The following is a 144,179-nucleotide window of genomic DNA, read 5'->3' as shown; positions in this document are numbered from 1 at the left end:
TCCACAACATTTATTTTACATGATCAATTGTTACATTCTCCAGTTTCTGTGTTTTCGGTTTGTAGGTTTAGTGTATGTGTGCATTTCAGGAAATGGCTTCCTGGATTTCAAGCAGCTGATTGGTTCAACCCATTGATTGAAGCTCTGACCCCGCCCTCTCGCGAGGAGAGTTTCTATTACAATGAGGACTCCTTCTGCAGCTTGAAAAGCCAGTGTTCCTTTGTTAGGAGAGAGAGCTTCTTGGTACTGGGGGCATACATATATGTCCTGTGTTTTGTTGTTGGTCTGTAAGTTATTTTGTAGCAAGTCCTTCTGAGGTATGTGTGTGCCAATAGGACTCTTTGTTTTTGATTATCGAAATTGTTCACTCTAAGTGTGTATTATTCTGTTTCATTTGTTCCCGAAGGGGAAGGCACCTTGGGAGTGCTTAGGCAAGAGGCCTGCTGGCATACATATACCCGTAGTATGTACTCTGTCACAAGGTAAGACGTGGGCGGACCCTCCCCTGTATTTTGGTTAGCGTGCCAGGTGGTGCTAAGATAGGTAGGAGGGGATTCCTTCACTTTTACTCTCTTTGCTTTGGTCCAGCCCCTTTTCCCCCAAATTACTGTGTGAAGGAAATAAATACTGGGTTAACGGTAATATATTCTGACCCTGTCATCCTTACCCGCACATACAGTCACATAACTCTATACCTCCACCTACAGTCACATACCTCTTTACCTCCACCTACAGTCACGTACCTCTTTACCTCCACCTACAGTCACATACCTCTATACCTCCACCTACAGTCACATACCTCTATGCCTCCACCTACAGTCACATACCTCTATGCCTCCACCTACAGTCACATACCTCTTTACCTCCACCTTCAGTCACATACCTCTATGTAGGCCGCTCTTACAGTATTCTCCCTAGTCACATACCTCTATACCTCCACCTACAGAATTCTCCCTAGTCCCATACCTCTATACCTCCACCTACAGTCACATACCTCTATGCCTCCACCTACAGTCACATACCTCTATGCCTCCACCTACAGTCACATACCTCTTTACCTCCACCTTCAGTCACATACCTCTTTACCTCCACCTACAGTCACGTACCTCTTTACCTCCACCTACAGTCACATACCTCTATACCTCCATCTACAGTCACATACCTCTATGCCTCCACCTACAGTCACATACCTCTATACCTCCACCTACAGTCACATACCTCTATACCTCCACCTACAGTCACATACCTCTATGTAGGCCGCTCTTACAGTATTCTCCCTAGTCACATACCTCTATGTAGGCCGCTCTTACACTATTCTCCCTAGTCACATACCTCTATACCTCCACCTACAGTCACATACCTCTATGTAGGCCGCTCTTACAGTATTCTCCCTAGTCACATACCTCTATACCTCCACCTACAGTCACATACCTCTATACCTCCACCTACAGTCACATACCTCTATACCTCCACCTACAGTCACATACCTCTATGTAGGCCGCTCTTACAGTATTCTCCCTAGTCACATACCTCTATGTAGGCCGCTCTTACACTATTCTCCCTAGTCACATACCTCTATACCTCCACCTACAGTCACATACCTCCACCTACAGTCACATACCTCTATACCTCCACCTACAGTCACATACCTCTATACCTCCACCTACAGTCACATACCTCTATACCTCCACCTACAGTCACATACCTCTATGCCTCCACCTACAGTCACATACCTCTATACCTCCACCTACAGTCACATACCTCTATACCTCCACCTACAGTCACATACCTCTATGTAGGCCGCTCTTACACTATTCTCCCTAGTAACATACCTCTATACCTCCACCTACAGTCACATACCTCTATGCCTCCACCTACAGTCACATACCTCTATACCTCCACCTACAGTCACATACCTCTATACCTCCACCTACAGTCACATACCTCTATGTAGGCCGCTCTTACAGTATTCTCCCTAGTCACATACCTCTATACCTCCACCTACAGTCACATACCTCTATGTAGGCCGCTCTTACAGTATTCTCCCTAGTCACATACCTCTATACCTCCACCTACAGTCACATACCTCTATACCTCCACCTACAGTCACATACCTCTATGTAGGCCGCTCTTACAGTATTCTCCCTAGTCACATACCTCTATGTAGGCCGCTCTTACAGTTTTCTCCCTAGTCACATACCTCTATGTAGGCCGCTCTTACAGTATTCTCCCTAGTCACATACCTCTATACCTCCACCTACAGTCACATACCTCTATACCCCCACCTACAGTCACATACCTCTTTACCTCCACCTACAGTCACATACCTCTATGTAGGCCGCTCTTACAGTTTCCTCCTAGTCACATACCTCTATACCTCCACCTACAGTCACATACCTCTATACCTCCACCTACAGTCACATACCTCTATACCTCCACCTACAGTCACATACCTATATACTTCCATTTACAGTCACATACCTCTATGCCTCCACCTACAGTCCCATACCTCTATACCTCCACCTACAGTCACATACCTCTATGTAGGCCGCTCTTACACTATTCTCCCTAGTCACATACCTCTATACCTCCACCTACAGTCACATACCTCTATACCTCCACCTACAGTCACATAACTCTATACTTCCACTTACAGTCACATACCTCTATACTTCCACCTACAGTCATATACCTCTATACCTCCACCTACAGTCACATACCTCTATACTTCCACTTACAGTCACATACCTCTATACTTCCACCTACAGTCACATACCTCTATGTAGGCCGCTCTTACAGAATTCTCCCTAGTCACATACCTCTATCCTCTATACCTCCACCTACAGTCACATACCTCTATACCTCCTCCTACAGTCACATACCTCTATACCTCCACCTACAGTCCCATACCTCTATACCTCCACCTACAGTCACATACCTCTATGTAGGCCGCTCTTACACTATTCTCCCTAGTAACATACCTCTATACCTCCACCTACAGTCACATACCTCTATGCCTCCACCTACAGTCACATACCTCTATACCTCCACCTACAGTCACATACCTCTATACCTCCACCTACAGTCACATACCTCTATGTAGGCCGCTCTTACAGTATTCTCCCTAGTCACATACCTCTATACCTCCACCTACAGTCACATACCTCTATACCTCCACCTACAGTCACATACCTCTATGTAGGCCGCTCTTACAGTATTCTCCCTAGTCACATACCTCTATGTAGGCCGCTCTTACAGTATTCTCCCTAGTCACATACCTCTATGTAGGCCGCTCTTACAGTATTCTCCCTAGTCACATACCTCTATACCTCCACCTACAGTCACATACCTCTATACCTCCACCTACAGTCACATACCTCTATACCTCCACCTACAGTCACATACCTCTATGTAGGCCGCTCTTACAGTATCCTCCCTAGTCACATACCTCTATACCTCCACCTACAGTCACATACCTCTATACCTCCACCTACAGTCACATACTTCTATACCTCCACCTACAGTCACATACCTCTATACCTCCACCTACAGTCACATACCTCTATGCCTCCACCTACAGTCCCATACCTCTATACCTCCACCTACAGTCACATACCTCTATGTAGGCCGCTCTTACAGTATTCTCCCTAGTCACATACCTCTATACCTCCACCTACAGTCACATACCTCTATACCTCCACCTACAGTCACATACCTCTATACTTCCACCTACAGTCACATACCTCTATACTTCCACCTACATTAACATACCTCTATGTAGGCCGCTCTTACACTATTCTCCCTAGTCACATACCTCTATACCTCCACCTACAGTCACATACCTCTATACCTCCACCTACAGTCACATACCTCTATACTTCCACTTACAGTCACATACCTCTATACCTCCACCTACAGTCACATACCTCTATACCTCCACCTACAGTCACATACCTCTATACCTCCACCTACAGTCACATACCTCTATGCCTCCACCTACAGTCACATACCTCTATGCCTCCACCTACAGTCACATACCTCTTTACCTCCACCTTCAGTCACATACCTCTATGTAGGCCACTCTTACAGTATTCTCCATAGTCACATACCTCTATGTAGGCCGCTCTTACAGTATTCTCCCTAGTCACATACCTCTATGTAGGCCGCTCTTACAGTATTCTCCCTAGTCACATACCTCTATGTAGGCCGCTCTTACACTATTCTCCCTAGTCACATACCTCTATACCTCCACCTACAGTCACATACCTCTATGTAGGCCGCTCTTACAGTATTCTCCCTAGTCACATACCTCTATGCCTCCACCTACAGTCCCATACCTCTATGTAGGCCGCTCTTACACTATTCTCCCTAGTCACATACCTCTATACCTCCACCTACAGTCACATACCTCTATACCTCCACCTACAGTCACATACCTCTATGTAGGCCGCTCTTACACTATTCTCCCTAGTCACATACCTCTATGTAGGCCGCTCTTACAGTATTCTCCCTTGTCACATACCTCTATGTAGGCCGCTCTTACAGTATTCTCCCTAGTCACATACCTCTATACCTCCACCTACAGTCACATACCTCTATGTAGGCCGCTCTTACAGTATTCTCCCTAGTCACATACCTCTATACCTCCACCTACAGTCACATACCTCTATGTAGGCCACTCTTACAGTATTCTCCCTAGTCACATACCTCTATACCTCCACCTACAGTCACATACCTCTATGTAGGCCACTCTTACAGTATTCTCCCTAGTCACATACCTCTATGTAGGCCGCTCTTACAGTATTCTCCCTAGTCACATACCTCTATGTAGGCCGCTCTTACACTATTCTCCCTAGTCACATACCTCTATACCTCCACCTACAGTCACATACCTCTATGTAGGCCGCTCTTACAGTATTCTCCCTAGTCACATACCTCTATACCTCCACCTACAGTCACATACCTCTATGCCTCCACCTACAGTCACATACCTCTATACCTCCACCTACAGTCACATACCTCTATACCTCCACCTACAGTCACATACCTTTATACCTCCACCTACAGTCACATACCTCTATGTAGGCCGCTCTTACAGTATTCTCCCTAGTCACATACCTCTATACCTCCACCTACAGTCACATACCTCTATACCTCCACCTACAGTCACATACCTCTATACCTCCACCTACAGTCACATACCTCTATACCTCCACCTACAGTCACATACCTCTATACCTCCACCTACAGTCACATACCTCTATGTAGGCCACTCTTACAGTATTCTCCCTTGTCACATACCTCTATACCCCCACCTACAGTCACATACCTCTATGTAGGCCACTCTTACAGTATTCTCCCTTGTCACATACCTCTATGTAGGCCGCTCTTACAGTATTCTCCCTTGTCACATACCTCTATACCTCCACCTACAGTCACATACCTCTATGTAGGCCACTCTTACAGTATTCTCCCTTGTCACATACCTCTATACCCCCACCTACAGTCACATACCTCTATGTAGGCCACTCTTACAGTATTCTCCCTAGTCACATACCTCTATGTAGGCCACTCTTACAGTATTCTCCCTTGTCACATACCTCTATGTAGGCCGCTCTTACAGTATTCTCCCTTGTCACATACCTCTATGTAGGCCGCTCTTACACTATTCTCCCTAGTCACATACCTCTATACCTCTAGCTACAGTCACATACCTCTATGTAGGCCACTCTTACAGTATTCTCCCTAGTCACATACCTCTATGTAGGCCGCTCTTACAGTATTCTCCCTAGTCACATACCTCTATGTAGGCCGCTCTTACAGTATTCTCCCTGCACACCATCGTAGAATGAAACGGGGGCATATAAGCAGACAATGAAAGGTCTTACTATATTTGATGATGACATTTCTCTAAAACAGGCTAATGGCTACACGTGCACCACCAAGTCAGAACAGTAGGATAAGAAAAGGGAGCTTATAAGCAGACAATGAAAGGTCTTACTATATTTGATGATGGCATTTCTCTAAAACAGGTTATAGGCTACATGTGTTCCACCAAGTCAGAACAGTAGGATAAGAAAAGGAGCATATAAGCAGACAATGAAAGGTCTTACTATATTTGATGATGGCATTTCTCTAAAACAGGTTATAGGCTACATGTGCACCACCAAGTCAGAACAGTAGGCTACATTATGAGGGGGATATAGACCAAATTATTTGGGTGAGGAACAACTTACTACCCAACATACACGTAGGATGACTTTCTTAGCTACAGTATGCATATTTAGTACCTGGCATGTTACATAATTTATGCAGTAGCATACAAAACATTTTTGGAGGTGGCACAGCAGTCATTCTTGGGGGCAAATCTCATCAAAGTAATGGTGCTTTCAAGACAACTGGGAATTCTGAAAAAAGATTGTATCATGACATGAGTTATCTTCAGGTCGGAGCAAAGAGGAGTAGATCCCGACTTGGAGTAGATCCAGATCAGTCCAGCCAAAGCTATGATAGATATAACATGATTTGATGTAATTATATCTGTGGTCAATGACCTTGAGCCTTCTTGGATGGCACTTCTAATGTAACTCTATGGTAGCACCCAAGGGGCTTGAATTTTCGAGCTCTCCCTGTAGATTTTGCTGTGACGTGGTGTCCCTATGAGTGACAGAACACTGAGCCAATCACGGCGCAACTACAGAACATTACCAACCCCTACGCTATATATTTTCTGCTGGCTGCCTCACCACCACAGAAAGCACTGAGCTGAAATACTTGCATTTTGGAGCTGCCTTATAGAAAGAAAAAAATAGACCATGTTTGTATGTGGTTTAATTGACTGACCTTAATAACCTTTTGTGACTAGGGGGCAGTATTTTCATTTTTGGAAAAAATAACGTTCCCGTAGTCAACGGGATATTTTGTCAGGACAAGATGCTAGAATATGCATATAATTGACAGCTTAGGATAGAAAACACTCTAAAGTTTCCAAAACTATAACAAAACTATAACAAAACTGATGTTGCAGGCGAAAGCCTGAGAAAAATCCAATCCGGAAGTGCCTCATGTTTTGAAAGCGCTGCTTTCCAATGCGTCCCTATTGAGCAGTGAATGGTCTATCAACCAGATTACTTTTTCTCTGTATTCCCCAAGCTGTCTACAGCATTGTGACGTAGTTTCATGCATTTATGTTGAAGAATACCCATAAGCGGCTATATTGCGCAAGTGGTCACCTGATGCTCCCAGAGAGATTCTCGCGTAAAATACAGAGGTAGCCATTATTCCAATCGGTCCTACTGAAAAACTAATTGTCCCGGTGTATATATTATCGAATAGATATTTGAAAAACACCTTGAGGATTGATTATAAACAATGTTTGCTACTTTCCTGTCGATATTATGGAGCTAATTTGAAATATTTTTTGGTGTTTGTGACTGCAATTTCCGGGCGATTTCTCAGCCAAACGTGAAGCTATTTCGCCTACAAAAATAATATTTTTGGAAAAAATGAACATTGGCTATCTAACTGGGAGTCTCGTGAGTGAAAACATCTGAAGCTCATCAAAGGTAAACGATTTACCTGCTGCTAGCTGGACAAAATGCTGTGCTAGGCTATCGATAAACTTACACAAATGCTAATCTAGCTTTGGCTGTAAAGCATATTTTGACATTCTGAGATGACGGGGTGGTTAACAAAAGGCTAAGCTGTGTCTCAATATATTTCACTTGTGATTTTCATGAATAGGAATATTTTCTAGGAATATGTATGTCTGTTGCGTTATGCTAATTAGTGTCATTCGATGATTACGCTCCCTCATGCGGGATGGAGAGTCACTAGAGGTTTTAATGTCTTCAAGTAATGATGGACTGTTGTTTCTTTTTGCTTATTTGAGCTGTTCTTTCCATAATATGGACTTAGTCTTTTACCAGGTAGGGATATCTTCTGTATACCACCCCTACCTTGTCACAACACAACAATCAACACTGTTTCAATGAACATTGAGCAGACACTGTTGTCGGTGTCAGGAGGGGAGAATGGCTGCCGTTTTACAGTCCCCTAAACAATTGTGCTATTGTGTGTTTTTGTACATCGTCTCCCTGACCATGTCTGTAATACCCACATTTCAAGCAGACCACCATTGTCCCTGTGCCCAAGAATGCGAAGGTAACCTGCCTAAAAGACTACTGCCCAGTAGCATTCACATTGGTAGCCATGAAGTGCTTTGAAAGGCTGGTCATGTCTCACATCAACACCATCATCCCGGAAACCCTATACCCACCCAAATTAGCATATCGCCCTAACAGAGCCACAGATGACGCAATCTCAATCGCACACCACACTGCCCTTTCCCACCTGGACAAAAGGAACATCTATGTGAGAATGCTGTTCATTGACTACAGCTCAGTGTTCAACACCATAGTGCCGCGCTTGGCAGATGTGTTGTTTCCTACCCTTACCACCTGGCCCGTCAGGAAGTCCCGGATCCAGTTTCAGAGGGAAGTGTTTAGTCCCAGGGTCCTTAGCTTAGTGATCCTCAACCCCGGGAACCCACAGGGGTGCGTGCTTAGTCCCCTCCTGTACTCCCTGTTCACCCACAACTGATTGTCCAAGCAGGTCTCCAACACCATCATTAAGTTTGCTGACGACACAAAGGTGGTAGGCCTGATCACCGACGACGATGAGACAGCCTATAGGGAAGAGGTCAGAGACCTGCAGTGTAGTGCCGACGGGGCTGTAGTGCAGCGGGTGCCTGACCTGTTGCATCATCCGCCTAGCATGGCAGCTGATCGGCCTGCGACAGCAAGGCACTACAGAGGGTAGTGCGTACGACGCAATACATTTACATTTAAGTCATTTAGCAGACGCTCTTATCCAGAGCGACTTACAAATTGGTGAATTCACCTTCAATACATCATTGGGGGCAAGCTTCCTGCCATCCAGGACCTATATACCAGCCATTGTCAGAGGAAAGCCCATAAAATGGTCAGAGACTCCAGTCATCAAGTCTTAGACTGTTCTCCATGTTACCACATGACAAGCAGTACATAGTCTCTTTACCCCTACCTACAGTATAAATTACCTGGTCTAACCTGTACTACTGTTTATTATCTATATCATAGTCTCTTTACCCCTACCTACAGTATAAATTACCTGGTCTAAACTGTACTACTGTTTATTATCTATATCATAGTCACTTTACAGTAGAAATTACCTGGTCTAAACTGTACTACTGTTTATCTATATATCATAGTCTCTTTACCCCTACCTACAGTATAAATTACCTGGTCTAACCTGTGCTACTGTTTATTATCTATATCATATAACTAAATACATGCTATTCAATCGATCATTGCCCGCACCTGCTCTCCCGTCCAGCATCACTACTCTGGACGGCTCTGACTTAGAATACGTGGACAACTACAAATACCTGGGTGTCTGGTTAGACTGTAAACTCTCCTTCCAGACTCACATTAAGCATCTCCAATCCAAAATTAAATCTAGAATCGGCTTCCTATATCGCAACAAAGCATCCTTCACTTATGCTGCCAAACATACTCGTAAAATTGACCATCCTACCGATCTTCGACTTTGCTGATGTCATCTATAAAATAGCCTCCAACACTCTACTCAACAAACTGGATGCAGTCTATCACAGTGCCATCCGTTTTGTCACCAAAGCCCCATACACTATCCACCATTGAGACTTGTACGCTCTCGTTGGTTGGCCCTCGCTTCGTACTCGTCGCCAAATCCACTGGCTACAGGTTATCTACAAGTCTCTGCTAGGTAAAGCCCCGCCTTATCTCAGTTCACTGGTGACCATAGCAGCACCCACTCGTAGCACGCACTCCAGCAGGTATATCTCACTGGTCACCCCCAAAGCCAATTTCCTTCCAGTTCTCTGCTGCCCATGACTGGAACAAATTGCAAAAATCTCTGAAGCTGGAGACTCAAATCTCCCTCACTAGCTTTAAGCACCAGCTGTCAGAGCAGCTTACAGATCACTGCACCCGTACATAGCCCATCTGTAAACAGCCCATCTATCTACCTACCTCATCCCCATACTGGTATTTATTTATTTTGCTCCTTTGCACCCCAGTATCCCTACCTGCACATTCATCTTCTGCCGATCTACCATTCCAGTGTTTAAGTTAATTGCTATATTGTAATTTCTTCGCCACCATGGCCAATTTATTTCCTTAACTTTCCTCATTTGCACTCACTGTATATACACTTTTTGTTTTCTTTTGTTCTACTGTATTTTTGACTGTGTTTTGTTTATTCTATGTGTAACTCTGTGTTGTTGTATGTGTCGAATTGCTAAGCTTTAACTTGGCCAGGTCAGAGTTGCAAATGAGAACTTGTTCTCAACTAGCCTACCTGGTTAAATAAAGGTGAAATAAATAAACAGAAAATAGTGGACACATGGAGCACTGCAATCTAGTGGACAGATCAGGATACAACACATGGAACACCGCCATCTAGTGAACAGATCAGGATAAAACACATAGAACCTCCAGGTCTTGGAAGCTATATTTGGCAAGTTGGCACCCATAAATTGGTGCTGCTAAAGATAATTGGTTCCATAGAAAAATGGTTCCAGTCAGTGGTGTCTGTATGTTCTCATGATAAACCAACTCTTGTTGTTGATAGTTCCAGTCAGTGGTGTCTGTATGTTCTCATGATAAACTAACTTGAGGACAAGGCTGCAGCATCTAAAGAGAAGTGCATTGAAATTAGCTCTGTTGTGGAAATTTCACACCTCTCAGTTGCTGATGCTGTTGATGGCGGCCGCAGAGTCTAAAGATAAGTCCGTTGGTGTGAAAAGGGAAGGAGGGAGAGAGAAGAGAAAGGAGAAGTACAGAGATGGACTGACAGGGTTGTGGTTATTCACCGCAGCTGGAGAGCATATTTTTCCTTCCACCATGATGTTCTGATGAACAGTGTCACTAGGTAAAGAGAGAGGAGAGAGAGATGAGTGAGGGACAGTGGAGCTGATCCAGTCTACTACAGTGAATACCTCCAACACCACAGGAACAGTTATAGACCCCAACAGGTCTCAGTGTTTAATGTGTAGTTAGATACATTTATACTCCCCTAACAGGTCTCAGTGTTTAATGTGTAGTTAGATGCATTTATACACCCCAATCTGTCTGTGTGTTTTTGTGTGTTCGTCTGATTCCAGTGTGGCTCAGTTGGTAGAGAATTGCCCTTGCAATGTAGGGTTGTGGGTTTGATTCCCACAGGGGACCAGTACAGGACAAAGTACAATAATGTATCAACTCACGGCTGTAAGCTGCTCTGGACAAGAGTTAAATGATCAAAATTATATGTGAAATGTGTGACAGAGGAACAGAGGTGTTTAACAATGGGTGATGTTTTTCACATACAGATACAACCTCAAACAGACACAGATCTACTGCTCTGATACGTCTATGTGTGGGGTGGAGACAGCCTCTATTTTTAGAAACGCTATCAGTAAGGACATTTGGCTTTGGGTATTTTGAGCATCATGCTATACTGTTTAAATGTCAACCACCAGACCAGAGCATCATGTTATACTGTTTAAATGTCAGCCACCAGACAGAGCATCATGTTATACTGTTTAAATGTCAACCACCAGACCAGAGCATCATGTTATACTGTTTAAATATCAGCAACCAGAGTGTCATGTTATACTGTTTAAATGGGGCTGTGCTTTGGCAAAGTGGGTGGGGTTATATCCTTCCTGTTTGGCCCTGTCCAGGGGTGTCCTCGGAAGGGGCCACAGTGTCTCCTGACCCCTCCTGTCTCAGCCTCCAGTATTTATGCTGCAGTAGTTTATGTGTCGGGGGCTGGGGTCAGTTTGTTATATCTGGAGTACTTCTCCTGTCCAATTTGGTGTCCTGTGTGAATCTAAGTGTGTGTTCTCTAATTCTCTCTTTCTTTCTCTCTCTCGGAGGACCTGAGCCCTAGGACCATGCCCCAGGACTACCTGACATGATGACTCCTTGCTGTCCCCAGTCCACCTGGCCGTGCTGCTGATCCAGTTTCAACTGTTCTGCCTTATTATTATTCGACCATGCTGGACATTTATGAACATTTGAACATCTTGGCCATGTTCTGTTATAATCTTTACCCGGCAAAACCAGAAGAGGACTGGCCACCCCACATAGCCTGGTTCCTCTCTAGGTTTCTTCCTAGGTTTTGGCCTTTCTAGGGAGTTTTTCCTAACCACCGTGCTTCTACACCTGCATTGCTTGCTGTTTGGGATTTTAGGCTGGGTTTCTGTACAGCACTTTGAGATATCAGCTGATGTACGAAGGGCTATATAAATAAATTTGATTTGATTTTTGATTTGATTTGAAATGTCAGCCACCAGACCAGAGCATCATGATATACTGTTTAAATATCAGCAACCAGATCATCATGTTATACTGTTTAAATGTCAGCCAACCAGACCAGAACATCATGTTATACTGTTTAAATGTCAGCCACCATAACCACAGCCATACTCTGGACCTGGTTATTACCAAGGGGCTTTCTGCTGGGCCCACCCATAACCACAGCCATACTCTGGACCTGGGTATTACCAGGGGGCTTTCTACTGGGCCCACCCATAACCACAGCCATACTCTGGACCTGGTTATCTACCAAGGGGCGTTCTACTGGGCCCACCCATAACCACAGCCATACTCTGGACCTGGTTATTACCAAGGGGCTTTCGATTGACATATCCTCTATTGTTGGCTAAAGTGGTCATTCAGCCTGGAGGAGTGGTGTCAAAGCTGCACACCAGAGCTCCCCCACAGCCCGGTTCATCCGGTGCCTCCTCTCCACACCAGGCCTCCTGTAGTTCTCCCCAGCCTGGTGGGCCCTGTGGCAGCCCCACGCTCCAGGCTGTCTCGGCGATTCCTCCCTCCAGAGTCTTCCCCCAGTTCGGACCCTCCAGAATCGCCCTCCAGCCCGGAGCCTCCAGCGACGCCCTCCAGTCCGGATTCTCCAACGATGCCCTCCAGTCTGGATCCTCCAGCAACGCCCTCCAGTCCGGACCCTCCAGAGGCGCCCTTCAGTCTGGAGCTTCTAGAGGCGCCCTTCAGTCTGGAGCTTCTAGAGGCGCCCTTCAGTCTGGAGCTTCTAGAGGCGCCCTTCAGTCCGGAGCCTCCAGAGGCGCCCTTCAGTCCGGAGCTCCCAGAGGCGCCCTACAGTCCGGCCCTCGCAATGAGGGTCCCCAGTCCGGGGTCGGCGACGAGGGTCCCTGCCACCTAAGTGGGCCGAGCCAGAGGTGGAGCGGGGTCTACGTACCTCACCAGAGCTGCCAAAGCTTAGAAATGCCCTATGGGTTCTGGTTGTGCGGCCAGAGTCCGCACCTTTAGGAGGGATGGGGGGAATACTGTCACACAGGGTGTGATTTGGGGTAGGCCTCTGGGTGTGAAAGTGAGATGGTGCAACATGCTACATCATTATTAACAAACACAACATGCTACATGCTACATTTTTCATAATTTTTCATAATTCAACATGATACATCATTCATAGCAAACACAACGTTCTATATCATTCATAACACAACATTCTACATCATTCATAACAAACATAACATGCTACATCATTCATAACAAACACAACATGCTACATCATTCATACCACAACATGCTACATCATTCATAACAAACACAACATTCTATATCATTCATAGCATGCTACATCATTCACAACAAACACAACATGCATGTTGGGTTGGCTCACCCCTTGGGTTGTGCCGTGGCTGAGATCTTTGTGGGCTATACTCGGCCTTGTCTCAGGATGGTAAGTTGGTGGTTGAAGATATCCCTCTAGTGGTGTGGGGGCTGTGCTTTGGCAAAGTGGGTGGGGTTATAGTGTCTCCTGACCCCTCCTGTCTCAGCCTCCAGTATTTATGCTGCAGTAGTTTATGTGTTGGGGGGCTCGGGACAGTTTGTTATATCTGGAGTACTTCTCCTGTCCTATCCGGTGTCCTGTGTGAATTTAAGTATGCTCTCTCTAATTCTCTCTTTCTCTCTTTCTTTCTCTCTCTCGGAGGACCTGAGCCCTAGGACCATGCCTTAGGACGACCTGGAATGATGACTCCTTGCTGTCTCCAGTTTCAACTGTTCTGCCTGTGGTTATTATTATTTGACCATGCTGGTCATTTATAAACATTTGAACAGCTTGGCCATGTTCTGTTATAATCTCCACCCGGCACAGCCAGAAGAGGACTGGCCACCCCTCAGAGCCTGGTTGCTCTCTAGGTTTCTTCCTAGGTTTTGGCCTTTCTAGGGAGTTTTTCCTAGCCACCGTGCTTCTAAAACATGCATTGCTTGCTGTTTGGGGTTTTAGGCTGGATTTCTGTACTGATGTATGAAGGGCTATATAAATATATTTGATTTGATTTGATTTGATTATCATTCATAACACAACATGCTACATAATTCATAACACAACATGTTACATCGTTCATAACAAACAGAAAATGCTACATCATTAATAACAAAAACTACGTGCTACATGATTCATAACAAACACTACGTGCTACATCATTCATAACAAACAACATGCTACATCATTCAAAACAAACACAAACATGCTACATCATTCATAACAAACACAACATTCTACATCATTCATAGAGTAACATGCTACTTCATTCATTACACAACATGCTACATCATTCATAACAAACACAACATGCTGCATAATTAATAACAAACACAACATGCTCGATCATCCATAACATAAAACGCTACATTATTCATAATATAACATACTACATTTCATAACATCTTACCTCATAAAACAACATGTCACATCATTCATAACAAACACAATGTTCTATATCATTCATAGCACAACATGCTACATCATTCATAACAAACACAACATGCTGCGTCATTCTTAACAAAAACATGCTACATAATTCATAACAAACACAAAATGCATCAATGATAACTAACACAACATGCAACATCATTCATAGCATAACATGTTACATCGTTCATAACAAACACAACATGCTACAGGTCGCAATGTTGGGTAGTGTATGGGGCTTTGGTGAAAAAACGGATGGCACTGTGATAGACTGCATCCAGTTTGTTGAGTAGAGTGTTGGAGGCTATATTATAGATGACATCTCCGAAGTCGAGGATCGGTAGGACGGTCAGTTTTACGAGGGTATGTTTGGCAGCATGAGTGAAGGATGCTTTGTTGCGATATAGGACGCCGATTCTACATAATTCATAACAAGCACAACATGCTACATCATTCTTAACATGACTTGCTACATCATTAATTTTACAACATGTTATATCATTCATAACTAACAAAACATGCGACATCATTCATAGCAAACAGAACATGTCATATCATTCATAACAACCACAAAGTCCTAAAATCATTCATAACATAACATGCTACATCATTCATAACAAACACAACATGCTAGAAACGACATAACACAACATGCTACATCATTAATATTACAACATGCTTCATCATTAATAACAAACAAAACATGTTACATCATTCATATCATACACAACTTTCTTCATCGTTCATAACAAACACAACATGTTACATTTCATAACAAACGCCACATGCTACATCATTGACAACATAACATGCTGCATCATTCATAACACAACATGCTACATCATTCATAAAGAACATTTTACATCATTCAAAACAAACAAAACACACTACATAATTCATAACAAGCACAACACGCTACATCATTAACATCACAACACGCTACATCCTTAACATCACAACACGCTACATCATTGATAACAAACGAAACATGATAAATCATTCATAACATACACAAAATGCTACATCAATTGTAACAAACACACATGTTACATCCTTCATAACAAGCAACATGCTACATAATTCATAACAGAACATGTTAATTCATTCATAACACAACATGCTACATCATTCATACCAAACACAGCATGCTACATTTCACAACAAACACAATGTTCTATATCATTCATAACACAACATGCTCCATCGTTAATAACAAACACAACTTGCTACATCGTTCACAGAAAACACAACATGCTACAATATTCTTAACCCAACTTGCTACATCATTCATAACAACCACAACATGTTACATCATTCATAATAAACACTTAATTTTGAAGTTAAGGTTTAAGGGTTAGAGTTGAAATTAGGATTCGGCTTGAATTTAGGGACAGAATTGAAGTTAGAGTTGAAGAAGGTTGAAGTTAGTGATACAGTGATCTGGACCTACCTCAGTCTGTACATTAGGGTTAGTGATACAGTGATCTGGACCTACCTCAGTCTGTACATTAGGGTTAGTGATACAGTGATCTGGACCTACCTCAGTCTGTACATTAGGGTTAGTGATTCAGTGATCTGGACCTACCTCAGTCTGTACATTAGGGTTAGTGATACAGTGATCTGGACCTACCTCAGTCTGTACATTAGGGTTAGTGATACAGTGATCTGGACCTACCTCAGTCTGTACATTAGGATTATGGTCAGGGCGTGAGTTGGGGTGGGCAGTCCATGTTTGTTTTTCTATGCTTTATTTTGCGTTTAGCCTGGTATGGTTCTCAATCAGAGGAAGGTGTCGTTAGTTGTCTCTGATTTTGAATCATACTTAGGTAGCCTTTTCTCACCAGTGTTTCGTGGGTTGTTTTCTGTTTTCTGTTTCGGTTTTCCTTTCTGTCTTTCACTTTTTTATTTAGTATTTTTGAGTTCAGTGATTTTGTTCATTAAAACATGACGAACACGTACCGTGCTGCATATTGGCCCGATCTCTCATACTCCTCGTCAGAGGAGGACGAATGCCGTTACAGAATCACCCACCACCGGGCAGGCTCGGTGCTCGAGTGCTTCACGGTCCGGTTTATCCGGTGTCACTTCCACGCACCAGCCCTCCGGTGGCAGCCCCACGCACCAGGCTGTCTCTCCGTCTCCTCCCTACAGGTGCTCCCGCCTGTCCGGCGCTGCCAGAGTCTTCCTCCTGTCCTGAGCTGCCAGACTCTTCCTCCTGTCCTGAGTTGCCAGAGTCTCCCGTCTGCCCTGAAGTGCCAGAGCCGCCCGTCAGTCAGGAGCTGCCAGTACCGCCAGTCAGCCAGGAGCTGCCAGAGCCGCTAGTCAGCCAGGAGCTGCCAGAGCTGGTTGAAAACTGTTTTCTGCCCCTCCCAAAAGTTAGAATTTGTAGATAATTGGCCCTCTTTCTGGGACTCACCCACAAATAGGACCAAGCCTGACCTGCTGAGGAGCGACGGACTCCATCCAAGCTGGAGGGGTGCTCTCATCTTATCTACCAACATAGACAGGGCTCTAACTCCTCTAGCTCCACAATGAAATAGGGTGCAGGCCAGGCAGCAGGCTGTTAGCCAGCCTGCCAGCATAGTGGAGTCTGCCACTAGCACAGTCAGTGTAGTCAGCTCAGCTATCACCATTGAGACCGTGTCTGTGCCTCGACCTAGGTTGCGCAAAACTAAACATGGCGGTGTTCGCCTTAGCAATCTCACTAGGATAAAGGCCACCTCCATTCCTGTCATTATTGAAAGAGATCATGATACCTCACATCTCAAAATAGGGCTACTTAATGTTAGATCCCTTACTTCAAAGGCAATTATAGTCAATGAACTAATCACTGATCATAATCTTGATGTGATTGGCCTGATTGAAACATGGCTTAAGCCTGATGAATTTACTGTGTTAAATGAGGCCTCACCTCCTGGCTACACTAGTGACCATATCCCCCGTGCATCCCGCAAAGGCGGAGGTGTTGCTAACATTTACGATAGCAAATTTCAATTTACAAAAAAAAAAATGACGTTTTCGTCTTTTGAGCTTCTAGTCGTGAAATCAATGCAGCCTACTCAATCACTTTTTATAGCTACTGTTTACAGGCCTCCTGGGCCATATACAGCGTTCCTCACTGAGTTCCCTGAATTCCTATCGGACCTTGTAGTCATAGCAGATAATATTCTAATCTTTGGTGACTTTAATATTCACATGGAAAAGTCCACAGACCCACTCCAAAAGGCTTTCGGAGCCATCATCGACTCAGTGGGTTTTGTCCAGCATGTCTCTGGACCCACTCACTGTCACAGTCATACGCTGGACCTAGTTTTGTCCCATGGAATAAATGTTGTGGATCTTTAATGTTTTTCCTCATAATCCAGGACTATCGGACCACCATTTTATTACGTTTGCAATTGCAACAAATAATCTGCTCAGACCCCAACCAAGGAACATCAAAAGTCGTGCTATAAATTCACAGACAACACAAAGATTCCTTGATGTCCTTCCAGATTCCCTCTGTCTACCCAATGACACCAGAGGACAAAAATCAGTTAACCACCTAACTGAGGAACTCAATTTAACCTTGCGCAATACCCTAGATGCAGTTGCACCCCTAAAAACTAAAAACATTTCTCATAAGGAACTAGCTCCCTGGTACACAGAAAATACCCGAGCTCTGAAGCAAGCTTCCAGAAAATTGGAACGGAAATGGCGCCACACCAAACTGGAAGTCTTCCGTCTAGCTTGGAAAGACAGTACCGTGCAGTACCGAAGAGCCCTTACTGCTGCTCGATCATCCTATTATTCCAACTTAATTGAGGAAAATAAGAACAATCCAAAATTCCTTTTTGATACTGTCGCAAAGCTAACTAAAAAGCAGCATTCCCCAAGAGAGGATGACTTTCACTTTAGCTGTGATAAATTCATGAACTTCTTTGAGGAAAAAATTATGATTATTAGAAAGCAAATTACAGACTCCTCTTTAAATCTGCGTATTACTTCAAAGCACAGGTGACCTGAGTCTGCACAACTCTGCGTGGACCTAGGATCAATATATACCCTCAAGTGTTTTAGTACTATATATCTTGACACAATGATGAAAATAATCATGTCCTCTAAACCTTCAAGCTGCTTACTGGACCCTATTCCAACTATACTACTGAAAGAGCTGCTTCCTGTTCTTGGCCCTCCTATGTTGAACATAATAAACGGCTCTCTATCCACCGGATGTGTACCAAACTCACTAAAAGTGGCAGTAATAAAGCCTCTCTTGAAAAAGCCAAACCTTGACCCAGAAAATATAAAAAACTATCGGCCTATATCAAATCTTCCATTCCTCTCAAAAATCTTAGAAAAGGCTGTTGCTCAGCAACTCACTGCCTTCCTGAAGACAAACAATGTATACGAAATGCTTCAGTCTGGTTTTAGACCCCATCATAGCACTGAGACGGCACTTGTGAAGGTGGTAAATGACATTTTAATGGCATCGGACCGAGGCTCTGCATCTGTCCTCGTGCTCCTAGACTTTAGTGCCGCTTTTGATACCATCGATCACCACATTCTTTTGGAGAGATTGGAAACCCAAATTGGTCTACACGGACAAGTTCTGGCCTGGTTTAGATCTTATCTGTTGGAAAGATATCAGTTTGTCTCTGTGAATGGTTTGTCCTCTGACGAATCAACTGTAAATTTCGGTGTTCCTCAAGGTTCCGTTTTAGGACCACTGTTGTTTTCACTATATATTTTACCTCTCGGGGATGTTATTCGAAAACATAATGTTAACTTTCACTGCTATGCGGATGACACGCAGCTGTACATTTCAATGAAACATGGTGAAGCCCCAAAATTGCCCTCGCTAGAAGCATGTGTTTCAGACATAAGGAAGTGGATGGCAGCAAACTTTCTACTTTTAAACTCGGACAAAACAGAGATGCTTGTTCTAGGTCCCAAGAAACAAAGAGATCTTCTGTTGAATCTGACAATTAATCTTAATGGTTGTACAGTCATCTCAAATAAAACTGTGAAGGACCTCGGCGTTACTCTGGACCCTGATCTCTCTTTTGAAGAACATATCAAGACCATTTCAAGGACAGCTTTTTTCCATCTACGTAACATTGCAAAAATCAGAAACTTTCTGTCCAAAAATGATGCAGAAAAATTAATCCATGCTTTTGTCACTTCTAGGTTAGACTACTGCAATGCTCTACTTTCCGGCTACCCGGATAAAGCACTAAATAAACTTCAGTTAGTGCTAAATACGGCTGCTAGAATCCTGACTAGAACCAAAAAATTTGATCATATTACTCCAGTGCTAGCCTCCCTACACTGGCTTCCTGTCAAAGCAAGGGCTGATTTCAAGGTTTTACTGCTAACCTACAAAGCATTACATGGGCTCGCTCCTACCTATCTCTCTGATTTGGTCCTGCCGTACATACCTACACGTACGCTACGGTCACAAGACGCAGGCCTCCTAATTGTCCCTAGAATTTCTAAGCAAACAGCTGGAGGCAGGGCTTTCTCCTATAGAGCTCCATTTTTATGGAACGGTCTGCCTACACATGTCAGAGACGCAAACTCGGTCTCAACCTTTAAGTCTTTACTGAAGACTCATCTCTTCAGTGGGTCATATGATTGAGTGTAGTCTGGCCCAGGAGTGGGAAGGTGAACGGAAAGGCTCTGGAGCAACGAACCACCCTTGCTGTCTCTGCCTGGCCGGTTCCCCTCTTTCCACTGGGATTCTCTGCCTCTAACCCTATTACAGGGGCTGAGTCACTGGCTTACTGGGGCTCTCTCATGCCGTCCCTGGAGGGGGTGTGTCACCTGAGTGGGTTGATTCAATGATGTGGTCATCCTGTCTGGGTTGGCACCCCCCCTTGGGTTGTGCCATGGCGGAGATCTTTGCGGGCTATACTCAGCTTTGTCTCAGGATGGTAAGTTGGTGGTTGAAGATATCCCTCTAGTGGTGTGGGGGCTGTGCTTTGGCAAAGTGGGTAGGGTTATATCCTTCCTGTTTGGCCCTGTCCGGGGGTGTCCTCGGGCGGGGCCACAGTGTCTCCTGACCCCTCCTGTCTCAGCCTCCAGTATTTATGCTGCAGTAGTTTATGTGTCGGGGGGCTGGGGTCAGTTTGTTATATCTGGAGTACTTCTCCTGTCCAATTCGGTGTCCTGTGTGAATCTAAGTGTACGTTCTCTAATTCTCTCCTTCTCTCTCTCGGAGGACCTGAGCCCTAGGACCATGCCCCAGGACTACCTGACATGATGACTCCTTGCTGTCCCCAGTCCACCTGACCGTGCTGCTGCTCCAGTTTCAACTGTTCTACCTTATTATTATTCGACCATGCTGGCCATTTATGAACATTTGAACATCTTGGCCATGTTCTGTTACAATCTCCACCCGGCACAGCCGGAAGAGGACTGGCCACCCCACATATGCTCTCTCTAATTCTCTTTCTTTCTCTCTCTCGGAGGACCTGAGCCCTAGGACCATGCCCCAGGACTACCTGACATGATGACTCCTTGCTGTCCCCAGTCCACCTGGCCGTGCTGCTGCTCCAGTTTCAACTGTTCTGCCTTATTATTATTCGACCATGCTGGTCATTTATGAACATTTGAACATCTAGGGCCATGTTCTGTTACAATCTCCACCCGGCACAGCCGGAAGAGGACTGGCCACCCCACATATGCTCTCTCTAATTCTCTTTCTTTCTCTCTCTCGGAGGACCTGAGCCCTAGGACCATGCCCCAGGACTACCTGACATGATGACTCCTTGCTGTCCCCAGTCCACCTGGCCGTGCTGCTGCTCCAGTTTCAACTGTTCTGCTTTATTATTATTCGACCATGCTGGTCATTTATGAACATTTGAACATCTTGGCCATGTTCTGTTATCTCTACCCGGCACAGCCAGAAGAGGACTGGCCACCCCACATAGCCTGGTTCCTCTCTAGGTTTCTTCCTAGGTTTTGGCCTTTCTAGGGAGTTTTTCCTAACCACCGTGCATCTACACCTGCATTGCTTGCTGTTTGGGGTTTTAGGCTGGGTTTCTGTACAGCACTTTGAGATATCAGCTGATGTACGAAGGGCTATATAAATAAATTTGATTTGATTTGATTTGATTTAGAGCCGCCAGTCAGTCAGGAGCTGCCAGAGCCGCCAGTCAGCCAGGAGCTGCCAGAGCCGTCAGTCAGCCAGGAGCTGCCAGAGCCATTAGTCAGCCAGGAGCTGCCAGAGCCGTCAGTCAGCCAGGAGCTGCCAGAGCCGTCAGTCAGCCAGGAGCTGCCAGAGCCATTAGTCAGCCAGGAGCTGCCAGAGCCGTCAGTCAGCCAGGAGCTGCCAGAGCCGGCAGTCAGCCAGGAGCTGCCAGAGCCGTCAGTCAGCCAGGAGCTGCCAGAGCCGGCAGTCAACCAGGAGCTGCCAGAGCTGGCAGTCAGCCAGGAGCTGCCAGAATCGCCCTTCACTCTGGAGCTGCAGGAGTCTCCCGTCCATTCGGGACCTGTGGCTAGGGTCCCCAGTCCGAGGGTCGCCGCTCTTAAGAGGAGGCCACGGAGGCGGATAAAGAGGCGGAGAAAAAACTATGGTGATGTAAAACTTTCCTTCTGTTAGTAGTAATGAAGCCTTAACAACTGATACTGTCAGCTGGTTCCAGTCAGTGGTGTCTGTATGTTCTCATGATGAACTAACTCTTGTTGTTGATAGTTCCAGTCAGTGGTGTCTGTATGTTCTCATGATGAACTAACTCTTGTTGTTGATAGTTCCAGTCAGTGGTGTCTGTATGTTCTCATGATAAACTAACTCTTGAAGTGGATAGTTCCAGTCAGTGGTGTCTGTATGTTCTCATGATAAACTAACTCTTGTTGTTGATAGTTCCAGTCAGTGGTGTCTGTATGTTCTCATGATAAACTAACTCTTGTTGTTGATAGTTCCAGTCAGTGGTGTCTGTATGTTCTCATGATAAACTAACTCTTGAAGTGGATAGTTCCAGTCAGTGGTGTCTGTATGTTCTCATGATAAACTAACTCTTGTTGTTGATAGTTCCAGTCAGTGGTGTCTGTATGTTCTCATGATAAACTAACTCTTGTTGTTGATAGTTCCAGTCAGTGGTGTCTGTATGTTCTCATGATAAACAAACTCTTGTTGTTGATAGTTCCAGTCAGTGGTGTCTGTATGTTCTCATGATAAACTAACTCTGTTGATGGATGTCAAGGCTGCAGCAAAAGAGAAGTACATGATAAACTGACTCTAACTCTGTTGTGGAAACTTCACACCTCTCTGTTGCTGATACTGTTGATGGCGGTCAAGGCTGCAGAGTCTAAAGATAAGTGTGTTGGTCACGAAAAGGGAAGGAGGGAGAGAGAATTTAAGAGAAAGGAGAAGTAAAGAGATGGACTGACAGGGTTGTGGTTATTCACCGCAGCTGAAGAGAGCATATTTTTCCTTTCACCATGATGTTCTGATGAACAGGGTCACTAGGTAAAGAGAGAGGAGAGAGAGATGAGTGAGGGACAGAGGAGCTGATCCAGTCTACTACAATGAAGACTTCCAACACAACAGGAACAGTTATAGACCCCAACAGGTCTCAGTGTTTAATGTGTAGTTACATACATTTATACAACCCAATCGGTCTGTGTGTGTTCGTGTGTTCGTCTGTTTTCAGTGTGGCTCAGTTGGTAGAGAATGGCCCTTGCAACGCCAGGGTTGTGGGTTTGATTCCTACGGGGACCAGTACAGGAAAAAGTTCAATAATGTATCAACTCACTGCTGTAAGTTGCACTGGACAAGAGTTAAATGACCAAAATTATATGTGAAATGTGTGACAGAGGAACAGAGGTGTTTAACAATGGGTGATGTTGTTCACAAACAGCTACAACCTCAAACAGACACAGATCTACTGCAGATCTACTGCTCTGATACGTCTATGTGTGGGGAAGAGACAGCTTCTGTTTTTAGTAATGCTATCAGTTGTAAAGACATTTGGCTTTGGGACTTTGGGTATTCTGAGCATCATGTTATACTGTTTAAATGTCAGCCACCAGACTAGAGCATCATCTTATACTGTTTAAATGTCAACCACCAGACCAGAGCATCATGTTATACTGTTTAAATGTCAACCACCAGACTAGAGCATCATGTTATGCTGTTTAAATGTCAACCACCAGACTAGAGCATCATGTTATGCTGTTTAAATGTCAACCACCAGACCAGAGCATCATGTTATACTGTTTAAATGTCAGCCATCAGACCAGAGCATCATGTTATACTGTTTAAATGTCAACAACCAGACCAGAGCATCATGTTATACTGTTTAAATGTCAGCCACCAGAGTATCATGATATAGTGTTTAAATGTCAGCCATCAGACCAGAGCATCATGTTATGCTGTTTAAATGTCAGCCATCAGACCAGAGCATCATGTTATACTGTTTAAATGTCAGCCACCAGACCAGAGCATCATGTTGTACTGTTTAAATGTCAGCCACCAGACCAGAGCATCATGTTATACTGTTTAAATGTCAGCCAACAGACCAGAACATCATGTTGTACTGTTTAAATGTCAGCTACCAGAACATCATGCTATACTGTTTAAATGTCAGCTACCAGAGCATCATGATATAGTGTTTAAATGTCAGACACCAGACCAGAGCATCATGTTATACTGTTTAAATGTCAGCCACCAGACCAGAGCATCATGTTATACTGTTTAAATGTCAGCTAACAGACCAGAGCATCATGTTATACTGTTTAAATGTCAGCTACCAGACCAGAGCATCATGTTATACTGTTTATATGTCAGCCACCAGTGTTGGCAAAGTTCTTTATTGATTTCTCTGAACTATTGTCTATTGTCCTTGAGAACTATGATAAAATCATTATGTTGGGTGATTTTAATATTCATGTTGACAAAGAGACTGACTCCAAGTCCATTGAATTTATGAATCCTTTGAGCTCTATGGACTTTATCCAACATGTTACTGGGCCCACCCATAACCACAGCCAGACTCTGGACCTGGTTATTTACCAAGGGGCTTTCTACTGGGCCCACCCATAACCACAGCAATACTCTGGACCTGGTTATTACCAAGGGGCTTTCTACTGGGCCCACCCATAACCACAGCCATACTCTGGACCTGGTTATTTAACAAGGGGCTTTCTCCTGGGCTCACCCATAACCACAGCCATACTCTGGATCTGGTTATTTACCAAGGGGCTTTCTCCTGGGCTCACCCATAACCACAGCCATACTCTGGACCTGGTTATTACCAAGGGGCTTTCTACTGGGCCCACCCATAACCACAGCATTACTCTGGACCTGTTTATTACCAAGTGGCTTTCTACTGGGCCCACCCATAACCACAGCCATACTCTGGACCTGGTTATTACCAAGGGGCTTTCTACTGGGCCCACCCATAACTACAGCCATACTCTGGACCTGGTTATTACCAAGGGGCTTTCTACTGGGCCCACCCATAACCACAGCCATACTCTGGACCTGGTTATTACCAAGGGGCTTTCTACTGGGCCCACCCATAACCACAGCCATACTCTGGACCTGGTTATTACCAAGGGGCTTTCTACTGGGCCCACCCATAACTACAGCCATACTCTGGACCTGGTTATTACCAAGGGGCTTTCTACTGGGCCCACCCATAACCACAGCCATACTCTGGACCTGGTTATTACCAAGGGGCTTTCTACTGGGCCCACCCATAACCACAGCCATACTCTGGACCTGGTTATTACCAAGGGGCTTTCTACTGGGCCCACCCATAACCACAGCCATATTCTTGACCTGGTTATTTACCAAGGGGCTTTCTACTGGGCCCACCCATAACAAGGCCATCATTAGAAATGAGAGAGCATCATATATAACAAGGCCATCATTAGAAATGAGAGAGCATCATATATAACAAGGCCATTAGAAATGAGAGAGCATCATATATAACAAGGCCATTAGACGTGAGAGAGCATCATATATAACAAGGCCTTTAGAAATGAGAGAGCATCATATATAACAAGGCCATTAGAAATGATAGAGCATCATATATAACAATGCCATTAGAAATGAGAGAGCATCATATATAACAAGGCCATTAGAAATGAGAGAGCATCATATATAACAAGGCCATTAGAAATGCCAGATGGACTCATTTTACTAACTTGATCACTAATAATCATAATAACTAGAGATTGCTCTTCTCAACCTTTGATGGCCTGATAAATCCCTGCAAACCTATGAGAACTTTCCTCCACATCTAAATGTGATGAGTTTGCAGCCTATTTCAGAGATAATATTCAACATTAGACTGGGTATCAGTCAATACCCAGTCTAATGTTCCCAATGGAGGCAGCTGAGTATCGTTGCCTATAATTGGGGATCATACTTAGTGTCTGTGATGTTGTTTTGTATATTTCTTATGTGTTACGTACTTCACATCGTGTTGTTTTCATAAGTTTCACTGTAATTATAATGTGGAACTCTACCCCTTGGTCTAATTATTGATATGACGGTCGTGACACTAGGTGTTATTTTAGATCATGGGTGTCAAACTCTGGCCCGTGGGCCAAATTTGACACAATACCAAATTACTACTAGAGCTGGCCCGCCGGTATTATACAGCGCATTCACCACTAATACTACGAATCCCATAATGCTCTGCTGTTTTCGCGCGCCAATCAGGACAGGACCCAGAAACGCTCTCTCCCTCTGTGACAGTAGTCATAGCAACATAGACGCTACAACTGTCAGCGAGCTAACCCTTTCCAAAAATGGCGAAAAGAAAGGCAGAAAACAGGAGCTTTCTGGACAAGTGGGAGTCAGAATATCTGTTTACATATGTAAAAGACAAACCTGTTTTGTCTTGTTTGTGGAGTCAACGTGGCTGTAAGTAAGGAGTACAACATTAGACGACACTATGAAACGAAACACCATGACAAATACAAGGACCTGGACATGACTCAAAGGAGCCAGAAAGTAGAGGAGATGAAAAGAAGCTTGGTTTCACAACAGAATATGTTTAAAAAAGCCACATCACAAAGCGAGGCTGCTGTAAAGGCTAGTTATATAGTGGCAGCAGAGATCGCAAAATCAGCCCGGCCCTTTAATGAGGGAGAGTTCATGAAAAAGTGCATGATGAAGGTTTGTGACCTCGTATGCCCAGAGAAAAAACAAGCATTTTCAAATGTGAGCCTGAGCAGGAACACAGTAGCTGATCGCACATGTGATCTTGCCACCAATCTGTATGACCAGCTGATGGAAAAGGGAAAAGATTTTGTTGCGTTCTCCCTCGCTGTGGATGAGAGCTGCGACGCATCTGATACTGCTCAGCTGTCAGTCTTCATCCGTGGAGTGGACTCAAATCTGTGTGTTACGGAGGAGCTATTAGGATTCAAATCAATGCATGGCACAACCACAGGAAAGGAAATCTTTGAGGAGGTTTCCAAATGTGTAACTGAAATAAAGCTGCCGTGGGATAAACTCGTTGGATTAACGACAGATGGTGCGCCAGCGATGTGCGGTAAAAAGAGTGGACTGGTGGGCATGGTTCGGGAGAAGATGTGGGAAGAGAACTGTGCAGGTGAGCTAACTGTTTACCACTGCATCATACATCAGGAAGCACTGTGTGCCAAAGCCCTAAAGATGGAACATGTTATGACCACAGTAACACAGGCAGTTAACTTTATAAGAGCCAAAGGTCTAAATCACCGCCAGTTTAAATCTTTTCTGGAGGAGTGTGGTTCGAATACGCAGACGTGCCGTATCACACAGAGGTGAGATGGCTAAGCAGAGGAAAAGTACTGAACAGATGTTTCGAGCTGCGTGAGGAAATATGTCAATTCCTGGAAACCAAAGGGAAGGATACAGCAGAGCTCCGGGAGCAAAAGTTTCTGTGTGAGCTGGCCTTTCTCTGTGACATCTCGAGCCATCTCGATGCGTTGAACCTTCAGCTTCAGGGGCGGGGGGCATCATCACAGACATGTACGCTGCAGTGAGGGCCTTCAAAACTAAACTGTGCCTGTGGGAGAATCAGATGCTGCAAGGAAACCCTTGCCATTTTCCCTGCTGCCAATCCATAAAAGCGCAGATCTCTACCGCCGTGTTCCCATGCGCACAGTTTGCTGAAAAACTCAGTGTTCTCGCCGCTGAGTTTAGCCGGCGATTTGCCGACTTCGATGCCCAGAAATGCAAGTTTGAACTGCTTAGTAATCCCTTCACAGTTGATGTGGAAAATGCACCAACCAACATCCAAATGGAGCTGATTGAACTCCAGTGCAACGACACGCTGAAGTCAAAGTATGATGCTGTGGGCGCCGCACAGTTTCCACGGTTCATCCCTGACACAATGCCTCAGCTCCGCACCCAAGCTGCTCAGATGCTCTCCATGTTCGGCAGCACTTATCTATGCGAGCAACTTTTCTCCTCGATGAAGATGACCAAAACAACTCACAGGAGACGTCTGACTGATGAACATCTTCGCTCGATACTGAGGATTTCTTCAGCTCAGAGCTTGAGCCCAGACATTGATGAACTAGCATCCAAGAAGAGATGCCAGGTATCTGGCTTGGGCACATCAGATTAGACCAGTGTGCAATTATTAACGTTTTCTTTATGCACTTTTTCTTGCTACAAGGCATGGGCTTGAATGGTTGATTGATTTATTATCATTTTATTTGTAAAATTATTAGCCAGTGGAAAAAGTTTATTTTGGTATTTAAATCAGAAGGCTGCAAATAGAAAAGAGGCATACAATTTTTATTTACATTTTATTTATTTAAGAAATGAATGCCATTGATGTGTTTTTTCATTTGAAATTCGATTTTGCATGTCTCCACTATTAAATTATATATTGTATGGTAATAAGCGATGCTTGTTCCATATTCAATGTTAAAGCAAAACTTGTTTGGGTCCATATTAAAAGGTTAATTTGTTCAATGTTGGCCCGTGACTTTGTTCAGGTTTTACATTTTGGCCCACTGGGTATTTGAGTTTGACACCCCTGTTTTAGATTCTGAACTCTGTAATCACACTTTAGGAATGTGACCAAACCACCTGAGGAACATTACCAAGGTGCAGCCGTTTCTCTCTCAGTCTGATCCATGCTTTTATTACAAGCAGGCTAGACTACTGTAATGCTCTCCTGTCTGGTCATGTTATAATGTTTAAATCATCCATGCTTTTATTACAAGCAGGCTTGACTACTGTAATGCTCTCCTGTCTGGTCATGTTATACTGTTTAAATCATCCATGCTTTTATTACAAGCAGGCTGGACTACTGTAATGCTCTCCTGTCTGGTCATGTTATACTGTTTAAATCATCCATGCTTTTATTACAAGCAGGCTAGACTACTGTAATGCTCTCCTGTCTGGTCATGTTATACTGTTTAAATCATCCATGCTTTTATTACAAGCAGGCTAGACTACTGTAATGCTCTCCTGTCTGGTCTAGCCAATAAAAACTTTGGTAAACTACAAAACATACAGAATGCAGCAGGGTACTGACCAAGACCAGACAGAGAGAACACATTACACTGGTTTTAAGGTCTCTGTACTGTAAAACATACAGAATGCTGCAGGGTACTGACCAAGACCAGACAGAGAGAACACATTACACCGGTTTTAAGGTCTCTGTACTACAAAACATACAGAATGCTGCAGGGTACTGACCAAGACCAGACAGAGAGAACACATTACACTGGTTTTAAGGTCTCTGTACTGTAAAACATACAGAATACTGCAGGGTACCGACCAAGACCAGACAGAGAACACATTACACCGGTTTAATGGTATATGCACTGGCTGCCTGTGTGTTTTGAAGTTCATTATAATATTCATGTGTTTTAGAATTCAATATAATATTATTCTATTGGTATTTAAATCAATCCACGATTGAATACAGATTGTTCACCCCAATACATGTCCGACATGCTTTTAAGTTATGTACCCAGTAGGTCCCTCAGGTCCTCTGGCCTTATAACTATCCCAAAGCCAAGGACCAAGAGGCATGGAGAGGCAGCCTTTTAACTAACTATTACTTTGCCCCCAGCCTCTAGAATAGCCTGCCAGAGAACCTGAGGGGAAGTGAAACTGTGGATATATTTAAAAGAGATCTTACAACACATATTTATAGCTTTGCTTTTCCTAAGGTTGGTTTTTGGTTGTTCAGTTGTTATTGTTATGATTTTGAAGCACATTGGGTTGCATTCCATGGTGAAGTTGGAAGTTTACATACACTTAGGTTGGAGTCATTAAAACTCTTTTCAACCTCTCCACACATTTCTGGTTAACAAATTAAAGTTTTGGCAATTCGGTTAGGACTTCTAGAATTGTTTACAGCCAGATTATTTCACTGTATCAAAATTCCATTTCACATTAAAATAAAGTGGTGATCATAACTGACCTAAAACAGGGAATTTTTACTAGGATTAAATGTCAGGAATTGTGAAATTGTGAAAAAGTTTTAATTCATTAATTCATTCATAACACAACATGCTACATCATTCATAGCAAACAACATGCTACATCATTCATAGCAAACACAACATGCTACATCATTCCTAACAAACACAACATGCTACATCATTCCTAACAAACACAACATGCTACATCATTCATAACACAACATGCTACATCATTCATAACAAACAACATGCTACATCATTCATAGCAAACACAACATGCTACATCATTCCTAACAAACACAACATGCTACATCATTCCTAACAAGAACAACATGCTACATCATTCCTAACAAACACAACATGCTACATCATTCATAACACAACATGCTACATCATTCATAACAAACAACATGCTACATCATTCATAGCAAACACAACATGCTACATCATTCCTAACAAACACAACATGCTACATCATTCCTAACAAACACAACATGCTACATCATTCATAAAACACACTTCATTTTGAAGTTAGAGTTGTAGGGTTAGGGTTAGAGTTGAAGTTAGGTTTAAAGTCAGGGTTAGGGTTAGAGTTGAAGTTGAAGTTAGGGTAAGAGTTGAAGTTAGGATTAGGGTTGAAGTTAGAGTTAGAGTTGAAGTTAGGGTTAGAGTTGAAATTAGGGTTAGAGTTGAAGTTAGGGTTAGGGTTGAAGTTAGGGTTAGAGTTAGGTTGAAGTTAGGATTAGGTTTGAAGTTAGGATTAAGGTTGAAATTATGGTTGAAGTTAGGATTAGGTGGACATACCTCAGTCTGTACATTAGCGTTAGTGATACAGTGATCTGGACCTACCTCAGTCTGTACATTAGGGTTAGTGATACAGTGATCTGGACCTACCTCAGTCTGTCCATTAGGGTTAGTGATACAGTGATCTGGACCTACCTCAGTCTGTACATTAGCGTTAGTGATACAGTGATCTGGACCTACCTCAGTCAGTACATTAGGGTTAGTGATACAGTGATCTGGACCTACCTCAGTCTGTCCATTATGGTTAGTGATACAGTGATCTGGACCTACCTCAGTCTGTACATTAGGGTTAGAGTTAGTGATACAGTGATCTGGACCTACCTCAGTCTGTACATTAGGGTTAGTGATTCAGTGATCTGGACCTACCTCAGTCTGTACATTAGGGTTAGTGATACAGTGATCTGGACCTACCTCAGTCTGTACATTAGGGTTAGTGATACAGTGATCTGGACCTACCTCAGACTGTACATTAGGGTTAGTGATACTGTGATCTGGACCTACCTCAGTCTGTACATTAGGGGTAGTGATACAGTGATCTGATCGCAAGACTTCGGGGAATTCTAAGTGAAGTGACAAACTGACACATTTTCTAACACATTTTAGGAAGCTTTATTTGACAAGTTGGCGACGGTGTTGCTCAAGATAAACACACACAGCGGCATTGTAGAAAAATACACTTCCCAATTTCACATGAACAAACAGAATATAACAGAGCAGTTAAATATAAAACACATTGAAGTCTTCACATCATTCATCATGAACATACCACTACAACTTTACTTCTGTTAGTAGTAATGAAGCCTTTACAGCTGATACTGTCAGCTGGTTCCAGTCAGTGGTGTCTGTATGTTCTCATGATAAACTAACTCTTGTTGTTGATAGTTCCAGTCAGTGGTGTCTGTATGTTCTCATGATAAACTAACTCTAACTCTGTTGATGGAGGTCAAGGCCGCAGCATCTAAAGAGAAGTACATGGTAAACTGACTCTCTCTGTTGTGGAAACTTCACACCTCTCTGTTGCTGATACTGTTGGAGGTCAAGGCCGCAGTTGGTTACGAAAAGAGGAGGGAGAGAGAAGAGAAGAGAAAGGAGAAGTAAAGAGATGGACTGACAGGGTTGTGGTTATTCACTGCTGCTGAAGAGAGCATCTTTTTCCATCCACCATGACGTTCTGATGATCAGGGTCACTAGGTAAAGAGAGAGGAGAGAGAGATGAGTGAGAGACAGAGAAGCTGATCCAGTCTACTACAGTGAAGACTTCAAACACCACAGGAACAGTTATAGACCCCAACAGGTCTCAGTGTTTAATGTGTAGTTAGATACATTTATACACCCCAACAGGTCTCAGTGTTTAATGTGTAGTTAGATACATTCATACACCCCAACATACAGCCCAATTATAATGACTGATTCAACCAGGTGTTTGACTGGTGTTTTAAGTGTTTAGAACTCTGAATGCACATCACACAGAATACGTGCAGCTGAAGTCGGAAGTTCACATACACTTGAGCCAAAATTATATAAACTCAGTTTTTCACAATTCCTGACATTTAATCGCAGTAAAAATTCCCTGTCTTATGTCAGTTGGGATCACCACTTTATTTTAAGAACGTGAAATATCAGAATAATAGTAGAGAGAATGATTTATTTCAGCTTTTATTTCTATTTTATTTCTTTCATCACATTCCCAGTGGGTCAGAAGTTTACATACACTCAATTAGTATTTGGTAGCATTGCCTTTAAATTGTTTAACTTGGGCCAAATGTTTCGGGTAGCCTTCCACAAGCTTCCCACAATAAGTAGGGTGAATTTTGGCCCATTTCTGACAGAGCTGGTGGAACTGAGTCAGGTTTGTAGGCCTCCTTGCTTGCACACACTTTTTCAGTTCTGCCCACAAATTTTCTATAGGATTGAGGTCAGGGTTTTGTGATGGCCACCCCAATACCTTGACTTGGTTGTCCTTAAGCCATTTTGCCACAACTTTGGAAGTATACTTAGGGTCATTGTCCATTTGGAAGAACATTTGCGACCAAGCTTTAACTTCCTGACTGATGTCTTGAGATTGTACTTCAATATATCCACGTAATTTTTCCCTCCACATGATGCCATCTATTTTGTGAAGTGCACCAGCCCCTCCTGCAGCAGAGCACCCCACACCATGATGCTGCCACCCCCGTGCTTCACGGTTGGGATGGTGTTCTTTGGCTTGCAAGCCTCCCCCTTTTCCTCCAAACATAACGATGGTCATTATGGCCAAAAAGTGTTATTTTTGTTTCATCAGACCAGAGGACATCTCTCCAAAAAGAACGATCTTTGTCCCCATGTGCAGCTGCAAACCGTAGTCTGGCTTATTTATGGCGGTTTTGGAGCAGTGGCTTCTTCCTTGCTGAGCGGCCTTTCAGGTTATGTCGATATAGGACTCGTTTTACTGTGGATACAGATACGTTTGTACCTGTTTCCTCCAGCATCTTCACAGGGTCCATTGCTGTTGTTCGGGGATTGATTTGCACTTTTCGCACCAAAGTACATTCATCTCTAGGAGACAGAACGCATCTCCTTCCTGAGCGGTATGACGGCTGCGTGGTCCCATGGTGTTTATACTTGCGTACTATTGTTTGTACAGATGAATGTGGTACCTTCAGGCATTTGGAAATTGCTCCCAAGGATGAACCAGACTTATGGATGTCTACGATTTCTTTCTGAGGTCTTGGCTGATTTCTTTTGATTTTCCCATGATTTCAAATGAAGAGGCACTGTGTTTGAAATACATCCATAGGTACACCTCCAATTGACTCAGATGTCAATTAGTCTATCAGAAGCTTCTAAAGCCATGACATAATTTTCTGTAATTCAACAAGCTGTTTAAAGGCACAGTCAACTTAGTGTATGTAAACTTCTGACCCACTGGAATTATGACACAGTGAATTATAAGTGAAATAATCTGTCTGTAAACAATTGTTGGAAAAATGACCTGTGTGTGTGTGTGTGTGTGTGTGTGTGTGTGTGTGTGTTGTGTGTGTGTGTGTGTGTGTGTGTGTGGCTGTGTGTGTCTGTTTCTCTGCATGTGTGTCTGTGTGTTTGGCTCAGTTTGTGTGTCTGTGTTCCGTGTGGCTCAGTTAGTAGAGAACGGCGCTTGGAAAAGTTCAATCATGTATCCGCTCACGGTTGTAAATCGCTCTGGACAAGTGTTTCTGCTAAATGACTCACTACTTACTGTAAGTCGCTAAATTACCAAAATATATATATTTTTAAATATACGTGTAAAATGTGTGACAGAGGGACAGAGGTGATGCTGTTCACAGAGAGACGTATCAGAGCAGGAGATCTGTGGCTGATTGAGGTTGTAGCTGTTTATATGTGTGTGTGTGTGTGTGTGTGTGTGTGTGTGTGTGTGTGTGTGTGTGTGTGTGTGTGTGTGTGTGTGTGTGTGTGTGTGTGTGTGTGTGTGTGTGTGTGTGTGTGTGTGTGTGTGTGTGTGTGTGTGTGGGGGAGGGGGAGCAACCTCTATTCTTAATGCTGTCAGTACGTTTCATTTGGTGACTTTGGGTCTTTTGAGCATCATGCTATACTGTTTAAATGTCAGCCACCAGACCAGAGCATCATGCTATACTGTTTAAATGTCAGCCACCAGACCAGAGCATCATGTTGTACTGTTTAAATGTCAGCCACCAGACCAGAGCATCATGCTATACTGTTTAAATGTCAGCCACCAGACCAGAGCATCATGTTATACTGTTTAAATGTCAGCCACCAGACCAGAGCATCATGTTATACTGTTTAAATGTCAGCCACCAGACCAGAGCATCATGTTATACTGTTTAAATGTCAGCCACCAGACCAGAGCATCATGTTATACTGTTTAAATGTCAGCCACCAGACCAGAGCATCATGTTGTACTGTTTAAATGTCAGCCACCAGACCAGAGCATCATGTTATACTGTTTAAATGTCAGCCACTAGAGCATCATGTAATACTGTTTAAATGTCAACCACCAGACCAGAGCATCATGTTATACTGTTTAAATGTCAGCCACCAGACCAGAGCATCATGTTATACTGTTTAAATGTCAGCCACCAGACCAGAGCATCATGTTATACTGTTTAAATGTCAGCCACTAGAGCATCATGTTATACTGTTTAAATGTCAGCCACCAGAGCATCATGTTATACTGTTTAAATGTCAACCACCAGACCAGAGCATCATGTTATACTGTTTAAATGTCAGCCACCAGACCAGAGCATCATGTTATACTGTTTAAATGTCAGCCACCAGACCAGAGCATCATGTTATACTGTTTAAATGTCAGCCACCAGAGCATCATGCTATACTGTTTAAATGTCAGCCACCAGACCAGAGCATCATGTTATACTGTTTAAATGTCAGCCACCAGACCAGAGCATCATGTTGTACTGTTTAAATGTCAGCCACCAGACCAGAGCATCATGTTATACTGTTTAAATGTCAGCCACCAGACCAGAGCATCATGTTATACTGTTTAAATGTCAGCCACCAGACCAGAGCATCATGTTATACTGTTTAAATGTCAGCCACCAGACCAGAGCATCATGTTATACTGTTTAAATGTCAGCCACCAGACCAGAGCATCATGTTATACTGTTTAAATGGCAGCCACCATAACCACAGCCATACTCTGGACCTGGTTATTACCGAGGGGCATTCTACTGGGCCCACCCATAACCACAGCCATACTCTGGACCTGGTTATTACCAAGGGCCTTTCTACTGGGCCCACCCATAACCACAGCCATACTCTGGACCTGGTTATTACCAAGAGGCTTTCTACTGGGCCCACCAATAACAGCCACACTATATTACCAAGGGCCTTTCTACTGGGCCCACCCATAACCACAGCCATACTCTGGACCTGGTTATTACCAAGGGCCTTTCTACTGGGCCCACCCATAACCACAGCCATACTCTGGACCTGGTTATTACCAAGGGGCTTTCTACTGGGCCCACCCATAACCACAGCCATACTCTGGACCTGGTTATTATCAAGGGGCTTTCTACTGGGCCCACCCATAACCACAGCCATACTCTGGACCTGGTTATTACCAAGGGGCTTTCTACTGGGCCCACCCATAACCACAGCCATACTCTGGACCTGGTTATTACCAAGGGGCTTTCCACTGGGCCCACCCATAACCACAGCCATACTCTGGACCTGGTTATTACCAAGGGTCTTTCTACTGTGCCCACCCATAACCACAGCCATACTCTGGACCTGGTTATTACCAAGGGGCTTTCTACTGGGCCCACCCATAACCACAGCCATACTCTGGACCTGGCTATTACCAAGGGGCTTTCTACTGGGCCCACCCATAACCACAGCCATACTCTGGACCTGGTTATTACCAAGGGGCTTTCTACTGGGCCCACCCATAACCACAGCCATACTCTGGACCTGGTTATTACCAAGGGGCTTTCTACTGGGCCCACCCATAACCACAGCCATACTCTGGACCTGGTTATTACCAAGGGGCTTTCCACTGGGCCCACCCATAACCACAGCCATACTCTGGACCTGGTTATTACCAAGGGTCTTTCTACTGTGCCCACCCATAACCACAGCCATACTCTGGACCTGGTTATTACCAAGGGGCTTTCTACTGGGCCCACCCAAAACCACAGCCATACTCTGGACCTGGCTATTACCAAGGGGCTTTCTACTGGGCCCACCCATAACCACAGCCATACTCTGGAACTGGTTATTACCAAGGGGTTTTCTATTGACATATCCTCTATTGATGTTGCTTTATCTGATCACCACTGGGGATTTTTTACTATCTTGTTGCCAGTACAAACATTTATTAAATAAAAACATTGTAAATCAATTGCAAACATTGGTGCCTTAGCTCCAGTAAAGTCGAAAACGGTCACATCCAAATGGAGAGTCCCTTGAATGAGTAATGAAACTAATAAATGAAAGAGAAATTGCAGAATGGCAGAGGGAAAGTGGAAGTCAAAGTTGCAGGTTCATTATGACATTCTGAGAGCATCATATATTACAAGGCCATTAGAAATGAGAGAGCATCATATATAGCAAGGCCATTAGAAATGAGAGAGCATCATATATTACAAGGCCATTAGAAATGAGAGAGCATCATATATAACAAGGCCATTAGAAATGAGAGAGCATCATATATAGCAAGGCCATTAGAAATGAGAGAGCATCATATATAACAAGGCCATTAGAAATGAGAGAGCATCATATATAACAAGGCCATTAGAAATGAGAGAGCATCATATATAACAAGGCCATTAGAAATGAGAGAGCATCATATATAACAAGGCCATTAGAAATGAGAGAGCGTCATATATAACCGTCATATATAACAAGGCCATTAGAAATGAGAGAGCATCATATATAACAAGGCCATTAGAAATGAGAGAGCATCATATATAACAAGGCCATTAGAAACTAGAGAGCATCATAGATAACAAGGCCATCATTAGAAATGAGAGAGCATCATATATAACAAGGCCATTAGAAATGAGAGAGCATCATATATAACAAGGCCATTAGAAATGAGAGAGCATCATATATAACAAGGCCATTAGAAATGAGAGAGCATCATATATAACAAGGCCATTAGAAATGCCAGATGGACTCATTTTACTAACTTGATCACTAATAATCAGAATAACTAGAGATTGCTCTTCTCAACATTTGATGGCCTGATAAATCCTACCTCCAGCAAACCTATGTGAACTTTCCTCCACATGTAAATTTGATGAGTTAGCAGCATATTTCAGAGATAATATTCAACATTAGACTGGGTATCAGTCAAGGCCTGACTAGAAGTTTGATGATATGTGTACTAGCCTACCATGCAAAGTCGCTGTGGAATTATTTTCCCTGGAAAATTATATCACAATTTAAGCATTCTGGTTTTCGTGCCCACCAAAGCACAGAGACAACCATAGTTAAAGTGGTAACTTATCTTAGAACCAACACATATACCAAACAGTTCTCTGTTCTTGGATTTAAGTGCTGCAAACGACGATGTTGACTATGATGTCACATGTGGTGTTCCACAAGGCTCCATTGTGGGTCCGGTACTGTCCAGTTAATATATGTTACCACTTGGCAGGGTTATCAGAAAGCACAGCATTGATTTTAATTTTAGCTTCACGGATAAATTGTTAGACTGTATTAATGATTTAAAAACGTGGATGGCTCACAACTTCCTCCAGCTAAAGCAAGACAAGACCAATGTTATTATTGTTGGAGCCAAAGCACAGAGAGAGAATCTGGCCGCACATTTGAAATCACAGGCAACAAAGATTAATCATCAGGTAAAAAACCTAGGTGTTATTTTAGATTCTGAACTCTGTAATCACACTTTAGGATTGTGACCAAACCACCTGAGGAACATTACCAAGGTGCAGCCGTTTCTCTCTCAGGCTGATACAGACAGACTCATCCATGCTTTTATTACAAGCAGGCTTGACTACTGTAATGCTCTCCTGTCTGGTCATGTTATACTGTTTAAATCATCCATGCTTTTATTACAAGCAGGCTGGACTACTGTAATGCTCTCCTGTCTGGTCTAACCAAGAAAGACTTTGGTAAACTGTAAAACATACAGAATGCTGCAGGGTACCGACCAAGACCAGACAGAGAGAACACATTACACCGGTTTTAAGGTCTCTGTACTGTAAAACATACAGAATGCTGCAGGGTACCGACCAAGACCAGACAGAGAACACATTACACCGGTTTTAAGGTCTCTGTACTGTAAAACATACAGAATGCTGCAGGGTACTGACCAAGACCAGACAGAGAACACATTACACCGGTTTTAAGGTCTCTGTACTGTAAAACATACAGAATGCAGCAGGGTACCGACCAAGACCAGACAGAGAGAACACATTACACCGGTTTTAAGGTCTCTGTACTGTAAAACATACAGAATGCTGCAGGGTACTGACCAAGACCAGACAGAGAACACATTACACTGGTTTTAAGGTCTCTGTACTGTAAAACATACAGAATGCTGCAGGGTACCGACCAAGACCAGACAGAGAACACATTACACCGGTTTTAAGGTCTCTGTATGTAACGGGCTCCTCTTTGGGCTGCTCCTCTTTGGGCTGCTCCTGCCTGTTGACACGCTGCTCGGTCCGAGAGTGGTGGGTGATTCTGTAACGACGTTCTTCGTTTGTCGAAAGAGAGTCGGACCGAAATGCAGCGTGTTTGTTACTCATGTTTATTAGTGAAAACAAATAACAAAACTATACATGAAATAACGAATAAATACAAAACAACAAAACGGAACGTGAAACCTATTACAGCCTGACTGGTGAACACTAACACAGAGACAGGAACAATCACCCACGAAATACAAAGCGAAACCCAGGCTACCTAAATACGGTTCCCAATCAGAGACAACGAGAATCACCTGACTCTGATTGAGAACCGCCTCAGGCAGCCAACCTATGTAACACACACCCCTAATCAGCTACAATCCCAATAACTAAAAAACCCCACTAAGAATACAACAAACAATAAACCCATGTCACACCCTGGCCTGACTAACTAATAAACTAAAACACAAAATACTAAGACCAAGGCGTGACAGAACCCCCCCCCCCTAAGGTGGAACGCACCTCAAAACCATAGGGAGGGTCCGGGTGGGCGTCTGTCCATGGTGGCGGTTCCGGCTCCGGACGTGGACCCCACTTCATAAATGTCATTGTTCCTCCCCTTCGCGTCCTGGGATAATCCACCCTAACCGCCGACCATGGCCGAATAGTCCTCACCCAGAACCCTACATAACAGAGGAGCAGCTCGTGACTGAGGGACAGCTTGGGACTGAGGCAGCTCGGGACTGAGGAGCAGCTCGGGACTGAGGGGCAGCTCGGGACTGAGGGGCAGCTCGGGACTGAGGGGCAGCTCAGCACTGAGCGGCAGCCCAGTACTGAGAAAAAGCCCAGAACTGAGATGAAGCCCAGCCAGGCAGTTGAATCCGGCAGATCCTGGCTGACTGGCGGATCCTGGCTGACTGGCGGATCCTGACTGACTGGCGGATCCTGGCCGACTGGCGGATCCTGGCCGACTAGCAGATCTGGCAGATCCTGGCTGACTGGCGGATCCTGGCCAACTGGCGGATCCTGGCTGACTGGCCCAGCACTGAGAGGGCAGCAGATCCTGGCCGACTGGCAGATCCTGGCCGACTAGCAGATCTGGCAGATCCTGGCTGACTGGCGGATCTGGAAGAGTCTGGCTGAATAGCAGATCTAGAAGACTCTGGCTGACTGACAGATCTAGAAGAGTCTGGCTGACTGGCAGATCTGGAAGAGTCTGGCTGACTGGCAGATCTGGAAGAGTCTGGCTGACTGGCAGATCTGGAAGAGTCTGGTTGACTGGCAGATCTGGAAGAGTCTGGCTGACTTCCAGATCTGCCAGAGTCTGGCTGACTGGCAGATCTGGAAGAGTCTGGCTGTCTGGCGAATCTGGAAGAGACTGGCAGACTGGCAGATCTGGAAGAGTCTGGCTGACTGGCAGATCTGGAAGAGTCTGGCTGACTGGCAGATCTGGAAGAGTCTGGCTGACTGGCAGATCTGGAAGAGTCTGTTTGACTGGCAGATCTGGAAGAGTCTGGTTGACTGGCAGATCTGGAAGAGTCTGGCCTGAATAGCAGATCTGGAAGAGTCTGGCTGACTGGCAACTCCATGCAGACTGGCAACTCCATGCAGACTGGCAACTCCATGCAGACTGGCAACTCTGGCTGCTCCAAGCAGACTGACAGCTCTGGCTGCCCCATGCAGACTGGCATCTCTAGCTGCTCCATGCAGGCTGGCAGTTCTGGCTGCTCCAAGCAGACTGACAGCTCTGACTGCCCCATGCAGACTGGCAGCTCTAGCTGCTCCATGCAGGCTGGCAGCTCTGGCTGCTCCAAGCAGACTGACAGCTCTGGCTGCCCCATGCAGACTGGCAGCTCTAGCTGCTCTATGCAGACTGACAGCTCTGGCTGCCCCATGCAGACTGGCAGCTCTAGCTGCTCCATGCAGGCTGGCAATACTGGCTGCTCCATGTAGACTGGCAGCTCTAGCTGCTCCATACAGGCAGGAGGCTCCGGCAGCGCTGTAGAGGAGGAAGGCTCTAGAACCGCTGAACAGGCGGGAGACTCCGACAGCGCAGGAGAGGGAGAAAGCGCTGGCTGCGCTGAACAGGCGAGGCGCACTGAAGGCCTGATGCGTGGTACTGGCACTGGTGGTATTGGGCCGAGGACACGCACAGGAAGCCTAGTGCGGGGAGCTGCTACCGGAGGGCTGGGGTGTGGAGGTGGTACTGGATAGACCGGACCGTGCAGGCGCACTGGAGCTCTTGAGCACCGAGCCTGCCCAACCTTACCTGGTTGAATACTCTCGGTTGCCCTGCCAGTGCTGTGAGGAGAAATAGCCCGCACTGGGCTATGTAGGCGAACCGGAGACACCGAGCGCAAGGCTGGTGCCATGTAAGCCGGCCCAAGGAGACGCACTGGGGACCAGATGCGTAGAGCCGGCTTCATTGCATTTGGCTCGACGCTCAATCTAGCCCGGCCGATACGCGGAGCTGAAATATACCGCACCGGGCTATGCACCCGCACTGGGGACACCGTGCGCACCACTGCATAACACGGTGCCTGCCCGGTCTCTCTAGCCCCCCAAAAAATTTTGGGGCTTCGCTCTGCGCCGCCGTGTCTTTTTTTTCGACTCCATTCTCCTATAGCCCTCTTCGCACTGCTCCAGCGAATCCCAGGCGGGCTCCGGCACTCTCTCTGGGTCGGCCGCCCACCTGTCTATTTCTTCCCACGTCGTAATATCCATACTGTACTCCATTCTGGGCTGCTCCTGTTTCCATCCACGTCGCCGTGCTGCCTCCTCATACCAGCGCCTCTCCGCTTCAGCCGCTTCTAGTTCCTCCTTAGGGCGGAGATATTCACCAGACTGAGCCCAGGGTCCTTTTCCTTCCAGCTCCTGTTTCCTCTTCGCCTGCTGCACCTTTGGGCGGCTACACTCCGCTGGTTTAGCCCAGGGTCCTCTCCCGTCAAGGATTTCCTCCCATGTCCAGAAATCCTTAATACGCGGCTCCTCTTTGGGCTGCTCCTCTTTGGGCTGCTCCTGCCTGTTGACACGCTGCTCGGTCCGAGAGTGGTGGGTGATTCTGTAACGACGTTCTTCGTTTGTCGAAAGAGAGTCGGACCGAAATGCAGCGTGTTTGTTACTCATGTTTATTAGTGAAAACAAATAACGAAACTATATATGAAATAACGAATAAATACAAAACAACAAAACGGAACGTGAAACCTATTACAGCCTGACTGGTGAACACTAACACAGAGACAGGAACAATCACCCACGAAATACAAAGCGAAACCCAGGCTACGTAAATACGGTTCCCAATCAGAGACAACGAGAATCACCTGACTCTCATTGAGAACCGCCTCAGGCAGCCAACCTATGTAACACACACCCCTAATCAGCTACAATACCAATAACTAAAAAACCCCACTAAGAATAAAACAAACAATAAACCCATGTCACACCCTGGCCTGACTAACTAATAAACTAAAACACAAAATACTAAGACCAAGGCTTGACACTGTACTACAAAACATACAGAATGCTGCAGGGTACTGACCAAGACCAGACAGAGAACACATTACACTGGCTTTAAGGTCTCTCTACTACAAAACATACAGAATGCTGCAGGGCACCGACCAAGACCAGACAGAGAGAACACATTACACCGGTTTTAAGGTCTCTGTACTGTAAAACATACAGAATTACACCGGTTTTAAGGTCTCTGTACAGGGTACCGACCAAGACCAGACAGAGAACACATTACACCGGTTTTAAGGTCTCTGTACTGTAAAACATACAGAATGCTGCAGGGCACCGACCAAGACCAGACAGAGAACACATTACACCGGTTTTAAGGTCTCTGTACTGTAAAACATGCAGAATGCTGCAGGGTACCGACCAAGACCAGACAGAGAACACATTACACCGGTTTTAAGGTCTCTGTACTACAAAACATACAGAATGCTGCAGGGTACCGACCAAGACCAGACAGAGAACACATTACACCGGTTTTAAGGTCTCTGTACTACAAAACATACAGAATGCTGCAGGGTATTGACCAAGACCAGACAGAGAAATACATTACACCGGTTTTAAGGTCTCTGTACTGTAAAACATACAGAATGCTGCAGGGTACTGACCAAGACCAGACAGAGAACACATTACACCGGTTTTAAGGTCTCTGTACTGTAAAACATACAGAATGCTGCAGGGTACTGACCAAGACCAGACAGTGAACACATTACACTGGTTTTAAGGTCTCTGTACTGTAAAACATACAGAATGCTGCAGGGTACCGACCAAGACCAGACAGAGAACACATTACACCGGTTTTAAGGTCTCTGTACTGGCTGCCTGTGTGTTTTAGAATTCAATATAATATTATTCTATTGGTATTTAAATCAATCCACGATTGTTCACCCCAATACATGTCAGACATGCTTTAATTTATGTATCCAGTAGGTCCCTCAGGTCCTCTGGCCTTTTACAGTTTTTTTTTTCGATTGCTAAACGACAGTGGACACAACTGGAGTCACATGTGAAAAACTCTAACTGCAGTCTGCACAGCAGCAGTTCATGTGGACCAAACTCTAGTTCGTTTTTCATTGCTTGAACACAGTTTTCAAAACTCTACACACTTATCCCATGACTTTAACCACAACCTGCACAACACTGTGGATTTACAGCACTTTGTTCAAATGCTAACACACTGCTGTCAAAACTGTGAACCACACATTCAAAACGGAATAGATTTCAGCCTTGTGCCTTTCAAACACTGCTGATTGCAATTTCAGCTGAAAGGCTAAGCAGGTGTCTTGTTTTAGACTTGTTAGTGAACACACACACATATTACAGTATATATAGGTAGAGCTCAGAAAGACTCATTTTGGAAATGGAACAAGGAAGATGGGTTCGTGGAGGGAGAAGGGTGGCAGGGAGAGGGCGGATGCGTGGAGGAAGACAAAGAAGACAAAGAGCTCTTATTTCAGATGAAATAAGGGCTACACTTATAGACCATGTCGTGAACCATGGTCTCTCATTGAGAGAGGCAGGGTTGAAGGTGCAACCCAATCTGCAAAGATCCACAGTGGCATCTGTAATGTGAATTTTCCATCGTACAAACAGGTGAGAGTTACATCCTTACAGTAAATGAAAACATTACAGGAATCTATTTTGTATTGCAATTATATAATATTTACACAGATATATATTACAGTAAGTTTGACTGTAAAATATATTTTTACAACAGGACCCAAAGGCTGCCCCCAACAGGGGGAAGAGGAAAAATATTTTCAGATGCGCAGGAAAATGCTATTGTTGTCAACAATGCAATAAAACTGCGGGAGATTCAAGATAGAGTGCTGGCTGATAATGATATATTTGAAAATGTTAATTCTGTCAGCACAACAACTATTGCTCGAGTCCTAAAGAAACACCAAGTTATAATGAAACAGTTAGACACTGTACCGTTCGAGAGAAACAGTGAACGGGTAAAAGAGCAAAGATACCAATATGTCCAGGTAAGATGTCTGAGGTTACGTACACAGCTATACAAAATATTTACAGTAAAAAAAACACTAGCATTTCTACAGTAAAACTGTGCACTTACTGTTTTTCAGAGAGTAATGGAGGTGGAAGCACTGGAAAGACCACATTCATTTGTATTTATCGATGAAGCTGGATTTAACCTTGCCAAAACACGGCGCAGAGGAAGGAATGTTATAGGTCAAAGGGCCACTGTGGAGGTTCCAGGCCAAAGGGGGGGAAATATCACCATGTGTGCTGCAATGGCCAATGATGGTTTGCTTCTCAACACACCACTCATTGGCCCATACAACACAGAAAGGCTTATAGCTTTCCTAGAACAGCTCTATGCTCAGCTACTGCCAGCAGAACAGGGGGAGCCAGTAAGACACCCCCAAGTTTTTGTCATAGTTTGCGATAACGTTGCTTTTCACCACTCTGCAGCTGTCACAGATTGGTTTGCAGCACATCACAGATTTATGGTTTTGTACCTGCGTGCATATTCACCCTTCCTCAACTCAATAGAGGAGTTTTTCTCTGCCTGGAGGTGGAAAGTGTTTGGTCACCACCCACATGACCAAATGTCTCTTTTGGAAGCCATGCGTGCTGGATGTGAGGACACGAGTCCAGAGGACTGCCAGGGATGGATAAGGCACTCCAGAAGGTTCTTCCCCAGGTGCATGGCAAGAGAAAACATTAGATGTGATGTTGAAGACAACCTGTGTCCTGATGCTAGAGAGAGGCAGGATTAGCCCCTCAATTATTTGTTTGAATTACAGTATGTACTTTTAGTTTCTACCTTTTTTTCTCATTACTGTAATTCCGTAAATTACTACAGACTATTGAACCAAACTGCTAATTTTCATTTACCTTAAAGAATTGTTATGTTCTAAAAATTTTAATAAATCATGTGAAAGAATGTCACTCTTTTCTTTGAAGAAAATATTACTTTGTATGAAGTCACTGAAATTGTTCAAACTGTAAAGATGAAAAGTTTGTATTTTTTGTATTGGTGTTTGATGCTAGTGTTTTTACTCTCAGTGTGTTCTGAGTGACAGTGTGTGTTATCTCAGTGAGGGTTGTGCATAGTGTTTGGCTGCCCTGAGCGTGTTTTGAGCCATGTGTTAAGAGTTGTGTTGCTTGGATTGAGTTTTGCAGGTGATGTGAACTGTTTAGCTCAGGTGACTGTTGGTAGTGCAGACTGTAGTTAGAGTTTTGCACATGTGACTCCAGTTGTGCAATCGAAAAAAACTGTAACTATCCCAAATCCTAGGACCAAGAGGCATGGAGAGGCAGCCTTATAACTATCCCAAATCCTAGGACCAAGAGGCATGGAGAGACAGCCTTATAACTATCCCAAAGCCCAGGACCAAGAGGCATGGAGAGACAGCCTTAAAACTATCCCAAAGCCCAGGACCAAGAGGCATGGAGAGACAGCCTTATAACTATCCCAAAGCCCAGGACCAAGAGGCGTGGAGAGACAGCCTTATAACTATCTCAAAGCCTAGGACCAAGAGGCATGGAGAGGCAGCCTTGTAACTATCCCAAAGCCTAGGACCAAGAGGCATGGAGAGGCAGCCTTGTAACTATCCCAAATTCTAGGACCAAGAGGCATGTTGAGACAGCCTTATAACTATCTCAAAGCCCAGGACCAAGAGGCATGGAGAGACAGCCTTATAACTATCCCAAAGCCTAGGACCAAGAGGCATGGAGAGACAGCCTTATAACTATCCCAAATCCTAGGACCAAGAGGCATGGAGAGACAGCCTTATAACTATCCCAAAGCCTAGGACCAAGAGGCATGGAGAGGCAGCCTTATAACTATCCCAAAGCCAAGGACCAAGAGGCATGGAGAGACAGCCTTATAACTATCCCAAAGCCCAGGACCAAGAGGCATGAAGAGACAGCCTTATAACTATCCCAAAGCCCAGGACCAAGAGGCATGGAGAGACAGCCTTATAACTATCCCAAAGCCTAGGACCAAGAGGCATGGAGAGACAGCCTTATAACTATCCCAAATCCTAGGACCAAGAGGCATTGAGAGACAGCCTTATAACTATCCCAAAGCCTAGGACCAAGAGGCATGGAGAGACAGCCTTGTAACTATCCCAAATCCTAGGACCAAGAGGCATGGAGAGACAGCCTTATAACTATCCCAAAGCCCAGGACCAAGAGGCATGGAGAGACAGCCTTATAACTATCCCAAAGCCCAGGACCAAGAGGCATGGAGAGACAGCCTTATAACTATCCCAAAGCCCAGGACCAAGAGGCATGGAAAGACAGCCTTATAACTATCCCAAAGCCCAGGACCAAGAGGCATGGAGAGACAGCCTTATAACTATCCCAAAGCCTAGGACCAAGAGGCATGAAGAGACAGCCTTATAACTATCCCAAATCCTAGGACCAAGAGGCGTGGAGAGACAGCCTTATGACTATCCCAAAGCCCAGGACCAAGAGGCATGAAGAGACAGCCTTATAACTATCCCAAAGCCTAGGACCAAGAGGCATGGAGAGACAGCCTTATAACTATCCCAAAGCCTAGGACCAAGAGGCATGTTGAGACAGCCTTATAACTATCCCAAAGCCTAGGACCAAGAGGCATCCCAAAGCCCAGGACCAAGAGGCATGAAGAGACAGCCTTATAACTATCCCAAAGCCCAGGACCAAGAGGCATGTTGAGACAGCCTTATAACTATCCCAAAGCCCAGGACCAAGAGGCATGAAGAGACAGCCTTATAACTATCCCAAAGCCCAGGACCAAGAGGCATTGAGAGGCAGCCTTGTAACTATCCCAAATCCTAGGACCAAGAGGCATGGAGAGGCAGTCTTGTAACTATCCCAAATCCTAGGACCAAGAGGCATGGAGAGGCAGCCTTGTAACTATCCCAAATCCTAGGACCAAGAGGCATGTTGAGACAGCCTTTAGTTGTTATACCCCCAGCCCGTAGAATAGCCTGCCAGAGAACCTGGGGGGGGGCTGAAACTGTGGACATATTTAAAAGAGATCTTAGCTTTTCCTCAGAGAGCTTTTTAGTAGCTCAATTATTATTATTGTTATTATTTTGAAGCACTGTGTTGCATTCCATGTCTGAAATGTGCTCTATAAATGACGCTTGATTTAAATTGATTTGATCTCTATCTATCTATCTCTCTATCTCTTTCTCTCTCGTACAGACGTGTAACACACAAAACAACCTCACAATGCTAAATGCTACAAGCTAGGCCTCCAGGTGTAGTGGCTTGTGTGTTTGACTCTCAGATTCAAAGTCTCTGGGTGTGAAAGTGAGACAGACAGTGTTGAAGTTAGGGTTAGAGTTGAAATTAGAGTTGAAGTTAGCGTTGAAGTTAGGAATGTCGTTAGGGTTAGAGTTGAAATTAGGAATGAAGTTAGGGTTAGAGTTGAAATTAGAGTTGAAGTTAGGGTTAGAGTTGAAATTAGAGTTGAAGTTAGGGTTAGAGTTGAAGTTAGGGTTAGAGTTGAAGTTAGGGTTAGAGTTGAAGTTAGAGTTGAAGTTAAGAATGAAGTTAGGGTTAGAGTTGAAATTAGAGTTGAAGTTAGGGTTAGAGTTGAAGTTAGGGTTAGAGTTGAAGTTAGGGTTAGAGTTGAAGTTAGAGTTGAAGTTAGAATGAAGTTAGGGTTAGAGTTGAAATTAGAGTTGAAGTTAGGGTTAGAGTTGAAGTTAGGGTTAGAGTTGAAATTAGGGTTAGAGTTGAAGTTAGAGTTGAAGTTAGGGTTAGAGTTGAAGTTGAAGTTAGGGTTAGAGTTGAAGTTAGGGTTAGAGTTGAAGTTAGGATTAGAGTTGAAGTTAGGGTTAGAGTTGAAGTTAGGATTAGAGTTGAAGTTAGGGTTAGGGTTGAAGTTAGGGTTAGGGTTGAAGTTAAGATTAGAGTTGAAGTTAGGATTAGAGTTGAAATTAGGGTTAGGGTTAGAGTTGAAGTTAGGGTTAGAGTTGAAGTCAGGGTTAGAGTTGAAGTTAGGGTTAGAGTTGGAGTTAGGATTAGAGTTGAAGTTAGTGTTAGGGTTGAAGTTAGGATTAGAGTTGAAGTTAGGATTAGAGTTGAAATTAGGGTTAGGGTTAGGGTTGAAGTTAGGATTAGAGTTGAAGTTAGGGTTAGAGTTGAAGTTAGGGTTAGAGTTGAAGTTAGGCTTGAAGTTAGAGTTGATGTTATGGTTAGATTAGAAATTAGAGTTGAAGTTAGGAATTAGGGAGTTAGGGTTAGAGTTGAAATTAGGAATGAAGTTAGGGTTAGAGTTGAAATTAGAGTTGAAGTTAGGGTTAGAGTTGAAATTAGAGTTGAAGTTAGGTTAGAGTTGAAGTTAGTGTTAGAGTTGAAGTTAGGGGGTTAGAGTTGAAGTTAGGATTAGAGTTGAAGTTAGGGTTAGAGTTGAAGTTAGGGTTAGAGTTGAAGTAAGGGTTAGAGTTGAAGTTAGGGTTAGAGTTGAAGTTAGGGTTAGAGTTGAAGTTAGGGTTAGGGTTAGAGTTGAAGTTAGGATTAGAGTTGAAGTTAGGGTTAGAGTTGAAGTTAGGGTTAGAGTTGAAGTTAGGGTTAGAGTTGAAGTAAGGGTTAGAGTTGAAGTTAGGGTTAGGAGTTAGAGTTAGTTGAAGTTAGGGTTAGAGTTGAAGTTAGGGTTAGAGTTGAAGTTAGGGTTAGAGTTGAAGTTAGGGTTAGAGTTGAAATTAGGGTTAGGGTTAGGGTTGAAATTAGGATTAGATTTGAAGTTAGGGTTAGAGTTGAAGTTAGGGTTAGAGTTGAAGTTAGGCTTGAAGTTAGAGTTGATGTTATGGTTAGATTAGAAATTAGAGTTGAAGTTAGGGTTAGAGTTGAAATTAGGAATGAAGTTAGGGTTAGAGTTGAAATTAGAGTTGAAGTTAGGGTTAGAGTTGAAGTTAGGTTAGAGTTGAAGTTAAAATTAGAGTTGAAGTTAGGGTTAGGGTTAGAGTTGAAGTTAGGGTTAGAGTTGAAGTTAGAGTTGAAGTTAGGATTAGAGTTGAAGATAGTTTAGGGTTGAAGTTAGGATTAGAGTTGAAATTAGGGTTAGGTTAGGGTTGAAGTTAGGGTTAGAGTTGAAGTTAGGGTTAGAGTTGAAGTTAGGCTTGAAGTTAGAGTTGATGTTATGGTTAGATTAGAAATTAGAGTTGAAGTTAGGGTTAGAGTTGAAGTTAGAGTTGAAGTTAGGAATGAAGTTAGGGTTAGAGTTGAAATTAGGAATGAAGTTAGGGTTAGAGTTGAAATTAGAGTTGAAGTTAGGGTTAGAGTTGAAATTAGAGTTGAAGTTAGGGTTAGAGTTGAAGTTAGGGTTAGAGTTGAAGTTAGGGTTAGAGTTGAAGTTAGAGTTGAAGTTAGAATGAAGTTAGGGTTAGAGTTGAAATTAGAGTTGAAGTTAGGGTTAGAGTTGAAGTTAGAGTTGAAGTTAGGGTTAGAGTTGAAGTTAGAGTTGAAGTTAGGAATGAAGTTAGGGTTAGAGTTGAAATTAGAGTTGAAGTTAGGTTGAAGTTAGAGTTGAAGTTAGGGTTAGAGTTGAAGTTAGGGTTAGAGTTGAAGTTAGAGTTGAAGTTAGGGTTAGAGTTGAAGTTAGAGTTGAAGTCAAGGTTAGAGTTGAGTTGAGTTAGGGTTAGAGTTGAAGTTAGGATTAGAGTTGAAGTTAGGGTTAGAGTTGAAGTTAGGATTAGAGTTGAAGTTAGGGTTAGAGTTGAAGTTAGGTTAGAGTTGAAGTTAAGATTAGAGTTGAAGTTAGGATTAGAGTTGAAATTAGGGTTAGGGTTAGAGTTGAAGTTAGGGTTAGAGTTGAAGTTAGGGTTAGAGTTGAAGTTAGGGTTAGAGTTGGAGTTAGGGTTAGAGTTGAAGTTAGTGTTAGTTAGGTTGAAGTTAGGATTAGAGTTGAAGTTAGGATTAGAGTTGAAATTAGGGTTAGGGTTAGGGTTGAAGTTAGGATTAGAGTTGAAGTTAGGGTTAGAGTTGAAGTTAGGGTTAGAGTTGAAGTTAGGCTTGAAGTTAGAGTTGATGTTATGGTTAGATTAGAAATTAGAGTTGAAGTTAGGAATTAAGTTAGGTTAGAGTTGAAATTAGAATTGAAGTTAGGGTTAGAGTTGAAATTAGAGTTGAAGTTAGGGTTAGAGTTGAAATTAGAGTTGAAGTTAGGGTTAGAGTTGAAGTTAGGGTTAGAGTTGAAGTTAGGGTTAGGGTTAGAGTTGAAGTTAGGATTAGAGTTGAAGTTAGGGTTAGAGTTGAAGTTAAGGGTTAGAGTTGAAGTTTAGAGTTGAAGTTAGGGTTAGAGTTGAAGTTAGGGTTAGAGTTGAAGTTAGAGTTGAAGTTAGGGTTAGGGTTAGAGTTGAAGTTAGGATTAGAGTTGAAGTTAGGGTTAGAGTTGAAGTTAGGGTTAGAGTTGAAGTTAGGGTTAGAGTTGAAGTAAGGGTTAGAGTTGAAGTTAGGTTAGGGTTAGAGTTGAAGTTAGGGTTAGAGTTGAAGTTAGGGTTAGAGTTGAAGTTAGGGTTAGAGTTGAAGTTAGGGTTAGAGTTGAAATTAGGGTTAGGGTTAGGGTTGAAATTAGGATTAGAGTTGAAGTTAGGGTTAGAGTTGAAGTTAGGGTTAGAGTTGAAGTTAGGCTTGAAGTTAGAGTTGATGTTATGGTTAGATTAGAAATTAGAGTTGAAGTTAGGGTTAGAGTTGAAATTAGAATGAAGTTAGGGTTAGAGTTGAAATTAGAGTTGAAGTTAGGGTTAGAGTTGAAGTTAGGGTTAGGGTTGAAGTTAAAATTAGAGTTGAAGTTAGGGTTAGGGTTAGAGTTGAAGTTAGGGTTAGAGTTGAAGTTAGAGTTGAAGTCAGTTAGAGTTGAAGATAGTGTTAGGGTTGAAGTTAGGATTAGAGTTGAAATTAGGGTTAGGGTTAGGTTGAAGTTAGGGTTAGAGTTGAAGTTAGGGTTAGAGTTGAAGTTAGGCTTGAAGTTAGAGTTGATGTTATGGTTAGATTAGAAATTAGAGTTGAAGTTAGGGTTAGAGTTGAAGTTAGAGTTGAAGTTAGGAATGAAGTTAGGGTTAGAGTTGAAATTAGGAATGAAGTTAGGGTTAGAGTTGAAATTAGAGTTGAAGTTAGGGTTAGAGTTGAAATTAGAGTTGAAGTTAGGGTTAGAGTTGAAGTTAGGGTTAGAGTTGAAGTTAGGGTTAGGGTTAGAGTTGAAGTTAGGATTAGAGTTGAAGTTAGGGTTAGAGTTGAAGTTAGGGTTAGAGTTGAAGTTAGGGTTAGAGTTGAAGTTAGGGTTAGAGTTGAAGTTAGGGTTAGGGTTAGAGTTGAAGTTAGGATTAGAGTTGAAGTTAGGGTTAGAGTTGAAGTAAGGGTTAGAGTTGAAGTTAGGGTTAGAGTTGAAGTTAGGGTTAGAGTTGAAGTTAGGAATGAAGTTAGGGTTAGAGTTGAAATTAGAGTTGAAGTTAGGGTTAGAGTTGAAGTTAGGGTTAGAGTTGAAGTTAGGGTTAGAGAGTTGAAGTTAGGAGAGTTAGAGTTAGAGTTGAAGTTAGGGTTAGAGTTGAAGTTAGGGTTAGAGTTGAAGTTAGGGTTAGAGTTGAAGTTAGGGTTAGAGTTGAAGTTAGGGTTAGGGTTAGAGTTGAAGTTAGGATTAGAGTTGAAGTTAGGGTTAGAGTTGAAGTAAGGGTTAGAGTTGAAGTTAGGGTTAGAGTTGAAGTAAGGGTTAGAGTTGAAGTTAGGGTTAGGGTTAGAGTTGAAGTTAGGATTAGAGTTGAAGTTAGGGTTAGAGTTGAAGTTAGGGTTAGGGTTAGGGTTGAAATTAGGATTAGATTTGAAGTTAGGGTTAGAGTTGAAGTTAGGGTTAGAGTTGAAGTTAGGTTTGAAGTTAGAGTTGAAGTTTAGATTAGAAATTAGAGTTGAAGTTAGGGTTAGAGTTGAAGTTAGAGTTGAAGTTAGGAATGAAGTTAGGGTTAGAGTTGAAATTAGGAATGAAGTTAGGGTTAGAGTTGAAATTAGAGTTGAAGTTAGGGTTAGGTTGAAGTTAGGGTTAGGGTTGAAGTTAAAATTAGAGTTGAAGTTAGGGTTAGGGTTGAGTTGAAGTTAGGGTTAGAGTTGAAGTTAGAGTTGAAGTTAGGGTTAGAGTTGAAGTTAGGGTTAGAGTTGAAGTTAGAGTTGAAGTTAGGAATTGAAGTTAGGGTTAGAGTTGAAATTAGAATGAAGTTAGGGTTAGAGTTGAAATTAGAGTTGAAGTTAGGGTTAGAGTTGAAGTTAGGGTTAGAGTTGAAGTTAGGGTTAGGGTTAGAGTTGAAGTTAGGATTAGAGTTGAAGTTAGGGTTAGAGTTGAAGTTAGGGTTAGAGTTGAAGTTAGGGTTAGAGTTGAAGTTAGGGTTAGAGTTGAAGTTAGGGTTAGGGTTAGAGTTGAAGTTAGGATTAGAGTTGAAGTTAGGGTTAGAGTTGAAGTTAGGGTTAGAGTTGAAGTTAGGGTTAGAGTTGAAGTTAGGGTTAGAGTTGAAGTTAGGGTTAGAGTTGAAGTTAGGGTTAGGGTTAGAGTTGAAGTTAGGATTAGAGTTGAAGTTAGGGTTAGAGTTGAAGTTAGGGTTAGAGTTGAAGTTAGGGTTAGAGTTGAAGTTAGGGTTAGAGTTGAAGTTAGGGTTAGAGTTGAAGTTAGAAGTTAGGGTTAGAGTTGAAGTTAGGGTTAGAGTTGAAGTTAGGGTTAGGGTTAGTTGAAGTTAGGATTAGAGTTGAAGTTAGGGTTAGAGTTGAAGTAAGGTTTAGAGTTGAAGTTAGGGTTAGAGTTGAAGTTAGGGTTAGAGTTGAAGTTAGGAAGTTAGGGTTAGAGTTGAAGTTAGGATTAGAGTTGAAGTTAGGGTTAGAGTTGAAGTTTAGAGTTGAAGTTAGGGTTAGAGTTGAAGTTAGGTTTAGAGTTGAAGTTAGGGTTAGAGTTGAAGTTAGGGTTAGAGTTGAAGTTAGGTTAGGTTAGAGTTGAAGTTAGGATTAGAGTTGAAGTTAGGGTTAGAGTTGAAGTTAGGGTTAGAGTTGAAGTTTAGAAGTTAGGATTAGAGTTGAAGTTAGGATTAGAGTTGAAATTAGGGTTAGGGTTAGGTTGAAGTTAGGATTAGATTTGAAGTTAGGGTTAGAGTTGAAGTTAGGGTTAGAGTTGAAGTTAGGCTTGAAGTTAGAGTTGATGTTATGGTTAGATTAGAAATTAGAGTTGAAGTTAGGTTAGAGTTAGAGTTGAAATTAGGAATGAAGTTAGGGTTAGAGTTGAAATTAGAGTTGAAGTTAGGGTTAGAGTTGAAATTAGAGTTGAAGTTAGGGTTAGAGTTGAAGTTAGTGTTAGAGTTGAAGTTAGGGTTAGGGTTAGAGTTGAAGTTAGGGTTAGAGTTGAAGTTAGGGTTAGAGTTGAAGTTAGGGTTAGAGTTGAAGTTAGGGTTAGAGTTGAAGTTAGGGTTAGAAGTTGAAGTTAGGGTTAGGGTTAGAGTTGAAGTTAGGATTAGAGTTGAAGTTAGGTTGTTAGAGTTGAAGTTAGGGTTAGAGTTGAAGTTAGGGTTAGAGTTGAAGTTAAGGGTTAGAGTTGAAGTTAGGGTTAGGGTTAGAGTTGAAGTTAGGATTAGAGTTGAAGTTAGGGTTAGAGTTGAAGTTAGGGTTAGAGTTGAAGTTAGGGTTAGAGTTGAAGTTAGGGTTAGAGTTGAAATTAGGTTGAAGTTAGGTTAGAAATTAGAGTTGAATTAGATTTTGAAGTTAGGGTTAGAGTTGAAGTTAGAGAGTTGAAGTTAGGGAAGTTAGAGTTGATGTTATGGTTAGATTAGAAATTAGAGTTGAAGTTAGGGTTAGTTGAGTGAAGTTAGAAGTTAGAGTTGAAGTTAGGGTTAGAGTTGAAGTTAGGGTTAGAAGTTAAAATTAGAGTTGAAGTTAGGGTTAGGGTTAGAGTTGAAGTTAGAGAGTTGAAGTTAGAGTTGAAGTTAGTTAGAGTTGAAGGTTAGTTGAAGGGTTGAAGTTTAGTTAGAGTTGAAGTTAGGATTAGAGTTGAAGTTAGGGTTAGAGTTGAAGTTAGAAGTTGAAGTTAGGGTTAGAGTTGAAGTTAGGGTTAGAGTTGAAGTTAGGGTTAGAGTTGAAGTTAGTTGAAGTTAGAGTTGATGTTATTAGATTAGATTGAAGTTAAATTAGAGTTGAAGTTAGGGTTAGAGTTGAAGTTAGAGTTGAAGTTAGGAATGAAGTTAGGGTTAGAGTTGAAATTAGGAATGAAGTTAGGGTTAGAGTTGAAATTAGAGTTGAAGTTAGGGTTAGAGTTGAAATTAGAGTTGAAGTTAGGGTTAGAGTTGAAGTTAGGGTTAGAGTTGAAGTTAGGTTAGGTTAGAGTTGAAGTTAGGGTTAGAGTTGAAGTTAGGGTTAGAGTTGAAGTTAGGGTTAGAGTTGAAGTTAGGGTTAGAGTTGAAGTTAGGGTTAGAGTTGAAGTTAGGGTTAGAGTTGAAGTTAAGTTAGGTTAGATTAGAGTTGAAGTTAGGGTTAGAGTTGAAGTTAAGGGTTAGAGTTGAAGTTAGGGTTAGAGAGTTGAAGTTAGGGTTAGAGTTGAAGTTAGGGTTAGAGTTGAAGTTAGGGTTAGAGTTGAAGTTAGGATTAGAGTTGAAGAAGTTAGGAAGTTAGGGTTAGAGTTGAAGTTAGGGTTAGGGTTAGAGTTGAAGTTAGGATTAGAGTTGAAGTTAGGGTTAGAGTTGAAGTAAGGGTTAGAGTTGAAGTTAGGGAGTAGAGTTGAAAGTTAGGGTTAGAGTTGAAGTTAGGAGGGGTTAGAGTTGAAGTTAGGATTAGAGTTGAAGTTAGAGTTGAAGTTAGGTTAGAGTTGAAGTTAGGGTTAGAGTTGAAGTTTAGAGTTGAAGTTAGGGTTAGAGTTGAAGTTAGATTGAAGAGTTGAAGTTAGGGTTAGAGTTGAAGTTAGGGTTAGGGTTAGAAATTAGTTGAAGTTAGGGTTAGAGTTGAAGTTAGGGTTAGAGTTGAAGTTAAGGGTTAGAGTTGAAGTTAGAGTTGAAGTTAGGGTTAGAGTTGAAGTTAGAGTTGAAGTTAGGAATGAAGTTAGGGTTAGAGTTGAAATTAGGAATGAAGTTAGGGTTAGAGTTGAAATTAGAGTTGAGTTGAAGTTAGGGTTAGGTTGAAGTTAGGGTTAGAGTTGAAGTTAGGTTAGAGTTGAAGTTAGGGTTAGAAAGTTAGAGTTGAAGTTAGGGTTAGAGTTGAAGTTAGGGTTAGAGTTGAAGTTAGAGTTGAAGTTAGGTTAGAGTTGAAGTTAGGGTTAGAGTTGAAGTTAGGTTGAAGTTAGAGGTTGAAAATTAGGAATTAAGTTAGGGTTAGAGTTGAAATTAGTTAGAGTTGAGGGTTAGAGTTGAAGTTAGGGTTAGAAGTTAGAGTTAGGGTTAGAGTTGAAGTTAGGGTTAGAGTTAGTTAGGGTTAGAGTTGAAGTTAGGATTAGAGTTGAAGTTAGGGTTAGAGTTGAAAGTTAGGGTTAGAGTTGAAGTTAGGGTTAGAGTTGAAGTTTAGAGAGTTGAAGTTAGGGTTAGAGTTGAAGGGTTAGAGTTGAAGTTAGGGTTGAAGTTAGGTTAGAGTTGAAGTTAGGTTAGAGTTGAAGTTAGGGTTAGAGTTGAAGTTAGGGTTAGAGTTGAAGTTAAGGGTTAGAGTTGAAGTTAGGAATGAAGTTAGGGTTAGAGTTGAAATTAGGAATGAAGTTAGGGTTAGAGTTGAAATTAGAGTTGAAGTTAGGGTTAGAGTTGAAGTTAGGGTTAGAGTTGAAGTTAGGGTTAGTTGAAGGGTTAGAGTTGAAGTTAGGATTAGAGTTGAAGTTAGGGTTAGAGTTGAAGTTAGGGTTAGAGTTGAAGTTAGGGTTAGAGTTGAAGTTAGGGTTAGAGTTGAAGTTAGGGTTAGGGTTAGAGTTGAAGTTAGGATTAGAGTTGAAGTTAGGGTTAGAGTTGAAGTTAAGGGTTAGAGTTGAAGTTAGGGTTAGAGTTGAAGTAGGGTTAGAGTTGAAGTTAGGGTTAGGGTTAGAGTTGAAGTTAGGATTAGAGTTGAAGTTAGGGTTAGAGTTGAAGTTAGGGTTAGAGTTGAAGTTAGGGTTAGAGTTGAAATTAGGGTTAGGGTTAGGGTTGAAGTTAGGATTAGATTTGAAGTTAGGGTTAGAGTTGAAGTTAGGGTTAGAGTTGAAGTTAGGCTTGAAGTTAGAGTTGATGTTATGGTTAGATTAGAAATTAGAGTTGAAGTTAGGGTTAGAGTTGAAGTTAGAGTTGAAGTTAGGAATGAAGTTAGGGTTAGAGTTGAAATTAGGAATGAAGTTAGGGTTAGAGTTGAAATTAGAGTTGAAGTTAGGGTTAGAGTTGAAGTTAGGGTTAGAGTTGAAGTTAGGGTTGAAGTTAGAGTTGAAGTTAGGAATGAAGTTAGGGTTAGAGTTGAAATTAGAGTTGAAGTTAGGGTTAGAGTTGAAGTTAGGGTTAGAGTTGAAATTAGGGTTAGAGTTGAAGTTAGAGTTGAAGTTAGGGTTAGAGTTGAAGTTAGAGTTGAAGTCAGGTTAGAGTTGAAGTTAGGGTTAGAGTTGAAGTTAGGATTAGAGTTAGAGTTGAAGTTAGGATTAGAGTTGAAGTTAGGGTTAGAGTTGAGTTGAAGTTAGGATTAGAGTTGAAGTTAGGGTTAGGGTTGAAGTTAGGGTTAGGGTTGAAGTTAAGATTAGAGTTGAAGTTAGGATTAGAGTTGAAATTAGGGTTAGGGTTGAAGTTGAAGGGTTAGAGTTGAAGTTAGGGTTAGAGTTGAAGTTAGGGTTAGAGTTGAAGTTAGGTTTAGAGTTGAAGTTAGGTTAGAGTTGAAGTTAGGGTTAGAGTTGAAGTTAGAGTTGTTAGGGTTAGAGTTGAAGTTAGGATTAGAGTTGAAGTTAGGGTTAGAGTTGAAGTTAGGTTAGAGTTGAAGTTAGGTTAGAGTTGAAGTTAGGTTAGAGTTGAAGTTAGGGTTAGTTGAAGTTAGGTTGAAGTTGAAGTTAGGGTTAGAGTTGAAGTTAGGGTTAGAGTTGAGAGTTGAAGTAAGGGTTAGAGTTGAAGTTAGGGTTAGAGTTGAAGTTTAGAGTTGAAGTTAGGAATGAAGTTAGGGTTAGAGTTGAAATTAGGAATGAAGTTAGGGTTAGAGTTGAAATTAGAGTTGAAGTTAGGGAGTTAGAGTTGAAGTTAGGGTTAGAGTTGAAGTTTGAAATTAGGTTAGGGTTAGAGTTGAAGTTAGTTGAAGTTAGGGTTAGAGTTGAAGTTAGAGTTGAAGTTTAGAGTTGAAGTTAGGGTTAGAGTTGAAGTTAGGGTTAGAGTTGAAGTTAGGGTTAGGTTGAAGTTAGAGTTGAAGTTAGGGTTAGGGTTAGGATTAGAGTTGAAGTTAGGTTAGAGTTGAAGTTTAGAGTTGAAGTTAGGGTTAGAGTTGAAGTTAGGGTTAGAGTTGAAGTTAGGGTTAGGTTAGAGTTGAAGTTAGGATTAGAGTTGAAGTTAGAGTTGAAGTTAGGGTTGAGAGTTAGAAAGTTAGGGTTAGGGTTAGGGTTGAAGTTAGGATTAGATTTGAAGTTAGGGTTAGAGTTGAAGTTAGAAGTTGAAGTTAGGTTGAAGTTAGAGTTGAAGTTAGGGTTAGATTAGAAATTAGAGTTGAAGTTAGGGTTAGAGTTGAAGTTAGAGTTGAAGTTAGGAATGAAGTTAGGGTTAGAGTTGAAATTAGGAATGAAGTTAGGGTTAGAGTTGAAATTAGAGTTGAAGTTAGTTGAAGGGTTAGAGTTGAAGTTAGGGTTAGTTGAAGTTAGGGTTAGTTAGTTGAAGTTAGGGTTAGAGTTGAAATTAGAGTTGAAGTTAGGGTTAGAGTTGAAGTTAGGGTTAGAGTTGAAGTTAGAGTTGAAGTTAGAGTTGAAGTTAGGGTTAGAGTTGAAGTTTAGAGTTGAAGTTTAGAGTTGAAGTTAGGGTTAGAGTTGAAGTTAGGATTAGAGTTGAAGTTAGGGTTAGAGTTGAAGTTAGGATTAGAGTTGAAGTTAGGGTTAGGGTTGAAGTTAGGGTTAGGGTTGAAGTTAGATTAGAGTTGAAGTTAGGATTAGAGTTGAAATTAGGGTTAGTTGAAAGTTAGGGTTAGAGTTGAAGTTAGAGAGTTGAAGTTTAGAGTTTAGAAGTTAGGGTTAGAGTTGAAGTTAGGGTTAGAGTTGAAGTTAGGATTAGAGTTGAAGTTAGGATTAGAGTTGAAGTTAGAGTTGAAGTTAGAGTTGAAGTTAAGTTAGGGTTAGAAGTTGAGAGTTAGAAGTGAAGTTAGGGTTAGAGTTGAAATTAGTTAGGGTTAGAGTTGAAGTTAGGGTTAGAGTTGAAGTTAGGTTAGAGTTAGTTAGGGTTAGGGTTAGAGTTGAAGTTAGGGTTAGAGTTGAAGTTAGGGTTAAAGTTAGGGTTAGAGTTGAAGTTAGGGTTAGAGTTGAAATTAGGAAGTTGAAGTTAGGGTTAGAGTTGAAATTTAGAGTTGAAGTTAGAAGTTAGGGTTAGAGTTGAAGTTAGGGTTAGAGTTGAAGTTAGGGTTAGAGTTGAAGTTAGGGTTGGGTTAGAGTTGAAGTTAGGATTAGAGTTGAAGTTAGAGTTGAAGTTAGGGTTAGAGTTGAAGTTAGGGTTAGAGTTGAGAGTTAGAGAGTTAGAAGTTAGGGTTAGAGTTGAAGTTAGGGTTAGAGTTGAAGTTAGGATTAGAGTTGAAGTTAGGGTTAGAGTTGAAGTTTAGAGTTGAAGTTAGGGTTAGAGTTGAAGAGAGTTGAAGTTAGGGTTAGAGTTGAAGTTAGGATTAGAGTTGAAGTTAGTTAGAGTTGAAGAGTTGAAGTTAGGTTAGAGTTGAAGTTAGGGTTAGAGTTAGAGTTGAAGTTAGAGTTGAAGGATTAGTTGAAGGAGTTGAAGAGTTGAAGTTAGGGTTAGAGTTGAAGTTAGGTTAGTTGAAGGGTTAGAGTTGAAGTTAGGGTTAGAGTTGAAGTTAGGTTAGGGTTAAGTTGAAGTTAAGGATTAGAGTTGAAGTTAGGGTTAGAGTTGAAGTTGAAAGTTAGGGTTAGAGTTGAAGTTAGGGTTAGAGTTGAAGTTAGGGTTAGAGTTGAAGTTAGGGTTAGAGTTGAAGTTTGAAGTTAGGTTAGAGTTGAAGTTAGGGTTAAGTTAAAAGTTAGGGTTAGAGTTGAAGTTAGGGTTAGAGTTGAAGTTAGGGTTAGAGTTAGTTAGAGTTGAAGTTAGTTAGGGAGTTAGAGTTGAAGTTAGGGTTAGAGTTGAAGTTAGGTTAGAAGTTAGAGAGTTGAAATTAGGGTTAGAGTTGAAATTAGGGTTAGAGTTGAAGTTAGTTAGGAGAGTTGAAATTAGGAATTAGAGAGTTGAAGTTTAGAGTTGAAGTTAGGGTTAGAGTTGAAGTTAGGGTTAGAGTTGAAGTTGAAGTTAGGATTAGAGTTGAAGTTAGGGTTAGAGTTGAAGTTAGAGTTGAAGTTAGGGTTAGAGTTGAAGTTAGGGTTAGAAGTTGAAGTTAGGGTTAGAGTTAGAGAAGTTAGGTTGATTAGAGTTGAAGTTAGGGTTAGGGTTAGAAGTTGAAGTTAGGGTTAGAGTTGAAGTTAGGGTTAGAGTTGAAGTTAGGGTTAAGAGTTGAAGTTAGGGTTAGAGTTGAAGTTAGGTTAGAGTTGAAGTTAGGTTAGAGTTGAAGTTAGGATTAGAGTTGAAGTTAGGGTTAGAGTTGAAGTTAGGGTTAGAGTTAGAGAGTTGAAGTTAGGGTTAGATTAGAGTTGAAGTTAGGGTTAGGGAAATTAGAGTTGAAGTTAGGGTTGAAGTTAGGTTAGAGTTGAAGTAAGGGTTAGAGTTGAAGTTAGGGTTAGAGTTGAAGTTAGGGTTAGAGTTGAAGTTAGGAATGAAGTTAGGGTTAGAGTTAGAGTTGAAGGAGAGTTAGGGTTAGAGTTGAAATTAGAGTTGAAGTTAGGGTTAGAGTTGAAATTAGAGTTGAAGAAGTTAGGTTAGAGTTGAAGTTAGGGTTAGAGTTGAAGTTAGGGTTAGAGTTGAAGTTAGGGTTAGAGTTTAGTTGAAGTTAGTTAGAGTTGAAGTTAGGGTTAGAGTTGAAGTTAGAGTTGAAGTTAGGGTTAGAGTTGAAGTTAGGGTTAGAGTTGAAGTTAGGGTTAGGGTTAGTTGAAGTTAGGGTTAGAGTTGAAGTTAGGGTTAGAGTTGAAGTTAGGGTTAGAGTTGTTAGAGTTGAAGTTAGAGAGTTGAAGTTAGGGTTAGAGTTGAAGTTAGGTTAGAGTTGAAGTTAGGATTAGAGTTGAAGTTAGGAGAGTTAGAGTTGAAGTTAGGAAGTTAGGGTTAGGGTTAGTTGAAGTTAGGATTAGATTAGAGTTGAAGTTAGGGTTAGAGTTGAAGTTAGGGTTAGAGTTGAAGTTAGGCTTGAAGTTAGAGTTGAAGTTATGGTTAGATTAGAAATTAGAGTTGAAGTTAGGGTTAGAGTTGAAGTTAGAGTTGAAGTTAGGAATGAAGTTAGGGTTAGAGTTGAAATTAGGAATGAAGTTAGGGTTAGTTGTTAAATTAGAGTTGAAGTTAGAGTTGGTTAGAGTTGAAGTTAGGGTTAGAGTTGAAGTTAGGGCTAGAGTTGAAGTTAGTTAGAAGTTAGAATTGAAGTTAGGTTGAAGTTTAGAGTTGAAATTAGAGTTGAAGTTAGGGTTAGAGTTGAAGTTAGGGTTAGAGTTGAAATTAGGGTTAGAGTTGAAGTTAGAGTTGAAGTTAGGTTAGAGTTGAAGTTAGAGTTGAAGTTAGGGTTAGAGTTGAAGTTAGGGTTAGAGTTGAAGTTTTAGAGTTGAAGTTAGGGTTAGAGTTGAAGTTAGGATTAGAGTTGAAGTTAGGGTTAGGGTTAGAGTTGAAGTTAGGATTAGGGAAGTTAGGGTTAGTTGAAGTTAGGGTTAGAGTTGAAGTTAGGGTTAGAGTTGAAGGGTTAGAGTTGAAGTTAGGAGTTGAAGTTAGGGTTAGAGTTGAAGTTAGGTTAGAGTTGAAGTTAGGTTGAAGTTAGAGTTGAAGTTAGGGTTAGAGTTGAGTTAGAGTTAGGAGTTAAGTTAGGGTTAGAGTTGAAGTTAGGATTAGAGTTGAAGTTAGGTTAGGGTTAGAGTTGAAGTTAGGGTTAGAGTTGAAGTTAAGGGTTAGAGTTGAGGGTTAGAGTTGAAGGGGTTAGAGTTGAAGTTAGGTTGAAGTTAGGGTTAGAGTTGAAGTTAGGAATTAAGTTAGAGAGTTGAAATTAGAGTTGAAGTTAGGGTTAGATTAGAAATTAGTTGAAGTTAGGGTTAAAGTTAGAGTTAGAGTTGAAATTAGGGTTAGGTTGAAGTTAGGGTTAGTTGAAGTTAGGGTTAGAGTTGAAGTTAGGAATGAAGTTAGGGTTAGAGTTGAAATTAGAGTTGAAGTTAGGGTTAGAGTTGAAGTTAGGGTTAGAGTTGAAGTTAGGGTTAGAGTTGAAGTTAGGGTTAGGGTTAGAGTTGAAGTTAGGATTAGAGTTGAAGTTAGAGAGTTGAAGGGTTAGAGTTGAAAGGGTTAGAGTTGAAGTTAGGGTTAGAGTTGAAGTTAGGGTTAGAGAGTTGAAGTTAGGAGTTGAAGTTAGAGTTGAAATTAGAGTTGAAGTTAGGAGAGTTGAAGTTAGGGTTAGAGTTGAAGTTAGGGTTAGAGTTGAAGTTAGAGAGTTGAAGTTAGAGTTGAAGTTAGAGTTGAAGTTAGGGTTAGAGTTGAAGTTAGGGTTAGAGTTGAAGTTAGGGTTAGAGTTGAAGTTAGGATTAGAGTTGAAGTTAGGGTTAGAGTTGAAGTTAGGGTTAGAGTTGAAGTTAGGGTTAGAGTTGAAGTTGAAGGGTTAGAGTTGAAGTTAGGGTTAGAGTTGAAGTTAGGGTTAGAGTTGAAGTTAGGGTTAGAGTTGTTAGAGGTTAGAGTTGAAGTTAGGGTTAGAGTTGAAGTTAGGGTTAGAGTTGAAGTTAGGGTTAGAGTTGAAGTTAGGTTAGGGTTAGAGTTGAAGTTAGGATTAGAGTTGAAGTTAGGGTTAGAGTTGAAGTTAGAGTTAGAGAGTTGAAGTTAGGGTTAGAGTTGAAGTTAGGGTTAGAGTTGAAGTTAGAGTTGAAGTTAGGGTTAGATGTTATGGTTAGAAGTTAGGTTGAAGTTAGAGTTGAAGTTTAGAGTTGAAGTTAGGGTTAGAGTTGAAGTTAGAGTTAGAGTTGAAGTTAGGAATTTAGGGTTAGAGTTGAAGTTAGGGTTAAATTAGAGTTGAAGTTAGGGTTAGAGTTGAAGTTAGGGTTAGAGTTGAAGTTAGGGTTAGAGTTGAAGTTAGGGTTAGAGTTGAAGTTAGAGTTGAAGTTAGGGTTAGAGTTAAGTTAGGGTTAGAGTTGAAGTTAGGATTAGAGTTGAAGTTAGGGTTAGAGTTGAAATTAGTTGAAGTTAGGGTTAGAGTTGAAGTTAGGGTTAGAGTTGAAATTAGAGTTGAAGTTAGGGTTAGAGTTGAAATTAGAGTTGAAGTTAGGGTTAGAGTTGAAGTTAGGTTAGAGTTGAAGTTAGGAGTTGAAGTTAGGGTTATTAGAGTTGAAGTTAGGATTAGAGTTGAAGTTAGGAAGTTAGAGTTGAAGTTAGGGTTAGAGTTGAAGTTAGGGTTAGAGTTGAAGTTAGGGTTAGAGTTGAAGTTAGGGTTAGAGTTGAAGTTAGGATTAGAGTTGAAGTTAGGGTTAGAGTTGAAGTTAGGGTTAGAGTTGAAGTTAGGGTTAGAGTTGAAGTTAGGGTTAGAGTTGAAGTTAGGGTTAGAGTTGAAGTTAGGGTTAGAGTTGAAGTTAGGGTTAGAGTTGAAGTTGAGGGTTAGAGTTGAAGTTTGAGAGTTAGTTGAAGTTAGGGTTAGAGTTGAAGTTAGGGTTAGAGTTGAAGAAGTTAGGGTTAGAGTTGAAGTTAAGGGTTAGAGTTGAAGTTAGGGTTAGGGTTAGAGTTGAAGTTAGGAGGAGTTGAAGTTAGGTTAGAGTTGAAGTTAGGGTTAGTTGAAGTAAGGTTAGAGTTGAAGTTAGGGTTAGAGTTGAAGTTAGGGTTAGAGTTGAAGTTAGGGTTAGGGTTAGAAATTAGTTAAGGATTAGAGTTGAAGTTAGGATTAGAGTTGAAGTTAGGGTTAGAGTTGAAGTTAGGGTTAGAGTTGAAGTTAGGGTTAGAGTTGAAGTTAGGGTTAGAGTTGAAGTTAGGGTTAGAGTTGAAGTTAGGGTTAGAGTTGAAGTTAGGGTTAGAGTTGAAGTTAGGGTTAGAGTTGAAGTTAGGGTTAGAGTTGAAATTAGGGTTAGAGTTGAAGTTAGGATTAGAGTTGAAGTTAGGGTTAGAGTTGAAGTTAGGGAAGTTAGAGTTGAAGTTAGGGTTAAGTTAGAGTTGATGTTAGGTTAGATTAGAAATTAGAGTTGAAGTTAGGGTTAGAGTTGAAGTTAGAGTTGAAGTTAGGAATGAAGTTAGGGTTAGAGTTGAAATTAGGAATGAAGTTAGGGTTAGAGTTGAAATTAGAGTTAGAAGTTAGGGTTAGAGTTGAAGTTAGGGTTAGAGTTGAAGTTGGGAAATTAGAGTTGAAGGGTTAGAGTTGAAGTTAGGGTTAGAGTTGAAGTTAGGGTTAGAGTGAAGTTAGTTAGAGTTGAAGTTGAAATTAGAGTTGAAGTTAGGGTTAGAGTTGAAGTTAGGGTTAGAGTTGAAATTAGGGTTAGAGTTGAAGTTAGAGTTGAAGTTAGGGTTAGAGTTGAAGTTAGAGTTGAAGTCAAGGTTAGAGTTGAAGTTAGGGTTAGAGTTGAAGTTAGGATTAGAGTTGAAGTTAGGATTAGAGTTGAAGTTAGGGTTAGAGTTGAAGTTAGGATTAGAGTTGAAGTTAGGGTTAGAGTTGAAGTTAGGGTTAGGGTTGAAGTTAAGATTAGAGTTGAAGTTAGGATTAGAGTTGAAATTAGGGTTAGTTGAAGTAAGGGTTAGAGTTGAAGTTAGGGTTAGAGTTGAAGTTAGGGTTAGAGTTGAAGTTAGGGTTAGGGTTAGAGTTGAAGTTAGGGTTAGAGTTGAAGTTAGGGTTAGGGTTAGAGTTGAAGTTAGGGTTAGAGTTGAAGTTAGGGTTAGAGTTGAAGTTAGGGTTAGAGTTGAAGTTAGGGTTAGAGTTGAAGTTAGGGTTAGAGTTGAAGTTAGGGTTAGGTTAGAGTTGAAGTTAGGATTAGAGTTGAAGTTAGGGTTAGAGTTGAAGTAAGGGTTAGAGTTGAAGTTAGGGTTAGAGTTGAAGTAAGGGTTAGAGTTGAAGTTAGGGTTAGAGTTAGAAGTTGAAATTAGGAATGAAGTTAGGGTTAGAGTTGAAATTAGAGTTGAAGTTAGGGTTAGAGTTGAAGTTAGGGTTAGAGTTGAAGTTAGAGTTGAAGTTAGGGTTAGAGTTGAAGTTAGAAGTTAGGATTAGAGTTGAAGTTAGGGTTAGAGTTGAAGTTAGGGTTAGAGTTGAAGTTAGGGTTAGAGTTGAAGTTAGGGTTAGAGTTGAAGTTAGGGTTAGAGTTGAAGTTAGGATTAGAGTTGAAAGTTAGGGTTAGTTGAAGTTAGGTTGAAGTTAGGTTAGAGTTGAAGTTAGGGTTAGGTTGAAGTTAGGGTTAGAGTTGAAGTTAGGTTAGGGTTGAAGTTGAAGTTAGGATTAGAGTTGAAGTTAGGGTTAGAGTTGAAGTTAGGGTTAGAGTTGAAGTTAGGGTTAGAGTTAGAGTTGAAGTTAGGGTTAGAGTTGAAGTTAGGATTAGATTTGAAGTTAGGGTTAGAAAGTTAGGGTTAGAGTTGAAGTTAGGCTTGAAGTTAGAGTTGATGTTATGGTTAGATTAGAAATTAGAGTTGAAGTTAGGGTTAGAGTTGAAGTTAGAGTTGAAGTTAGGAATGAAGTTAGGGTTAGAGTTGAAATTAGGAATGAAGTTAGGGTTAGAGTTGAAATTAGAGTTGAAGTTAGGGTTAGAGTTGAAGTTAGGGTTAGAGTTGAAGTTAGAGTTGAAGTTAGAGAAGTTAGGGTTAGAGTTGAAATTAGAGTTGAAGTTAGGGTTAGAGTTGAAGTTAGGGTTAGAGTTGAAATTAGGGTTAGAGTTGAAGTTAGAGTTGAAGTTAGGTTAGAGTTGAAGTTAGAGTTGAAGTAGAAGTTTAGAGTTGAAGTTAGGGTTAGAGTTGAAGTTAGGGAGTTGAAGTTAGGGTTAGAGTTGAAGTTAGGATTAGAGTTGAAGTTAGGGTTAGGGTTGAAGTTAGGGTTAGGGTTGAAGTTAAGATTAGAGTTGAAGTTAGGATTAGAGTTGAAATTAGGGTTAGGTTGAAGTTAGGGTTAGAGTTGAAGTTAGGGTTAGAGTTGAAGTTAGAGTTGAAGTTTAGAGTTGAAGTTAGAGAGTTGAAGTTAGGGTTAGAGTTGAAGTTAGGGTTAGAAGTTAGGATTAGAGTTGAAGTTAGGATTAGAGTTGAAATTAGGGTTAGGTTAGAGTTGAAGTTAGGGTTAGAGTTGAAGTTAGGCTTGAAGTTAGAGTTGATTTAGGTTAGAAGTTAGGGTTAGAGTTGAAGTTAGGGTTAGAGTTGAAGTTAGGGTTAGAGTTGAAGTTAGGGAAGTTAGAGTTGAAGTTAGGTTAGATTAGAAATTAGAGTTGAAGTTAGGGTTAGAGTTGAAGTTAGAGTTGAAGTTAGAGTTGAAGTTAGGATTAGAGTTGAAGTTAGTTGAAGTTAGGATTAGAGTTGAAGTTAGGGTTAGAGTTGAAATTAGAGTTGAAGTTAGGGTTAGAGTTGAAGTTAGAGTTGAGTTAGGGTTAGAGTTGAAGTTTAGAGTTGAAGTTAGGGTTAGAGTTGTTAGAGTTGAAGTTAGGAGTTGAAGTTAGGTTAGAGTTGAAGTTAGGGTTAGTTGAAGTTAGGATTAGAGTTGAAGTTAGGGTTAGAGTTGAAGTTAGGGTTAGAGTTGAAGTTAGGGTTAGAGTTGAAATTAGGGTTAGGTTAGGGTTGAAGTTAGGATTAGATTTGAAGTTAGGGTTAGAGTTGAAGTTAGGGTTAGAGTTGAAGTTAGGCTTGAAGTTAGAGTTGATGTTATGGTTAGATTAGAAATTAGAGTTGAAGTTAGGTTAGAGTTGAAGTTAGAGTTGAAGTTAGGAATGAAGTTAGGGTTAGAGTTGAAATTAGGAATGAAGTTAGGGTTAGAGTTGAAATTAGAGTTGAAGTTAGGGTTAGAGTTGAAGTTAGGGTTAGAGTTGAAGTTAGGGCTAGAGTTGAAGTTAGAGTTGAAGTTAGGAATGAAGTTAGGGTTAGAGTTGAAGTTAGGGTTAGAGTTGAAGTTAGGGTTAGAGTTGAAGTTAGGGTTAGAGTTGAAATTAGAGTTGAAGAGTTGAAGTTAGAGTTGAAGTTAAGTTGAAGTTAGGTTAGAGTTGAAGTTAGAGTTGAAGTCAAGGTTAGAGTTGAAGTTAGGGTTAGAGTTGAAGTTAGGATTAGAGTTGAAGTTAGGATTAGAGTTGAAGTTAGGTTAGAGTTGAAGTTAGGATTAGAGTTGAAGTTAGGGTTAGAGTTGAAGTTAGGGTTAGGGTTGAAGTTAAGATTAGAGTTGAAGTTAGGATTAGAGTTGAAATTAGGGTTAGAGTTGAAGTTAGGGTTAGAGTTGAAGTTAGGGTTAGAGTTGAAGTTAGGGTTAGAGTTGAAGTTAGGGTTAGGGTTAGAGTTGAAGTTAGGGTTAGAGTTGAAGTTAGGGTTAGGGTTAGAGTTGAAGTTAGGATTAGAGTTGAAGTTAGGGTTAGAGTTGAAGTTAGGGTTAGAGTTGAAGTTGAAAGTTAGGGTTAGAGTTAGAAAGTTAGTTAGGGTTAGAGTTGAAGTTAGGGTTAGAAGTTAGGTTAGAGTTGAAGTTAGGATTAGAGTTGAAGTTAGGGTTAGAGTTGAAGTAAGGGTTAGAGTTGAAGTTAGGGTTAGAGTTGAAGTTAGGGTTAAGGGTTAGAGTTGAAGTTAGGAATGAAGTTAGGGTTAGAGTTGAAATTAGGTTGAAGTTAGGGAGTTAGAGTTAGAAAGTTAGGTTAGAGTTGAAGTTAGGGTTAGAGTTGAAGTTAGGGTTAGAGTTGAAGTTAGGGTTAGAGTTGAAGTTAGGGTTAGGGTTAGAGTTGAAGTTAGGATTAGAGTTGAAATTAGGGTTAGAGTTGAAGTAAGGGTTAGAGTTGAAGTTAGGGTTAGAGTTGAAGTTAGGGTTAGAGTTGAAGTTAGGGTTAGGGTTAGAGTTGAAGTTAGGATTAGAGTTGAAGTTAGGGTTAGAGTTAGAGTTGAAGGGTTAGAGTTGAAGTTAGGGTTAGAGTTGAAGTTAGGTTAGAGTTGAAGTTAGGGTTAGGGTTGGAGTTGAAGTTAGGATTAGAGTTGAAGTTAGGGTTAGAGTTGAAGTTAGGGTTAGAGTTGAAGTTAGGGTTAGAGTTGAAATTAGGGTTAGGGTTAGGGTTGAAGTTAGGATTAGATTTGAAGTTAGGGTTAGAGTTGAAGTTAGGGTTAGAGTTGAAGTTAGGTTGAAGTTAGAGTTGATGTTATGGTTAGATTAGAAATTAGAGTTGAAGTTAGGGTTAGAGTTGAAGTTAGAGTTGAAGTTAGGAATGAAGTTAGGGTTAGAGTTGAAATTAGGAATGAAGTTAGGGTTAGAGTTGAAATTAGAGTTGAAGTTAGGGTTAGAGTTGAAGTTAGGGTTAGAGTTGAAGTTAGAGTTGAAGTTAGGAATGAAGTTAGGGTTAGAGTTGAAATTAGAGTTGAAGTTAAGTTAGGGTTAGAGTTGAAGTTAGGGTTAGAGTTGAAATTAGGGTTAGAGTTGAAGTTAGAGTTGAAGTTAGGGTTAGAGTTGAAGTTAGAAGTTGAAGTCAGGGTTAGAGTTGAAGTTAGGGTTAGAGTTGAAGTTAGGATTAGAGTTGAAGTTAGGGTTAGAGTTGAAGTTAGGATTAGAGTTGAAGTTAGGGTTAGGGTTGAAGTTAGGGTTAGGGTTGAAGTTAAGATTAGAGTTGAAGTTAGGATTAGAGTTGAAGTTAGGGTTAGGGTTAGAGTTGAAAGTTAGGGTTAGAGTTGAAGTTATGAAGTTAGGGTTAGAGTTGAAGAGTTGAAGTTAGGTTAGAGTTGAAGTTAGGGTTAGAGTTGAAGTTAGGGTTAGAGTTGAAGTTAGGGTTAGGGTTAGGGTTGAAGTTAGGATTAGAGTTGAAGTTAGGGTTAGAGTTGAAGTAAGGGTTAGAGTTGAAGTTAGGGTTAGAGTTGAAGTTAAGGGTTAGAGTTGAAGTTAGTTGAAGTTAGGGTTAGAGTTGAAATTAGGAATGAAGTTAGGGTTAGAGTTGAAATTAGAGTTGAAGTTAGGGTTAGAGTTGAAGTTAGGGTTAGAGTTGAAGTTAGGGTTAGAGTTGAAGTTAGGGTTAGGGTTAGAGTTGAAGTTAGGATTAGAGTTGAAATTAGGGTTAGAGTTGAAGTTAGGGTTAGAGTTGAAGTTAGGGTTAGAGTTGAAGTTAGGGTTAGAGTTGAAGTTAGGGTTAGGGTTAGAGTTGAAGTTAGGATTAGAGTTGAAGTTAGGGTTAGAGTTGAAGTAAGGTTTAGAGTTGAAGTTAGGGTTAGAGTTGAAGTTAGGGTTAGAGTTGAAGTTAGGGTTAGGGTTAGAGTTGAAGTTAGGATTAGAGTTGAAGTTAGGGTTAGAGTTGAAGTAAGGGTTAGAGTTGAAGTAAGGGTTAGAGTTGAAGTTAGGAATGAAGTTAGGGTTAGAGTTGAAATTAGGAATGAAGTTAGGGTTAGAGTTGAAATTAGAGTTGAAGTTAGGGTTAGAGTTGAAGTTAGGGTTAGGGTTAGAGTTGAAGTTAGGATTAGAGTTGAAGTTAGGGTTAGAGTTGAAGTAAGGGTTAGAGTTGAAGTTAGGGTTAGAGTTGAAGTTAGGGTTAGAGTTGAAGTTAGGGTTAGGTTAGAGTTGAAGTTAGGATTAGAGTTGAAGTTAGGGTTAGAGTTGAAGTTAGGGGTTAGAGTTGAAGTTAGGATTAGTTAGAGTTGAAGTAAGGGTTAGAGTTGAAGTTAGGGTTAGGGTTAGAGTTGAAGTTAGGATTAGAGTTGAGTTGAAGTTAAGGGTTAGAGTTGAAGTTAGGGTTAGAGTTGAAGTTAGGGTTAGAGTTGAAATTAGGGTTAGGGTTAGGGTTGAAGTTAGGATTAGATTTGAAGTTAGGGTTAGAGTTGAAGTTAGGGTTAGAGTTGAAGTTAGGCTTGAAGTTAGAGTTGATGTTATGGTTAGATTAGAAATTAGAGTTGAAGTTAGGGTTAGAGTTGAAGTTAGAGTTGAAGTTAGGAATGAAGTTAGGGTTAGAGTTGAAATTAGGAATGAAGTTAGGGTTAGAGTTGAAATTAGAGTTGAAGTTAGGGTTAGAGTTGAAGTTAGGGTTAGAGTTGAAGTTAGGGCTAGAGTTGAAGTTAGAGTTGAAGTTAGGAATGAAGTTAGGGTTAGAGTTGAAATTAGAGTTGAAGTTAGGGTTAGAGTTGAAGTTAGGGTTAGAGTTGAAATTAGGGTTAGAGTTGAAGTTAGAGTTGAAGTTAGGGTTAGAGTTGAAGTTAGAGTTGAAGTCAAGGTTAGAGTTGAAGTTAGGGTTAGAGTTGAAGTTAGGATTAGAGTTGAAGTTAGGATTAGAGTTGAAGTTAGGGTTAGAGTTGAAGTTAGGATTAGAGTTGAAGTTAGGGTTAGGGTTGAAGTTAGGGTTAGGTTGAAGTTAAGATTAGAGTTGAAGTTAGGATTAGAGTTGAAATTAGGGTTAGGGTTGAAGTAAGGGTTAGAGTTGAAGTTAGGGTTAGAGTTGAAGTTAGGGTTAGAGTTGAAGTTAGGGTTAGGGTTAGAGTTGAAGTTAGGTTAGAGTTGAAGTTAGGGTTAGAGTTAGAGTTGAAGTTAGGGTTAGAGTTGAAGTTAGGGTTAGAGTTGAAGTTAGGGTTAGAGTTGAAGTTAGGGTTAGAGTTGAAGGGGTTAGAGTTGAAGTTAGGGTTAGGGTTAGAGTTGAAGTTAGGATTAGAGTTGAAGTTAGGGTTAGAGTTGAAGTAAGGGTTAGAGTTGAAGTTAGGGTTAGAGTTGAAGTAAGGGTTAGAGTTGAAGTTAGGAATGAAGTTAGGGTTAGAGTTGAAATTAGGAATGAAGTTAGGGTTAGAGTTGAAATTAGAGTTGAAGTTAGGGTTAGAGTTGAAGTTAGGGTTAGAGTTGAAGTTAGGGTTAGAGTTGAAGTTAGGGTTAGGGTTAGAGTTGAAGTTAGGATTAGAGTTGAAATTAGGGTTAGAGTTGAAGTAAGGGTTAGAGTTGAAGTTAGGGTTAGAGTTGAAGTTAGGGTTAGAGTTGAAGTTAGGGTTAGGGTTAGAGTTGAAGTTAGGATTAGAGTTGAAGTTAGGGTTAGAGTTGAAGTAAGGGTTAGAGTTGAAGTTAGGGTTAGAGTTGAAGTAAGGGTTAGAGTTGAAGTTAGGGTTAGGGTTGGAGTTGAAGTTAGGATTAGAGTTGAAGTTAGGGTTAGAGTTGAAGTTAGGGTTAGAGTTGAAGTTAGGGTTAGAGTTGAAATTAGGGTTAGGGTTAGGGTTGAAGTTAGGATTAGATTTGAAGTTAGGGTTAGAGTTGAAGTTAGGGTTAGAGTTGAAGTTAGGCTTGAAGTTAGAGTTGATGTTATGGTTAGATTAGAAATTAGAGTTGAAGTTAGGGTTAGAGTTGAAGTTAGAGTTGAAGTTAGGAATGAAGTTAGGGTTAGAGTTGAAATTAGGAATGAAGTTAGGGTTAGAGTTGAAATTAGAGTTGAAGTTAGGGTTAGAGTTGAAGTTAGGGTTAGAGTTGAAGTTAGGGCTAGAGTTGAAGTTAGAGTTGAAGTTAGAATGAAGTTAGGGTTAGAGTTGAAATTAGAGTTGAAGTTAGGGTTAGAGTTGAAGTTAGGGTTAGAGTTGAAATTAGGGTTAGAGTTGAAGTTAGAGTTGAAGTTAGGGTTAGAGTTGAAGTTAGAGTTGAAGTCAAGGTTAGAGTTGAAGTTAGGGTTAGAGTTGAAGTTAGGATTAGAGTTGAAGTTAGGATTAGAGTTGAAGTTAGGGTTAGAGTTGAAGTTAGGATTAGAGTTGAAGTTAGGGTTAGGGTTGAAGTTAGGGTTAGGGTTGAAGTTAAGATTAGAGTTGAAGTTAGGATTAGAGTTGAAATTAGGGTTAGGGTTGAAGTAAGGGTTAGAGTTGAAGTTAGGGTTAGAGTTGAAGTTAGGGTTAGAGTTGAAGTTAGGGTTAGGGTTAGAGTTGAAGTTAGGGTTAGAGTTGAAGTTAGGGTTAGGGTTAGAGTTGAAGTTAGGATTAGAGTTGAAGTTAGGGTTAGAGTTGAAGTTAGGTTAGAGTTGAAGTTAGGGTTAGAGTTGAAGTTAGGGTTAGAGTTGAAGTTAGGGTTAGGGTTAGAGTTGAAGTTAGGATTAGAGTTGAAGTTAGGGTTAGAGTTGAAGTAAGGGTTAGAGTTGAAGTTAGGGTTAGAGTTGAAGTAAGGGTTAGAGTTGAAGTTAGGAATGAAGTTAGGGTTAGAGTTGAAATTAGGAATGAAGTTAGGGTTAGAGTTGAAATTAGAGTTGAAGTTAGGGTTAGAGTTGAAGTTAGGGTTAGAGTTGAAGTTAGGGTTAGAGTTGAAGTTAGGGTTAGGGTTAGAGTTGAAGTTAGGATTAGAGTTGAAATTAGGGTTAGAGTTGAAGTAAGGGTTAGAGTTGAAGTTAGGGTTAGAGTTGAAGTTAGGGTTAGAGTTGAAGTTAGGGTTAGGGTTAGAGTTGAAGTTAGGATTAGAGTTGAAGTTAGGGTTAGAGTTGAAGTAAGGGTTAGAGTTGAAGTTAGGGTTAGAGTTGAAGTAAGGTTTAGAGTTGAAGTTAGGTTAGGGTTGGAGTTGAAGTTAGGATTAGAGTTGAAGTTAGGGTTAGAGTTGAAGTTAGGGTTAGAGTTGAAGTTAGGGTTAGAGTTGAAATTAGGGTTAGGGTTAGGGTTGAAGTTAGGATTAGATTTGAAGTTAGGGTTAGAGTTGAAGTTAGGGTTAGAGTTGAAGTTAGGCTTGAAGTTAGAGTTGATGTTATGGTTAGATTAGAAATTAGAGTTGAAGTTAGGGTTAGAGTTGAAGTTAGAGTTGAAGTTAGGAATGAAGTTAGGGTTAGAGTTGAAATTAGGAATGAAGTTAGGGTTAGAGTTGAAATTAGAGTTGAAGTTAGGGTTAGAGTTGAAGTTAGGGTTAGAGTTGAAGTTAGAGTTGAAGTTAGAATGAAGTTAGGGTTAGAGTTGAAATTAGAGTTGAAGTTAGGGTTAGAGTTGAAGTTAGGGTTAGAGTTGAAATTAGGGTTAGAGTTGAAGTTAGAGTTGAAGTTAGGGTTAGAGTTGAAGTTAGAGTTGAAGTCAGGTTAGAGTTGAAGTTAGGGTTAGAGTTGAAGTTAGGATTAGAGTTGAAGTTAGGGTTAGAGTTGAAGTTAGGATTAGAGTTGAAGTTAGGGTTAGGGTTGAAGTTAGGGTTAGGGTTGAAGTTAAGATTAGAGTTGAAGTTAGGATTAGAGTTGAAATTAGGGTTAGGGTTAGAGTTGAAGTTAGGGTTAGAGTTGAAGTTAGAGTTGAAGTCAGGGTTAGAGTTGAAGTTAGGGTTAGAGTTGGATTTAGGATTAGAGTTGAAGTTAGTGTTAGGGTTGAAGTTAGGATTAGAGTTGAAGTTAGGATTAGAGTTGAAATTAGGGTTAGGGTTAGGGTTGAAGTTAGGATTAGAGTTGAAGTTAGGCTTGAAGTTAGAGTTGATGTTATGGTTAGATTAGAAATTAGAGTTGAAGTTAGGTTAGAGTTGAAGTTAGGGTTAGAGTTGAAGTTAGGCTTGAAGTTAGAGTTGATGTTATGGTTAGATTAGAAATTAGAGTTGAAGTTAGGGTTAGAGTTGAAGTTAGAGTTGAAGTTAGGAATGAAGTTAGGGTTAGAGTTGAAATTAGGAATGAAGTTAGGGTTAGAGTTGAAATTAGAGTTGAAGTTAGGGTTAGAGTTGAAATTAGAGTTGAAGTTAGAGGGTTAGAGTTGAAGTTAGGGTTAGGGTTAGAGTTGAAGTTAGGGTTAGGGTTAGAGTTGAAATTAGAGTTGAAGTTATGATTAGAGTTGAAGTTAGGGTTAGAGTTGAAGTTAGGGTTAGAGTTGAAGTTAGGGTTAGTTGAAGTTAGGGTTAGGGTTAGGGTTGAGTTAGATTAGAGTTGAAGTTAGGGTTAGAGTTGAAGTTAGGGTTAGAGTTTAAGTTAGGCTTGAAGTTAGAGTTGATGTTATGGTTAGATTAGAAATTAGAGTTGAAGTTAGGATTAGAGTTGAAGTTAGAGTTGAAGTTAGGAATGAAGTTAGGGTTAGAGTTGAAATTAGGAATGAAGTTAGGGTTAGAGTTGAAATTAGAGTTGAAGTTAGGGTTAGAGTTGAAGTTAGGGTTGAAGTTAGGAATGAAGTTAGGGTTAGAGTTGAAATTAGGAATGAAGTTAGGGTTAGAGTTGAAATTAGAGTTGAAGTTAGGGTTAGAGTTGAAGTTAGGTTTAGAGTTGAAGTTAGAGTTGAAGTTAGGAATGAAGTTAGGGTTAGAGTTGAGAGTTGAAGTTAGGGTTAGAGTTGAAGTTAGGGTTAGAGTTGAAATTAGGGTTAGAGTTGAAGTTAGAGTTGAAGTTAGGGTTAGAGTTGAAGTTAGAGTTGAAGTCAGGGTTAGAGTTGAAGTTAGGGTTAGAGTTGAAGTTAGGATTAGAGTTGAAGTTAGGATTAGAGTTGAAGTTAGGATTAGAGTTGAAGTTAGGGTTAGGGTTGAAGTTAAGGTTAGGGTTGAAGTTAAGATTAGAGTTGAAGTTAGGATTAGAGTTGAAATTAGGGTTAGGGTTAGAGTTGAAGTTAGGGTTAGAGTTGAAGTTAGAGTTGAAGTCAGGGTTAGAGTTGAAGTTAGGGTTAGAGTTGAAGTTAGGATTAGAGTTGAAGTTAGTGTTAGGGTTGAAGTTAGAGTTGATGTTATGGTTAGATTAGAAATTAGAGTTGAAGTTAGGATTAGAGTTGAAGTTAGAGTTGAAGTTAGAGTTGAAGTTAGAGTTGAAGTTAGAGTTGAAGTTAGGGTTAGAGTTGAAATTAGGAATGAAGTTAGGGTTAGAGTTGAAATTAGAGTTGAAGTTAGGGTTAGAGTTGAAGTTAGGGTTAGAGTTGAAGTTAGGGTTAGGGTTGAAATTAGGGTTAGGGTTAGGGTTGAAGTTAGGATTAGAGTTGAAGTTAGGCTTGAAGTTAGAGTTGATGTTATGGTTAGATTAGAAATTAGAGTTGAAGTTAGGGTTAGAGTTGAAGTTAGGGTTAGAGTTGAAGTTAGGCTTGAAGTTAGAGTTGATGTTATGGTTAGATTAGAAATTAGAGTTGAAGTTAGGGTTAGAGTTGAAGTTAGAGTTGAAGTTAGGAATGAAGTTAGGGTTAGAGTTGAAATTAGGAATGACGTTAGGTTAGAGTTGAAATTAGAGTTGAAGTTAGGGTTAGAGTTGAAATTAGAGTTGAAGTTAGGGTTAGAGTTGAAGTTAGGGTTAGGGTTAGAGTTGAAGTTAGGGTTAGGGTTAGAGTTGAAATTAGAGTTGAAGTTATGATTAGAGTTGAAGTTAGGGTTAGAGTTGAAGTTAGGGTTAGAGTTGAAGTTAGGGTTAGAGTTGAAGTTAGGGTTAGGGTTAGGGTTGAAGTTAGGATTAGAGTTGAAGTTAGGGTTAGAGTTGAAGTTAGGGTTAGAGTTGAAGTTAGGCTTGAAGTTAGAGTTGATGTTATGGTTAGATTAGAAATTAGAGTTGAAGTTAGGATTAGAGTTGAAGTTAGAGTTGAAGTTAGAGTTGAAGTTAGAGTTGAAGTTAGAGTTGAAGTTAGGGTTAGAGTTGAAATTAGGAATGAAGTTAGGGTTAGAGTTGAAATTAGAGTTGAAGTTAGGTTAGAGTTGAAGTTAGGGTTAGAGTTGAAGTTAGGGTTAGAGTTGAAGTTAGGATTAGAGTTGAAGTTAGGGTTAGAGTTGAAGTAAGGGTTAGAGTTGAAGTTAGGGTTAGAGTTGAAGTTAGGGTTAGAGTTGAAGTTAGGTTAGGGTTAGAGTTGAAGTTAGGATTAGAGTTGAAGTTAGGGTTAGAGTTGAAGTAAGGGTTAGAGTTGAAGTTAGGGTTAGAGTTGAAGTAAGGGTTAGAGTTGAAGTTAGGGTTAGGGTTAGAGTTGAAGTTAGGATTAGAGTTGAAGTTAGGGTTAGAGTTGAAGTTAGGGTTAGAGTTGAAGTTAGGGTTAGAGTTGAAGTAAGGGTTAGAGTTGAAGTTAGGGTTAGAGTTGATGTTAGGGTTAGAGTTGAAGTAAGGGTTAGAGTTGAAGTTAGGGTTAGAGTTGAAGTTAGGGTTAGAGTTGAAGTAAGGGTTATGTTCAATAAGTGACAGACGAATCTGATGTGCACTGGCACAGGCAACCCCTTTAAAATAAATGGTAAGACTTGTGTAATTCATACTTTAAATGACAAAAAAAGGACTGTAAAAGAAGACCAGAATCAGACATTTAAACCAGAGATTCTAGACTAAGAATAGAGGCCAAGTGTTAAGGTCAGAGCGGTGGTCTAGGAGGAAAGGTTCATTATGAGGATCTAGGGGTTAAAATAGATATAGGGAGTCAGGGATTCGGATTAGATATGGGGGTCTAGGGATATAAGGTTTGGGTTAGGAGTTATGGTAAGGATTTAGGAGCTAAGGGTTAAGGTCAGAATTCAGGTTGGGTTTACAGTAAGGGTCAGGATTAGAGTACAGGTCAAGGCTAAATTAAGATCAGGTATGAGGGTCTAGAAGTTTAGGGTTAGGCATGAGGGTCTCAGGGTTAAGGTGAGGGATTAGGGTAACTAGGGGTTAAGGTTAGAATTCAGGTTAGGGTGAGGGTTAGGGTAAGTATAAGAGTACAGGTCGGGGTTAACCTAAGATTAGGTATGGGGGTCTAGAGGTTAGGGTAAGGCATGAGGATCCCAGGGTTAGGGTGAGGGATTAGGGTGTACAGTATGAACCACCCAATGAATACAAAAATAAAAAGTACATATTTAACAATCATGAGTACCATCAAACAAAGAAAACTCCAAATAAGTGCTATAAAAGTATCCAAAAAATAAGGTGAAGCCACGCCACACGAAAAGATCAAGGATATGATAAAAATAAGTGCAATCGTATTTATGGTCAGTGAGTAGATCCATAAATAAATAAATAATTAAATAAGAAGTACATATTTTAAAGACAATCATAAGTGCTATCAGACAATGGCAAATCCACCATGGACCAGAAAACATAAATAAATAATACAATAAACAAACATTTATAATGGGTGGCTCTCCACAGGCCCCCACCACCTCCCCTCTTCCCTCCCCCCCACCAAATAACCCATGTTGCTACATCGAAGATGACCCCTTCCATCAGCTAGGTAAGCCAAAGTAAATCAATATTTTTCATTCAGACCCTTAGGGTCTATCGTATTGAGACGCCCAATACAAGTTCTTTCCATCCCCTGTCGTTGTGTCCTGGACCAACTCGCATTTGTCTCCAGACCAAAGATACTCAAACCGTCCACTGCATGTATGCCAAAATGCAAATACAATAACGTAGTCTTATTACCTTTAGCTATATGGTATAGGGTTATGGTTGAAGTTAGGGTGAGAGTTGAAGTTGAAGTTAGGGTTAGGTTGAAGTTAGGGTTAGAGTTGAAGTTAGGGTTAGGGTTGAAGTTAGGGTGAGAGTTGAAGTTGAAGTAAGGGTTAGAGTTGAAGTTGAAGTTAGGGTTAGAGTTGAAATTGAAGTTAGGGTTAGAGTTGAAGTTAGGGTTAGAGTTGAAATTGAAGTTAGGGTTAGGTTGAAGTTAGGGTGAGAGTTGAAGTTGAAGTAAGGGTTAGAGTTGAAGTTGAAGTTAGGGTTAGAGTTGAAATTGAAGTTAGGGTTAGAGTTGAAGTTAGGGTTAGAGTTGAAATGGACCTACCTCAGTCTGTACATTAGGGTTAGTGATACAGTGATCTGGACCTACCTCAGTCTGTACATTAGGGTTAGTGATACAGTGATCTGGTCCTACCTCAGTCTGTACATTAGGGTTAGTGATTGATCTGGACCTACCTCAGTCTGTACATTAGGGTTAGTGATACAGTGATCTGGACCTACCTCAGACTGTACATTAGGGTTAGTGATACAGTGATCTGGACCTACCTCAGTCTGTACATTAGGGTTAGTGATACAGTGATCTGGACCTACCTCAGTCTGTACATTAGGGTTAGTGATACAGTGATCTGGACCTACCTCAGTCTGTACATTAGGGTTAGTGATACAGTGATCTGGCCCTACCTCAGTCTGTACATTAGGGTTAGTGATACAGTGATCTGGACCTACCTCAGTCTGTACATTAGGGTTAGTGATACAGTGATCTGGACCTACCTCAGTCTGTACATTAGGGTTAGTGATACAGTGATCTGGACCTACCTCAGTCTGTACATTAGGGTTAGTGATACAGTGATCTGGACCTACCTCAGTCTGTACATTAGGGTTAGAGTTAGTGATACAGTGATCTGGACCTACCTCAGTCTGTACATTAGGGTTAGTGATACAGTGATCTGGACCTACCTCAGTCTGTACATTAGGGTTAGTGATACAGTGATCTGGACCTACCTCAGTCTGTACATTAGGGTTAGTGATACAGTGATCTGGACCTACCTCAGTCTGTACATTAGGGTTAGTGATACAGTGATCTGGACCTACCTCAGTCTGTACATTAGGGTTAGTGATACAGTGATCTGGACCTACCTCAGTCTGTCCATTAGGGTTAGTGATACTGTGATCTGGACCTACCTCAGTCTGTACATTAGGGTTAGTGATACAGTGATCTGGACCTACCTCAGTCTGTACATTAGGGTTAGTGATACAGTGATCTGGACCTACCTCAGTCTGTACATTAGGGTTAGTGATACAGTGATCTGGACCTACCTCAGTCTGTACATTAGGGTTAGAGATACAGTGATCTGGACCTACCTCAGTCTGTACATTAGGATTAGTGATACAGTGATCTGGACCTACCTCAGTCTGTACATTAGGGTTAGTGATACAGTGATCTGGACCTACCTCAGTCTGTACATTAGGGTTAGTGATACAGTGATCTGGACCTACCTCAGTCTGTACATTAGGGTTAGTGATACAGTGATCTGGACCTACCTCAGTCTGTACATTAGGGTTAGTGATACAGTGATCTGGACCTACCTCAGTCTGTACATTAGGGTTAGTGATACAGTGATCTGGACCTACCTCAGTCTGTCCATTAGGGTTAGTGATACAGTGATCTGGACCTACCTCAGCCTGTACATTAGGGTTAGTGATACAGTGATCTGGACCTACCTCAGTCTGTACATTAGGGTTAGTGATACAGTGATCTGGACCTACCTCAGTCTGTACATTAGGGTTAGTGATACAGTGATCTGGACCTACCTCAGTCTGTACATTAGGGTTAGTGATACAGTGATCTGGACCTACCTCAGTCTGTACATTAGGGTTAGTGATACAGTGATCTGGACCTACCTCAGTCTGTACATTAGGGTTAGTGATACAGTGTTCTGGACCTACCTCAGTCTGTCCATTAGGGTTAGTGATACAGTGATCTGGACCTACATCAGTCTGTACATTAGGGTTAGTGATACAGTGATCTGGACCTACCTCAGTCTGTACATTAGTGTTAGTGATACAGTGATCTGGACCTACCTCAGTCTGTACATTAGGGTTAGTGATACAGTGATCTGGACCTACCTCAGTCTGTACATTAGTGTTAGTGATACAGTGATCTGGACCTACCTCAGTCTGTACGTTCAGTCCCAGGATCCAGATACAGCTCTACCTAAAGTTCACACAGATTACATTTGTTAAAATGAAAATATGTAAGTTTTTGAGGAACCCAACTAATCCACATAGAATTGTGTTATAGATCTATCAAACTGCTGTAAAGCCACTCTAAGTAGCGGTAGATCTGTTCTTCGTGAGATATTTATATGCTTCCCGTTCCTAAGTTTCGTTTTTGAAGATCTATTATATATTATTATAATAATGATTATCTACACTAAACACGGTGCTTCATTTGTAAATCTGAACAAAAGTGAGCTAGTTCTTTTTTATGCTGGAAGGACCTTCTGACCTGTATCTCTGTCTATCTGTCTTCACCGCTGAGTAGACAGGGTCTGGAACGACCTTTTGACCTGTATCTCTGTCTGTCTTCACTGCTGAGTAGACAGGGTCTGGAACGACCTTCTCTGATAGAAACACATAAACAGTTTACAACTAGTGACATGTTAAAAACACAGTAAATACATATTATTTACTCCAGAAAGATGAGGGGAGTGTTGATGATCTCTCCCTTCTTCCTACCTCTCCTCCTGTTGTGTTGTCTCTTATCAGTGTGGTTGATGTCAGCATAGGTCACATCACCTGGACCGGATCCACCTGGAACTAAATACAGGAGAGAGAGAGGATATTAACACAGACTGGACCAGCTGGAATTAAACACAGGAGAGAGAGAGGATATTAACACAGACTGGACCAGATCCACCTGGAACTAAACAAAGGAGAGAGAGAGGATATTAACACAGACTGGACCAGGTCCACCTGGAACTAAACACAGGAGAGAGAGAGGATATTAACACAGACTGGACCGGATCCACCTGGAACTAAACACAGGAGAGAGAGAGGATATTAACACAGACTGGACCAGATCCACCTGGAACTAAACAAAGGAGAGAGAGAGGATATTAACACAGACTGGACCAGATCCACCTGGAACTAAACACAGGAGAGAGAGAGGATATTAACACAGACTGGACCAGATCCACCTGGAAATAAACACAGGAGAGAGAGAGGATATTAACACAGACTGGACCAGATCCACCTGGAACTAAACACAGGAGAGAGAGAGGATATTAACACAGACTGGACCAGATCCACCTGGAACTAAACACAGGAGAGAGAGAGGATATTAACACAGACTGGACCAGATCCACCAGGAACTAAACACAGGAGAGAGAGAGGATATTAACACAGACTGGACCGGATCCACCTGGAACTAAACACAGGAGAGAGAGAGAGGATATTAATAGAGACTGGACCAGATCCACCAGGAACTAAACACAGGAGAGAGAGAGGATATTAACACAGACTGGACCAGATCCACCTGGAACTAAACACAGGAGAGAGAGAGGATATTAACACAGACTGGACCAGATCCACCTGGAACTAAACACAGGAGAGAGAGAGGATATTAACACAGACTGGACCGGATCCACCTGGAACTAAACACAGGAGAGAGAGAGAGAGGATATTAACACAGACTGGACCATATCCACCTGGAACTAAACACAGGAGAGAGAGGATATTAACACAGACTGGACCGGATCCACCTGGAACTAAACACAGGAGAGAGAGAGGATATTAACACAGACTGGACCAGATCCACCTGGAACTAAACACAGGAGAGAGAGAGGATATTAACACAGACTGGACCAGATCCACCTGGAACTAAACACAGGAGAGAGAGAGGATATTAACACAGACTGGACCAGGTCCACCTGGAACTAAACACAGGAGAGAGAGAGGATATTAACACAGACTGGACCAGGTCCACCTGGAACTAAACACAGGAGAGAGAGAGGATATTAACACAGACTTGACCAGATCCACCTGGAACTAAACACAGGAGAGAGAGAGAGGATATTAACACAGACTTGACCAGATCCACCTGGAACTAAACACAGGAGAGAGAGAGGATATTAACACAGACTGGACCAGATCCACCTGGAACTAAACACAGGAGAGAGAGAGGATATTAACACAGACTGGACCAGATCCATCTGGAACTAAACACAGGAGAGAGAGAGGATATTAACACAGACTGGACCGGATCCACCTGGAACTAAACACAGGAGAGAGAGAGAGGATATTAACACAGACTGGACCAGATCTAACTGGAAATAAACACAGGAGAGAGAGAGAGGATATTAACACAGACTGGACCAGATCCACCTGGAACTAAACACAGGAGAGAGAGAGAGGAGATTAACACAGACTGGACCAGGTCCACCTGGAACTAAACACAGGAGAGAGAGAGGATATTAACACAGACTGGACCAGGTCCACCTGGAACTAAACACAGGAGAGAGAGAGGATATTAACACAGACTGGACCGGATCCACCTGGAACTAAACACAGGAGAGAGAGAGGATATTAACACAGACTGGACCAGATCCACCTGGAACTAAACAAAGGAGAGAGAGAGGATATTAACACAGACTGGACCAGATCCACCTGGAACTAAACACAGGAGAGAGAGAGGATATTAACACAGACTGGACCAGATCCACCTGGAAATAAACACAGGAGAGAGAGAGGATATTAACACAGACTGGACCAGATCCACCTGGAACTAAACACAGGAGAGAGAGAGGATATTAACACAGACCGGACCAGCTGGAACTAAACACAGGAGAGAGAGAGGATATTAACACAGACTGGACCAGCCAAACCTGGAACTAAACACAGGAGAGAGAGAGAGAGGATATTAACACAGACTGGACCAGACCCACCTGGAACTAAACACATGAGAGAGAGAGGATATTAACACAGACCGGACCAGCTGGAACTAAACACAGGAGAGAGAGAGGATATTAACACAGACTGGACCAGCCAAACCTGGAACTAAACACAGGAGAGAGAGAGATAGAGGATATTAACACAGACTGGATCAGATCCATCTGGAACTAAACCCAGGAGAGAGAGGATATTAACACAGACTGGACCAGCTGGAACTAAACACAGGAGAGAGAGAGAGAGAGAGGATATTAACACAGACTGGACCAGATCCACCTGGAACTAAACACAAGAGAGAGAGAGGATATTAACACAGACTGGACCAGATCCACCTGGAACTAAACACAGGAGAGAGAGAGGATATTAACACAGACTGGACCAGCCAAACCTGGAACTAAACACAGGAGAGAGAGAGAGAGGATATTAACACAGACTGGACCAGATCTACCTGAAACTAAACACAGGAGAGAGAGGATATTAACACAGACTGGACCAGATCCACCTGGAACTAAACACAGGAGAGAGAGAGGATATTAACACAGACTGGACCAGATCTACCTGGAACTAAACACAGGAGAGAGAGAGGATATTAACACAGACTGGACCAGATCCACCTGGAACTAAACACAGGAGAGAGAGAGGATATTAACACAGACTGGACCAGATCCACCTGGAACTAAACACAGGAGAGAGAGAGGATATTAACACAGACTGGTCCAGCTGGAACTAAACACAGGAGAGAGAGAGAGAGAGAGAGGATATTAACACAGACTGGACCAGATCCACCTGGAACTAAACACAGGAGAGAGAGAGAGGATATTAACACAGACTGGAACAGATCTACCTGGAACTAAACACAAGAGAGAGAGAGGATATTAACACAGACTGGACCAGATCCACCTGGAATTACAGTACCTGTGGTGTTAGTGTTATACAGTATTACAGTACCTGTGGTGTTATAGTGTTATACAGTATTACAGTACCTGTGGTGTTATAGTGTTATACAGTACTACAGTACCTGTGGTGTTATAGTAATATACAGTATTACAGTACCTGTGGTGTTATACAGTATTACAGTACCTGTGGTGTTAGTGTTATACAGTACTACAGTACCTGTGTTGTTATAGTGTTATACAGTATTACAGTATCTGTAGTGTTATAGTGTTATACAGTACTACAATACCTGTAGTGTTATAGTGTTATACAGTATTACAGTACCTGTGGTGTTATAGTGTTATACAGTACTACAGTACCTGTAGTGTTATAGTGTTATACAGTATTACAGTACCTGTGGTGTTATAGTGTTATACAGTTCTACAGTACCTGTGGTGTTATAGTGTTATACAGTATTACAGTACCTGTGGTGTTATAGTGTTATACAGTACTATAGTACCTGTGGTGTTGTAGTGTTATTCAGTATTACAGTACCTGTGGTGGTATAGTGTTATACAGTATTACAGTATCTGTAGTGTTATAGTGTTATACAGTATTACAGTACCTGTAGTGTTATAGTGTTATACAGTATTACAGTACCTGTGGTGTTATAGTGTTATACAGTATTACAGTACCTATGGTGTTATAGTGTTATACAGTATTACAGTACCTGTGGTGTTATAGTGGTATACAGTATTACAGTACCTGTGGTGTTATAGTGTTATACAGTATTACAGTACCTGTGGTGTTATAGTGCTATACAGTATTACAGTACCTGTGGTGTTATACAGTATTACAGTACCTGTGGTGTTATAGTGTTATACAGTATTACAGTACCTGTGGTTTTGTAGTGTTATACAGTACTACAGTACATGTGGTGTTAGTGTTATACAGTATTACAGTACCTGTAGTGTTATAGTGTTATACAGTATTACAGTACCGGTGGTGTTATAGTGTTATACAGTATTACAGTACCTGTGTTGGTATAGTGTTATACAGTATTACAGTACCTGTGGTGTTATACAGTATTACAGTACCTGTAGTGTTATAGTGTTATACAGTTTTACAGTACCTGTGGTGTTGTAGTGTTATACAGTACTACAGTATCTGTGGTGTTATTGTGTTATACAGTATTACAGTACCTGTGGTGTTATAGTGTTATACTTTAGAGTGTGTAGACTTAGAGTGTGTAGACTTAGAGTGATTATCTTAATTTACCGAGGTTAGCTAGCCAGCTATTTGTCGTCCTTAACGTAGGAGATACTGCTAGCTAGCTAGCCAACAGCTAGCCAACGTCTACCGAATAGAACGTCAACAACCCGGTCAACATTCCGCTTCGCTCCACAGGTAGTATCACATTTTCATTTCACTTCATTACAGTACAACGTTTTGATTTGTTTGATCGTAGCTAGCTAGCTACATAGCCGTCTTTGTATCAAAGACAATTGTGTAGTCTAGAGCGATTTTCTAGGTTAGCTAGCCAGCTATTGTCGTTCTTTTAACGTAACGTAACGTAATCAACACTGCTAGCTAGCCAGCTAGCCCCCGAATAGCAGCACTGTAGAAACTATTACACTCAACGGAACGACTTGATTAGTGTAGTGTCAACAACGCAGCCACTGCCAGCTAGCCTACAAAGTCAACAACGCAGCCACTGCCAGCTAGCCTACTCCAGCAGTACTGTATCATTTCAATCATTTTAGTCAATAAGATTCTTGCTACGTAAGCTTAACTTTCTGAACATTCGAGACGTGTAGTCCACTTGTCATTCCAATCTCCTTTGCATTAGCGTAGCCTCTTCTGTTGCCTGTCAACTATGTGTCTATCTATCCCTGTTCTCTCCTCTCTGCACAGACCATACAAACGCTCCACACCGCGTGGCCGCGGCCACCCTAATCTGGTGGTCCCAGCGCGCACGACCCACGTGGAGTTCCAGGTCTCCGGTAGCCTCTGGAACTGCCGATCTGCGGCCAACAAGGCAGAGTTCATCTCAGCCTATGCCTCCCTCCAGTCCCTCGACTTCTTGGCACTGACGGAAACATGGATCACCACAGATAACACTGCTACTCCTACTGCTCTCTCTTCGTCCGCCGACGTGATCTCGCACACCCCGAGAGCTTCTGGTCAGCGGGGTGGTGGCACCGGGATCCTCATCTCTCCCAAGTGGTCATTCTCTCTTTCTCCCCTTACCCATCTGTCTATCGCCTCCTTTGAATTCCATGCTGTCACAGTTACCAGCCCTTTCAAGCTTAACATCCTTATCATTTATCGCCCTCCAGGTTCCCTCGGAGAGTTCATCAATGAGCTTGATGCCTTGATAAGCTCCTTTCCTGAGGACGGCTCACCTCTCACAGTCCTGGGCGACTTTAACCTCCCCACGTCTACCTTTGACTCATTCCTCTCTGCCTCCTTCTTTCCACTCCTCTCCTCTTTTGACCTCACCCTCTCACCTTCCCCCTACTCACAAGGCAGGCAATACGCTCGACCTCATCTTTACTAGATGCTGTTCTTCCACTAACGTCATTGCAACTCCCCTCCAAGTCTCCGACCACTACCTTGTATCCTTTTCCCTCTCGCTCTCATCCAACACTTCCCACACTGCCCCTACTCGGATGGTATCGCGCCGTCCCAACCTTCGCTCTCTCTCCCCCGCTACTCTCTCCTCTTCCATCCTATCATCTCTTCCCTCTGCTCAAACCTTCTCCAACCTATCTCCTGATTCTGCCTCCTCAACCCTCCTCTCTTCCCTTTCTGCATCCTTTGACTCTCTATGTCCCCTATCCTCCAGGCCGGCTCGGTCCTCCCCTCCCGCTCCGTGGCTCGACGACTCATTGCGAGCTCACAGAACAGGGCTCCGGGCAGCCGAGCGGAAATGGAGGAAAACTCGCCTCCCTGCGGACCTGGCATCCTTTCACTCCCTCCTCTCTACATTTTCCTCCTCTGTCTCTGCTGCTAAAGCCACTTTCTACCACTCTAAATTCCAAGCATCTGCCTCTAACCCTAGGAAGCTCTTTGCCACCTTCTCCTCCCTCCTGAATCCTCCTCGCCCTCCCCCTCCTCCCTCTCTGCAGATGACTTCGTCAACCATTTTGAAAAGAGGGTCGACGACATCCGATCCTCGTTTGCTAAGTCAAACGACACCGCTGGTTCTGCTCACACTGCCCTACCCTGTGCTCTGACCTCTTTCTCCCCTCTCTCTCCAGATGAAATCTCGCTTCTTGTGACGGCCGGCCGCCCAACAACCTGCCCGCTTGACCCTATCCCCTCCTCTCTTCTCCAGACCATTTCCGGAGACCTTCTCCCTTACCTCACCTCGCTCATCAACTCATCCCTGACCGCTGGCTACGTCCCTTCCGTCTTCAAGAGAGCGAGAGTTGCACCCCTTCTGAAAAAACCTACACTCGATCCCTCCGATGTCAACAACTACAGACCAGTATCCCTTCTTTCTTTTCTCTCCAAAACTCTTGAACGTGCCGTCCTTGGCCAGCTCTCCCGCTATCTCTCTCAGAATGACCTTCTTGATCCAAATCAGTCAGGTTTCAAGACTAGTCATTCAACTGAGACTGCTCTTCTCTGTATCACGGAGGCGCTCCGCACTGCTAAAGCTAACTCTCTCTCCTCTGCTCTCATCCTTCTAGACCTATCGGCTGCCTTCGATACTGTGAACCATCAGATCCTCCTCTCCACCCTCTCCGAGTTGGGCATCTCCGGCGCGGCCCACGCTTGGATTGCGTCCTACCTGACAGGTTGCTCCTACCAGGTGGCGTGGCGAAAATCTGTCTTCTCACCACGTGCTCTCACCACTGGTGTCCCCCAGGGCTCTGTTCTAGGCCCTCTCCTATTCTCGCTATACACCAAGTCACTTGGCTCTGTCATAACCTCACATGGTCTCTCCTATCATTGCTATGCAGACGACACACAATTAATCTTCTCCTTTCCCCCTTCTGATGACCAGGTGGCGAATCGCATCTCTGCATGTCTGGCAGACATATCAGTGTGGATGACGGATCACCACCTCAAGCTGAACCTCGGCAAGACGGAGCTGCTCTTCCTCCCGGGGAAGGACTGCCCGTTCCATGATCTCGCCATCACGGTTGACAACTCCATTGTGTCCTCCTCCCAGAGCGCTAAGAACCTTGGCGTGATCCTGGACAACACCCTGTCGTTCTCAACTAACATCAAGGCGGTGGCCCGTTCCTGTAGGTTCATGCTCTACAACATCCGCAGAGTACGACCCTGCCTCACACAGGAAGCGGCGCAGGTCCTAATCCAGGCACTTGTCATCTCCCGTCTGGATTACTGCAACTCGCTGTTGGCTGGGCTCCCTGCCTGTGCCATTAAACCCCTACAACTCATCCAGAACGCCGCAGCCCATCTGGTGTTCAACCTTCCCAAGTTCTCTCACGTCACCCCGCTCCTCCGCTCTCTCCACTGGCTTCCAGTTGAAGCTCGCATCCGCTACAAGACCATGGTGCTTGCCTACGGAGCTGTGAGGGGAACGGCACCGCAGTACCTCCAGGCTCTGATCAGGCCCTACACCCAAACAAGGGCACTGCGTTCATCCACCTCTGGCCTGCTCGCCTCCCTACCACTGATGAAGTACAGTTCCCGCTCAGCCCAGTCAAAACTGTTCGCTGCTCTGGCCCCCCAATGGTGGAACAAACTCCCTCACGACGCCAGGACAGCGGAGTCAATCACCACCTTCCGGAGACATCTGAAACCCCACCTCTTTAAGGAATACCTAGGATAGGATAAAGTAATCCTTCTCACCCCCCCTTAAATGATTTAGATGCACTATTGTAAAGTGGCTGTTCCACTGGATGTCATAAGGTGAATTCACCAATTTGTAAGTCGCTCTGGATAAGAGCGTCTGCCAAATGACTTAAATGTAATGTAAATGTATTACAGTACCTGTGGTGTTATACAGTATTACAGTACCTGTGGTGTTATAGTGTTATACAGTAATACATTACCTGTGGTGTTATAGTGTTATACAGTATTACAGTACCTGTGGTTGTCACACCTTGGTCTTAGTATTTTGTGTTTTAGTTTATTAGTTAGTCAGACCAGGGTGTGACATGGGGTTATTATGTATTGTGTTTTCGTATTGGGGTTTGTAGTGTCTGGGATTGTAGCTGATTAGGGGTGTGTGTGTTAAATAGTTTGGCTGCCTGAGGTGGTTCTCAATCAGAGTCAGGTGTTTCTCGTTGTCTCTGATTGGGAACCGTATTTAGGTAGCCTGGTTTTCGCTTTGTATTTCGTGGGTGATTGTTCCTGTCTCTGTGTAGTGTGCACCAGTCAGGCTGTAATAGGTTTCACGTTCTGTTTGTTGTTTTTGTATTTATTAGTTATTCGTGTATAGTTTGTTCGTTTGTCTTCCTAATAAACATGAGTAACTTACACGCTGCATTTCGGTCCGACTCTCCTTCAACAAAAGAAGAACGCCGTTACAGTGGTGTTATAGTGTTATACAGTACTACAGTACCTGTGGTGGTAGTGTTATACAGTATTACAGTACCTGTGGTGTTATAGTGTTATACAGTATTACAGTACCTGTTATAGTGTTATAGTGTTATACAGTATTACAGTACCTGTGGTGTTATAGTGTCATACAGTATTACAGTACCTGTTATAGTGTTATAGTGTTATACAGTACTACAGTACCTGTGGTGGTAGTGTTATACAGTATTACAGTACCTGTGGTGTTATAGTGTTATACAGTATTACAGTACCTGTGGTGTTATAGTGTTATACAGTATTACAGTACCTGTGGTGTTATGGTGTCATACAGTATTACAGTACCTGTGGTGTTATACAGTATTACAGTACCTGTAGTGTTATAGTGTTATACAGTATTACAGTACCTGTGGTGTTGTAGTGTTATACAGTAGTACAGTACCTGTGGTGTTATACAGTATTACAGTACCTGTGGTGTTGTAGTGTTATACAGTAGTACAGTACCTGTGGTGTTATAGTGTTATACAGTTCTACAGTACCTGTGGTGTTATAGTGTTATACAGTATTACAGTACCTGTGGTGTTATAGTGTTATACAGTATTACAGTACCTGTGGTGTTATACAGTATTACAGTACCTGTTGTGTTATAGTGTTATACAGTACTACAGTACCTGTTGTGTTATGGTGTTATACAGTAATACATTACCTGTGGTGTTATAGTATTATACAGTATTACAGTAACTGTGGTGTTATAGTGTTATACAGTATTACAGTACCTGTGGTGTTATAGTGTTATACAGTATTACAGTACCTGTGGTGTTATACAGTATTACAGTACCAGTGGTGTTATAGTGTTATACAGTATTACAATACCTGTGGTGTTATAGTGTTATACAGTATTACAGTACCTGTGGTGTTATAGTGTTATACAGTATTACAGTACCTGTGGTGTTATAGTGTTATACAGTATTACAGTACCTGTGGTGTTATAGTGTTATACAGTACTACAATACCTGTGGTGTTATAGTGTTATACAGTATTACAGTACCTGTGGTGTTATACAGTATTACAGTACCAGTGGTGTTATAGTGTTATACAGTATTACAATACCTGTGGTGTTATAGTGTTATACAGTATTACAGTACCTGTGGTGTTATAGTGTTATACAGTATTACAGTACCTGTGGTGTTATAGTGTTATACAGTATTACAGTACCTGTGGTGTTATAGTGTTATACAGTACTACAATACCTGTTGTGTTATAGTGTTATACAGTATTACAATACCTGTGGTGTTATAGCGTTATACAGTATTACAGTACCAGTGGTGTTATAGTGTTATACAGTACTACAGCACCTGTGGTGTTATAGTGTTATACAGTATTACAGTACCTGTGGTGTTATAGTGTTATACAATACTACAGTACCTGTGGTGGTATAGTGTTATACATTACTACACTACCTGTGGTGTTATAGTATTATACAGTATTACAGTACCTGTGGTGTTATACAGTATTACAGTACCTGTGGAAGTATAGTGTTATACAGTACTACAGTACCTGTGGTGTTAGTGTTATACAGTATTACAGTACCTGTGGTGTTATGGTGTTATACAGTATTACAGTACCTGTGGTGTTATAGTATTATACAGTATTACAGTACCTGTGGTGTTATACAGTATTACAGTACCTGTGGAAGTATAGTGTTATACAGTACTATAGTACCTCTGGTGTTATAGTGTTATTCAGTACCTGTGGTGTTGGAGGTCTTCACTGCAGAGTAGACTGGATCAGCTCCTGGAGACTTCTCTGGAGGAGACGAGACAACGGGTTAAAGACATAAAGACACTGTACTGTGTGTGTGTGTGTGTGTGTGTGTGTGTGTGTGTGTGTGTGTGTGTGTGTGTGTGTGTGTGTGTGTGTGTGTGTGTGTGTGTGTGTGTGTGTGTGTGTGTGTGTGTGTGTGTGTGTGTGTGTCTCCTTCTCCTGGGTTCTGGTTCCTGTATGATTCTAACGTCAGCATACGTAACATCTCTGGGTTCAGCTGCTACATCTTTGTTCCTCTTGCAGAACAGGACCAGTAGAATGATCAGAGAGATGGAGAGAGCAGCCACCAACCCAGAGACAGACAAAGAGAGGAGGAGAGTGGGGGGGGGGGAGTTGGGGAGGGCTTTGGGAGGAGAGGAGGATGGGGTGGGTGGGCGGGGGGTGGTAGCTTGAAAAACACCAGAGGAAACAACACAGTAAATAGTTAGAAACTGTGATCTGATCTTAGATCTTAGTATGAATTACTTCTATTGATCAATTAGAGATAATAACTATTATGAATTTAATGTCTCACTCATGATGAACCTGGAACCACCCAGTTTATAATGCAGGTTTCAGCGCCTCTTAACAGTGTAAAGAAGAACCACCCAGTTTATAATGCAGGTTTCAGTGCCTCTTAACAGTGTAAAGAAGAACCACCCAGTTTATAATGCAGGTTTCAGCACCTCTTAACAGTGTAAAGAAGAACCACCCAGTTTATAATGCAGGTTTCAGCACCTCTTAACAGTGTAAAGAAGAACCACCCAGTTTATAATGCAGGTTTCAGCACCTCTTAACAGTGTAGAGAAGAACCACCCAGTTTATAATGCAGGTTTCAGCACCTCTTAACAGTGTAAAGAAGAACCACCCAGTTTATAATGCAGGTTTCAGCACCTCTTAACAGTGTAAGAAGAACCACCCAGTTTATAATGCAGGTTTCAGCACCTCTTAACAGTGTAGAGAAGAACCACCCAGTTTATAATGCAGGTTTCAGCACCTCTTAACAGTGTAAAGAAGAACCACCCAGTTTATAATGCAGGTTTCAGCACCTCTTAACAGTGTAAAGAAGAACCACCCAGTTTATAATGCAGGTTTCAGCACCTCTTAACAGTGTAAAGAAGAACCACCCAGTTTATAATGCAGGTTTCAGCACCTCTTAACAGTGTAAAGAAGAACCAGATAATCTGAATGTCAAGGTTTCTCATATTCTCACCTGTCACAGTCATCCAGCTCTCTGGTGATTCTCCTTTAGAGCTGGAACACTTGTAGAGTCCTTCATCTGACTTGGATACTGCAGGGATGGTCATCTCTCCTGTAGTCTCAGTCCTGATGAGGGATCCATCTTTGTAGAAATCAGCTGTGAGGTCAGAGGGAGTTCCCTGATGTCTGCAGCGCAGAGTCACAGAATCTCCCTCAGTCACAGGAAGGGCAGGGCTCTCCAGGATCACAGCTCCATCTGTATATAATATATAAACATCATATATAAACAGGGCTCTCCAGGGTCACAGCTCCAGCTGTATATAATATATAAACAGGGCTCTCCAGGATCACAGCTCCAGCTGTATATAATATATAAACATCATATATAAACAGGTCTCTCCAGGATCACAGCTCCAGCTGTATATAATATATAAACATCATATATAAACAGGTCTCTCCAGGATCACAGCTCCAGCTGTATATAATATATAAACATCATATATAAACAGGGCTCTCCAGGATCACAGCTCCAGCTGTATATAATATATAAACATCATATATAAACAGGGCTCTCCAGGATCACAGCACCAACTGTATATAATATATAAACATCATATATAAACAGGGCTCTCCAGGATCACAGCTCCAGCTGTATATAATATATAAACATCATATATAAACAGGTCTCTCCAGGATCACAGCTCCAGCTGTATATAATATATAAACATCATATATAAACAGGTCACTCCAGGATCACAGCACCAGCTGTATATAATATATAAACAGGTCTCTCCAGGATCACAGCACCAGCTGTATATAATATATAAACATCATATATAAACAGGGCTCTCCAGGATCACAGCACCAACTGTATATAATATATAAACATCATATATAAACAGGGCTCTCCAGGATCACAGCTCCAACTGTATATAATATATAAACATCATATATAAACAGGTCTCTCCAGGATCACCAGCTGTATATAATATATAAACATCATATATAAACAGGGCTCTCCAGGATCACAGCACCAGCTGTATATAATATATAAACATCATATATAAACAGGTCTCTCCAGGATCACAGCACCAGCTGTATATAATATATAAACATCATATATAAACAGGGCTCTCCAGGATCACAGCTCCAGCTGTATATAATATATAAACATCATATATAAACAGGGCTCTCCAGGATCACAGCCCCAGCTGTATATAATATATAAACATCATATATAAACAGGGCTCTCCAGGATCACAGCCCCAGCTGTATATAATATATAAACATCATATATAAACAGGGCTCTCCAGGATCACAGCTCCAGCTGTATATAATATATAAACATCATATATAAACAGGGCTCTCCAGGATCACAGCACCAGCTGTATATAATATATAAACATCATATATAAACAGGGCTCTCCAGGATCACAGCTCCAGCTGTATATAATATATAAACATCATATATAAACAGGGCTCTCCAGGATCACAGCTCCAGCTGTATATAATATATAAACAGGTCTCTCCAGGATCACAGCACCAGCTGTATATAATATATAAACATCATATATAAACAGGGCTCTCCAGGATCACAGCACCAACTGTATATAATATATAAACATCATATATAAACAGGGCTCTCCAGGATCACAGCTCCAACTGTATATAATATATAAACATCATATATAAACAGGTCTCTCCAGGATCACCAGCTGTATATAATATATAAACATCATATATAAACAGGGCTCTCCAGGATCACAGCACCAGCTGTATATAATATATAAACATCATATATAAACAGGTCTCTCCAGGATCACAGCACCAGCTGTATATAATATATAAACATCATATATAAACAGGGCTCTCCAGGATCACAGCTCCAGCTGTATATAATATATAAACATCATATATAAACAGGGCTCTCCAGGATCACAGCCCCAGCTGTATATAATATATAAACATCATATATAAACAGGGCTCTCCAGGATCACAGCCCCAGCTGTATATAATATATAAACATCATATATAAACAGGGCTCTCCAGGATCACAGCTCCAGCTGTATATAATATATAAACATCATATATAAACAGGGCTCTCCAGGATCACAGCACCAGCTGTATATAATATATAAACATCATATATAAACAGGGCTCTCCAGGATCACAGCTCCAGCTGTATATAATATATAAACATCATATATAAACAGGGCTCTCCAGGATCACAGCTCCAGCTGTATATAATATATAAACATCATATATAAACAGGGCTCTCCAGGATCACAGCACCTGTATATAATATATAAACATCATATATAAACAGGGCTCTCCAGGATCACAGCTCCAGCTGTATATAATATACAAACATCATATATAAACAGGGCTCTCCAGGATCACAGCACCAACTGTATATAATATACAAACATCATATATAAACAGGGCTCTCCAGGATCACAGCTCCAACTGTATATAATATATAAACATCATATATAAACAGGGCTCTCCAGGGTCACAGCACCATCTGTATATAATATATAAACATCATATATAAACAGGGCTCTCCAGGATCACAGCTCCAGCTGTATATAATATATAAACATCATATATAAACAGGGCTCTCCAGGATCACAGCACCAACTGTATATAATATATAAACATCATATATAAACAGGGCTCTCCAGGATCACATCTCCAGCTGTATATAATATATAAACATCATATATAAACAGGGCTCTCCAGGATCACAGCACCAACTGTATATAATATATAAACATCATATATAAACAGGGCTCTCCAGGATCACAGCTCCAGCTGTATATAATATATAAACATCATATATAAACAGGGCTCTCCAGGATCACAGCTCCAACTGTATATAATATATAAACATCATATATAAACAGGTCTCTCCAGGATCACAGCTCCAGCTGTATATAATATATAAACATCATATATAAACAGGTCTCTCCAGGATCACAGCTCCAACTGTATATAATATATAAACATCATATATAAACAGGGCTCTCCAGGATCACAGCTCCAGCTGTATATAATATATAAACATCATATATAAACAGGTCTCTCCAGGATCACAGCAACAGCTGTATATAATATATAAACATCATATATAAACAGGTCTCTCCAGGATCACAGCTCCAGCTGTATATAATATAGAAACATCATATATAAACATAATATCAGCTATCTGAAACCAGATGAACCACTAAACACTATAATGTTAGTAGATGGTGTTTGTGGACAAACCATGTACTGTGATGTTGACAGCATTGCTGTGTTCTCCAGACCCAGACTCACACCAGTACACTCCACTGTCTGATGGTATTAGCAACACGATGCATGAAGACCCCTGTTGTTTTCCCCAGTCAGTATTACACTCTGAAAGGATTCCTCTCGATGTGTTCTCACCACTCTCCATCCAGCAGAGTTCCCCTGAACCTCACAGCTCAGAGAGACAGACTCATATTCAAAGAACTGAGGTCTGTCAGGACTGACACTCAGAGAGGCTGGAAGAGAGAGAGAGAGGGAGAGAGAGAGAGAGAGAGAGAGAGAGAGAGAGAGTGAGAGCGGTCTAAAGTCATATTATTTCTAACAGAGATACTGTCTTGAGACAAGGCTTTATATTCTAACAGAGATGCTGAATCACAGCAGAGAGGCTATTCTCTAGCTGTTTAACCTGGTGATGAGGGTAGGATACTATCCTGAGACAAGGCTTTATATTCTAACAGAGATGCTGAAACACAGCAGAGAGGCTATTCTCTAGCTGTTTAAGTGGTGATAAGGGTAGGATACTATCCTGAGACAAGGCTTTATATTCTAACAGAGATGCTGAATCACAGCAGAGAGGCTATTCTCTAGCTGTTTAACCTGGTGATGAGGGTAGGATACTATCCTGAGACAAGGCTTTATATTCTAACAGAGATGCTGAAACACAGCAGAGAGGCTATTCTCTAGCTGTTTAACCTGGTGATGAGGGTAGGATACTATCCTGAGACAAGGCTTTATATTCTAACAGAGATGCTGAAACACAGCAGAGAGGCTATTCTCTAGCTGTTTAACCTGGTGATGAGGGTAGGATACTATCCTGAGACAAGGCTTTATATTCTAACAGAGATGCTGAAACACAGCAGAGAGGCTATTCTCTAGCTGTTTAACCTGGTGATGAGGGTAGGATACTATCCTGAGACAAGGCTTTATATTCTAACAGAGATGCTGAATCACAGCAGAGAGGCTATTCTCTAGCTGTTTAACCTGGTGATGAGGGTAGGATACTATCCTGAGACAAGGCTTTATATTCTAACAGAGATGCTGAATCACAGCAGAGAGGCTATTCTCTAGCTGTTTAACCTGGTGATGAGGGTAGGATACTATCCTGAGACAAGGCTTTATATTCTAACAGAGATGCTGAAACACAGCAGAGAGGCTATTCTCTAGCTGTTTAACCTGGTAATGAGGGTAGGATACTATCCTGAGACAAGGCTTTATATTCTAACAGAGATGCTGAATCACAGCAGAGAGGCTATTCTCTAGCTGTTTAACCTGGTGATGAGGGTAGGATACTATCCTGAGACAAGGCTTTATATTCTAACAGAGATGCTGAATCACAGCAGAGAGGCTATTCTCTAGCTGTTTAACCTGGTGATGAGGGTAGGATACTATCCTGAGACAAGGCTTTATATTCTAACAGAGATGCTGAAACACAGCAGAGAGGCTATTCTCTAGCTGTTTAACCTGGTGATGAGGGTAGGATACTATCCTGAGACAAGGCTTTATATTCTAACAGAGATGCTGAATCACAGCAGAGAGGCTATTCTCTAGCTGTTTAACCTGGTGATGAGGGTAGGATACTATCCTGAGACAAGGCTTTATATTCTAACAGAGATGCTGAAACACAGCAGAGAGGCTATTCTCTAGCTGTTTAACCTGGTGATGAGGGTAGGATACTATCCTGCCACCCTAATATACAGTTTGACCCTGTAATCATCGAGACATCTCTGTTAGTAGTAACTTGGGAAGGGTTAGTATAGGGTAGGTAGGATTAGTGTAGGGGTAGGTAGGATTAGTGTAGGGTAGGTAGGGTTAGTGTAGGGTAGGTAGGGTTAGTGTAGGGGTAGGTAGGGTTAGTGTAGGGGTAGGTAGGATTAGTGTAGGGTAGGTAGGGTTAGTGTAGGGGTAGGTAGGATTAGTGTAGGGGTAGGTAGGATTAGTGTAGGGTAGGTAGGGTTAGTGTAGGGTAGGTAGGGTTAGTGTAGGGGTAGGTAGGGTTAGTGTAGGGGTAGGTAGGATTAGTGTAGGGGTAGGTAGGATTAGTGTAGGGTAGGTAGGGTTAGTGTAGGGTAGGTAGGGTTAGTGTAGGGGTAGGTAGGGTTAGTGTAGGGGTAGGTAGGATTAGTGTAGGGTAGGTAGGGTTAGTGTAGGGTAGGTAGGGTTAGTGTATGGGTAGGTAGGATTAGTGTAGGGGTAGGTAGGATTAGTGTAGGGTAGGTAGGGTTAGTGTAGGGTAGGTAGGGTTAGTGTAGGGGTAGGTAGGGTTAGTGTAGGGGTAGGTAGGGTTAGTGTAGGGGTAGGTAGGATTAGTGTAGGGTAGGTAGGGTTAGTGTAGGGTAGGTAGGGTTAGTGTAGGGGTAGGTAGGGTTAGTGTAGGGGTAGGTAGGATTAGTGTAGGGTAGGTAGGGTTAGTGTAGGGTAGGTAGGGTTAGTGTATGGGTAGGTAGGATTAGTGTAGGGGTAGGTAGGATTAGTGTAGGGTAGGTAGGGTTAGTGTAGGGTAGGTAGGGTTAGTGTAGGGGTAGGTAGGGTTAGTGTAGGGGTAGGTAGGATTAGTGTAGGGGTAGGTAGGATTAGTGTAGGGTAGGTAGGGTTAGTGTAGGGTAGGTAGGGTTAGTGTAGGGGTAGGTAGGGTTAGTGTAGGGGTAGGTAGGATTAGTGTAGGGTAGGTAGGGTTAGTGTAGGGTAGGTAGGGTTAGTGTATGGGTAGGTAGGATTAGTGTAGGGGTAGGTAGGATTAGTGTAGGGTAGGTAGGGTTAGTGTAGGGGTAGGTAGGGTTAGTGTAGGGGTAGGTAGGGTTAGTGTAGGGTAGGTAGGGTTAGTGTAGGGGTAGGTAGGGTTAGTGTAGGGGTAGGTAGGGTTAGTGTATGGGTAGGTAGGGTTAGTGTAGGGGTATGTAGAGTTAGTGTAGGGTAGGTAGGGTTAGTGTAGTGGTAGGTAGGGTTAGTGTAGGGTAGGTAGGGTTAGTGTAGGGTAGGTAGGGTTAGTATAGGGGTAGTTAGGGTTAGTGTAGAGGTAGGTAGGGTTAGTGTAGGGGTATGTTGGGAGGTGTAGTTTAGGTACGGTTAATGGAGGGTAGGTAGGGTTAGTGTAGGGTAGGTAAGGTTAGTGTAGGGGTAGGTAGGGTTGGTGTAGGGTAGGTAGGGTTAGTGTAGAGTAGGTAGGGTTAGTGTAGGGTAGGTAGGGTTAGTGTAGGGTAGGTAGGGTTAGTGTAGGGTAGGTAGGGTTAGTGTATGGGGTAGGTAGGGTTAGTGTAGGGGTAGGTAGGGTTAGTGTAGGGTAGGTAGGGTTAGTGTAGGGTAGGTAGGGTTAGTATAGGGGTAGTTAGGGTTAGTGTAGAGGTAGGTAGGGTTAGTGTAGGGGTATGTTGGGAGGTGTAGTTTAGGTACGGTTAATGGAGGGTAGGTAGAGTTAGTGTAGGGTAGGTAAGGTTAGTGTAGGGGTAGGTAGGGTTGGTGTAGGGTAGGTAGGGTTAGTGTAGAGTAGGTAGGGTTAGTGTAGGGTAGGTAGGGTTAGTGTAGGGTAGGTAGGGTTAGTGTAGGGTAGGTAGGGTTAGTGTAGAGTAGGTAGGGTTAGTGTAGGGTTAGTGTAGGGTTGGTGGGTTAGTGTAGGGTTAGTGTAGGGTAGGTAGGGTTAGTGTAGGGGAGGTAGGGTTAGTGTAGGGTAGGTAGGGTTAGTGTAGGGAGGTAGGGTTAGTGTAGGGTTGGTAGGGTTAGTGTAGGGGTAGGTAGGGTTAGAGGAGGGGTAGGTAGGGTTAGAGTAGGGGTAGGTAGGGTTAGAGTAGGGGTAGGTAGGGTTAGAGTAGGGTAGGTAGGGTTAGAGTAGGGTTGGTAGGGTTAGTGTAGGGTAGGTAGGGTTAGAGTAGGGTCGGTAGGATTCGTGTAGGGGTAGGTTGTGTTAGTGTAGTTTAGGTACGGTTAATGGAGGGTAGGTAGGGTTAGAGTAGGGTGTGTAGAGTTAGTGTAGGGGTAGGTAGGGTTAGTGTAGGGTAGGTAGGGTTAGTGTAGGGTAGGTAGGGTTAGTGTAGTGTAGGTAGGGTTATAGTGTAGTGTTAGTGTAGGGTTAGTGTAGGGGTATGTTGGGTTAGTGTAGTTTAGGTACGGTTAATGGAGGGTAGGTAGGGTTAGTGTAGGGTAGGTAGGGTTAGTGTAGGGGTAGGTATTGTTGGTGTAGGGTAGGTAGGGTTAGTGTAGAGTAGGTAGGGTTAGTGTAGGGTAGGTAGGGTTAGTGTAGGGTAGGTAGGGTTAGTGTAGGGTAGGTATGGTTAGTGTATGGGGTAGGTAGGGTTAGTGTAGGGGTAGGTAGGGTTAGTGTAGGGGTAGGTAGGGTTAGTGTAGAGTAGGTAGGGTTAGTGTAGGGTAGGTAGGGTTAGTGTAGGGTTAGTGTAGGGTTAGTGTAGGGGTAGGTTGTGTTGGTGTAGTTTTGGTACGGTTAGTGGAGGGTAGGTAGGGTTAGTGTAGGGTAGGTAGGGTTAGTGTAGGGTAGGTAGGGTTAGTGTAGGGTCGGTAGGGTTAGTATAGAGTAGGTAGGGTTAGTGTATGGGGTAGGTAGGGTTAGTGTAGGGGTAGGTAGGGTTAGTGTTAGGGTAGGTAGGGTTAGTGTAGAGTAGGTAGGGTTAGTGTAGGGTAGGGTTAGTGTAGGGTTAGTGTAGAGTTAGTGTAGGGTTAGTGTAGGGGTAGGTTGTGTTGGTATAGTTTTGGTACGGTTAGTGGAGGGTAGGTAGGGTTAGTGTAGGGGTAGGTAGGGTTAGTGTAGGGTAGGTAGGGTTAGTGTAGAGTAGGTAGGGTTAGTGTAGGGTTAGTGTAGGGTTGGTCGGGTTAGTGTAGGGTTAGTGTAGGGTAGGTAGGGTTAGTGTAGGGGTAGGTAGGGTTAGTGTAGGGTAGGTAGGGTTAGTGTAGAGTAGGTAGGGTTAGTGTAGGGTTAGTGTAGAGTTGGTCGGGTTAGTGTAGGGTTAGTGTAGGGGTAGGTTGGGTTAGTGTAGGGTAGGTAGGGTTAGTGTAGGGGTAGGTAGGATTAGTGTAGGGTTGATAGGGTTAGTTTAGATGTAGGTATAATTGGTATAGGGGAGGTAGGGTTAGTGTAGGGTTGTTAGGGTTAGTGTAGAGGTAGGGAGGGTTAGTGTAAGGTAGGTATGGTTAGTGTAAATGTATGTAGAATTAGTATAGGGTAGATAGGGTTAGTGTATGGTAGACCATTTAAAGTAATATATTTAAAATTTATTTTAGAAAACAATAGAAAACATAAAAAAATAGACAGATTAACATCAGTAATCATTCACATTAAACACATTTCTAGAAAACACAAAGGGCATATTGTACTTGCTGTTGCTTTAAGAAATAGATTTCACACAAAGTTATAGAAAAGAGTTCTTAACAGGTGTGATACCACATCTGAGAGAGGGTGGTTGCCTACAGCACCGAGGACAGTTACCACGGACACATTGATCATGATGCTGTGATGATGGAGACCCTTATGATCCCCAACACACTACAGCACCGAGGACACATTGATCATGATGCTGTGATGATGGAGACCCTTATGATCCCCACCACACTACAGCACCGAGGACACATTGATCATGATGCTGTGATGATGGAGACCCTTATGATCCCCACCACACTACAGCACCGAGGACACATTGATCATGATGCTGTGATGATGGAGACCCTTATGATCCCCACCACACTACAGCACCGAGGACAGTTACCAAAGACACATTGATCATGAGGCTGATGATGGAGACCATTATGATCCCCATTCTGGTGAACACCACTGACACCCATCTCCAAAAGGACACGGTTGTTGAATCTTATGATGTCCCCTATCATGTAACCATCGGATTTTAGTAGACAAACATCAGGCAATCACACTAGATAACCTGGATGAGAAATAACCACAACTCCCACTATTGGAACTCTCACTATTGGAACTCTCACTATTGGAACTCCCACGCATTACACTGGAACTCTACCCACACTACTCTACCCACACTATTGAACTCTCACTATTGGAACTCCCACACTACACTGGACACTATTGGAACTCCCACTATTGGAACTCTCACTATTGGAACTCCCACTATTGGAACTCCCACTATTGGAACTCTCACTATTGGAACTCTACACTATTGGAACTCCCACTATTGGAACTCCCACTATTGGAACTCTCACTATTGGAACTCTCACATATTGGAACTCCCACATTATTGGAACTCCCACTATTGGAACTCCCACTATTGGAACTCTCACTATTGGAAATCACACTATTGGAACTCCCACTATTGGAACTCACACTATTGGAACTCTCACTATTGGAACTCTCACTATTGGAACTCCCACTATTGGAACTCCCACTATTGGAACTCTCCACTATTGGAAATCACACACACTATTGGAACTCTCACTATTGGAAATCACACTATTGGAACTCCCACTATTGGAACTCCCACTATTGGAACTCTCACTATTGGAAATCCACACTATTGGAACTCCCACTATTGGAACTCCCACTATTGGAACTCCCACTATTGGAACTCACACTATTGGAACTCTCACTATTGGAACTCTCACTATTGGAAATCACACTATTGGAACTCCCACTATTGGAACTCACACTATTGGAACTCTCACTATTGGAACTCTCACTATTGGAACTCCCACTATTGGAACTCCCACTATTGGAACTCTCACTATTGGAAATCACACTATTGGAACTCTCACTATTGGAACTCTCACTATTGGAACTCCCACTATTGGAACTCCCACTATTGGAACTCTCACTATTGGAACTCTTCACTATTGGAACTCCCACTATTGGAACTCCCACTATTGGAACTCACTGGACTATATTTACATTTTACTGGACTCTTCCCACACTACACTGGACTCTACCCACATTATACTGGACTTAACCCACACTACACTGGACTCTACCCACATTACACTGGACTCTACCCACACACTACACTGGATTCTACCAGCACTACAATGGACTCTACCCACACTACACTGGACCCTACCCACAATACACTGGACTCTACCCACACACTACACCTGACTCTACCCATGCTACACTGGACTCTACCCACACACAACACTGGACTCTACCCACATTATACTGTACTCTACCCACACAGCACTGGACTCTACCCACATTATAGTGGACTCTACCCACAATAAACGGGACTCTACCCACACACCACACTGCACTCTACTCACTCTATACTGGACTCTACCCACATTATACTGGACTCTACCCATACTACACTGGACTCTACCCACACTAATCTGGACTCTACCCATACTACACTGGACTCTACCCACACACCACACTGCACTCTACTCACACTATACTGGACTCTACCCACATTATACTGGACTCTACCCATACTACACTGGACTCTACCCACACTAATCTGGACTCTATCCACAGTACACTGGACTCTACCCACACTACACTGGACTCTACACACACTGCACTGGACTCTACCCACATTATACTGGACTCTACCCACACACTACACTGGACTCTACCCACGCACTACACTGGACTCTACCAAAACTACACTGGACTCTACCCACATTATACTGGACTCTACCCACACTACACTGGACTCTACCCACATTATACTGGACTCTACCCACACTACACTGGACTCTACCCACATTGTACTGGACTCTACCCACACTACACTGGACTCTACACACACTACACTGGACTCTACCCACGTTATACTGGACTCTAACCACACTACACTGGAATCTACCAGCACGACACTGGACTCTACCCACATTATACTGGACTCTACCCACACTACACTTGACTCTATTTACATTATATTGGACTCTACCCACATTATACTGGACACTTCCCACACTACACAGGACTCTACCCACATTACACTGGACTGTACCCACACTATACTGGACTCTACCCACATTACACTGGACTCTACCCACACTAGACTGGACACTACCCACACTACACTGGACTCTATTTACATTATACTGGACTCTACCCACATTATACTGGACTCTTCCCACACTACACAGGACTCTACCCACATTACACTGGACTCTACCCACACTACACTGGACTCTAACCACGCTACACTGGACTCTACCCACGCTACATTGGACTCTACCCACATTATACTGGACTCTACCAACACTACACTCGACTCTATCCACACTACATTGGACTCAAACCACACACTACACTGGACTCTACCCACGCTACACTGGACTCTACCCACACACTACACTGGACTCTACCCACATTATACTGGACTCTACCCACACACTACACTTGACTACCCACATTACAATGGACTCAAACCACACACTACACTGGACTCTACCCACGCTACACTGGACTCTACCCACACACTACACTGGACTCTACCCACATTATACTGGACTCTACCTACACACTACACTTGACTACCCACATTACAATGGACTCTACCCACACACTACACTGGATTCTACCCACGCTACACTGGACTCTACCCACATTGTACTGGACTCTACCCACATAATTCTGGACGCCACCCAAATTATACTGGACTCTACCCACACTGGACTCTACCCACATTATACTGGACTCTTCCCACACTACACAGGACTCTACCCACATTGGACTCTACCCACACTACACTGGACTCTACCCACACTACACTGGACTCTACCCACACTACACTGGACTCTACCCACATTATACTGGACTCTACCACACTACACCTGAATCTACCCACACTACACTGGAATCTACCAGCACTACACTGGACTCTACCCACACTACACTGGACTCTACCCACACACTACACTGGACTCTACCCACACACTACACTGGACTCTACCCACACACTACACCTGACTCTACCCATGCTAAACTGGACTCTACGCACATTATACTGTACTCTACCCACACACTACACTGGACTCTACCCACACTACACTGGACTCTACTTACACTACACTGGACTCTACCCAGACACTACACTGGACTCTACCCTCACACGACACTGGACTCTACCCACACTACACTGGACTCTACCCACGCTACACTGGACTCTACCCATTCTACATTGGACTCTACCCACATTATACTGGACTCTACCAACACTACGCTGCTCTACCCACATAATACTGGACTCTACCCACACTACACTGGACTCTACCCACATTGTACTGGACTCTACCCACATAATTCTGGACACCACCCACATTATACTGGACTCTACCCACATTATACTGGACTCTACCCACAGTACACTGGACTCTACCCACACACTACTCTGGACACAACACACACTACACTGGACTCTTCCAACACACTACACCTGACTCTACCCATGATACACTGGACTCTACCCACACTACACTGGACTCTACCACTACACTGGACTCTACCCACACACTACACTGGACTCTACCCACACCTGGACACTACACTGGACTCTACCCAGACACTACACTGGACTCTACCCACATTATCCATGACACCCACATGATACATGACTCTACCCACACTACACTGGACTCTACCCACATTATACTGGACTCTACCCACACACTACACTTGACTACCCACATTACAATGGAATCTACACACACACTAGACTGGACTCTACCCACATTATACTGGACTCTACCAACACTACACTGGACTCTACCAACACTACACTGGACTCTACCCCCATTGTACTGGACTCTACCCACACACTAAACTCAACTCTACCAACACTACACTGGACTCTACCCACACTACACTGGACTCTACCCACACACACTCTTCCCACACTACCCACATTACCCACATTATACTGGACTCTACCCATACTACACTGGACTCTACCCACACTACTCTGGACTCTACCCACATTATACTGGACTCTACCCACATTATACTGGACTCTACCGACATTACACTGGACTCTCCCCACACTACACTGGACTCTACCCATATTATGCTGGACTCTACCCACACAGCACTGGACTCTACCCACATTATACTGTACTCTACCCACACACTACACTGCACTCTACCCACACTACACTTGACTCTACCCACATTATACTGGACTCTACCCACAATACACTGGACTCTACCCACACATTACACTGGACTCTACCCACATTATACTGGACTCTACCCACACACTAAACTAAACTCGACTCTACTAACACACACACACTGCACTCTACCCACACTACACTGGACTCTACCACATTATAATGGACTCTACCCTCACTACAATAGACTCTACCCACATTATACTGAACTCTACCCACATTATACTGGACTCTACCCACACTACACTGGACTCTCCACACATTATAATGGACTCTACCCACATTATACTGGACTCTACCCACATTATACTTGACTCTACCCACACACTAAACTCGACTCTACCAACACTACACTGGACTCTACCCACATTATACTGGACTCTAACGACATTACACTGGACTCTACCCATATTATACTGGATCAACCCACATTATACTGTACTCTACCCACACAGCACTGGACTCTACCTACATTATAGTGGACTCTACCCACAATAAACGGGACTCTACCCACACACCACACTGCACTCTACTCACACTATACTGGACTCTACCCACATTATACTGGACTCTACCCATACTACACTGGACTCTACCCACACTAATCTGGACTCTACCCACATTATACTGGACTCTACCCACATTATACTGGACTCTACCCACATTGCACCCACATTGGACTCTACCCACACTACACTGGACTCTACCCACACTACACTGGACTCTACCCACATTAAACTGGACTCTTTAACCACTGGACACACTGGACACTGGACTCTACCCATTATAGTGGACTCTACCCACAATAAACTGGACTCTACCCACACACCACACTGGACTCTACCCACTATACATTACACATGGACTCTACCCATACTACACTGGACTCTACCCACACTAATCTGGACTCTACCCACATTATACTGGACTCTACCCACATTATACTGGACTCTACCCACAGTATACTGGACTCTACCCACATTATACTGGACACTACACAAAGTGCACTGGACTCTACCCACATTATACTGGACTCTACCCACACTACACTGGACTCTACCCACACTATACTGGACTCTACAAACATTATACTGGACTCTACCCACACTACACTGGACTCTACCAACATTATACTGGACTCTACCCACAATACACTGGACTCTACCCACACAGCACTGGACTCTACCCACATTATAGTGGACTCTACCCACAATAAACGGGACTCTACCCACACACCACACTGCACTCTACTCACACTATACTGGACTCTACCCACATTATACTGGACTCTACCCATACTACACTGGACTCTACCCACACTAATCTGGACTCTACCCACATTATACTGAACTCTACCTACAGTATACTGGACTCTACCCACATTGCATTGGACTCTACCCACACTACACTGGACTCTACCCACACTACACTGCACTCTACCCACACTACACTTGACTCTACCCACACTACACTCGACTCTACCAACACTACACTGGACTCTACCCACATTATACTGGACTCTACCATACTACACTGGACTCTACCCACACTAATCTGGACTCTACCCACATTATACTGAACTCTACCAACATTATACTGGACTCTACCTACATTATTCTGGACTCTACCCACATTATTCTGGACTCTACCCACATTATACTGGTCTCTACCCACATTATACTGGACTCTACCCACATTATACTGGACTCTACCCACACACTACACTCGACTCTACCAACACTACACTCGACTCTACCCACACCGCACTGGACTCTACCCACACTGCACTGGACTCTACCCACATTATACTGGACTCTGCCAACATTATTCTAGACTCTACCCACATTATTCTGGACTCTACCCACATTATACTGGACTCTACCCACAGTATACTGGACTCTACCCACATTATACTGGACACTACCCAAAGTGCACTGGACTCTACCCACATTATACTGGACTCTACCCTAACTACACTGGACTCTACCCACACTATACTGGACTCTACAAACATTATACTGGACTCTACCCACACTACACTGGACTCTACCAACATTATACTGGACTCTACCCACATTATACTGGACTCTACCCACATTATACTGGACTTTACCCACATTATACTGCACTCTACCCATATTATACTGGACTCTACCAACACCCTACACTGCACTCTAAGCCACACTACACTGGACTCTACCCACACTACACTGGACTCTACCCACACACCACACTGCACTCTACCCACACTACACTGGACTCTACCACATTATACTGGACTCTACCCACACTACACTGGACTCTCCACACATTATAATGGACTCTACCCTCACTACAATAGACTCTACCCACATTATACTGAACTCTACCCACATTATACTGGACTCTACCCACACTACACTGGACTCTCCACACATTATAATGGACTCTACCCACATTATACTGGACTCTACCCACGTTATACTTGACTCTACCCACACACTAAACTCGACTCTACCAACACTACACTGGACTCTACCCACATTATACTGGACTCTACCGACATTACACTGGACTCTACCCATATTATACTGGATCAACCCACATTATCCTGTACTCTACCCACACAGCACTGGACTCTACCCACATTATAGTGGACTCTACCCACAATAAACGGGACTCTACCCACACACCACACTGCACTCTACTCACACTATACTGGACTCTACCCACATTATACTGGACTCTACCCATACTACACTGGACTCTACCCACACTAATCTGGACTCTACCCACATTATACTGAACTCTACCTACATTATACTGGACTCTACCCACATTGCATTGGAATCTACCCACACTACACTGGACTCTACCCACACTACAAAGGACTCTACCCACATTAAACTGGACTTTACCCACACACTACACTGCACTCTACCCACACTACACTTGACTCTACCCACACTACACTGGACTCTACCCACACATTACACTGGACTCTACCCACACCGCACTGGACTCTACCCACACTGCACTGGACTCGACCCACATTATACTGGACTCTACCCACATTATACTGGACTCTACCAACATTATTCTAGACTCTACCCACATTATTCTGGACTGTACCCACATTATACTGGACTCTACCCACAAGTATACTCGACTCTACCCACATTATACTGGACACTACACAAAGTGCACTGTACTCTACCCACATTATACTGGACTCTACCCACACTACACTGGACTCTACCCACACTTTACTGGACTCTACAAACATTATACTGGACTCTACCTACACTACACTGGACTCTACCAACATTATACTGGACTCTACCCACAATACACTGGACTCTACCCACACAGCACTGGACTCTACCCACATTATAGTGGACTCTACCCACAATAAACGGGACTCTACCCACACACCACACTGCACTCTACTCACACTATACTGGACTCTACCCACATTATACTGGACTCTACCCATACTACACTGGACTCTACCCACACTAGTCTGGACTCTACCGACATTATACTGAACTCTACCTACATTATACTGGACTCTACCCACATTGCATTGGACTCTACCCACACTACACTGCACTCTACCCACACTACACTTGACCCTACCCACACTACACTGGACTCTACCCACACATTACACTGGTCTCTACCCACATTATACTGGACTCTACCCACACACTAAACTCGACTTTACCAACACTACACTGGACTCTAACCACACTACACTGGACTCTACCCACATTATACTGAACTCTACCAACATTATACTGGACTCTACCTACATTATTCTGGACTCTACCCACATTATTCTGGACTCTAACCACATTATGCTGGACTCTACCCACATTATCCTGGACTCTACCCACATTATACTGGACTCTACCCACACACTACACTCGACTCTACCAACACTACACTGGACTCTACCCACACCGCACTGGACTCTACCCACACTGCACTGGACTCGACCCACATTATACTGGACTCTACCCACATTATACTGGACTCTACCAACATTATTCTAGACTCTACCCACATTTTTCTGGACTCTACCCACATTATACTGGACTCTACCCACAGTATACTGGACTCTACCCACATTATACTGGACACTACCCAAAGTGCACTGGACTCTACCCACATTATACTGGACTCTACCCACACTACACTGGCCTCTACCAACACTATACTGGACTCTACAAACATTATACTGGACTCTACCCACATTATACTGGACTCTACGCACATTATACTGGACTTTACCCACATTATACTGCACTCTACACATATTATACTGGACTCTACCAACACCCTAAACTGCACTCTAAGCCACACTACACTGGACTCTACCCACACTACACTGGACTCTACCCACACACTACACTGCACTCTACCCACACTACACTGGACTCAACCCAAATTATACTGGACTCTACCCACACAGCAATGGACTCTACCAACATTATACTGGACTCTACCAATACTACACTGGACTCCACCCACACTACACTGGACTCTACCCACACTAATCTGGACTCTACCCACATTATACTGGACTCTACCCACACTACACTGGACTCTACCCACATTATACTGCACTCTACCCATATTATACTGGATTCAACCCACATTATACTGGACTCTACCCACACAGCACTGGACTCTAACCACATTATACTGCACTCTACCCATATTATACTGGACTCAACCCACATTATACTGGACTCTACCCACACAGCACTGGACACTACCCATATTATACTGGACTCTACCCATACTACACTGGATTCTACCCACACTAATCTGGACTCTACCCACATTGCACTGGACTTCACCCACAATATACTGGACTCTACCCACACTACACTGGACTCTACCCACATTATAGTGGACTCTACCCACATTATACTGGACTCTACCCACATTATATTGGACTCTAATTACACTACACTGGGCTCTACCCACATTATACTGGACTCTACCCACATTATACTGGACTCTACCCACACTACACTGGACTCTACCCACATTATCCTGGACTCCAAGAGAGTTGAATAAAGACTGCAGATTGACATCAAGTCAAAACCAATGAAGAGACCACAAAGAAATGTTTCTATTATAGAACAGGTTATGAATATAGAGACATGTTAATATTATAGAAAAGGTGATGAATATAGAGAAATTGTCAGGATTTGGCCAGGGTTTTTCCGGGTTTTGGTCACTAGATGCCCCCATTGTGCTTTTTGACCTTATGTTTTTTCCCTTGTTCCCCATTATTATTTGCACCTGTGCCTCATTTCCCCTGATTGTATTTAAACCCTTAGTTTCCCTCAGTTCTGTGCTCTGTGTTTGTATGTTAGCACCCAGCCCTAGTGTTCTGTGTGCTCTTGTCGATTCCGGTGGACGCTCTTGTGGAATTCTGTTTTTTGTTTTTGTTTTTGAGTATCTTTTGAGGCTTTTTTGTGCTATACCTACCACCTTGTGGATTTGCCTTTTTGTATTGAAGGACTTCTCTTTTTTACTTTATTAAATACACCGTCTTAAGTACTGCTGTGTCTGCCTCATCTTCTGGGTTCTGCTGACTATTCGTGGCTCAGTTGGTTAAGTGACTGTTTCTCACTCCGGAGATCCAGGTTCGTAACTGGTTCCTGACAGAAACACAGAGCCAAAAATGAACCCAGAGGCAGCCAGTTCCCAGGACCTTTTTGCCATGCTGTCCCACCACCAGGAGACTGTCCAACGCCACGAAGCCGCCCTGGTTCAGCAAGAGGCCTTAATGGCTAGACATTCTCATCTTCTGTCGGAGATGCTGACTTCCATTAAGCAAATATCTGATCGTCTTACCCCGGCAACAGTTCCCGTCCCAGTACCTCATATTCACGTACCCATGGCAGTTAACCCCCTGGCTGAACCTCGTCTTCCACCTCCCCAACGGTTCTCAGGTGATCCAAGTGCTTGTAAAGGGTTTCTCACCCAATGTTCTCTCTCCTTTGAGCTACAACCCTCGTCGTTTCCCACCGACCGGTCTAAGATCGCTTATATCATCACCCTGCTGTCGGAAAAAGCCCTGGCCTGGGCTACTGCTGTGTGGGATGCCCATAGTTCCTGCTGTGCCAGCTACTCTGCCTTTGCTGAGGAATTCAAATGAGTGTTTCAAGGCCCAAGCAGTGGTTCTGACTCAGCCAAACAGCTCCTGACTCTCCACCAAGGTTGGCGCAGCGTGACGGACTATGCCATCCAGTTCCGCACGGTGGCAGCAGCAAGTGGCTGGAACAATGAGGCGCTCACGGTGTGCTTTCTGAAAGGCCTTTCCGACACTATCCAAGATGAACTGGCCACTCGGGAACCACCGGACAATCTCGAGTCCCTGATCAAGTTGGCCTCACGCATTGACCAGCGTCTGAGAGAGAGAACTCAACCGTAGACCTCTAGCCCCTATCAGTCCCAGCTCCGAGTCCCCACCTTTATCCTCGCTGGCTCCATCGGAACCCATGCAGATTGGACGCATCTCCCAGGCTGAGAGAGACCGCCGGATGAGGGAGCGACGCCTGTCTATATTGCGGCAAACCGGGCCATTTCCGTTCCACGTGTCCCGGGCTCCAGGGAAACGCTCTGTCCCGTACAGACCGGGGGGAACTGTAACGGGAAACATAACCTCCTCCCATCCGTCCAACTCCCGTCTGCTCATTCCAGTCACCCTCTCCTGGGACAACCACAAGCTTCACCTTCAAGCCTTGGTAGACTCTGGAGCCGCAGGTAACTTCATGGATGGTGTCTGGGCGAAGGAGAATGGCGTTCCCTCTGAACCTCTAAGTGAACCCATGAGGGTCACTACATTGGATGGAAGCCCTTTGGGATCTGGACTTGTCACTCATGTCACTACCTCCTTGCGACTTTCAGTTTCACAACACCAGGAATTGATGAACTTTCATTTGATCTCCTGTTCCGAGTTCCCTCTCGTCCTTGGATACCCCTGGCTTCACAGCCATAACCCTCACATCGACTGGTCTGTGGGCACTATCAAGCAGTGGGGTCCTACGTGCCAAGCTACTTGTATTTTCCAGAATTCCCCGAGTTCTACTCCCGAGTCTTTAGAATCCATCGACCTGACCCGAGTTCCCGAGTGTTACCATGACCTCAAACTGGTGTTTAGCAAACAGAGGGCCACCATGCTACCACCCCATAGACCTTACGATTGCCCCATCGACCTGTTTCCGGGCACTTGCCCCCCAGGGGTCGGATCTTTTCCCTATCTCCACCCGAACGAGCTGCTATGGATACCTACATCAAGGACGCTCTGGAAGCAGGCCTCATGCGTCCATCCACCTCCCCGGCGGGAGCAGGGTTTTTCTTTGTGGCCAAGAAAGACGGTGGATTACGTCCTTGCATCGACTACCGGGGACTCAATGCCATAACCGTCCGTAACCGTTACCCGCTACCCCTTATGGCCACAGCCTTCGAGCTGCTCCAGGAAGCAGTTTTTTTCACTAAGCTTGACCTGCGGAACGCATACCATCTTGTGCGGATCAGACCTGGTGACGAGTGGAAGACCGCTTTCAACACGCCTACTGGTCACTATGAATACTTGGTGATGCCCTTCGGCCTGACCAACGCCCCAGCGGTGTTCCAAGCGCTCATAAACGATGTGCTTAGGGATATGCTTAACATATTTGTGTTTGTTTACTTGGATGACATCCTCATCTTTTCGAGCTCCCTTCAAGAACACACTAAGCATGTCAGACAAGTACTCAAACGCCTCCTGGACAGCCATCTGTACGTTAAGCCGGAAAAATGTGAATTCCATTCATCCCGAGTACAATTCCTGGGATTTGTAGTGGAACCCGGTCGAGTCCAAATGGACCCCAGGAAGGTAGGGGCGGTAGCGGATTGGCCCACCCCCAAATCCGTTAAGGAAGTTCAGCGTTTCCTGGGCTTCACAAACTTCTACCGCAAGTTCATCAAGAACTTCAGCTTGGTGGCAGCCCCTCTCTCAGCTTTAACCAAGGGTGGCAATGCAAGGTTTTTGTGGGGAAGAGAAGCTGAGACGGCCTTCCAAGGACTCAAGCAGCGCGTTCTCTCTGCTCCCATCCTGATACTACCGACTACGGATGAACCATTTGTGGTGGAGGTAGACGCATCAGAGGTTGGTGTTGGAGCTGTCCTGTCTCAGAGGGGTGAAGACAAGAAGCTTCATCCGTGCGCTTTCTTCTCACACCGGCTTACCCCGACTGAGAGGAACTACGATGTGGGGGATCGTGAACTCCTAGCGGTTAAGATGGCATTGAAGGAATGGAGACACTGGCTCGAGGGGGCTTCTCATCCGTTTCAAGTGCTTACGGACCACAAAAAATCTGGAGTATATCCAGCAGGCGAAGCGGTTGAACTCTAGACAAGCTAGATGGTCTCTTTTCTTCAATCGATTCCAGTTTATCCTCACCTATCGGCCCGGGTCGAAGAATCTCAAACCGGATGCCCTGTCCCGAGTCTACGCTCCTGCCATTCGAGATGACACGGACATGCCTGTCCTTCCTGCTGCTAAGATTGTGGCTCCGATCTCGTGGCAAGTTGAGGATACCGTGAGACGTGCTCAAGCTAGCGAACCGGACCCGAAAGGAGGTCCTGCCAATCGGTTGTTTGTCCCCAAGGCAGTGAGGACTCAGGTCCTTCTGTGGGGGCACTCCTCTTGCCTCACCTGTCATCCGGGCGTAGGTCGCACCTTGGAGTTCATCCAGCGTAAGTTCTGGTGGCCTACCATAAGAGAAGACGTTGCCACTTTCGTCAATGCCTGTCCCGTGTGCTGCCAGGGCAAATCTTCTCACCTCCGCCCTCAAGGACTCCTTCACCCTTTACCTGTTCCCCACAGACCCTGGTCCCATATCTCATTGGACTTTATTACTGGACTTCCTCCATCCCATGGCAATACTACTATCCTAGTCATAATCGACAGGTTTTCAAAGGCGGCCAGGTTCGTCCCTCTGACTAAGTTACCTTCTGCCAAGGAAACGGCTGAGTTGGTAATTAATCATGTGTTCCGAGTCTTCGGCATTCCTCAAGATATGGTTTCTGACAGAGGTCCCCAGTTCGCCTCAAGGTTTTGGAAGGCCTTCTGCCAACTCATGGGGGCTTCTGCCAGTCTATCTTCAGGGTACCATCCGGAGTCCAACGGCCAAACAGAGAGGATGAATCAAGAGCTGGAAACCACCCTCTGATGTATGACTCGTGACAACCCGTCCACATGGTCATCCTTTATTGTTTGGGCCGAATACGCGCACAACACCTTGCGCTCCTCCTCCACTGGTATGTCCCCGCACGAGTGTCAGTTTGGCTATGCTCCTCCATTGTTCCCGGACCAGGAGGCAGAAGTCAGAGTGCCTTCAGCCTTGAAGTTCGTCAGACGCTGTCGGCTCATGTGGAGGAAGACCCGTCTTAATCTTATGCGTTCCTCACAGAGGTACCAACAACAAGCCAACAGACGTCGCCGTCCCGGGCCTACCCTGCGCCCCGGCCAGAGAGTCTGGCTCTCCACAAGAGACTTACCTCTACGGGTGGAGTCTCGCAAGCTGTCCCAAAAATACATCGGTCCCTTCAAGGTTGCCAGGAGAGTTAACCCAGTTTCTTATCGCCTACACTTACCCAGATCCCTTAAGATTAATCCCACATTTCACATTTCATTGTTAAAACCTGTTGTTTTTTCTCCCCTTGTCCCGGCAGACAGACCTCCCCCTCCGCCTCGTGTCATTGGAGGCCAGCCGGCTTATACCGTCCATCGGATACTGGATTCCCACCGGGTGCAGCGGTCCTGGCAGGATCTGGTGGACTGGGAAGGCTACGGTCCCGAGGAGCGCTCCTGGGTTCCTGCCAAAGACATCCTGGACCCTGACCTCATTCGTCAGTTCAGGGCCCTCCACCCTGAGAGAGCTGGTAGGAACGTCAGGAGCCGTTCCTAGGGGGGGGATTCTGTCAGGATTTGGCCAGGGTTTTTCCGGGTTTTGGTCACTAGATGCCCCCATTGTGCTTTTTGACCTTATGTTTTTTCCCTTGTTCCCCATTATTATTTGCACCTGTGCCTCGTTTCCCCTGATTGTATTTAAACCCTTAGTTTCCCTCAGTTCTGTGCTCTGTGTTTGTATGTTAGCACCCAGCCCTAGTGTTCTGTGTGCTCTAGTTGATTCCGGTGGACGCTCTTGTGGAATTCTGTTTTTTGTTTTTGTTTTTGAGAATCTTTTGAGGCTTTTTTGTGCTATTCCTACCACCTTGTGGATTTGCCTTTTTGTATTGAAGGACTTCTCTTTTTTACTTTATTAAATACACCGTCTTAAGTACTGCTGTGTCTGCCTCATCTTCTGGGTTCTGCTGACTATTCGTTGCTCAGTTGGTTAAGTGACTGTTTCTCACTCCGGAGACCCAGGTTCGTAACCGGGTCCTGACAGAAATCTTACTATTATAGAACAGGTGATGAATATAGAGAAATGTTACTATTATAGAACAGGTGATGAATATAGAGAAATGTTACTATTATAGAACAGGTGATGAATATAGATAAATGTTACTATTATAGATCAGGTGATGAATATAGAGAAATGTTACTATTATAGAACAGGTGATGAATATAGAGAAATGTTACTATTATAGAACAGGTGATGAATATAGAGAAATGTTACTATTATAGAACAGGTGATGAATATAGAGAAATGTTACTATTATAGAACAGGTGATTAATATAGAGAAATGTACTCACCTCCACCTTGTCCGAGGCTACAGCATACCAGTGTACTCAACAGCACTGAAACACACAGAGAGAACTATCACTATAGTACATGATGTAAACACTGAAACACACAGAGAGAACTATCACTATGGTACATGATGGAAACACTGAAACACACAGAGAAATTAACACAGATAATAATGTCCTTAAGAGTCTATTGATCTAACTAACATAATCCAAAAATCCCAAATCCATCAGTTTAAGAGATTTTCAATCCTCCTGTGTTACTTTCCATCTGCTGTGGAAAGTACGTTGTTCTCCAAGTGTCAAGGGACTCATCTGAAGGTAACCCATACAAATGAATGGTAGTATGGAGAAAAATATATAGATATTAACCCATACAAATGAATGGAAGCTTGGAGATATATATATAGATATTAAACCTTCATCTGAAGGTAACCCGTACAAATGAATGGAAATATGTAGATATACAGTGGGGCAAAAAAGTATTTAGTCAGCCACCAATTGTGCAAGTACTCCCACTTAAAAAGATGAGAGAGGCCTGTCATTTTCATCATAGGTACACTTCAACCATGACAGACAAAATGAGGGGGAAAAAATCCAGAAAATCACATTGTAGGATTTTTTATTAATTTATATAAAGTAGCCAAAACTGTCAATATAAGTCTTTGAATGAAGAGATGGAGATAAAACGTTCCAGTCTGAGTATTTGTTGAAGCTCGTTCGCTGCAGTGAACTGAAAAGACAGGGATGCTTTGGGGACCTTTAACAGAATGTGACTGGCAGAACGGGTGTTATGTGGAGGATGAGGGCTGCAGTAGATATCTCAGATAGGGGTGTGAGGCCTAAGAGGTTTTTATATATAAGGATCAACCAGTAGGTATCATAGATAGGGGGAGTGAGAACTAAGGTAGTTTTTCATATAAGGATCTTGCGATGGGTATACAGAGATGACCAGTTTACAGAGGAGTATAGAGTGCAGTGATGTGTCCTATAAGGAGCATTGGTGGCAAATCTGATGGCCGAATGGTAAAGCACATCTAGCCGCTCAAGAGCACCCTAACCTGTTGGTCTATAAATACATCTCAGTAGTCTTGCATGGGTAGGATGGTCATCTGAATCAGGGTTAGTTTGGCATCTGTGGTGAAAGAGGAGCAATTACAAGTCTAGATTTAACTTAGTTTAGATTTAGATTGAGTCTGCAACTTTGATATGTGAGGGACAGTGTACCGTCATACTCCCAAGTACTTAATGAGGTGATTACCTCAAGCTTTAAACCTTCAGAGGTAGTAATCACACCTGTGGGGAGAGGGGCAGTCTTCTTACCAAACCACATGACCTTTGTTTTGGAGGCGTTCAAAACAAGGTTAATGGTAGAGAAAGCTTGTTGGACACTAAGAAAGCTTTGTTGTTGAGCGTTTAACACAAAATACAGGGAGGGGCCAGCTGGGTAAAAGACTGTATCATCTGCATATAAATGGTTGAGAGAGCTTCCTACTGCCTGAGCTATGTTGTTGATGTACATTGAGAAGAGCTGTGTGCCTAGGATCGAGCCTTGGGGAACTCCCTTGGAGACAGACAGTGGCTGAGACAGCAATGTTCTGTCTTTATACACTGCACTCTTTGAAAGAGGTAGTTAGCAAACCAGGCCAAAGACCCCTCAGAGACACCAATACTCCTTAGTCGGCTGACAAGAATGGAATGGTCTACCATACCTTAAGGGAACATTTTGACATTTGCTGTATGGTTAGTGAGGTAGTCCATATTGCAAATGTACGGTCCCTTACTAGACGTCCGAAAACGTTTCAAAAATTTGCGGACGGCGTCGGGCCGAGCGGCAGGGCCGGGAAGTCATCAAGCGAACTTTATCGGTTTCCGTTTAATAAAATAATAAAATTTTGGTCATTTTTCCACTGTCCCAGAAAATCCCACAAGAGGGCATAAGCAATCATATTGCAAATGTACAAAACATCACGAATCACGACGTTTCGAAGCCGAAACTTGGTGAGCGTAGGTTTGGCATGATGGGCTGTTGGCCCCGAACAAGATGGCGTCTAGGCCTCAACGGTTTTTGAGTTATGGCCATTTTTCTTGGAAAAAAAGGTCCAAAATGAAAATAGAGAAATTATTTTCAACTCCACGTCAAAGTCAAGGTGCCTCCGGTGTCAATAAAAAAAAGAACCAGCCATTTATCTATCGTCATTTAAGAGAAATCGTACAATGTCATATTGGTGATGTTCAAAAATAGTTTTTTTTTTTAAAACAGTTACAGATCCAGTTGCAGGGTGTTCATATGAATCTTTTTAAAGTGTGCTGCGGAGCTCTGTGAGATTTCTGTGATTTTCTATGATTTTCTGAAATAACACACACTCACTAAACCCTCTGTAAATAACTCACTTCTTAACGTAAAGACTTAAAACTCAGGATTCTGTAAAGGCATACCCCAATCAGGATATGGGTAAATTTATAGCTTCCTGTGCCAACCGGAAGTGCCTTAAATGGTGTCATAGTGGCTGTTTCCAAGGGTTAAAAAGGTCAAATCTTTTCAAAACTTCATATGTGTGATTAGGCAACCCCCAGTAACTGTAAATCAGTCATTTTTACCATACAATTTCTAAGGAAAACTAAATCACACACACACACAACTTGGAAGGAGGGACGTATTGGGGTGCGTAGAGACAGACAGTGGCTGCAATATTTAGCTTTGTTCGAGGTAAAAACGAACCGTCAGACCTAGAGTTCTGAAACTTTAGAAACCTGTTCTAGACCTCAGGTCGATAGTGCGTGGTGAGTTAGGTGGCTCTAGAAGATTCTCAGACGGAGAAACAGCCTCGTACATTTGCAATGATTTCAATTCATTTTGACCATTACGAAAATGACGACATTTAGAAAAGTCTCAGAGACACACAACTAGGTGCATTGAAACCGGCTCGGCCCATAGAGACGGACCCCAACGTTTCTGTCCGATAGCTCATTCAAGGACCCCATAGCAAGGCATGGAAAAAAGTGGATTTTCAGCACCAATTAGGGATTTGCTCGAGCACCGAAGGACCTATCGAGCCGAAACTCGGGATTCGGAGTCGCCTCATATAGGCCTACACATAATGTCTGAACTGGACCCGCAGCTAGAACGTAACTACGTGTTTTACGTTTTTATTGTGTTTTAAACTGAAGGCGCTGTGAATTTTGGGCCTGCTCTGACATATGTGATAGTTGGCTTCTAAATGAGTTGGAAAAAGCTGGTTTGGTGTCAGTTTTTTATCAGTTTGGTATCAGAATGATCTCTAATTGACTGATGGACGGTGACTTGCTGGTGACTCTTGTCCAGTTGCAATATGTTTAAAGAGTGAGGTACCATCACCAAAGTGACATTCTGAAATCAACCCTAACGAGCGATTGAGAGGAACCAGAGTCACTGCCCAGCCATCCCGAGTTCATCGGGCCAGTCAATTTCGCATTCCTGCAGGATTTTTATAGCATGACAAATTCGTGATGGTAAATGCCCATTGAACCATATTGCAAATGCACAGTGACTTTGCAAAAGTGAAAAAACATAAACAAATGGACATAATGAAATCAACACAACGAGCGATGGAGAAGACCCACTATCAATGCCCGGCCATCCTGTGTTCATCAGGCCAGTCAAGTTTGCATTTTTGCAGGATTTTTGAGCGTGACAAATTCGTGATGGTAAATGCCCATTGAAACATATTGCAAATGCACGTGCAATAGTGCATTTGTGCAATAGTGCAATAGTGAAAAAAACATCACCAAATGGACATGATAAAATCAACACAACGAGTGATGGAAGGGAACAACTAGTTCCGAGTTCATCAGGCCAGTCAATTTAGCATTTCTGCAGGATTTTTGAGCATGTCAAATTTCTTATGATATTTGGCCCCCACAAAACATATGCCTTATGCACAAGTAAAAAAAATAAAAAATAATGATAATAAAATACAACTAAAGTATGTTGATACAGTTCTTATACGTGTGTAATTGACACAAAATTCGAAAGAATTTCGAAAAACGGTCCAGAAAGCACTTTTTAAGGGTGTGTGAAGTTTTTTATAAAATTTTGCTATTTTTGACTTTTGACTTCCTATGAAATCATATTCAAAATGGAGAAAACATATGCCTTATGCACAAGTAAAAAATAAATAAAAATTATGATAATAAAATATGATTGAAGTATGTTGATACAGTTCTTATACATGTGTAATTGACACAAAAATTGAAAGAATTTTGAAAAACGGTCCAGAAAGCACTTTTTTAGGCGTGTGTGAAGTTTTTTATAACATTTTGCAATTTTTGACTTTTGACTTTTGACTTCCTATGAAATCGTATTGCAAATGGACAAACCATGTTCCTTATGCGCAAGTAATAAAAAAAAATGATGATAATAAAATTGGACAAAAGTATATTCATACAGTTCTTACACATGTGTAATTGACAAAAAAATCGAAATAATTTCGAAAAACGGTCCAGAAAGCACTTTTTTGGGGGGTGATGAGTTTTTTTTTTATTCACTTTTTCAACATTTTTCTTTTGGATGTTGACTTGTGTTGCATTTCCAATATGAAAAACCAAGCAAGTCAGTGTCCATCAGAGCGAGCTACGGTCAAGCGGGGCATCTCGTTGAACTCGCCACGGCCTAGAGAATATGGAAATGCCATTGCAGGCTCTGTGTGTCTTTAAGCACTGCACTTTGTCACTCCATCCTTGCTGTGTGGGTATGTCTGTGTGTGTGTGTGAGAGAGAGCTTTTCTTTAACATCTGTTGGGAGAAATGACTGACTTACAGTTAATGGGGGTTGCCTAATCACACATATGAAGTTTTGAAAAGATCTGACCTTTTTAACCCTTGGAAACAGCCACTATGACACCATGTAAGGCACTTCCGGTTGGCACAGGAAGCTATAAATAAACTCATATCCTGATTGGGGAATCCTGAGTTATAAGTCTTTACGTTAAGAACTGAGTTATTTACAGAGGGTTTAGTGAGTGTGTGTTATTTCAGAAAATCATAGAAAATCACAGAAATCTCGCAGAGCTCCTGTCACGCCTTGGTCTTAGTATTGTGTGTTTTAGTTTATTAGTTAGTCAGACCAGGGTGTGACATGGGGTTATTTTGTATTGTATTTTCTTATTGGGGTTTTGTAGTAGTTGGGATTGTAGCTGGTTAGGGGTGTGTGTGTGTGTTAATTAGGTTGGCTGCCTGAGGCGGTTCTCAATCAGAGTCAGGTGCTTCTCATTGTCGCTGATTGGGAACCATATTTAGGTAGCCTGTTTTTCGCTTTGCATTTCGTGGGTGATTGTCCCTGTCTCTGTGTTAGTTTCACCAGTCAGGCTGTATTAGGTTTCGTTCTGTTTTTTTTTTTTTGTATTTATTAGTTATTCGTGTTAGTTCGTTCGTTTTGTCTTCATTCAATAAACATGAGTAACTTACACGCTGCATTTCGGTCCGACTCTCCTTCAACAACAAAAGAACGCCGTTACAGAATCACCCACCAAACTCGGACCGAGCAGCGTGTCAACAGGCAGGTGCAGCGCAAAGAGGAGCCTCGTTATAAGGATTTCTGGACATGGGAGGAAATCCTGGACGGAAGAGGACCCTGGGCTAAACCAGAAGAGTGTAGCCGCCCTAAAGCGCAGCAGGCGAAGAGTAAACAGGAGCAGCGTGTAAACAGGCAGGAGCAGCGCGTCAACAGGCAGGAGCAGCGCAAACGGGAGCTACACGAGAAACAACAGAAGCAGCTTCAGTGGGAGAGGCTACACCATTTGGAGAATTGGACATGGGAGGAGGAACTGGACGGAAAAGGACCCTGGGCTCAGCCTGGTGATTATCGCCTCCCCAAGGAAGAATTAGAAGCGGCTAAAGCGGAGAGGCGCAAATATGAGGAGGCAGCACGGCGATGTGGATGGAAGCCCGAAAAGCAGCCCCAATTTTTTTTGGGGGGGGGGCTATCAGGGGGAGTGGCTGAGTCAGGAGATAGACCTGAGTCAACTCTCCCTGTTTATTGTGAAGAGCCAAGGAGGAGGTCAGAACCAGTGTTGGAGGTGAGCGAAGCAGAGACTGTGAAGGAGTTAATGGGAAAATTGGAGGAGAGTCTAATGAGGGAGTTGCTAGTTTGGTGCTTTAGATATAATATTCGGCCGACGGAGCGTGTCGGGGATTTGATGGCACCTGGGTCAGCACTCCATACTAGTCCTGAGGTGCGTGTTAGTCGGCTGGTGGAAAGTGTGCCAGCCTCACGCACTAAGCCTCCTGAGTACCAGCCTAGCCTTTCACGTCCTGTGCCAGTCCTGCATTCAGGCTCTTCAGTACTCCTTCACGGTCCAGTCCATCCTGTGCCACCTTCACACACCAGTCCTCCGGTAGTAGCTCCTCACACCAGGCTTCCTGTGCCTGTCCTTTATCCAGAACCACCTCCACACCCCAGCCCTCCAGTAGCAGCTCCCCGCACTAGGCTTCCTGTGCGTGTCCTCGGCCAAATACCACCAGTGCCAGAACCACGCATCAGGCCTTCAGTGCGCCTCGCCTGTTCAGCGTTTTCTCCCTCTCCTGCGCTGTCGGAGTCTCCCCTTTATTCAGCGGTTCTAGAGCCTTCCTCCTCTACAGCGCTGCTGGAGTCTCCTGTCTGTTCAGCGCAGCCAGCGCTTTCTCCCTCTACTGCGCTGTCGGAGTCTCCCGTCTGTTCAGCGGTTCTAGAGCCTTCCTCCTCTACAGCGCTGCCGGAGCCTCCTGTTTGTATAGAGCAGCCTGAGCTGCCAGTCTACATTAAGCAGCCAGAGCTGTCAGTTTGTATAGAGCAGCCTGAGCTGTCAGTCTACATTGAGCAGCCAGAGCTGTCAGTTTGCATAGAGCAGCCTGAGCTGCCAGTCTACCTTGAGCAGCCAGAGCTGTCAGTTTGCATAGATCAGCCTGAGCTGCTAGTCTGCATGGAGCAGCTAGTCTGCATGGAGCAGCCAGAGCTGCCAGTCTGCAAAGAGCTGCCAGTCTGCATGGAGTTGCCAGTCTGCATGGAGCTGCCAATCTGCAAGAAGCCGCCAGAGCTGTCAATCTGCATGGAGCAGCCTGAGCCGTCAGTCAGCATAAAGCAGCCAGATCTGCCAGTCAGCCAGACTCTTCCAGATCTGCCAGTCAGCCAGACCATTCCAGTCAGCCAGACTCTTCCAGATCTGCCAGTCAACCAGATTCTTCCAGATCTGCTAGTCTGCATGGAGTTGCCAGTCTGCATGGAGCTGCCAATCTGCAGGAAGCCGCCAGAGCTGTCAATCTGCATGGAGCAGCCTGAGCCGTCAGTCAGCATGAAGCAGCCAGATCTGCCAGTCAGCCAGACTCTTCCAGATCTGCCAGTCAGCCAGACCATTCCAGTCAGCCAGACCCTTCCAGATCTGCCAGTCAACCAGACTCTTCCAGATCTGCCAGTCAACCAGACTCTTCCAGATCTGTCAGTCAACCAGACTCTTCCAGATCTGCCAGTCGACCAGACTCTTCCAGATCTGCCAGTCAGCCAGACTCTTCCAGATCTGCCAGTCAGCCAGACTCTTCCAGATCTGCCAGTCAGCCAGACTCTTCCAGATCTGCCAGTCATCCAGACTCTTCCAGATCTGCCAGTCATCCAGACTCTTCCAGATCTGCCAGTCATCCAGACTCTTCCAGATCTGCCAGTCAACCAGACCCTTCCAGATCTGCCAGTCAGCCAGACTCTTCCAGATCTGCCAGTCATCCAGACTCTTCCAGATCTGCCAGTCATCCAGACTCTTCCAGATCTGCTAGTCAGCCAGGATCCGCCAGTAAACCAGGATCTGCCAGTCAGCCAGGATCCGCCAGTCAGCCAGGATCCACTAGTCAGCCAGGATCCGCCAGTCAGCCAGGATCCGCCAGTCAGCCAGGATCCGCCAGTCAGCCAGGATCCGCCAGTCAACCAGGATCCGCCAGTCAGCCAGGATCCGCCAGTCAGCCTGGATCTGCCAGTCAGCCAGGATCCGCCAGTCAGCCAGGATCCGCCAGTCAGCCAGGATCCGCCAGTCAGCCAGGATCCGCCAGTCAACCAGGATCCGCCAGTCAACCAGGATCCGCCAGTCAGCCTGGATCTGCCGGATTCAACTTCCTGGCTGGGCTTCATCTCAGTACTGGGCTTTTTCTCAGTGATGGGCTGCCTCTCAGTGCTGAGCTGCCCCTCAGTCCTGAGCTGCCCCTCAGTCCTGAGCTGCCCCTCTGTCCCGAGCTGCCCCTCTGTCCCGAGCTGCCCCTCAGTCCCGAGCTGTCCCTCAGTCCCGAGCTGCCTCAGTCCCGAGCTGCCTCAGTCCCGAGCTGCCCCTCAGTCACGAGCTGCTCTTCTATTATGTAGGGTTCTGGGTGAGGACTATTCGGCCATGGTCGGCGGTTAGGGTGGATTATCTATGGACGCGAAGGGGAAGAACATTGACATTTATGAAGTGGGGTCCACGTCCGGAGCCGGAACCGCCACCATGGACAGACGCCCACCCGGACCCTCCCTATGGTTTTGAGGTGCGTTCGGGAGTCCGCACCTTAGGGGGGGGGGTTCTGTCACGCCTTGGTCTTAGTATTGTGTGTTTTAGTTTATTAGTTAGTCAGACCAGGGTGTGACATGGGGTTATTTTGTATTGTATTTTCTTATTGGGGTTTTGTAGTAGTTGGGATTGTAGCTGGTTAGGGGTGTGTGTGTGTGTTAATTAGGTTGGCTGCCTGAGGCGGTTCTCAATCAGAGTCAGGTGCTTCTCGTTGTCGCTGATTGGGAACCATATTTAGGTAGCCTGTTTTTCGCTTTGCATTTCGTGGGTGATTGTCCCTGTCTCTGTGTTAGTTTCACCAGTCAGGCTGTATTAGGTTTCGTTCTGTTTGTTGTTTTTTTGTATTTATTAGTTATTCGTGTTAGTTCGTTCGTTTTGTCTTCATTCAATAAACATGAGTAACTTACACGCTGCATTTCGGTCCGACTCTCCTTCCGCAGCACACTTTAACCTCTTCAACCTATGGGGACGCTATGTCATTATTGGATAAAAAGATGTGCCCGTTTTAAGTGCAATATTTTGTCACAAAAAGACGCTCGACTATGCATGGAATTGACAGCCTTGGAAAGACAAAACTCTGACGTTTCCAAAACTGCAAAGATAATATCTGTGAGTGCCCCAGAACCAAGATGAAGTTTCATACAGGAAATGCCCCAGATTCTGAAAGCGCTGTGTTCCAATGTCTCCTTATATGGCTGTCAATGCGCCAGGAATGAGCCTGCCCTTTGTGTCATTTCTCCAAGGTGTCTGCAGCATTGTGACGTGTTTGTAGGCATATCATTGGAAGATTGACCATAAGAGACTACATTTACCTTTTGTCCGCCCGGTGTCCTGTCTCGAAATTATTGCGTAATCTGTAGGTCCATGCGCGTTCCATTTCTTCAGAAGAGAAAGTCAACTGCCACAAAGGATTTTATCGTCGATAGATATGTGAAAAACACCTTGAGGATTGATTCTAAACATCGGTTTGCCATGTTTCTGTCGATATTATGGAGTTAATTTGGAAAAAAGTTTGCGTTTTAATGACTTAATATATATATATTTTTTTACCCAAACGTGATGAACTAAACGGAGCGATTAGTCGACACAAATAATATTTTTGTAAAAATGGAACATTTGCTATCTAACTGAGAGTCTCCTCATTGAAAACATCTGAAGTTCTTCAAAGGTAAATTATTTTATTTGAATCCTTTTCTGTTTTTTGTGAAAATGTTGCATGCTGAAAGACAGGCATAATCCTATGCTAGGCTATCAATACTGTTACACAAATGCTTATTTAGCTATGGTTCAAAAGCATATTTTGAAAATCTGAGATGACAGTGTTGTTAACAAAAGGCTAAGCTTGAGAGCAAATAGATTCATTTCATTTCATTTGCGATTTTCATGAATAGTTAACGTTGTGTTATGCTAATGAGCTTGCGGATAGATTTACACAATCCTGGATACAGGTTTTTTTCGTAGCTAAACGTGACGCAGAAAACGGAGCGATTTGTCCTAAACAAATAATCTTTCAGGAAAAACTGAACATTTGCTATCTGAGAGTCTCCTCATTGAAAACATCCGAAGTTCTTCAAAGGTAAATTATTTTATTTGAATGCTTTTCTGGTTTTTGTGAAAATGTTGCCTGCTGAATGCTAACGCTAAATGCTACGCTAGGCTATCAATACTGTTACACAAATGCTTGTTTTGCAATGGTTGAGAAGCATATTTTGAAAATCTGAGATGACAGTGTTGTTAACAAAAGGCTAAGATTGAGACCAAATAGATTAATTTTATTTCATTTGCGATTGTCATGAATAGTTAACGTTGCATTATGGTAATGAGCTTGAGGCTATAGTCACGATACCGGATCCGGGATGGCTCAACGCAAGAAGTTAAAAAGATTCGTATGAACACCCTTCAACTGGATCTGTAACTGTTTAAAAAAAAACTATTTTTGAACATCACCAATTTGACATTTTATGATTTCTCTTAAATGACGTTAGATAAATGGCTGGTTCTTTTTTTATTGACACCAGAGGCTCCTTAACTTTGACGTGAAGTTGAAAAATAATTTCTCTATTTTCATTTTGGACCTTTTTTCCCAGAAAAATGGCCATAACTCAAAAACCGTTGAGGCCTAGACGCCATCTTGTTCGGGGCCAACTGCCCATTATGCCAAACCTACGCTCACCAAGTTTTGGCTTCAAAATATTTTCCGTTTTGGAGATAAGGCCCCATCGTGATTCATGATGTTTTGTACAATTGCAATATGATTGCTTATGCCCTCTTGTGGGATTTTCCGGGACATCGGAAAAATGACCAAAATTTGACCAAAATTTGATTATTTTATAAAACGGAAACCGAATGTCCGAGAAAGTTCATTTAATGACTTTCCGGTAGGTCCGGCCCTGCCGCAAGGCCAGAAGCCGACCGCAAATTTTACAAACGTTTTCGGACATCTAGTAAGGGACCGTACATTTGCAATATGGACTTTCTCACTAACCATACAACAAATGTCAAAATGTTCCCTTAAGGTATGTCAATGAACAGCATTCTCACATAGGTGTTCCTTTTGTCCAGGTGGGAAAGGGCAGTGTGGAGTGTGATTAAGATTGCGTCATCTGTGGATCTGTTTGAGTGGTATGCAAATTGGGTGGGTCTATGAACAGCCTTTCAAAGCACTTCATGGCTACCGATGTGAATGCTACGGGCGGTAATCATTTAGGCAGGTTAACTGCGCTTCCTTGGGCACAGGGGCTATGGTGGTCTCCTTGAAACATGTACAGTTGAAGTCAGAAGTTTACATACACTTAGGTTGGAGTCATTAAAACTGGTTTTTCAACCACTCCACACATTTCTTGATAACAAACAATTGTTTTGGCAAGTCGGTTAGGACATCTACTTTGTGCATGACACAAGTAAACAGCTTGGAAAATTACAGAAAATGATGTCATGGCTTTAGAAGCTTCTGTTCGGCTAATTGACATAATCTGAGTCAATTGAAGGTGTACGTGTGGATGTATTTCAAGGCCCACCTTCAAACTCAGCGCCTGTTTGCTTGACATCATGGGAAAATCAAAAGAAATCAGCCAAGAAAAAAAATTTGTAGACCTCCACAAGTCTGGTTCATTCATCTGTACAAACAATAGTATGCAAGTATAAACACCATGGGACCACACTGCCGTTATACCGCTCAGGAAGGAGACACATTCTGTCATCTAGAGATGAACGTACTTTGGTGTGAAAGTGCAAATCAATCCCAGAACAACAGCAAAGTTGTGAAGATGCTGAAGGAAACAGATACAAAAGTATCTATATCTACAGTAAAACGGGTCCTATATCGACATAACCTGAAAGGCCGCTCAACAAGGAAGAAGCCACTGCTCCAAAATAATAACCACCATAAAAAAAACAGACTACGGTTTGCAGCTGCACATGGGGACAAAGATCGTACTTTTTGGAGAAATGTCCTCTGGTCTAAAGAAACAAAAATAGAACTGTTTGGCCATAATGACCATCGTTATGTTTGGAGGAAAAATGAGAGACTTGCAAGCCAAAGAACACCATCCGAACCGTGAAGCACGGGGGTGGCAGCATCATGTTGTGGGGTAGCTTTGCTGCAGGAGGGAATGGTGGGCAGAACTGAAAAAGCGTGTGAGAGCAAGGAGGCCTACAAACCTGACTCAGTTAGCCAGCTCTGTCAGGAGGAATAGGCCAAAATTCACCCAACTTATTGTGGGAAGCTTGTGGTAGGCTACCCGAGACGTTTGACCCAAGTTAAAATATTTAAAGGCAATGCTAACAAATACTAATTGAGTGTTTGTAAACCTCTGACCCACTGGGAATGTGATATCAGAAATAAAAGCTGAAATTAATTATTCTCTCTACTATTATTCTGACATTTCACATTCTTAAAATAAAGTGGTGATCCTAACTGACATAAGTCAGGGCATTTTAATTTTTTTTGGCTAAGGTGTATGTAAACTTCCGACTTCAACTGTACGTATTATAGACTCGGTCAGGGAGATGTTGAAAATATCAGTGAAGACACTTGCCAGTTGGTCATCGCATGCTTTGAGTACACGTCCTGGTAATCCATCACGTCACTGGGCAGCTCGCGTCTGTGTTTCCCTTTGTAGTTTCCCTCTGGATAGGCTCATATTTATGCATTTATAATTTACCGGAACGAGAGCCAGTCAGCCTGAGTATGCAATTCAGCCTTTCGACCAAATGAGGTGGAGTAACTCTACAAGACCACGTTCGAACCAGGGGCTGAACCTGTTTTTTATTCTCATTTTATTAATGGCCGACAAAAAAATGACTTTCAAGCTTCTAGTGTTAATGTGCAGAAAACTTTTACGAGAGCAGAAATCAGTGAAACAGATATCAGAGCACAAGTCAGAATCTGGGCCTAGCAACAATAGATGGGCCAGGGTGTACATGCACATTTCCAGATATCATCAACATTAATACAATCAGGGCACAGCAGAGGACTGAGGCAGTGTTGATTTATTATCCAAATATAAATACTAAAATTTGCAGATTTTAAATAATAGTTATGTACTATATCGATATTAAACCATACAGATATGAAACTATACAGAAATTTAAACATAAAGATATGAAAATATACAATTATTATTAAACAATACTGATATTAAACTATATAGATATGAAACTGTACATATATTTAACCATATAGATATTAAACTATATAGATATTAAACTATATAGATATTAAACCATATATATATATTAAACAATATAGATAATACACTATACAGATATTAAACTATATAGATATTAAACTATATAGATATTAAACCATATATATATTAAACAATATAGATAATACACTATACAGATATTAAACTATATAGATATTAAACTATATAGATACTAAACTATACAGATAATAAACAATATATAGATATTAAAATACATATGCATTAAACCATACAGATATTAAACTACTATATATAGCCATTGAACTTTTAAGACTTTTTTATTTAACCATGTAAGTTGACTGAGAACACATTCTCATTTACAGCAACAACCTGGGGAATATTTACAGGGGAGAGGAGGAGGATGAATGAGCCATTTGTAAGCTAGGGATGATTAGGTTACTATGATGATATGAGGGACACCTTGGGAATTTAGCCAGGGCACTGGGGTTAACAGCCCTACTTTTACGATAAGTGCCATGGGATCTTTAATGACCTCAGAGAGTCAGGACACACATTTAACGTCCATAATACAGCAAACTACAGAGAGTAATGTCCCCAATTAATGCTCTGGGGGATTGCAATATTTTTTAGGCCTGAGTAAAGAGTGCCTCCTACTGGCCCTCCAACACCACTTCAAGCAGAATCTGGTCTCCCATCCAGGGACCGACCAGGACCAACCCTGCTTAGCTTCAGAAGCAAGCCAGCAGTGGGATGCAGGTTGGTATGCTGTTGGCAAGATGTAAAAGCATACAGATATTCTACAATAAAGTACAATATTACACCATAGAGCTATTAATCTATATAGATATGTAACCATATAGATGTTAAACTATATAGATATTTAACTATATATAAATATATACTGTAAATATAACCATACATATATTAAACTATATAGATATTAACCTATATAGATATTAAACTATATATATATTAATATATGTTAAACCATAAATGTATAAACCTTTGCAGACATTAAACTATATACAGTATATATATTATACCATACATATAGTACACTATATAGATATTAAACGATATATATATTAAACCATATAGATATTAAACTATATAGATATTAAACTATATATATAATAAACTATATAGATATTAAACTATATAGATATTAAACTATATATATAATAAACTATATAGATATTCAACTATATAGATATTAAACCATACATATATTCAACTATAAAGATATTCAACTATATAGATATTCAACTATATAGATATTAAACTATATAGATATTACACTATATAGATATGACACTATATAGATATTAAACTATAAAGATATTACACTATATAGATATTAAACTATATAGATATTAAACTATATATATATTAAACCTTAAATGTATAAACCTTTGCAGACATTAAACTATATACAGTATTTATATTAAACTATACAGATATTAAACCATTAATATATTACACTGTATAGATATTATACTATATAGATATTAAAATACGTAGATATTAAACTATATATATATTAAACATTTTACCTTTTTTGACTAGGCAGTATTTACAACTAGGAACAGTGGGTTAACTGCCTTGTTCAGGAGCAGAACGACAGATTTTTACCTTGTCGGCTCGGGGATTTGATCAAGTTACTGGCCCAACGATCTAACCACTAGGCTACCTGCCGCCCCAATTTATATATATATATATTTATAGATAATGCACTTAAACTATATAGATATTAAACTATACAGGTGTTAAACCATTTAGAGAGAGAGAGAGAGAGAGAGAGAGAGAGAGAGTACTTACAGAGCTGCCAGTAGAGTAGTGTCAGTTCCATATTATCTTGATGTTGAGTGAGACACTGATCTCCAGTTATAGACTTACAGACCCTCCTCCTCCTCCTTCCTGTTCTGACACACTGAGACCCTGACCCCCCTAGGGGTGGAAACAGTAGACTACCAACAGAGTAGCCAGCAGAGTGGTGTGAGTTCCATCCTGTCTTGATTCTGAGTGAGACTGATCTCCACTTATAGAAATGCTGACGATGTGATGAAAGACAGGAAGAGAGAGTAGATTATCTTGGCTTTACTTCTGCTAACCATATAGATATTAAACTATATAGATATTAAACTATAGAGATATTAAACAATATAGATAATACACGATACAGATATTAAACTATATAGATATTATACTATATATATATTAAACTATATAGATATTAAACTATATGGATATTCAACTATACATATATTAAACCATATAGATACTAAACTATACAGATAATAAACAATGTATAGACATTAAAATATATATGCATTACACCATACAGATTACATACAATATAATGCAAATTAATTACTTAAAAATCATACAATGTGATTTTCTGGATTTTTGTTTTAGATTCCGTCTCTCAGAGTTGAAGTGTACCTATGATAAAAAATTACAGACCTCTACATGCTTTGTAAGTAGGAAAACCTGCAAAATCGGCAGTGTATCAAATACTTGTTCTCCCCACTGTATATATTAAACAATACATATATACATTTTACCTTTTTTTAACTAGGCAGTATTTACAACTAGGAACAGTGGGGTTAACTGCCTTGTTCAGGGGCAGAACGACAGATTTTTACCTTGTCGGATCGGGGATTTGATATAGGAAACTTTCGGTTACTGGCCCAACGATATAACCACTAGGCGGCAATTAGCCGCCCCAATATCAACGTCAACGTCAACAAAACAAAGGAGAGAGAGAGAATTTACAGAGCTGCCAGTCAGTTCCATCCTGTCTTGATGCTGAGAGATTATCTGTAATCTCCAGTTATAGATTTATAGACCGTACTCCTCCTCCTTCCTGTTCTGACTACACACAGAAGGCCCTGCTGACGACGTGATGAAAGACAGGAAGAGAGAGTAGATTATCTTGGCTTTACTTTCCGCTACCACTGTTTATTTCTTCATTACCACCCTCCCACCCCTAGGCCATGTCCGTTAAACTGTGTTATTCTGAGAGGACTTGACCTCTAACCCCTACTAATGTAGACCTGAAAGGGATTGACCCCTAACCCTTACTATCAGTCAATACTGACAAAGTAGAGTCGCAATTCAATGGCTTAGACACAAGAGGTATGTGGCAGGGTCTACACTCAATCACGAACTACAAAAAATAAATCCAGCCCCGTCGAGGACCACGATGTCTTGCTCCCAGACAAACTAAACAACTTCTTTGCTCGCTTTGAGGACAATACAGTGCCACCGACACAGCCCGCTATCAAAACCTGCGGCCTCAACTTCACCGCAGCAAACGTGAGTAAAACATTTAATAAACATGTTAACCCTCGCTATGCTGCCGGCCCAGATGGCATCCCTAGCCGCGTCCTCAAAGCATGCGCATACGGACTGGCTGGTGTGTTTACGGACATATTCAATCAATCCTTATCCCAGTCTGCTGTTCCCACATGCTTCAAGAGTGCCTCCATTGTTCCTGTTCCCTAGAAAGCTAAGGTAACTGAGCTAAACGACTCCCGCCCCGTAGCACTCACCTCTGTCATCATGAAGTGCTTTGAGAGAATAGTCAAGGATCATATCACCTCCACCCTACCTGACACCCTAGACCCACTCCAATTAGCTTACCGCCCCAATAGGTCCACAGATGACGCAATCGCAATCACACTGCACACTGCCCTAACCCATCTGGACAAGAGGAATATCTATGTAAGAATGTGGTCATCGACTACAGCTCATCATTTATCACCATAGTACCCTCCAAACTCGTCATTAAGCTCGAGACCCTGGGTCTTGACCCCGCCATGTGCAACTGGGTCCTGGACTTTCTGACTGGCCGTCCCCAGGTGGTGATGGTAGGAAACAACATCTCCACCCCGCTGATCCTCAACACTGGGGTCCCACAAGGGTGCGTTCTCAGCCCTCTCCTGGACACCCATGACTGCATGTCCATGCACGCCTCCAACTCAATCATCAAGTTTGCAGACGACACTACAGTGTTAGGCTTGATTACCAACAATGACGAGACGGATTACAGGGAGGAGGTGAGGGCCCTCGGAGTGTGGTGCCAGGAAAATAACCTCACACTCAACGTCAACAAAACAAAGGAAATGATCGTGGACTTCAGGAAACAGCAGAGGGAGCACCCCCCTATCCACATCGATGGGACAGTGGTGGAGAAGGTAGAAAGTTTTAAGTTCCTCGACGTACACATCATGGACAAACTGAAATGGTCCACCCACACAGACAGCATGGTGAACAAGGCGCAACAGTGCCCCTTCAACTTCAGGAGGCTGAAGAAATTCGGCTTGTCACCAAAAACACTCACAAACTTTTACAGATCCACAATCGAAAGCATCCTGTCGGGCTGTATCACCGCCTGGTACGGCAACTGCTCTGCCCACAACCGTAAGGCTCTCCAGAGGGCAAACTACCTGCCCTCCTGGAAAACTACACCACCCGATGTCACATGAAGGCCAAAAATATAATCGAGGACAACAACCACTCGAGCCACTGCCTGTTCACCCCGCTATCATCCAGAAGGCGAGGTCAGTACAGGTGCATCAAAGCAGGGACCGAGAGACTGAAAAACAGCTTCTATCTCAAGGCCATCAGACTATTAAATAGCCACCACTAACATTGAGTGGCTGCTGCCAACATACTGACTCAAATCTCTAGCCACTTTAATAATAAAAAATTGGATGTAAAAAATGCATCACTAGTCACTTGAAACGATCCCACTTTATATAATGTTTACATACCCTACATTACTCATTTCATATGTATACACTGTACTCTATACCATCTACTGTATCTTGCCTATGCCGTTCGGCCATCGCTTATCCATTTATTTTTATGTACATGTTCTTATTCATTCCTTTACACTGTGTGTTTAATGTAGTTGTTGTGAAATTGTTAGATTACATGTTAGATATTATTGCATGGTCAGAACTAGAAGCACAAGCATTTTGCTACACTCACATTAACATCTGATAACAATGTGTATGTGACAAATAAAATTTGATTTGACCCTGGGCAAATGAAGGCCTACCGTCGCCCTTGGGAACTCCCAATCGCGGCCGGATGTAATGCAGCCTTGTTTGGAACCAGGTACTATAGTGATGCCTCTTGATGCCTTATACTGCTGCTCCACTTGGGAGCCATCTACTTCTGATTGGCTTGGTGGAAATGCTGCCATATTCTAATCTGGCCACTACCTACTAACCCCTATTCTCTATCCCTGACTCTCTACTCCCTACTCTCTAGCATCTAGTTCCTGGCCCCTACTTTATACTCACTACTTTCTAGCCCCCACCCTCTAGCCCCTACTCTCTAGACCCCATGATCTAGCCCCTACTCTCTTCTCCCTACTCTCGAGCCCCTACTCTCTAGCCACTGCTCGCAAGACCCTACTATCTAGCCCCTACTCTCTTCTCCCTAATCTATAGACCCTACAATCTAGCCCCTACTCTCTAGCCCCTACTCTCTAGCCACTACTTTCTAGCCCCTACTCTCTAGCCCCAACTATCTAGCCCCTACTCTCTAGCCCCTAGTCTCTAGGCACTATTCTCTAGCCCCTACTCTCTAGCTAATACTATCTAGCCCCTACTCTCTAGGCCCTACTCTATAGGCCCTACTCTCTAGCCAATACTATCTAGCCCCAACTCTCTAGGCCCTACTCTCTAGCCCCTAGTCGCTAGGCACTATTCTCTAGTCTTTACTCTCTAGCTAATACTATCTAGCCCCTACTCTCTAGACCCTACTCTATAGGCCCTACTCTCTAGCTAATACTATCTAGCCCCAACTCTCTAGGCCCTACTCTCTAGCCCCTACTCTCTTCTCCCTACTCCCTAGCCCCTATTCTCTAGCTAATACTATCTAGCCCCTACTATCTAGCTAATACTATCTAGCCCCTACTCTCTAGCTAATACTATCTCGCCCCTAGTCTCTACTCTCTACTCTCTAGTCCACACTCTCTACTCCCTACTCCCTACTCCCTAGCCCCTACTCTCTAGCCCATACTCTCTAGCCCCTACTATCTAGCCCTTACTCTCTAGCTAATACTATCCAGCCCCTACTCTCTACTCCCTACTCCCAAGCCCCGACACTCTAGCTCCTAGTCTCTAGCCCCTACACTCTATCCACCACCCTCTAGCTAATACTATCTAGCCCCTACTCTCTACTCACTACTCCCTAGCCCCAACTATCTAGCCCCTACTCTCTAGCTAATCCTCTCTAGACCCTACTCTCTACCTAATACTATCTAGCACCTATTCTCTAGCTAATACTATCTAGCCCATACTATCGAGCAAATACTATCTAGCCCCTACTATCTAGCTAATACTATCTAGCCCCTATTCTCTAGCCCCAACTCGCAAGCCCCTACTCTCTTCTCCCTCCTCTCTAGACCCTACTATCTAGCCCATACTCTCTAGCCACAACTCTCTAGCCCCTACTCTCTAGCCCCTAACATCTAGTGCCTACTCTCTAGAACCTACTCTCTAGCCCCTACTCCCTAGCTAATACCATCTAGCCCCTACTCTCTACTCCCTACTTCCTAGCCCCTACTCTCTAGCCCATACTCTCTAGCCCCTACTCTCTAGCCCCTACTCTCTAGCCCCTACTCTCTAGCTAATACTATCCTAGCCCTTTCTAGCCCCTACCCTCTACCCCTAATGTCTAGCCCCCTCTCTAGCCCCTACTCTAAGCTTATTATCTAGCCCTTCTCTCTTCTTCCTACTATCTAGCCCCTACTCTCTAGCCCCTACTCTCAACCTAATACTATCTAGCCCCTATTCTCTAGCTAATACTATCTAATCTAGTAACTCTCTACTCTCTACTCTGGAGCTAATACTATCTAGCCCCTACTCTCTAGCTAATTCTATCTAGCCCCTACCCTCGAGCCCCTACTCTCTAGATACTACTATCTAGCTAATACTATCTAGCCCCTACTATCTAGATAATACTCTCTACCCCCTACTCTCTAGCCCCTACTCTCTTCTCCCTACTCTCTAGACCATACTGTCTAGCCCCTACCCTCTAGCCCCTAATGTCTAGCCCCTACTCTCTAGCCCCTACTCTCAAGCCATTACTATCTAGCCCCTTCTCTCTTCTTCCTACTATCTAGCCCCTACTCTCTAGCTAATCCTCTCTAGCACCTACTCTCAACCTAATTCTCTCTTCTTCCTACTATCTAGCCCCTACTCTCTAGCTAATCCTCTCTAGCACCTAACCTCAACCTAATACTATCTAGCCCCTATTCTCTAGCTAATACTCTCTACTCCCTACTCTCTAGAAACTACTATCTGGCCCCTACTATCTAGCAAATACTACCTAGCCCCTACTCTCTAGCTAATACTCTCTAGCCCCTACTCTCTAGCCCATACTCTCTAGCCCCTACTATCTAGCTAATCCTCTCTAGCCCCTACTCTCTACCTAATACTATCTAGCCCCTATTCTCTAGCTAATACTATCGAGTCCCTACTATCTAACAAATACTATCTAGCGCCTACTATCCAGCTAATACTATCTAGCTCCTACTCGCTAGCCCCTACTCTCTACTCCCTCCTCTCTAGACCCTACTATCTAGCCCATACTCTCTAGCCACAACTCTCTAGCCCCTACTCTCTAGCCCCTAACGTCTAGCCCCTACTCTCTAGCCCCTACTCTCAAGCCATTACTTTCTAGCCCCTACTCTCTTCTTCCTACTCTCTGACCCTACTATCTTGCCCACACTCTCTAGCTTCTACTCTCTAGCCCCTACTCTCAGGTCCTTACTCTCTACTCCTTACTATCTAGCCACTAGTCTCTAGCACCTACTCTCTAGCCCCTACTCTCTAGCTAATACCATCTAGCCACTACTCTCTACTCCCTACTTCCTAGCCCCTACTCTCTAGCCCATACTCTCTCGCCCCTACTCTCTAGCCCATACTCCCTAGCCCCTACTATCTAGCTAATCCTCTCTAGCCCCTACTCTCTACCTAATACTATCTAGCCCCTATTCTCTAGCTAATACTATCGAGTCCCTACTATCTAGCAAATACTATCTAGCGCCTACTATCCAGCTAATACTATCTAGCTCCTACTCGCTAGCCCCTCCTCTCTACTCCCTCCTCTCTAGACCCTACTATCTAGCCCCTACTCTCTAGCCACTAGTCTCTAGCACCTACTCTCTAGCCCCTACTCCCTAGCTAATACCATCTAGCCCCTACTATCTACTCCCTCCTCCCTAGCCCCCACACTCTAGCTCCTACTCTCTAGCATCCTACACTCTATCCCCTACTCTCTAGCTAAAACTCTCTAACCTCTACTCTCTAGCCCCAACTCTCTTGCCTCTACTCTCTAGCCCCTACTCTCTAGCCCCTACCCTCTAGCTAATACTATCTAGCCCCTAGTCTCTACTCTCTAATCTCTAGTCCCTACTATCTAGCAAATACTACCTAGCCCCTACTCTCTAGCTAATACTCTCTAGACCCTACTCTCTAGCTCATACTCTCTAGCCCCTACTATCTAGCTAATCCTCTCTAGCCCCTACTCTCTACCTAATACTATCTAGCCCCTATTCTCTAGCTAATACTATCGAGTCCCTACTATCTAGCAAATACTATCTAGCGCCTACTATCCAGCTAATACTATCTAGCTCCTACTCGCTAGCCCCTACTCTCTACTCCCTCCTCTCTAGACCCTACTATCTAGCCCATACTCTCTAGCCACAACTCTCTAGCCCCTACTCTCTAGCCCCTAACGTCTAGCCCCTACTCTCTAGCCCCTACTCTCAAGCCATTACTTTCTAGCCCCTACTCTCTTCTTCCTACTCTCTGACCCTACTATCTTGCCCACACTCTCTAGCTCCTACTCTCTAGCCCCTACACTCATGTCCTTACTCTCTACTCCTTACTATCTAGCCACTAGTCTCTAGCACCTACTCTCTAGCCCCTACTCCCTAGCTAATACCATCTAGCCCCTACTCTCTACTCCCTACTTCCTAGCCCCTACTCTCTAGCCCATACTCTCTCGCCCCTACTCTCTAGCCCCTACTCTCTAGCTAATACTATCCAGCCCCTACTATCTACTCCCTCCTCCCTAGCCCCTACACTCTAGCTCCTACTCTCTAGCATCCTACACTCTATCCCCTACTCTCTAGCTAAAACTCTCTAACCTCTACTCTCTAGCCCCAACTCTCTTGCCTCTACTCTCTAGCCCCTACTCTCTAGCCCCTACCCTCTAGCTAATACTATCTAGCCCCTAGTCTCTACTCTCTAATCTCTAGTCCCTACTATCTAGCAAATACTACCTAGCCCCTACTCTCTAGCTAATACTCTCTAGCCCCTACTCTCTAGCCCATACTCTCTAGCCCCTACTATCTAGCTAATCCTCTCTAGCCCCTACTCTCTACCTAATACTATCTAGCCCCTATTCTCTAGCTAATACTATCGAGTCCCTACTATCTAGCAAATACTATCTAGCGCCTACTATCCAGCTAATACTATCTAGCTCCTACTCGCTAGCCCCTCCTCTCTACTCCCTCCTCTCTAGACCCTACTATCTAGCCCATACTTTCTAGCCACAACTCTCTAGCCCCTACTCTCTAGCCCCTAACGTCTTGCCCCTACTCTCTAGCCCCTACTCTCAAGCCATTACTTTCTAGCCCCTACTCTCTTCTTCCTACTCTCTGACCCTACTATCTTGCCCACACTCTCTAGCTCCTACTCTCTAGCCCCTACTCTCAGGTCCTTACTCTCTACTCCTTACTATCTAGCCACTAGTCTCTAGCACCTACTCTCTAGCCCCTACTCCCTAGCTAATACCATCTAGCCCCTACTCTCTACTCCCTACTTCCTAGCACCTACTCTCTAGCCCATACTCTCTCGCCCCTACTCTCTAGCCCCTACTCTCTAGCTAATACTTTCCAGCCCCTACTATCTACTCCCTCCTCCCTAGCCCCTACACTCTAGCTCCTACTCTCTAGCCCCTACACTCTATCCACTACTCTCTAGCTAAAACTCTCTAACCTCTACTCTCTAGCCCCAACTCTCTTGCCTCTACTCTCTAGCCCCTACTCTCTAGCCCCTACCCTCTAGCTAATACTATCTAGCCCCTAGTCTCTCCTCTCTAATCTCTAGTCCCTACTATCTAGCTAATACTATCTAGCCCCTACTCTCTAGCTAATACTCTCAAGCCCCAACTCTCTAGCCCCTACTCTCTATCCCCTAGTCTCCAGGCCCTACTCTCTAGCCCCTACTCTCTAGCTTATACTATCTATCCCCTACTCTCTTGGCCCTACTCTCTAGCCCCTACTCTCAGGTCCTTACTCTCTACTCCTTACTATCTAGCCACTAGTCTCTAGCACCTACTCTCTAGCCCCTACTCCCTAGCTAATACCATCTAGCCCCTACTCTCTACTCCCTACTTCCTAGCCCCTACTCTCTAGCCCATACTCTCTTGCCCCTACTCTCTAGCCCCTACTCTCTAGCTAATACTATCCAGCCCCTACTATCTACTCCCTCCTCCCTAGCCCCTACACTCTAGCTCCTACTCTCTAGCCCCTATACTCTATCCCCTACTCTCTAGCTAAAACTCTCTAACCTCCACTCTCTAGCCCCAACTCTCTTGCCTCTACTCTCTAGCCCCTACTCTCTAGCCCCTACTCTCTAGCTAATACTATCTAGCCCCTAGTCTCTACTCTCTAATCTCTAGTCCCTACTATCTAGCTAATACTATCTAGCACCTACTCTCTAGCTAATACTCTCAAGCCCCAACTCTCTAGCCCCTACTCTCTATCCCCTAGTCTCCAGGCCCTACTCTCTAGCCCATACTATCTATCCCCTACTCTCTTGGCCCTACTCTCTAGCCCCTACACTCTAGCTAATACTATCTAGCCCCTACTCTCTTCTCCCTAATCCCTAGCCCCTTCTCTCTAGCCTCTACTCTGTAGCCTCTACTCTCTAGCCACTACTCTCTAGCTAAAACTCTCTAGCCCCTACTCTCTGGCCCCTACTCTCTAGCCCCTACTCTCTAGCTTATACTATCTAGCCCCTACTCTCTTGGCCCTACTCTCTAGCCCCTACTCTCTAGCTAATACTATCTAGCCCCTACTCTCTTCTCCCTAATCCCTAGCCCCTTCTCTCTAGCCTATACTCTGTAGCCTCTACTCTCAAGCACCTTCTCTCTAGCTAATACTATCTAGCCCATACTATCTAGCTAAAACTATCTAGCCCCTTGTCTCTACTCTCTACTCTCTCGTCCCTACTATCTAGCTAATACTATCTAGCCCCTACCCTCTAGCAAATACTCTCAAGCCCCTACTCTATTGCTCCTACTCCCTGCTCTCTAGCCCCTACTCTCTACTCTCTACTATCTAGCTAATACTATCTAGCCCCAGCTCTCTAGCTAATACTCTCAAGCCCCTACTCTCTGCTCTCTAGCCCCTACTCTCTACTCTCTAGTGCCTACTCTCTAGCCCCTACTCTCTAGCTAATACTATCTACCCCCTACTCTCTTCTCCCTACTCCAAGCCCCTACTCTCTAGCCTCTACTCTGTAGCCTCTACTCTCTAGCCCATACTCTATAGCCCATACTATCTAGCTAATACTATCTAGCCCCTCTCTCTAGCACCTACTCTCTAGCTAATACTATCCAGCCCCTACTCTCTAGCCCCTACTCTCTAGCCCCTACTCTCTAGCCCCTAATCTCTAGCCCCTACTCTCTAGCCCCCACTATCTAGCTAAAACTATCTAGCCCATACTCACTAGCTAATACTATCAGCCCCTAGTCTCTACTCTACTCTCTAGTCCCTACTATCTAGCTAATACTATCTAGCCCCTACTCTCTAGCTAATACTCTCTCCCCTACACTCTAGTTCCTGCTCCCTGCTCTCTAGCCCCTACCTAATACTATCTAGCTCTACTCTCTACTATCTAGCTAATACTATCTAGCACCAACCCCTATCTCTCTAGCCCTATCTAGCCCCTACTCTCTAGCTAAAATCTCTAGCCCCCCTAGTCTCTACCCTCTACTCTCTAGTCCCTACTATCTAGCCTACTATCTAGCTAATACTATCTAGCCCCTACTCTCTAGCCCCTACTATCTATCCCCTACCCTCTAGGACCTACTCTCTCTAGCCCCTACTCTCTAGCTAATACTATCTAGCCCCTACTCTCTTCTCCCTACTCCCTAGCCCCTACTCTCTAGCCTCCCCTACTACTCTTTAGCCTCTACTCTCTAGCCCCTCTCTAGCCTAATACTCTCTAGCCCATACTATCTAGCTAATACTATCTAGCCCCTACCTCTAGCCCCTACTCTCTAGCTAATACTATCCAGCCCCTACTCTCTAGCCCCTACTCTCTAGCCCCTACTCTCTAGCCCCTACTCTCTAGCTAATACTATCTAGCCCCCACTATCTAGCTATAACTATCTAGCCCATACTCACTAGCTAATACTATCAAGCCCCGAGTCTCTACTCTCTACTCTCTAGTGCCTACTCTCTAGCCCCTACTCTCTAGCTAATACTATCTACCCCCTACTCTCTTCTCCCTACTCCCAAGCCCCTACTCTCTAGCCTCTACTCTGTAGCCTCTACTCTCTAGCCCATACTCTATAGCCCATACTATCTAGCTAATACTATCTAGCCCCTACTCTCTAGCACCTACTCTCTAGCTAATACTATCCAGCCCCTACTCTCTAGCCCCTACTCTCTAGCCCCTACTATCTAGCCCCTACTCTCTCACTAATACTATCTAGCACCTAATCTCTAGCCCCTACTCTCTAGCCCCTACTCTCTAGCTAAAACTCTCTAGCCCCTACTCTCTAAATCCTACTCTCTAGCCCCTACTGTCTAGCCCCTACTCTCTAGCTAATACTATCTAGCCCCTACTCTCTAGCTAATAATATCTAGCCCATAGTCTCTACTCTCTACTCTCTTGTCCCTATTATCTAGCTAATACTATCTAGCCCCTACTCTCTAGCTAATACTCTCAGCCCCTATTCTAAAGCTCCTACTCCCTGCTCTCTAGCCCCTACTCTCTACTCTCTACTATCTAGCTAATACTATCTAGCCCCCAGCCCCTAATGTCTAGCCCCTACTCTCTAGCCCCTACTCTCAAGCCATTACTATCTAGCCCCTTCTCTCTTCTTCCTACTATCTAGCCCCTACTCTCTAGCTATTCCTCTCTAGCACCTACTCTCAACCTAATACTATCTAGCCCCTATTCTCTAGCTAATACTCTCTACTCCCTACTCTCTAGAAACTACTATCTGGCCCCTACTATCTAGCAAATACTACCTAGCCTCTACTCTCTAGCCCATACTCTCTAGCCCCTACTATCTAGCTAATCCTCTCTAGCCCCTACTTTCTCCTAACACTATCTAGCCCCTATTCTCTAGCTAATACTATCGAGCCCCTACTATCTAGCAAATACTATCTAGCCCCTACTATCTAGCCCCTACTCTCTACTCCTCCTCTCTAGACCCTACTATCTAGCCCATACTCTCTAGCCACAACTCTCTAGCCCCTACACTCTAGCCCTTAACGTCTAGCCCCTACTCTCTAGCCCCTACTCTCAAGCCATTACTTTCTAGCCCCTACTCTCTTCTTCCTACTCTCTGACCCTACTATCTTGCCCACACTCTCTAGCTCCTACTCTCTATCCCCTACTCTCAGGTCCCTACTCTCTACTCCTTACTATCTAGCCACTAGTCTCTAGCACCTACTCTCTAGCCCCTACTCCCTAGCTAATACCATCTAGCCCCTACTCTCTACTCCCTACTTCCTAGCCCCTACTCTCTAGCCCATACTCTCTCGCCCCTACTCTCTAGCCCCTACTCTCTAGCTAATACTATCCAGCCCCTACTATCTACTCCCTCCTCCCTAGCCCCTACACTCTAGCTCCTACTCTCTAGCCCCTATACTCTATCCCCTACTCTCTAGCTAAAACTCTCTAACCTCCACTCTCTAGCCCCAACTCTCTTGCCTCTACTCTCTAGCCCGTACTCTCTAGCCCCTACTCTCTAGCTAATACTATCTAGCCCCTAGTCTCTACTCTCTAATCTCTAGTCCCTACTATCTAGCTAATACTATCTAGCACCTACTCTCTAGCTAATACTCTCAAGCCCCAACTCTCTAGCCCCTACTCTCTATCCCCTAGTCTCCAGGCCCTACTCTCTAGCCCCTACTCTCTAGCTTATACTATCTATCCCCTACTCTCTTGGCCCTACTCTCTAGCCCCTACACTCTAGCTAATACTATCTAGCCCCTACTCTCTTCTCCCTAATCCCTAGCCCCTTCTCTCTAGCCTCTACTCTGTAGCCTCTACTCTCTAGCCCCTACTCTCTAGCTAAAACTCTCTAGCCCCTACTCTCTAGCCCCTACTCTCTAGCCCCTACTCTCTAGCCCCTACTCTCTAGCTTATACTATCTAGCCCCTACTCTCTTGGCCCTACTCTCTAGCCCCTACTCTCTAGCTAATACTATCTAGCCCCTACTCTCTTCTCCCTAATCCCTAGCCCCTTCTCTCTAGCCTATACTCTGTAGCCTCTACTCTCAAGCACCTACTCTCTAGCTAATACTATCTAGCCCATACTATCTAGCTAAAACTATCTAGCCCCTAGTCTCTACTCTCTACTCTCTCGTCCCTACTATCTAGCTAATACTATCTAGCCCCTACCCTCTAGCAAATACTCTCAAGCCCCTACTCTATTGCTCCTACTCCCTGCTCTCTAGCCCCTACTCTCTACTCTCTACTATCTAGCTAATACTATCTAGCCCCAGCTCTCTAGCTAATACTCTCAAGCCCCTACTCTCTGCTCTCTAGCCCCTACTCTCTACTCTCTAGTGCCTACTCTCTAGCCCCTACTCTCTAGCTAATACTATCTACCCCCTACTCTCTTCTCCCTACTCCCAAGCCCCTACTCTCTAGCCTCTACTCTGTAGCCTCTACTCTCTAGCCCATACTCTATAGCCCATACTATCTAGCTAATACTATCTAGCCCCTACTCTCTAGCACCTACTCTCTAGCTAATACTATCCAGCCCCTACTCTCTAGCCCCTACTCTCTAGCCCCTACTCTCTAGCCCCTAATCTCTAGCCCCTACTCTCTAGCCCCCACTATCTAGCTAAAACTATCTAGCCCATACTCACTAGCTAATACTATCAAGCCCCGAGTCTCTACTCTCTACTCTCTAGTCCCTACTATCTAGCTAATACTATCTAGCCCCTACTCTCTAGCTAATACTCTCAAGCCCCTACACTCTAGTTCCTGCTCCCTGCTCTCTAGCCCCTACCCTCTACCTACTATCTAGCTAATACTATCTAGCACCAACTATCTAGCTAATACTATCTAGCCCCTACTCT

The 144,179-nt window shown here is 43.0% G+C and overlaps 1 pseudogene; it reads right to left on the bottom strand.

Annotated features, from left to right (window-relative positions):
* Window positions 1–31,569: 31,569 nt before the first annotated feature.
* Window positions 31,570–130,833, bottom strand: LOC135510172 (low affinity immunoglobulin gamma Fc region receptor III-A-like; annotated as a pseudogene).
* Between the last annotated feature and the right edge of the window lie 13,346 nt (window positions 130,834–144,179).

Source organism: Oncorhynchus masou, chromosome 23 (genome assembly GCF_036934945.1).
Source record: "Oncorhynchus masou masou isolate Uvic2021 chromosome 23, UVic_Omas_1.1, whole genome shotgun sequence".
Classification (NCBI taxonomy): Eukaryota; Metazoa; Chordata; class Actinopteri; order Salmoniformes; family Salmonidae; genus Oncorhynchus; species Oncorhynchus masou.
This window is presented reverse-complemented; position numbering and strand designations above follow the sequence as displayed.